Here is a 144,179-nt window from a genome sequence, read left to right on the forward strand (position 1 = left end):
TTGTACACTGTCCGGCTCCTGACCCATCTTGTTGCTTCCATTGCTCAACCCGCCCCTTTCCACCATCACCAAGTTGAGATATAGTAACACACAAATCCCAGGCCTCACACCCTTTCATAAACAAATACTAACCTGGTAATTCAGAAAGACAATATCCTTGTATCAAAGAAAAATGAGAATGATCTATTGATATCATCAAATATCCAGTCAGTTTGAAAATATTTAATAGAAATTTTATCTCTTTATTTACTTACTTGTGTACAGTTCACTTACTCAAATTCAATTTCTGAATTCCTTCCACCCCATTTTTCTCCCTATAGTTATACTTTCTAAGAAACTATGCCATTTGTTCTGGAGATTTTCTTACATTTGGATTTTGTGCATTGCATTTTCACTGTGTCTTTTAGCCAGTTTCTCTAGTCCCTGTATTTCCTGTAAACTGGGACTTGGATCTAGAAACTGGTTAGGATTCAGGGTTAGAAGCACAGGATGCCCAGTTAGCTTTTTGCTTGTATGGTTAGTTACCATTAATGCTGCATCCATGTTTTCCTTGGGTTAAGAATTCTACCAGTCTTTCTTTATTAGCTGTGATACTTCTTTCTATTAAGAGAAATATTCTCTTATCAGTTTTTTTTTACCTTAAGGTACTATTCTCACAGAAAAAAATAAAGGTTAAATGTTTTCTTTTTCCTTATCAGTTTTTATTTACCAGTTTCCAGAATAAAAAGTGGATTCTATGGGCTTCAATGGTGACCAAAAAAGTATGCAGTTGATTTTTTAAGTGTTACTATAAACTAATGGATTTTAATGTGTTTGGTGCCCATCAATCCACTACAATTAATGTTCATATTCATTCCACTGGAATTTCCTACATTTCTGGCCAGAAGAATCCTTAAACTGGCTCTTACCTTCTTTTGACAGGACGCCAATCATCTTTGAGAGCCTTTTCACTTTCTTAAATGACAAGATATTTGTAAAAATTCTTGCCTTGTACCTGGATCAGTCATTTCTTCAAGGAGCCCTGGTTTCTTTTGGTGGCAAATGGTAATTAGATACCATAATTTGGTGTTCAGGATTCTGAGCAGTATTGAGCTGGTCATTGTTTGTAGGACTTTTCAGTGAGGAGATAAGAAATAACTCTTCTTCCCCAAGAGAACATGTCAAGTTCAACTTTAAGTTTTAATTTTGTATTTGGGTCTACTTTTTTATCCTAATACCCTTCTCATGACATTCGCATAACTGTTTCAATGTTTCTTCCTAATGCACACGTGAGAGTTTCAGAGTAACAATACCAATATTATTACTAATAACACAATACTGAAAAACATGCTCACAGTTCTTTTTCTCATTAGAATACAACAGACGGAGGAATCTATTTTAAATTCACCGAAGGTAAATTCTCTTTGTAGGGTTTCATAGCCAACTCAACACATATTTAGTTTCTTCTGCTTCATTTTAACCTTGGTTTTGAACAAGCTATTTTTTTAAAAAAAAAATTAGTTGTTTGATAACTACATAAAAGATTTATCTGGTTCCAAAACCAAATTTTCAAACAAGATATACTCACTCCACTCTACCTTCCAGAGAGTTTCCACACTTTTTCTTTCCCCTCCTTATAGTTACAACTATGACTCATAACTTCACTAAATAAACAATATGTATGGGCATCCCCATTTTCCTAAATAAACAATGGTGCGTATGCACATTCTTTTCCTATCTTGCTTTGTTTCATAAAACAGTACATCATGGAGCTCATTTCTCTATGGAATAGAGAGAATCACTGAGTTCTCTTATGCAGCTACATAATACCTCTGCATTGCAGCCCATTGCTTTAGTTTGAGTATGAAATGTTCTCCAAAGGCCCGTGTGTTCAAGGCTTTATCCCAAGTTTGGCATTTTTGGAAGATGGTGGAAACTTTGAGGTGGGTCTAATGGGAGGAATTCAGTTTATTAACGGTATGCCCTTGGCGGGATTGTGAGACCCCAGTCCCTTAGTCCTCTCTTTTTTTCTTCCTCACCACAAAGTGAACAGGTTTGTTCCACACATGCTGCTGCCACAGGCCCAGAAGCAATGAGGCCGACCACTCAGGGACTGGAACCTCCAAGACTGTGAGTCAAAAATCAACTTTTCTCTTTGTAAGCTGATTTATCTCAGGTATTTGTTACAGTGAGAGAGAGCTTCCATATTCCTTCATTCTGAAACACCAAGACAGCCATCTAGCGTGAAATATGACAAATCAGTTAAATGAAGTATAGAATGTGAGGCACAGCCTTATGGGTTGCATAGAACCCCAGAGAATTTAGGTAATAGTTGAAGCCAACCTGGACTTAAGTTGAAGGAATAATAGTTACAGGAGAAGTTAGTTCTAGCAGGAGTGGTGAAAGTAGTGATAGAAATAATAAAGCAATTATTATTGCTAATACATATCAATCGCTCTGTGCCAGGAACTGCAGTAAGCACTTTGCATCTGTTACCTCATTATATTTGATTTCCTGCAACATTTTGCAGTGCATAAATGAGGCAGAAGAAACCTGTCTTCTTCCACGTGGGCACGGCAGCCTATGAACTACTCCTACTTGGGGAGTTCCGAGTCCAAATGTTCTTTTCTTCACTGATCTCTAACACATCCAGACTTTCCCAGGCATTTCTGTGTATTTTATCTGCTGAATTCTAAGCCAGGATTTCACTGGAATTTAGAACCCTTCTAGAAATTCTCTGTGAAGCCTTAGAAAAATCCAGGGACCATAAAAATTCCCAACTGAAGGCATTTAACTGAAAATGGCCTTTGATGAGTGATGAGTGCAAGAGAGTATCATTGACAAACAGGTGCTGATAAGCTCAGGCAAGGTCAAGTTTCCCAAAGACCCTTCCCTCAGCATGCTCAGCCAGGAGTTGATGGGTTGCAGCCGCTGAGTCTCAGCTGCAGTAGTGTGTGGTATCGACCTCCCATGCACCCTGTCTTAAAAGTTCCTGCCTGTTAGCGTGGTACAGTGGTACATTGTATGTGTGAGACAAACTGAGGTCAAATTGTTTGATAGACGCTTACTATGGTGTCTGCTCTTTTCTATTTTGAAATAGTTACGTTTCCAGCCAACAAGTCAAGATACCATGGCAAACAGGGGTTCTTTAGCAGATTTTCAGCAAGGAATATCACCTATACTGGAAGTAGTTGGATACCATACCTTAGCAATAAGGAAAGTCAAAATCTTCTCCTATGGGCCTCTCAAAACCAGGCTCTTCAGGCTGAATGGTAGTGGTTCCTTACATTGCACATTTCCTAGCCAGACAATCGCTGCTATCATGAAAAATGCACCAAGAAGGTTTTGCAGAAAACTCAAGAGACGATATGCTCAGAGATACCCCTCCTTTTGATTGCTAGACTAAACTCCAACTCCAACTCTCCAACTCTGACTGGCATGGTGGCTGGTACAGTCAACCTCTGAGATAATGGCTCTTAACCCTGAATGGGAAAACCTCTCAGCATGAGAATCCTGGAAGAAAGGTCATGGAGATTGATTTCTACAGCATGGCCTTGGGCAAATACTTTAAACTCAGGGTTTGCTCAGGCTTCAGAAGTGGGCAGAGCACTCTATTGTCAAGATGTAGGCAAAAGTGTGGCTTTGCAGAGCCAATAGTCATTTTGCTATCTTTTGGGATTCCTTTGTTTGCCATCAAAGTGTATATTTGGTGGCAAATATTCAAGCAGGGGTTTAAAGGCTTCCAACCACAATCTGTGAACTGGCTCCACCATGCATTGCGAGCTAGGTAAGCATGGACATTCAACCACAGTTGAGTTGCTTGGAACCATATGGGTTGCTGGCTCACATGGCAACATTATGCCAAGTCGGGACAACAGTGCATCCTTTTAAAGATGCAGCAAGGACATTGTCACAGCAGAACCATCTGACCTGAACTTTGAGCATCTTTGAGTAGGGGTAGGAGGGTAATGTGATCAGGGATGAACTGAGGTTCAAATCCTGCACTAATACTTCTTGTCTGGGGAGGTCACCTGACTTCCCTAAATCCTAATTGCTTTCTGTTATAACAGGGCTTCTACTACTTCCCTCACACAGTCATGAATGAGGAAATACATAAAACAGAGTAGAGTGCCTATCAGAATGAGTGTTCCCTAAATGCTGAAGACTGGGTATGCCTGGATCTAAAGGTTTTGCTCTTGTGGGGGCACGTGATTGTACATTCTCTAGGAGTTTAGAATGAGCATGACCTAGAGCATTTTTTATTCTCATGAAGAGTTGATATGAAAGAATCTCTCACCTTTGCCTATCTTATTTCCAAACCAATGCTACATTACTTTATGCCCCACCCAAATCCTTAAATCTTTTGTTCCCATGCAAGTTTTGAGTAAAAAAAGTATATTATCATCTTCTGTCAAAATACATCCTATTTTCTTTTGGGGCCACAAGGTTAACCTTCCCTTTTTAATCAGTGTCTGAGACTTAGGCCAATAAAGCCAAATACACTTCCTTTCCCATGATTTCCAAAATACAGGTGAAATCTCCACTGAGGGGCTGCTGGTCCCCATGCATCCTTCCTCAGTGGATAAAGCAAACAGAGGCCAAACTTAATTTATGGGGCACTACATACAAGAGTCACATCCTGTGGGATTCTCCTTTACTCCCTGCCAAGGGACAAATGCATATTCTTCAAATGTCTTTCTAGCAAAACAAGGCCAAACCCGGAGGAGAATTAGATTCCTAATAACAGCAAAGATAAACCCTCAGGTTTAATTTACCTTTCAGATTTGGGGACAAATTCAAGGGTTTTATATTCATACGGAGTCTCGACTCCAGTAATGGAGCTACAAAGCATTTTTGGATCTTATGTTCAGTTTGAACATCTTCCCAAAACCTCACCATTATCGATCGCTTGATTTAAGCTAGTGACCCATGAGACAAACATATCATTTCCAGGTTTTTGTTTGTTTGTTTGTTTGTTTGTTTTTGTACCAGGGATTGAACTCAAGGGTGCTTAACCACTGAGGCACATTCACGGCCCTTTTTAATCTTTTAAATTGAGACAAGATCTCACTAGGTTGCTTACAGCCTTGTTCAATTGCTGAGGCTGACTCCAAAACGGCCATCCTCCTGCCTCAGCCTCCCAAGCCGCTGGGATCACAGGTGCGCACCAGCATACCTGGCTCTTTTCCAGTTTTCTGATGGGGATGGAAGGTGTGCTGCTCTTGGGTTTATTTGTATCCAGTAGATGACAATCCTTCACAGTCTCTCTCTACCCGGGTGCCTGTTAATTTTGCACAACATCTTCTCAAGGCGCCGATCCCTCCCGCCACCTTGGATTTTGTTCATTCTTGCTGTGTCTCCATCTTGGGTGGCACAGCTCAGATGGCAGGTTCTAAAGAGTTAAACTGCCGCCCCACCCCCAGGCCTCACCTCCACCTCCACCCAGCCTGGCTCCTCTCCTCTCCCTGGGCCGGCTTCCTATGATTTATGGAGGGGCTCCATCCCTGAAGGGAACTGACAGTCATTCTCATTTTCTTGTGCTTCCCCCCCCACCACTCGTGGCCAAGGTCATGAGCGAGGGGGCCCCTCCAAGTTTCCTCCACTGTCCTCCTTCACCCTTACTCCAGTGCGGCCTCATGAATCATTCCGTCTTCACATTGAACTCCTGACGCTTCCCTAGCACCAAACTGCCCGACTTCCGCAATTTTTCTTCATTCTCACTAACAATTTGGTAATGAAATATTGATTTTTAGTTAGATTCAAATAGATGTTATTAAGTTTGCATTGATAAATCGTTCCCTTTCTCAGGCTGGAAGTACCTCAGTCAAATTCTAACTGCGCTTTCATACCTGGTGATGTATTAATCTGACGTGTCTGTCAGCCAGGCTGCCGGGGCCAGGGCTGGGGGTGCAGGCCTAATTGCTCTTACCTCACACGGAGGTCTAATTCCAGCTGGTGATGTTATAAGGATTTTAGCCCTAAGATCCAAGTGGATAAACATTTCCTCTAGGGCTCCTACTTTTTTTAAATGGTGCCAATTTCTCCAGGGATAATGTCCTCCGATGGGATGAAGAGGCCCATTATAGTTGTTCCTCCCCCCTCAAAAATGGCCTTTGCCAGCGGAATGCATAACATCCCGGCCATGTTGTAAAATATTGAACAGAGTGACGAGATGGTACCATCCCCCTCCTGGATCTGTGGGGGGGGGGCTTTCTGAATGCTCATGGGCAAAAGGTGGAAGCCGTAGAATCTTCCTGCTTTGAACAGGCTCTGGAGGAGAGTCTGCAGGAAAAGCTCAGATGCTTTCCTTCAATCGTGGCTTCTGAGTGGCCTGTGCAGAGTGTCCAGTGGCTCATCATTCACCCACATTTCCACTTTCCCCACCTCTCTCTCACCCTCATCCCCCAATTGCATTCGGGACCCAGTTGTTCCATCCTAGGCCATGCCCAGGACCATGAAATAGACACCACTCTTCAGGAATGCATGACTCCTGAGTATCTCCCTGGTCACCAGATCTGAGATATCTGACACTTTGCTCTAGTAAGGACTTCCTCTCATCTCTGGTACCTGTATCCTGGCTAAAAAGGCACTGACTATATACCCCAGTGAGGCTAATGATCGGTTCTCCATTCTGATGTTTCCTTCTTCATCAAGTGGACACAAATCTTAATTCAGAACAGACCACCTTCTGTAGAAGGATTTCCAACGGGAGCAGGAAAGAGGAATTCTTTTCTCTCATGTTAAAACAGGGATGTTGGACCAGAAAGACTGAAATCCATGTTCCCCAGCCTCTGCACAGGGAAAGCAGACTGCCCTTGGTCAAGGGTAAGGCTGAAAGGGTACCAGCCTCTTAGTCCAGGGATGTCTGGAAACATCACTCTCTTCTGCCTGGTCTTTCCTTCTCTCCTAGTCAAGTCAATTTCCCCAAAATAGAATCTTCTGGTCACAATCTCTCTGGCTTCCCATCACCCCTCACATGACATCACGTGGAAGCTTCTCCAAGACTTCCTCAACCCACTGCCCTCCTTCCTGCCTACTCACCTCAAGGCTCAAGGCTCCTTCCTCCAACTGCGAATATTTCCGCAGCCTGTTCTCCATTCTTAGAATGGCTCCCTTCATCTCCTGCCTGGTCCCTTCTCATTCTTCCTGTAGATCCCTTCCCTCACCTCCAGCTGGAAGCCATTTTTCAGCATGCTCCATTTCCATGACAGGTCAGCGGGGGGAATTTTCTTCTGCACTAGACTGGAAGCCTGGAGCAGAGGTGACCTATATACAACTCAACCTTTTATTACCAGTGCCTTGCGCTGAAAGAATGCACATCATAGATCGCATAAGCATGTGTAGCATCAAGTTAATTCACTTATTAATTCATTCTCTTCTTATCAAAGTCCTGCCCATTCTTCAAAGCTGAGATTAAATACTGCCTCCTCCTCTGAGCTTTCTTAGGTTCCTTCAGCCGGGATTAATCTGTTGCCTCTCTGTGTTCCCACACCATATTGCTTTCAACTTCTAATTAGCATGTATTAATTAATGTGTACATTTGTAATGCACTCCTTTAGCAACACATTTTGAGTAGGAACTTCCCTGGATCGGAGGTAATTCTTAGTGTATCTGTTTCCCACTCTTCACTAGGAGTTCCTTAAGGATCAAAGTCTGATTTGTTTCCTTAGCATCTAGAACAGAGTTTGAAAGGAGCTGGATAAATGTTTGTTGGATTAAATGGAAAGGAATGAATTTCATTGAAATGTATGGAAGGGACTAGGTTGGGCTGCCTTTGAGCCCTGGGTATTTGTCCACATACCAGTTACAAATGACCAGAATGCTTAAAATCAAACTGACTTAAACAAGAAAGAAAATTTGTAAGCTCACATAACATGGTTGCAGGACTAGATCTGGCCTTAGGTCCTGCTGGACCCCTGATTCCAAACAATGTCATTCAACTGTCTCTCTCCATCTCTCCCCATTTCCTTCGGCATTGGCTACATTTTCAGGTAGCTTTTCCCCTCATGGTGCCAGGAAGGCTGCCGAAAGCATAAGGTTCACATCCAAGTCCTCCAAGCAATTGAAGGAGAGATGATGTCTCCCTTTCTCCCCCAAAAGATTCTGATGTTCAGATTGGCTTAAGTCAGGCCATGTGAACACTGCTTGGGCTGATCCAACCGAATCATATTCTCTGCACACACTGCCCTGGTTCTCTCTAGGTCACTAACCCAGGTCCCACACCGTGTAATTTATAGAACACAGTTGGATGAGAACAGGAGACACTTGCCAAAAATACAGGCCTTTCAACTCAGCCCTGCCCAGAGCTTCAGAACTACAGGATAAAAGGGACCTGCTACAGATGGGTGAATTCCAGGGCTGGATAAGACTGAGAGCTGAGGCAGGGAGATGCAAGTGTCAGTGCAGGTCCTGATTGATGCCATCTGCGGCTGCAGGACTGAGCTCAAGCATCCTAGCAAGGGATGAACGCCCAGCTCTCTCCTCATTGAGGACAGTTGGGAGTCACAGATAAACACCGCTATTCAAAGTCCAAAGGCCTTAGACAGCCCAAGAAAACTGGTTCTAGGCACGGTCCTTACACCATCCAACTTCTGTTACAGATTTCTACCACTCAGTGTCATCAAGGAAAACAAAAGGAACCGGTGCATTTGCAATGGTTATTACTGTGCCCTCCAAGTGCCCTGGTGCTGGCCATTGCCGTCCAGAAAACAAAGGAAATGAATTTTGGCATGACTGATGTCCTGGCCTCTTCCCCCTTCCCTAGCTGCAGCCCCGTCTTCCTCATCTGAGCTCCCTGAATAATCATCTGAGGAAGGGACCGGCCTCTTTGCAGCAGCACGGGCACAAAGGTGACAGTGCTTTCCACAGCCCAAAGGTCTGAGGCTCTTGCTGCTCCCAGGCCAAGGTAGAGCCAGACGAAAAGGGAGAGATCCGTCTCCCCTTTGGCCCCTGCTGTTTGGATTTCCCTCTCGTGGCCGCAGTGCGTGTGGTTTAGATCTGATTGATTTTATCTGTGAAATGAGCTGAAAATCCCTCCCAGTGAGAAGTGCGCCACTCCCTTCCCCGGCACAGACACTCCAGATAAATCAGATTGCCCACCACCCAGAGAACATGTGGGCTGCAGGGGCGGTGAGCTGGAGAAGGTGGGATGGTGGGAAGGCTGCTGGCTGGGCATCCTGATAGTTCCCACGGCTGAAAATCCAGGAAGCCGGGGTCCTCAATAATCCATTCAGCATTGCCACAGCCTTGAATACCTCTCACTTGACTTTCAAGCCTGCCTTTCATTGGGCTTCCTCCAGAAATAAATTGTGAGAGAATATGAGGCAAGTAGTTGATTCGGGAGGAAATCTATCTCCGAAGAGCACGTTTGAGGAAGTCAGGTGCCAAGGAAAGAGGGAATTGAGGGAGCAGGTTACCTTGGTGGGCTGCTGGGGCTCAGTCCCACCGGCATCCTCTGAGCAGCAGGAGGATTTACCCACTAACTCCTGTCCTTAACTATTCAGCACTTCTGGTCTGCGTCAGGCATGGATCACCCCACTTCTATGGCCAGAGAATAACTTGCAACAGAGAGACACAGCCATCCATCAGCATTGAAAACTATCTGCTAGTGACCTCCAAGATAGGAACAGTCTGGCTACAACCCTGGCTTTCACCCTCTTCCTTCCACAGCCTCTCCTGCAACCAGTGAGACCTTCTCTAGAGCCACATGCCATATTCTTCATCCCGGAAGGTCCAGGCTTTTTGTGGTAACTTCTGGAAGCCTCCCCAATTTCTCTACCCAGAGTCAGCACTGCCCCTATTTCATTAGCAATGAAGGATGTGCCCAGGGTCAGAGAGGGATGCAGGTTTGAGGTCAGGATGTGAGCGAGGACGAGGCCAGGCTGTTGCCCCTGTGCTGGGGGCCAGGCCTGCTGTCTCCTTCCTCCCTCTCCTGGGCCAGCCAGGTCCTTGACTTTCCGTGTCTCATCGAACACTAATGCAAATTCTTATAATGCTTCTCTTCATCTGCAAGAGACTCTGGCGCGGTTGCCTAAGAGTCACTGAGGAAGCAGACGTGAAAAATTCCATAATCGGTTGCCAATATCCAATTAGTCCAGGGTAATATGGAAGTGATGGGGGAGCAAGGCAAAAGGGCACAGCTCGGGATCACCAGGTGCACAGGGAAGCTGGGAACTTGGCTCAGGCCTGAGCCATGGCTATGCACACGGGGGGGATGTAGGGTTGGAGGGGCGGTGGAAAGCCCCATCCTTGGAGCCACCGCCTTCATCGCCAGAGCCCCTCCTTGGAGTCAGAAGGCTGCTCAGTGCCTGCCAGAGGCCACAGGAAAATGGATTCTCTCATGGAAAAGGAGAGAGTGGAATGCACCCAGCCAAGGCCTTCGCACTCACCCCCAGCAAGTTGTGATACCTCTCTGGGCGTCCAGTTTTCTCCTGTTTACAATGGGCCAGTCGGGGCTGTTAAGTGGTTGTGAAGACGGGTTTGCACACTGACAGGTAGGAGTGGCGATGAGTGCCACTCCTGGTTAGCCAGTCCCTAGAGGGGAATTCACAGCAGCACAGGCCCAGGAGAATGGCCCCAGGAAAGGAAGGAGAAAGACGCACAAGCTACTCAATAAAGGCTTACGGAAGTGACTAATTACAAACGAACACCACTATCTACCCCCTGGCTCCCCAGTGCAGCCCTGCAAGGTGCTCACTCCAGCCCTAAGGAGGCATCTCAGAGCTGGGATGCCCACCTACGGGTCAGGGGTGAGGTCAGGGGCAGAGTGGAATGAGGATGCGCCCTTCTGTTGTTCTGCACTGTATCATGTCTGCAAATAAATGGAATAATTCAGTTTCCAGGACTCTTAACCTTTTCACTTGGCATAAATTGTGATCACCCAAATAAATACAGGCAAATCACATTAAAAACATATATATACGAAGCTCATTTATTCAAGACGTTTTCCAACTCTGAAAAATACCTGTATCTTACCAAGAGGAGAAAAATGGTCAATTCATAACTGCACACATCTATTTCTGTCTCTGTTGGTTACGGACTGGGGTGCTGTGATTCTTAATGGCCTTAATGACCAAATGGTCCCACCTCAGACAGGTCAAAGGTCAAAGAAACCATTTTTTTTCCTCCCTCCATTTGGAATTGGCCGAGAGAGAGGGTGAGATGTATGAGCAGGTCACCACGCGGTGCCAGGAATGTTGGAGCAATAATCAATTGCAAATTATGCCTTATCAAGTTAAGAGTCAAATGGAGGGGGCTGTGGCTGAATATTCTATCAAAGCGATTTAATAAGAATGTAAATGACCGTAAACCTTGAAAGGGAGGCTTTCAGGTATCCTAAAGAGCTGTACCTCTCAGACAGCCCAGGAAACCTATTCTGCCATATCAAAAGGGCCAAGATCTGGTTAAGGCTGAAGTCTGGGACTACAGCCTCCAGAAGGGTCTGCTCTGGGTGATGGCAGCCCCTCTGGTCTCTAACCCCCAACCAGATCTCCATGTCTCCTGGGATCCCATTCAGAGGGACGGGTGATGCTTGTGCTCCAGGGAATGGGGGCCATTGCTCTCCTTTGTGTTTAGCACCTCTGCCAAGCCACAGGGCTCCCATCCATCACCGGCTGCTCGGCAGGGTTATGGAGAGGTCAGGCCTTACAAGAATACCACACACGGGAAGACAGGCCAGGGCCCAGCTTGGGAAAGGGGACTGCTACTCTCCACCTTGAGGGGTGGATGCTTCCTCCTGGGTGTCTCTGCAGATGCTGTTCAAGGCAGGGCTCAGACATTCCTGAGAGCAAAGCAGAGCTATTACAGCAAAATACCGTTCACGGATACAGAGCCAAACTCAGTGGGCATAGGAGGTCTATTTAAAGTGGCCTGGAGAGACTGAAATGGCAGGTGAGTCTCATGCTCGGCCCCTCTGGCTGGTTTAAGCCTGCCTGAGTTCACAGGAGGCAAAAAAATAAAAGGAGAAAGGAAATACGTGACACCAGTCATTATGTTCGGGCTTTTTGCATGTAGCACATTCCAGTTTACACAGAGATTTCACCTCTGCTGACCCTTGATGCTCATGACAATGCCCCAGAGAGGAACAGCTTAAAGCTCGTCCTCCTCTCCCTGGTGAGACTTCAGGGGGCCCAGGAACATGAATGAACCTGCCTGAAGTCACCAAGTAATGGAGCTGGGTCTAGAACCCACCAGGGATCAGGTCAGCACCTGATGTCCCTGCTGGTCACTTTTTGACGGCTACTGCTTTGTACCATGTCTGCATTAGAGAGTCAGCTTGAGCTAAGCTCAGGGAGACTTAGGACAGATGGTCACCGTGTGACTAGGGAGGGATGTTGAAGTGGGTGAACCTGCAGCTGGGCCGAGTGGCCACTTGGTGAGTAGCCTATGTGTCACCGCGCCCCAGGAATGAAAAGAGCCCCTTTAGAATCTGAAGGGAAGTAACAACAAGCGTCTCAAGCCTGACTTCATCAAGGACACATGCTTTCCACTGCCATGATCAGCTGGTACAGGTGGTTGTGCCCACAGTAGGTAGATGGCACTCCACCTAGCTGGGTGGCTGAGGAGGTTCAACTAGATAATCCTTGCAGAGCTCCGCAATGTGTGTAGGCACCAGTGGTCACGGTTCGATGTTCTCTGGCCGTTTCGTACCTTCTGGAACATTCTGCTGCAGGGAACCAATAGCTTATTGGGCTGATGGGAGGGTGTGGGGGGGCAGGCCTGGGTCTTCCTCCATGACTGCATCTTCTCCCTGCAAAAAAAAAAAAAAAAAAAAAATGGAGACTGCTTCCCTGCTGAGGGAGATAAGCAGACTTGCAGGAAATCACACCTGAGACTATCCTTCCCAAAGTGCTCCCCTAGGGGACAGGCTACTCCGCTTATCCTTCAATCTCAGTGATGGACATCTGCAAGACCAAATAAACCAGCATCGGGGTGTCCTATTCTGCTGAGAGGACCTTTCATGGAGCGACCATCTTCACTCACCCCCCTGTCCCCGCTCTACCTGTCTGGACCTTGTCTTGAGCCCCTGGGCTCAGAGACACTCTCACCTTTGGGCTTTAATTACACTTGATTTCAGCTTCTGTTGAGTGATCCCTCGTCTTTCTCTAAGCCCCCATTTTTTTTTTCCCAGAGCATTTTCTTGATGTTATTAGAGCTGTCTATAAAATATGAATCCCAATTCCATGATAGTCATAAAAGCCATAAAATTCTATGCCTGCCATGAAAATATTACATGATTTATTTTTGTGTGAAGTACATATTAAATCGCAGTCCTGGAATAGGAGTTTGGCTCTTCAACACCACGAACTTTTAATAATACACACTTTGCCTTAAATTGCTATTATTTTAAGTTTCTTTCTTCATTTTACAATAGCTCTCTCGTTTCAAAATAGGACCAGAAAATAGTCCTGGTCTTATTTATAGGTTAAAGTTAGTATTCGCTGTAGCTTAAATTTTTCTCCCTTTTTTTTATGGTATTCATTTTGGTTTTATATATGCCATGATTTGTGCATTTGATTTGTTTTGTTTTATGTCAAGCACCTTTGGAGAAATACCAGGTGATTAACCAAACCCTCCGAGGAGGAGTCTGATAACTGCCATCACCAGGGTCAGAGGGTGGGCCTGCGTAAATCCACACAAGTAAGCCCGTGGCTGCAATAGAGAGGGAGGGGCAGGGATCTGGGTGGAATGGAGAAGCAGGGCAAACACTGAGAATCTCTCTTCCCTTTTCCCAATGCCCGCCCATCAGTCCACAAGGATTTACCAAGTTCCTAGTATCTGGCAGCAAGCTAGACACTGAGATGTGCACAAAGGAGAAAGAGACTTCTTAGAGGGGCAAGATTCACACACATGAGGCAGTTGGAGAAGAAAACATGAAAGGCATAAGCTATTTCCAGGGGTGATGCGGTTGGAATGCAAGATCCAGCTTGGGTCCACTGCAGAAAATAAGACTTAGCTTGGCCTTGAGAGGACAGGGGGAATTTAGTGAGGAAATGAGGACAATATTAGGCTCCTGTGCTTCAAGAGAAGAAGCTAGAAGGATCCTAGATGGGAAGTTCGGAGACCAGCAGCCAGGTGGGCACAGCCCAGGAAGAACCCAGCCCTAGCCTAAATCCCCAACTTGACATTGGCCAGCTTTTCTGCCCAAAGGCCCACACTGCGTTTTTTTCAAACAACTCGAGGGTGGAGAGAAGATTGATTTTCAGCCTGGAGGATACATGCGACATTTGGAATGAGTTGAAACTGATCTAAGAGATTTTCATTTCAAAAGATATCTGATATGATGTGTCGATGGGGTGTTTCACACACCTCATCCAAGTTCAAAGACGGCAGCCATGAGTATTGTGCTTCCAAGGTGGAGAGCAGATGTGTACAGCTGGAGCTGGAGGGGTCTTGGCCCTTTCAGACTTGGCCCGCGGCCATCTGACATGCCATGGAGACAAAGACACATGTCTCCATGTCTGCTCCAGGCTGCCTTTGGGTCTGCGGCATCTTGGCAGTGGTGGTACAAACAGGATCATTTTTTTTGTACCACATTCACCTGACCACATTCTCTCACATCCATAAGTCCTCCAAAAGGCACCCACAGGATGTGGGATCCATTCCTCCTATAGTCACAGGGTGCTCCGACAATGACTGATGAGAAATTGCTAAGCCTGGTTATTCTGATAATATCGGGGTCTCCACTAATCTGCTGCCCCCAAACACCCTTGCCTTGGTCACATTCCGCATAAAGCAAAGCCCTGGGGAGAAGGCTCAGATGATACCACTCAGTTAGGCAGTGCACACCCAGGAAGCAGGAGGTAAGGACAAAAGGGATCAAAGCCAGGAAGGAGGTGAATGTCAACATGCTGGTCTCCTCTGAGCACGCCTGAGTTCATCATTTTGTACAACTGTCATTTCAGAAACTATCTAAAACCACATCCCAAGATGGTTCATCAAGCAGAGGTGGGGGATACAGTCCAAGTGGAAGAAATAATCTGAAATCATCAGTCAGAAAATTGTCTTGTATGGTGTTAAATCTCCCACCCTTCTGAGCTAGGCAAAGGTGTTCCAAGATCCCAACCTGAAATCAACTGGGAATCACTGAGTCGAAGAGGTAGAGACCCCGGAGGCTGTAAACTGAAGTTCGTTGCACCCATGTAAAGTCAGGGGAACCCTGCAGAGCTGACTACTGAAGCAACAGAGGATCCAGCTCAGAGGATCATGAATGTGTCTCAAAAATCCAAGCCCCCTTCACATCCACTCACCATCCAGCCCAGATGCTAATGGCTGGGGTGCTCTCAACCTCCCCCTACAGACCCCTCCAACTTGGGGATTCAGGTGGAGACTTTTTCACCCCAGGGTCATCCTGCCTGGCAGGGTCGCTGTGGGTCAAGTGTCTGGGAGCAGCCTTCAGAGTCCCCAGACCCTGTACATCAGGGAACACAGCACCTTTCTTTGCAGGAAGCACAGAATCTTCTGGAAGCCACCTGACCCTGGATGGCAGCTTTTCTCTGGAATGCTAGGGAATTCCGTCTCCCAGTCACAACCTGTGAGTCTTCTTTCAATATGAAGCATCTACCCAATCAATCCCAGAAAAAATAAATGACCCTAATATTAATGTCAAGAAATCATATACCAAATTATATACATATATATATATATATATATATATATATATATATATATATATTTTTTTTTTTTTGTATTATGAAGACCAGAACCAAGTGGATTTGGGAAGGTTCTTTGGCCAAATCTAATAGTGCCACCACTTCGATTAAAACTGTAAAAACAAGGTTAAACACGGTAAAGTTGTAGAAGGGATCCAGAGGCTGACAGTCAGGCTTGCAATCTGATATTTTCCAAAGAACTCTTCTTGAGTGAGTGGCAGTTGAAACGACGAAAGGCAGGAGGCATCTGGAAAAATATGAAGAGGTTTGTGAGCGAAAATCAATCAAGAAAGATACACAAACCTGATTAGGAAAAGAAAAAAAAAATATGTATGGTGTAACATAGAGAGCGGCCTGAGAACGGGTGGCTGGTTCCTACGAGATTAGAGAAAATAACCCGAGGTGAAGGTTCCCTTCCCTTTCCACTCTTGTGCTTAGTCTCACCCACCTGGAAGCTTCTTCCCCTAGCTTCAAGCAATTTGCTGAGAAAGAATATTTTTCCTGCTAAATGATCTTGTTCCCCAGTGCGTCCTGCAGTCACCAGCTCGGAAACAAATGACCTCACTGGAGGATGGATAGATCACAGCCCTGGAGTGCAAGAGGCCCTTGCAAGAGGCCCATGCCCCACCCTGCTGTTGGCTCCTGGTTTCGCAAAGGTGCTCTTTCACAAATGGAAAGTTAGGGCGGGAATATGGGTTCCACATCTACTGTGAGACTCTCCCTTGCAGAGGAGGCCTTTTGGTACAAGAAGAGGGAGGGAACATCTAGGTTAAAATACACCCAGACTCTGCATGTGTCTAGGTTAAAATATAGTCAGACTCTTCATGTGTTTTGGTAAACAATGCAGGACAGATTAGGCAAATGTGGTCCCATAAGATTATAATGGAACTGACAAATCCTATCACCCCCGGACATCGTGGCCATTCTGACGGCATAGAGCAACACAGGATTCACATTTGTGATGATACCCAGGCTAGCAAAGCTACAGCACTGCCCCACGTATTCAAGTAGAGCACATCCTACTTGATAGGATAAGGAATGACTATTCGATGTATTTACTCTATGTCATTATTTTAAGGTATACTCCTTCTACTTATAAAAATAAAAGGTTTACTGTAAACAGCATGTCGTGTCACTGCCCGCAGCAGCAGCAGCAGCAGCGTCTGACATCTCATGTTCACCAGGTGTCTGGGATTGCATCTGGAGGCCACACCCAGTGATTGACCTGGACCACCTGGGATGGCATATGTGTGCTCTTGTGACATGTGCAGGACACTGAGAGCACCTAACAATGAATTCTTCTAATTCTCTAAGTCGTGTGTGTTTTGATCTCGTTGCTTAGCTTCAAAGTTGTCAATCAAAGAAAGTTGGCCACAGAACAACCTGCCAGGCCCAGAAGACAGCACAGGGTGGAGGTCTGCAGAACCCTGTGGCTCGCTGATGGTTCTCTGGCCTGAAATGCAGGAAGTAGGGGATAGATAGATCACAGCCCTGGAATGGGAGAGGCCTTTGAAAGATGCCTGTACCCCACTGACATGGCCCTTCACTCCAAAGTGAGTGGCACACACCCACTGCTGGTCCAATGGCGCCTGCCTTTACAAGAATCACCTGCTGCTCAGTTCCCAGTGGCTAAGTTACTTGGTATTGGCGGGTATGCACTTGGGCCCACGGACCCTGTTCTCTGACTGCTACTGAGGGACATGTCACTCTGCTTTAATTTTCAGGTCAACAGAATTCCCTGGTTCTTTTGCTCCATAGTCCTTTATTTACTTTGTTAGTGAAATACAAGGAACTATATGAACAGATGTGGGACATGAACCAAAGCTGTTGACAACTCCTTCTGCTTTTGTTCAACCCAAAGAATAGATAGAGCACCCTGCCCTCCCGCCCTCCTTCATTTTCTTTTTATATTTATTACTGTACACAAAGGAAGTCCTCTGCTTGGTTTGGATAACCGGTTTCTTTCTAAGCTCACATACCTTTGCCCTGCGTTAGTGTCCCCCCTCCCCACCCCTTGGGGACCTGGCTACTCATCCTGCTGGTGGAAAAGTGGCCGTCTTCCCCAGAGCCAGCTTGCGTTTCGACATCAAAACAGACACAGAAATCAAACCACGGTCTCATCCACACAGAAAATTAAATGCAAGTTGAAAGATCATCTCTTACATTTATCATAACAAGATTTTTGCATTTATGTCTTTCTCCCATTTTAAATAAGAATAAAGATCTCATATACATTTTCTAATTCATTATCTAGTATTTATTATAGGAAGAGTTTTGTCTAATCACAACTCATTAAAATCACATATTATTCACAATAAGCCACTGCTAAAGACTCAGCGAGAAAGAATTAAAAAGTGTTTTTCAAATGAAACTTCATTTTAAGTATTCCTCTTTGGAGACAGTCCAACATGTCGAAGGAAAAAAAAAAAAGAGGAACATGTGTAATAAAATACCTTGGCAAAGGAAATTTGCCAGGAAAAAGAAATTAAAGTAGAAATAATATCAAGGAGAGCAAAAACACTTTGCAAAAAAAAAAAAAAAAAAAAAAAAAGATGTAGGAATCCCGTAACCAAACTCAAATGTGACTGTTTTCAACCCGACCCTAATGAAGAAAGAGAAGAAAAAACAATCAGACCAAGAATCTACCTTCTTTCTTTCTCTTATTTTTAATCATGATTCCTTTTCATCCTCTAGCCCTGGATTATAACTCCTAGGTATCTTGTTAGCTGAATAAAGCAGTGTCTTGCTTCCCTCCTGTTCTAGCCAGAACTGATGTTCAGATCATTATTATATGCACAAAGAGGCAACAGTGTAGCATTTGTAATTCTCATGAATGTCACCCCATCCACAGCAGGCCATTGGAGTAGGGGGTTAGGAATATGCGGTTTGCTGAGTGAGATGATTCTGGCATTAGCTATGTGGCATTCCCCACATGTTTAGCCTGAAAGAAGACATTTGTTTGGACTCTATGCTTCTGTGTACTTTTTTAATGCAATAAAATTGACAGATGATTCCTTTTTGCAACAGGTTTTGGAGAAAGAAAATGTTGTGGTTTTTTAGCCTCTCCTTTCTTCCTTGATGGCTGTTTAGACAGCAGTCTTAAAAAATCACTAGTCACTAAAATCCCTCATGCCCATTTCATATTGTGTTGATTCATATTAAATTCATGACAACAAAAAAGCAACTTGAGGCACTTTTGGAAATGACCGCTCTTTAGAGCGCCTCTCCTTCCTCCGGGCTCGGTGGGCCCAGCGCCCATAAAGCTGCCTGCTGTCTCGTGTCATGAAAAGAAACAGCTTTGCCTGGGAATGCCATTACTGGGTAATGAGGCATGCAGCAAAATATACCTTCAGCAGCCACTTGATGAAGGCTTGCTGACACACCAGCCCAGACAGAAATGTTTTTTTGTATGTTCTTCCTTATTTTGTCCATCAATCACATCATTAGTCAAAGCAGACAAGCCTGTCAGCCAGGCCCAGATGCGGAGTGGCAGGCGATCAGCGGACAGGTGTTCCAACTCCCCCCCCCCAAAAAAAAAAAAAAAAACGAAATCCTGAAATGAGAAAGGAGCCAAGACCTTGTTTCAAGGGCTGGAATGTCAATGAGAGAGAAAAGACACAGAGGGGAGAAGTTCAGAAGCGGTCTTTGAATGACTTGACCAGCCCAGCCTTCCCAGGGTTTGCCCGACGGAGCCACAATAGGGACTCAATTTCCGAGAGGTTGAAGGGAGCGAGGAAAAAAAAAGAATCATTCCATTTCTTGTGGTCAGTGAGGTATTCAAATACGACATTCAAAAACCATCCATAAATGAAACTTCCTTTGTTTGTGACCCTTTTCAATGTCCCCAAATGCATAAAATTAGATTGGATGGTTCAGATGCCTGGGGCCACCCAAGCCCATCTGAGCTCTCTACCTGACCCTGGCTGCTGATGACTAGTGTCTGCAGGGCCATCGCTCATTTTCTAGGGAAATAAGCCACCCCTCGGGTGGAAGCCATCCTTCCTTTCTAGCACATTCTATCCCTTCTTCCTTTGGGGCATCCTTTGTGGATAACGCTTTCTCTTTGGGAAGTAACAGGTTAAAGAAACCAACCATATGGAGTCATCCTCTATGGTTAATTTCTAGCTTTTCAAGAAACCCCAAAACGAGTTTGTATAATGAGCTCATTGCTTGGTTACCTCCTGGTTACCAAGAAAGACGAGCGCATCTAGCTCCCCCACCCTCACCCGCCCGTGTCCATCTCAGGGCTTAAAGCAAGATCTGATGGTCCAGCCCCAGTTGAGGTGTCAGGACACCTCGTTGGATTTGGTTTGGATTTCCATTTTTTAACATAGCCTTTATTTTTCATACACTTTTGGATTTACGGCAAAACTGAGGAGACAGTACATACAGACTGTCAGGTCCGGTGTCCCCTACTATTAACATCTTACATGGGTATAGTCCGTTTGTCACAATGGAGCCCGTGTCGATACCTTATCGTGAGATAAAGTCCCTCCTTTGTTCAAATTCTCTTGTTCTTTTTAAGCTAACATCCTTTTTCTGTTTCAGGATACCCCTCCTTTGATTGCATTCAGTTGTCAGGCCTCTCTTGGTTGTTAGCTGCAACAGTTTCTTAGAACTTCTTTGTGGTTTTTTTTTTTTTTTTGAGGGACTTGGCAACTTTGAAGAACATATGCATGGGACATTTTTGATAATGTTTTTTTTTTCTTAAAATTCAAAATATATCTCAGTGTTATACGAACACAAGATCTTTTACCCTTCAGGAAAAATAGTGTTGCAAAAGTGGCAGAGGGCGGGGGGTGGGGGTGAGGGGAACACGAAGAAAGAAGGAAGAGAAGAAATGAGGACCGCTGAAAGGTCAGAAGTCTATATAGGACGGGAGAGAAGATTCCGGCAGTCTCATCCTTCCTAGAGTTGACCTTTCCAAAGATATGCTGAGCAGGTAGGCGGGGGAGTACCTGATCCAAGATTCAAACCCACGCTTCCACCTTTAACTGAGAATTAAATCTGCAGATATTTCCTCTGGGGTTTCCAAAAGGAGAGCAAGCACATCATTAATCTAACCAGCTATTAGATGCCACCATGGCCTGATCCATTTATCTGAGCCCATGTTTGAGTTGAGCAGGTGCTATGGAGACATCAGGGTGGGGTAATGTTAACGGCTGGGGCCATGGTCCCAAGAGGGCCACGTGGTGGCTCATCTGGAGGCCTGAATGCTCCCAAACTCCCAATATCGAGACAGGTGGTAGGATGACGCTTTGACAAAGCTTCTTCTTGAGTCTTCTCTTCCTCTTGTGCCTGCCTCTATTTCTTTTTTTTTCTATTTTCTTGCTTTTTTTTTTTTTTTTTTTACAAAGTTTTGAGGGGTCTAGGAATGAGCAGTCACTTTGGATGATTAGGAAAAACCAGTTGCTTCTTTTCTTGAAATCTTAACTGAGGTAGAAAGAGGGTCTCTTAAAGGACTTATTAATTATCAAGATGCACACACACACACACACACATCCTACCAAGAGCCTAAACCCTATATGCAATGTTAAATTACACTTTACCTTTCATCCTTGCAAGTTTCCTGAGTTTTAACAGTTCATACACATGTTTTATGAGCCTGCCTTTTACCCAGAAGGTCTACAGAAAGTAAAATAAATGAATCCAGGGCTCCATTCAGCTTGCACCACCTGACACTTATTCTTCGAGAAGACAAGAGTGACAATTTGAAAGCTACAATCACACTGTAGGGATTTTTGAAGTCTGGTGTGCAGAATGTAATCCATCAATCAATCAATTTTACAGAGCACCTACTGGGTGCTAGGCCAAGTGGAAAAACTGCTTCTTGTCCTTAGGGTGTTTTTATAATGGTAGGACAGCATCTCCCTCCCCTGTGACTGTTAATTGGATAGATTAGGTAAACCCCTGGACTATTTAGATTGCTTTTCTTGGAAATTTGAAGGTGGAACATAAAACACCTGGCTCTGGGATCTATGGTTTCTAGTTTCAAAATGAAATGTTCAGTTTCGATAGAATAGTTCATGAAGGATGCTAATATGAGAAAACACAGTTCTAGTGACTGAAGATTTGGGTTGATTTGTCTTTCTCTCGAGATGGTCTCACAAGGTGACAGCTATAGTCTGGATATGGGTTTATGTGGGTCTTCCACGAATTCATGTGTTGGAGGCATGAACCCCAGTGTGGCAATGTTAAAAGGTGGTGGGACCTATAAGAGGTGGGGCTAGTGGAGAATCATTAGGTCATTGGAGGCTCTGTGCTCAGAAGGTATTAACATAGTTCTCATGCAACTCCTAGTCTCCCTCTGGCTTCCTGTCTCGTCATGTGATCTCTCCCCTTTGCACATACTCCCACCATATGCTATTCCCCATGGTTTTGATAGAGCTGAAGCAGTTCTCTTCAGAGCCAGCATCATGGTGTTTGAACTTTAAGCCTTCAAAACTGTGAACTAAATAAAACTCTTTTCTTTATAAGTTACTCAGCCTCAGGTATTTTATGAGAGTAACAAAGTAGAATAATATAGTACCCAAAAGGGTGGAGACCTCCAGCTGAGGAAGTTCACTGAATTGAAACATTTCTCCACTCTTAGAAGTTCATTTCAGTGTCTTTCAGAGGAATATATATATATATATATATTCCACTCAAATTGTTCTGGTCTTTCTTTCTTGGGCATTGACCTAGTCTGTGGAAGGAGGCCCAATTGTGCAAGTAGAAGCACTCAGGATAATGGTATAAAAGCTATTATTTATTGGGTCTTCCAAGGGCCAGATATTGCCAGCATTTTCTGAACACTGTCTGTCATCTGAACACTGACTATGCAAAGTGGATATTAGTATTCCTATTTGCATAAGCAGTTCAGAAGGACTAAGTAATCTGTATGAGCCATACCATCTAAGACTGGCTGCACTTGGATGCCATTGTGACTTCATGGAGTGTTCCTGAATGTTCAGGGCCAGCAATAAAATTCATGCATGCAAGACCATCTGGAAATTCTAGAAATTCTTGCAAAGCGGCTCCTCAATTTCTAAATGCCTTATTAGTGAGCTTTTGCAGGCACTTTCCATGTGGTGAGGTATATTTCTATTCATACTGAGAGAGCAAATAGAAAAGCTTTATTTTGCTCAGTAAGTGGAGGGTAAGATTGGAGGAAGATTCAGAGAAGTGCTGCTATACTCTGGATCTGGAATTTTCCCCCAAAGGACCTGGTATTAAAAGCCTGGTCACTAGCCTATGGCACTATTGGTAAGTGGTGGAGCCATTAGGAGGTAGGGCCTATTGGAAAGAAGTTAAGTCATTGAGTATGTTCCACTGAACAGGATATTGGGAACCCAGCCCCTTTCTCTTCCTCTGTCACAAGTTCTTGCCATGATGCACTATGCTGCCACAGGCCCAAAAGCTACAGAACCAAGCAAGCATGAACTCAATCCTCGGAAGCTATGAGCAAAGACAAACCTTTTTTTGTAAGTTGTTTATCTCAAGTATTTTGTCACAGTGATGGAAAGCTGACTAGCACAGGTGCTAAGGTCAGAAATAAGATCTTATTCATTCTATTGGCCAAGGTTATTGTGAAATATGACTTTTAGGTTGACAAGATGCCAAAGAAAATGAGAGGGCAATATATCCAAACTTTCTGAGACTACCCAGCACTCAATCACCCATACAAGGACAGAGAAGTTTGGTGTGCCAGCAAAAAAAAAAAAAAAGACAGATGATGTTTAAAGTTTTCAGAAACATAATATGTTCCTTAATGCTCTGTAGAGAAACTGTATCCCACTCATTTAGTGACTAGAGAGTGCAAAGAATAAGCAGTGGCATTCAGCTGCCATCAGCCTGAACTGTTGGTGGACCTGTGGATGGTACAAGGTTCAAGGCTCTGGGTCAATGAGAAGCAGGAGACTCCATTAGGTGTAGTCCAAGTATTGCCATCGATCCTCCATTCCTACAAAACAGCTCCCAACCAGCCTCTAGGGATATGCTGTCAATGGCTCCAAAGGTCACATGGGCATTGCATTTATAAAAAGGCTGGGCACAGCCACCCACAGGGGCTTGGTGGTGGGTAAGGACACCTCCTCCACACCCTCTGCACCCAAGCCTGGACACCGACACTTGTTCTGAGTTTGAGTTAACAGAGATGCTTCCACTACAGTGCCTCAGTGCCTCTCCCTGGCTTGGAGGCTGAGTGTGTGTGAAACAATGTCTCAGTGGGTCCCGTGAGCATGTCCCATTTGACTGTCCATGGCTGCAGAAGCCCAGCTGTCCCCAAGGAGCTCTGGCCTTCTCTCATACATTTTCCCCACCCTCCCGTGGTATGAGTAGGGCATGGAGCCCCCACATGCCCTCCACAAGTCAATAATTAGGAGCCATTTCAAACTGATATACTTAAATAGTCAGCATTTCTTTGGTGAAGATTTCCTTCTTAGGAAGGAATGATATTTAGAAATAAAATCGCATGATGCCTTTATTTTTAAAAATTTCCTTCCATAATATATCAACGTAAAATAGTAAACAATTCCAATATCATTAAAATGCACAGAACAAACGTAGAAGCCCCCAAATATACACCTAACCCTCCCTCCATGCCTCTCCCCAGATATAACTATAAATTAATGTACATCTTTCCAGTTAATTTTCTCTACCAATTTCTGTATCTATTTATATAAAATTAGGCTTTCACATAAATGAGATACTGCACACTGATTTTTAAAAATTTAGTTCATTCCCCAAATCTTCAAAACCAACAGACATGTTTTTTTTTAACAACTGTTTAGTATTCCACAGTATGGACATACCATGATTTTTTTATACATTATTTAAAGTGTCGCTAATTGTTTTCATTAGTACAAATAAGACTTTGGTATATAATTTTGCATATGTCTTAGACAGAAGTGTTTCTGTAGCCTAGATCTTTAGAATTGATTTGTTTGAAGAATATGTAAATTGTAAATTCTAGCTGTCATGGCTAACTCATGGCCTTCTGCCAAATCCCCCTTTCCAAAAGGCAAATCTAGGTTTGCCAAATGGTAGAGCAAATACTCACCTATTCAGGATTTATCCGTTTTTTAAAATTTTACCCATTTGATGTATGAAAAGTAACAATCTTATTTTAATTTTAATTTCTCTGATTATTACAAGGTTTGAATATTTTAAAATATATGTATTGGTTACAGATGTATTTCCTATTCTTCAAATGGTCTAGTCATTTCCTTTAATTTTCTATTAAGTGATTTTAATTTTTTCAACTATTGATTTTCAGGAGTGCTTTACAAAATTTGAATAGTAATTCTTCCTTTGTTGTACATATTATTTCTCCCAATCTACCATTTGTCTTTTGTGCAGAAGATTTATCTTTGTTATAATGCAGTCAAATATATAGGTATGTTCTTCAGAGATTATGGACTTCCAATCTTATCAAGGAGAACTTTTTATACCCTATGGTTATTTTCCGTTATTAATTTTTACCAGCTCTTTAATCTGTGCCAAAATTTTGGATGTTTTCCAAATGAATAGCCAACCATCTTCATCCCGGGTTAATTGATTGGTTCTTTTCCCTCAATTTCAAATCGTTGCCTCTGTCATATAATAAGGTTTTAATGACACGGTTGCATTTCCTCCCCCTTTTGTCTAATCCACGGATCTCTTAGGACCACACTTTTAGTTGATAAACCTTTAGATTAAGTGTGGGAATTGGGTGGGGAAATTTTTTCTCCCACCTTAATTTTCCTGTTTTTCAAAACTATCTTCATGTGTTTTCTGCAGTGTCTCTCCTGCATGATTTTTTTTTTTTTAGAATCAGCTTGCCATATTTTATTATTAAAGGCTCTTACTAAGGTTTGGTTATAAGTGTCACAGACACTCATACCCCTTACCCCTCTTCATTCCAGATACTATTCAATCACTTCCTAAAAGTAAACTATCTATTTGCAAGTTCTACCTTGCTCCCTAGGCAAGCAGTCCCCAGAGACCACAGAGGGTTGAATATTTAATAGACAGTTAATTTAGGGAGATTTGACACGTCTGCAACTTTGGGTTGTCCTATCTCTGAGGAAGATTCCGTTATGAAGTCTTCAATACATACTCTTAGAGTTTTACTGGTAAAAGTCATGCATATTTTTATCTCTACTGCTGAATGTTTGTTATCTGTGTTCTTGTTGCTATTAAAAGGGATATTTTCCCAATGTATTTCCTAGTTGTTGTGAGTGTTTAGAAATGCTCTTTTTGTATGTTTATTGTGTATCCAAACTGCTTTCAAATGTACTTTAGTTTTTGGTTTTCTTAGGTGTACAAATCTATCTGCTGTATTTAGTGGTAGCATTGTTATTTTTTTTTTTTTTCGGTCACAACATTTATCTACTCACTTTCATTTCTGTGTTCCATATCTGAGAGGAAATGAGCATCTTGTCCATTTTCTTGACTGCAAATAAAATACAATATTCTCTCTCTTCCATGCTTTTCACATCTGTGGCTTCGGTTGCCTGTGCACAAGCAGAATATTAAATAGGATGTTCCCAAAATATTAAAAGGAAAATTCCGGAAATAAACAACTCATGTGTTAAATTGTATGCTGTTCTGAGTGGTGGGATAGAATCTCATGCTGTCCCTGGCCCCACCTGGGACACAAATCATCCCCTTGTCCACCCTACCCATGACTTGCTCTTTGTCACTTAATAGCTGCCTCAGTTATCAACAGTCTCAGAACCAAGTGCTTATGTTCACGTAACCTTTCTTGTACTTATTTCTGGCCCCAAAGCTCAGAGTTGTGATTTTAGCAATTTGGATATGCCAAAAAAAATGCCATTAAGTGTCTCCTCTAAGTGAAAAAGTACAAGTTCTGAACTGAACAAGGAGAGAAAATATATTGTACACTGAGATGGCTCAAATCTACAGTACATTATGGTCTTTGGAGAGAGAAAGGCCACATTGAAGTTTTATTACAGAATATTGTTATAATTCTTCTATTTTATTTTTAGTGATTATTATTAATCTCTTAGAGTATCTAACTTACAAACTAAACTTTACCACAGATATGTAAATACAGGAAAAGAATTAGTAAATATAAACTTCAGATACTTTAGTGGATACTAAGGGTCTTAGACCCCAGTGAATAAGGGAGGACCATTGAATAATCTGATTTTACATCATTAACTTAGATTTATTGACATTTTTCTTGGATCAAGAAGTTTTCTTCTTAGATTAGTATAAGTTTTAAAAATCATGAATGACAGATTAATTTTATTTAATTACTATTTAATTTCTACTTTAATTTGTGAACTTTTTTAATTATCATAATAGATTTCTTTAAGTTTAAATCTCTTTTTTTTCCTAAGATAAATTCAAGTTAGTAAAAAGACAACATGACTACATTTTATTTAGAATTTTCTATCTATGCTCATCTATGAAATTTCTAATTTTATGTTACTCTTATTTCTTTTTCTGGAAGGAAAATGTTGCCATTATAGAATGAGTTGGGAAAGTTTCCATGTTTTTCTAGGATCCAGACTATAAAATTTTTCCCCTTTCTTTTTTTCCTTCGTTCTTTGAACAACTTATCTGTAAATTATCTAGATCTGATGCCATTTTCAGAATTTTTTTTTAATAATTTTAAAAAATTTCTCTCCAAATTCTGGTCTTCTCAAGTTGTTTGCCTGAATACATTTTGTTGGTTTAGATTTACTGGATAATTTTCTATTTTGTAATATTTTGGATTGGAATAATCTCCATCTAATTTCACAATTTACTCTTTATCTGAAGTTATATTCTTTTCTACATTTCTAATATTATCTTCATATATACTATTTTGTCTTGACAATTCTGACTAAACATTTTGCCTTCTCGAAGAATCAAGCATTAAAACTTTTTGTTTTTTACTTTATTTTGAATTCATTATTATCATAATTTTGTTCTGTTTTTCTGGATTTATAGGACTGTCCTTTTCTAGCTTCTCAACTTGCATATTTACTTCATTTAATTTCAACCATTTTTTTTTAGTTTATATACTCAAGGTTAATTGCCTTTATAAAAAATATTGTGTGAAACTCTTATTTTTATCATGAACTTTTTATTTTGATATTCTTTTAAAAATCAAAGATTGTTTTAAAAGTCTGAATTTTTAATGTTATTTATCTTTACAACTATATGATTTCTGATTTGAGAGATTTATAGAAAATTTCCTTGTAGCATAATGCATGGCCAATTTTATAAATATCTCATGTGTATTTGAAAATAGCATGTTTCACATACACATATATAATCAGGCTGATTATTGTTATTCAAACTTCAATAATATTACTCTTTTTTCTCTTATTCAGTGTGTTCATAATTTATGAAGTTCTGAAAAAGTTCAAGCATACATCTGCCAATGTAACAGGATTTATTACAAAGTAATAGAATGTGTTTCTATTACTTTTTGCTCTATGTGTTTTGAAGCTGTGTTGTTGGGTACATAGGGTTTCTGCTTACAGAGGAATTTAAGACCTCTTGTCCTGCATGCCTGGGAGACAGCAAATGCAGCCTAAAAGCATTGTGCTTCCATTTGGTAAGGAATTTGGTAAGACCATCTTGTGTTCTGCACTGGTCACCCCAACTGCATTGTGTGAATGAAGGTGTGAAAGGATGAACAGACTACATCCAGGGAGAAGTCTCTATAGGTCAGTGTGAGCAGGAGAGAAAGCACTATTTAAAGACTCACCCTACCAACACTCAGCATCCACATGGGCATTTCACAGAAGAGTAGATCTTGGGGACCAACTGGCCCTGGAGGCTGTGGGCTATGGTCCTATGACACACCAAGTGTTCAGTATTTGGGAAAAAATAGAATACCACTCAGACTGAAAACACAGAGAAGCTCCGGAATGGCATAACAGGTTCATAAGTGAACCTGCACTTGGCTATTAGGAGAGACAAAGTATATCAGAGACACTCCCCAAAAATGCCATCAAGAAGGATAGCAATGTAGATATCTCATCTCAAGAGCTGGATGGGTCAAGTGGGGGGCCATCGGGAGCTCTCTGCTTCCTCCAGACCCACAGGGAAAGAAAGTAGCATCGTTGTCATAGACTCTGGGTGCTGCCAGGCTCGCCTCCCCTCACTCCTGCAGCGATAAAGGATAGGGTGACCTGAAATGCATTAAATGCATTCTGGTCCCAAATTTAGGGATGAGTTGGTTCTCAAGTCACTCCAAAAAAATTTTAAAAAAATCAACAAAGAAAAAGAATCAGACACCCCCCACCCATTATGCCAATAGCAGATACTATAATTGTATGGGCCTCCCAAGGGTCACAATTAGTTAATAACCCCTCCCAAAGAGGCAAAGCAAAATGAAGTTACGTTTCTCTGACAGAAGCTAACAAAATGTGGAATATTCTGGGGAGAGAGAGAGAAGGAAGAAAAACAACGGAATAAATTAAACTTAGAGTTTCAGTGTTGACCTTGAGTATTCCGTCTGTTTTCAGAACTTGAGGGTCAAGCAGCGTCTGTTTCCAATTAATTTTGTTCTTTATCATTTTCCTTAAAGGAAAACATGCCTTTGGAATCAAAGACTTCTCTGTGTTTAAATAAATAAATAAATAACAAGTCCGAGTTCCACCATTTAAACTTTTTTTTTTTTTGCTATAATGTATGTCTAATTTGTGTCAATTATGCGATGTATCACCCTGTATAAATTGTTACAAGGGGTTTGAGGAGAACTGCAAAAAAAAAAAAATTATTTTATAGAATAATTTCCTTTTTTCAAAAAAGTTATAAAACCAGTGATTTTTGGAAAGGCAATCACCAAATTATGCTTAGAAACGATGAAATAAATGTACAAATATCTTGTGTTTGAGCTGAAAGCTTTTTTTTTCAGTTGTCTAATTCTTAGTGACAATTTTTAAAAATATTTTTTAAATAGAAGCTATGTCATAAAGTCTGAGTATTTCAAAACAATTGGTGTGTTCTACACCTGGCTGGCATCACTTATTAAGGTCCCTTGCCTGGCCTCTCTGATGGGCACTTCCTGTCCAGCACAACATGCCTTTGGCCCTATCCTGGGGTGAGATCCGACAGAGAACTGCAGAAAACATTCTCTCGGGTTCTGCCGTTTTGTTCTCCCAGTGTCTGGCTCGTTTTTTTCCTTTGGGTTCCCTGTGCCCACAAGGTCACTAGGGGAGCAGATGGAGAGCGCAGATAACATGAAATCTCTGCTACTATGCATACTGATAGAAAGTGACAACTGAAAAATATTGAAACGGAAAAGTCAGACTGATAGAAGGGAAATCTTGATGGGTCAGAAGTAAAGAGGAAACTGAAAACAAGAGTAGGGAGCAAGATGCTGATGACGTAGCTGCCCAGAGGCTATGAAGCAAGGGACCAGGGAGAGGATCCTCCGTGTTGTATCCTTGGGTTGACATAAGATACATCAAGAGCAAGGTGGACTACAACAACAGGTATTTATTGGCCTGGTGGTTCCTGGAGGCCAGAAGTTGGAAACAAGGTGTCGGTAGGATGGTGCTTCCTTCTGAAGGTGCAAGGAAAGAACTGTCTCCTGGCTTTGGCTGGACTCTGGGGTTCCTTGGCGTAAAGGTGCATCACTCCACCCTCCAGGCTCACTTTAATGTTCTCAGTTAGACTTCCCCCTGTGAGCATCTAGCTCAGAGCCTCAAGTTCCCCAGAAAGACACAGCAGTCCTCCTGGATTAGGGTGTGCCTTCATGACTTCATTTTAAAAGGATTTCCTCTGTAAAGATCCTATTTCCCAAGCAAGGTCGTAGCTTAATCCTTTAGGACTTCAACGTATCCCTTTTGGATGGAAGAACACCATTCATCCCATAATAGTCTATCTTTGGGGAATCCTCAGGGAGGAGGTTTTCAAAGTTATGCCGAACCTGAAGATGAGAGCCGCAGCCACAGTGCACAGGACTTGGAACATGATCCCTGCATCAAGACAAGACTCTCGAACATCTGCACCTTCAACTAAAGTGAAAACTCTAAGAAAGTCATAGACCACGATGGGAAAAGAAGCAACAGAAGCTTACTCATTGGCGTGGTTCTAATGGCTTGCTTGAGAATTCAAAACCCCCACCCTAACATTGTTTGGGGTTCGGGTTCGGATTTGCAATCCCTACAGGATCTTCAAGATCTTTGAGAGGATTAAAAACATTGAAGCCCTAAAAATTTAATATAATGTTTTTTTTCTTGGACCGGTATTAATCTTGGGCCTCGGAAGAAGCAAATGGCATTAAACCTCTGTGGGAGAATGACTCTGACAGGCGACCTGGATTTCTCACAGGTAAGACACATGGACACTGACAACGTGCTCATAGTCAGAAATTAGCAAGAAAGTAAGGAAGCAGCAGATTAGGAATTAAAGTCACAGAAACAATACACAAATAGGTTAGAGCCCAAAATGGAGACAATGAAATATCAATTCAAAAGGCATATATAAAGTCCATATCTTTTTCTTTTTTGCTTTTACCTTTTTTTTAAATTGCTTTTATTTTTTAATTACGTGACAGTGGAATGCATCACGATTCTTATTACACATATAGAACACAATTTTTCAGATCTCTGTATATAAATTATGTTCACACCAATTCATGTCTTCATACATGTACTTTGGACAATGATGTTCATCACATTCCACCATCGTTGTTAACCCCCTGCCCCCTCCCTTCCCCTCCCAACCCTCTGCACTATCTAGAGTTCATCTATTCCTCCCATGCTCCATCTCCCTACCCCACTATGAGGCGGTCACCTTATATCAGAGAAAACATATGCCATTTGTTTTTTGGGGATTGGCTAACTTCCCTTAGCATTATCTTCTCCAACTGCATCCATTTACCCACAAATGCCATGATTTTATTCTCTTTAATTGCTGAGTAATATTCCATTGTGTATGTATGTCACATTTTTAAATCCATTCATCTACTGAAGGGCATCTAGGTTGCCTCCACAGGTTTAGCTGTTGTGAATTTGTGCTGTTATAAACATTGATGTGGCTGTGTCCCTGTAGTAAGCTGTTTTTAAGTCCTTTGGGTATAGACGGAGGAGACGGATAGCTAAAATGATTTTTAATACTTGATATTTTTTTAAAAATTAAATTCCTGGAACAGGGGGGAAATAATTCACTTTGAAACAGAACACATGGGCTTTTTTTTAAAAAAAGAAACAAACTCTCAGAGCATCTAAAAAAGAAAAAGAGCATAGTTATTATAATGAGTGGATAGGTCAAGGAGTAGATTAGACATAGCTAAAGATAAAACATCATCAGTACATACCTAGGAGCTATAAATAAACTTGAAATCATATTTTTCCTCATCATCTCTATCTTTAAAAGGAAAACAACCATTATTATTGATGACAGAAATGTCCACTAATTGCAACTCTGCTCCATAAGTAATTGCGACATACAGCACAGTACCATTATCACACCCCAAATACTTAACATCAATATGGTACAATATGCAGCCATGCTTATCATTAACCTTTTGTCCTAAAATTGACCCTTGAGGCCTTTTATTTTTTTTCAGGACCCAAAAAAAGAAACATAGAATAGTTCTTCCATTTTTTTTCTTTTCCCTTACTTCCAAACCATTGATACTTCATCAGAATCCAAATCAGTCATCCTATGAAACTTTCCTAAATATGTGTTTTTTCTAATATTTCCTCATGATTGGATTCAGGCCAAACACATTAATAAGGAGACCAATACAAAGACCAAAAGCTGCTGCAAGTTTGAAATTTAAAATTTGATTACCAAGATTGCGTTGGCTACGGTATTAGTAATTACTGATTGTGAAATTCCCATATTTTACTCTATTTCACAGCAAATAAGGAAACACAGTATAATTGGGAATCAGTATCCATGGGTGTTTGGTTCCAGGATGCCCCTGTGGATACCAAAACCTCAAGTCCTTCATGTAAAATGGCATAATATTACTGTAATTCTGAATATAATATAAAAGCTCTGAAAATAATTGTTACACTTCCATGCTCACATGAATGACAAGAAAAAAAAAGTCTATACATGTACAATACAGCTGCAATATTTTTCCTTTTTTTTTATTGTGGTTGGTTGGATCTACAGATGTGCAACTGATGGATAAAGAAGGCCGAATATATGTTAGTCTTGTTAGGAACTAGAATCTCCTGTAGAGATAAAGGAGACACAAATGTGAACTAAGGGAAAGGGAGGAAAATTCCTAAGGTATTGGAATTAATTTGGAGGGATAACTATGAACTCACAATCTTTTATAAAAAATAAATCACAAGGGAAATGCTACATTTTCTAGTTCTATCAAGAAGAACAGTCTAGAAGGAATGATTCTCAATTGCAGTGAGCATACATTTCCTATACCTAGATCTTGGTTTCTGCATGACATTTGTCACTAAAAGAAACCATTGTTCCTTAGAGAAATGGCTGTTTCCAAACCTAGGACAGGAAGAGATAAGCTGACCTTGGTATGTCTTAAGGTTATATGCTTAGGAGCCAAGAGGTGCTCAAAAATGAAGGGGATCCTACTGGCTAAATTGGAGACTTTTTGTATGCCAGTGACATAATGATGATAAGGGATGACAGGAGAACAAATGAAAAAGAATCTGCAAGTGTATAATGATGGATCCTCATTTGTACCAACATCAACTATTAATTGTGAAAGTAATGATCAAATTAGAAAAATCATCATTTTGCAAACATGAATGCAATCTTTAAATTAGTCATAGGTTTTTCCTAAACCCATCAGTGGAAAATTCCCTGGGGAATAGAATATTTACCACTTTCACCAGAAGAGCAACCTTAGCATTACCAACTTAAAGGACAAATTGACATCACCTTCCTCTCAATGCCGAGCCTAAGAAAATACTTGTCATCATCCAAATAATTGCTCTTAGATCCTAAATGCACCCAAAAGTTGAAAAGAAGCAAAACACAGGAAGAAGGAAACACCGTGCTCTGGATAGAAATGTAGGAGGGCGTCCTCCCTGAATCAGAGGTGGATATTTAATAGGAACACCTTGCTTCTGTGTCTGGAGATTCTCTCCTGAATGGTTCTCATGGTCAGGCTAATACTGCTTTCCCCTGGCATTCTCCAGTGCCGGCAGCTGGGGTCCTGCCTACAGTCATTATTTAACTTTGTGATGACAGGCATTAGCCCAACAAAAGAATATATCATTCAGATCCAAGTGCAGATCCTGAGTCACTCTCAGTGTGATGCAGGCAATTGGAACTGACCATAGACATTTGGGGTGCCTCACTTCTGTTCGCATCCCCACTGGCAGAAAAAGCAGTTCCAGATTCCTGGATACTTTCAGCCTCCTCCTGGGGGTCCAGGCCAATACCCAGGGGCCCCTGGGTCTGAAGCTTTGCTGCATCCTCTCTCCCTGAATCCCATGCTCTTTCGTAATGGGTACTGAACATGGAGGACACAAGCGGCTTCCAGAGCTGCCTCTGAGGTCAGGCATCTGAATGTCAGGCCACTAGGGCTGTCAAGGGACTCAGCTTCCTTTTAGTCACAGTGGGAAGAAGGGGTACTATGCCTTTGTGTGTGTCCTTATTTTACCTTTCACAGGATCTTTTTTGGCAGGTTGTAAAATACATCCTCTCTCCCCAGGAGATGCTCTGCTGTGCTGCAGTCCATCTAAACAAATATGTATTTACAACGGGTTCTTTTTTAAAACATGCATTATGTGCCTAATAGACTGAATGACTCTTTGGGGGAAGTGCGGCATAGATCCCAGCAGTTTTTTTGTTGTCTATAACATTCACCTCTTTTATATGGCTATTTATTTTTCTGCTGGTTTGGATGGTGAGAAGGGCCATGAGGAGGAAAAATCATATACCCACATATGAACTGCCGTATATAAAGCCAGGAGATGGGGCATATAGTACTAATGATCTTGGAGGCTGATATGAATTTGAGTTTTGTAATAAAAAAAAATTCAAAAGGGAAGAAAAGAAGACTCTTCATGCTGGTGGTGACTTACTTTGTAAGTTCAAAAATTAGCAAATTCCTGTATTAGAACATTCTTGGCTATTAAGTGAAGAAAAACCCTATTATTTCAAATAACAAAATGTCCAGGGACAAGAATGCTCAAGGCACAGTTAACTCTACAATTCAGTGATGTTCACGAGACCCAAATTATTTTTGTTTTTTTTTTCACATCATTATATTATTCACTATCATTGCATCAGTTTATGGTCATATAAGGAGACTGGCAGAATTCCAATCTAATAGTGGACAGTGGAGGAGAAGAAGAAATCATCCCCGCTTTTTATGTCACTGTAAAAGTAACTCTTCTTCCTAGCAGAATTTTTTCCACATCACAGTCCTATGATTAAGGCAATCAACAGTGAAGGAAATAGAACCACCATGATTATCCCTGATCAGACCTTATCAAGCTTTTGTTTATGTAGATTATCTGTATTAGTATTTATCCTATCAGAAATTAAAACCAAGAAAATTTAAAAATATTTACTAATTCATTTAAAAGTGAAACCATCTGTTAATATAAATGCACATATCTATAAAAAAAATCACATTTCAAAAGTTAAAAAAATAAAAGATGGTGTAAGGACCATTATTTTTAAAAATATTTTTGTAACTCTCTTTAATGCCCTGTTCAATAGAGAGATGATTTCTCATATCAGTTTTTGTATTTAGTCTATTATGATATATTGTTTGGTTGAAGTATACAAAGAAAACTGGCCTTGTGGCACATGTCTGTAATCCCATCTATTGGAAGGCTGTAAGTTCAAGACTGGCCTCAGCAACTTAGGGAGTTCCTGTCTCTAAATAAAAATAAAAAGGACTAGGGACATAGCTCAGTGATAAAGCACCCCTGAGTTCAACACCTAGTGCCACAAAAAAAAAGAAAGAAAGAAGGAAAGAAAGAAAGAAAGAAAGAAAAGAAAAGAAAAAAGAAAGAAAGAAAGGAAATCTAGTCCCACAGAGATATGTAGTTTCAAAAGGTAGAGACATTTCATAACATCTTTGGATAATTAGGGATATTATTCTTTGACCCTATACTAAAACACAAGTGGTATTTTTTAAAAATTAGGTGCAACATGGAATCAAAGAACTTTTGATACTGTGTTACATCATCATCCATCAGCCTATCTTGCTCTTTGAACAGATCTTTACCCAGGCATGTTTTTGTAACATCATGAATTGGATCATTTTGAAAACATTTGCTCCTCAAATCATGCAGATTTTCCAGTATTAACATATCTTGTAATATAGTCTTTAAAAAATCATATTAATATCTCCACTGATCTCATCAGAAAATTCTTAAAATATAGGGGAACTCCTAGTCTCAGAATGAAAAATACAATTTCTTTTGAAAATATAGTTTCACCTGAAACTATACTTAAATTTCATCATTGGCAACAAATATCATTAAGTGTTTCCCGTTTTTAATTTTTTTTAATAAAGTATCTGCCAAATACCCAAGTCTGAATAACCTTAGCTAGTTAGGCATTCCCATAAGTAAATATGGTGTTCCATGAAAAAAAAAAAAAAACAGCTAGTTCACCTCATAAGTCAAACCATTGCCCAACAGCTTTTTCTTGAGCTTTGTCTATTGTATATTGATATGACACAGAAATTATTTCTGTGTGTGTGTCTTGCTCCACTTAGAATAATAAAATCACACATGTACAAAAGTTGAGATTTAGTAAAAAAATTATATTATTTTCTATGTCATTAAGAATATTCTCAATTAAAACAAATTAGCTGTGTGTATGTGTATATATGCAGCAAAAATACAACGTCGGGTAGCACAATTTGGTACCACTGCCTTGATCAATACCAAGGGTCCAACAATATTACTTATCATTTCCTTTTTACCTTGCGGGCATATATCAACATGGATGAGAGCAAATACTGCCTTAGTATTTTCACAAAAATAGTTTAGAGCTCAAGGATTCTCTGGACAAGTCTCCAGGACTACAGGAATTCTGCAGACCACATTTTGGAGACCCTTAGTTTATATCACTCAGAGTTTTCCTCTGTAGATGGAACATTCATCCTGTTAAAAATCATGTCAGGACCTGGGTACCCAAACAAATGTGGCCTCTATCAGCAGGAAAGAAGTAGGGGATAGCTCTTGGTTAGGCAACAAACCTTGTTTTACACAATCCCACAGGGTAGGAATTATATACCAAATAAACAACAAGGAAAATGTTACTCTTCCCTAGTTCCTTAAGATAGCTCAGAACCAGTATAGACATCTTCTCTCTCTCTCTCTCTCTCTCTCTCTCTCTCTCTCTCTCTCTCTCTCTCTCTCTCTCTCTCTCTCGTGTGTGTGTGTGTGTGTGTGTGTGTGTGTGTGTGCGTGTGTGTGTTTCTCTCTCTTTCTTTGTTCTCCTAGGAGATCTAGGAAGACAATGAAACCAAGATCATGGAGTTGATCAGTCAAGATCAATTAGACAGCTATCCCTGGAAAGATGATATATACAGAAATGAGAATGTTGAGACGCAATCCCATTAAACCAAGCCCTACAGACACTGATGTCAATGAAACACGGTCCAGCCATCATGCAACTCGCATTCATATTAAGGAAGCATGTATTTTTGTATACATATTTGCTTAATGTCTAGCAAGACGTTGGACAACTTTGAGGAAAACACAGAGGTTCATCCCTGTGGGAGACTATGGGAGTCCAGAAGAACAGGGAAGTGGGTTGAATGCAGTCCTAGGGAGTGAGCCAGGTGAGGAGCTGGAGGCAACATTACCAGAGGGAACTGCAGTGGCCAAGACTCAGAAACTCAGAGATGGGAAGGAACTTAATCCATATTTGTGGGGAAGAAAGAAGGCAGTGTTCCTGGCCCAGAGGAGTGAGGAGATGGACTGGAGGTGAAGTTGGAGTGCTGAGCTGGTTCTGGATCATAAAGAACTTAATTGGCAGGTTAGGGGTTTTTCAGTTTTGTCCTAAGGGAAATGGAAAACCATTGATGGATTTAATTAGGGGAATGATATGGTGAGATTTTCATTTCTAAAATATTTTCTGGCTGCAGGATTGCAAATGGTTAGAAAGGAGCAAGAGTGACTATGAGGAGATGGGAAGAGGACTGTTGAACTGAGCTGCCACAAGGGAAAACAGATCCAAATAGCTCCTTGCTCTGCTTGCTTTGCTAACCTGGCAATGTGGAGGGGGATCCAGCTGTAGCCCTCACTATAAGGCTCAAAAGGCAAGGACAGGGGTATTGCAGAGCCATGAGCATTGAACTTGGGGCAGACGGATTTCAAGGAAGCAACTCTCACTGTGAGGCATCAGGCAGAAAGGGATCCCATCAAGTTCTTATTCAAAAAATAATGCAAATCAAAGAGGAATGAAGATGAGAGGCAGTTTGGGAGTCAGCCGCTAAAGAACGTGTATGTTGAACACGAAACATGAGATTATACGTTGAGACCTCCTAGCAGGTCTTGACTAGTTACTGAGCACAGTCTCCCCAACCCCCACCCCACTCCCTGCACCACCACCACCACCAAGGAATAGGTAATTCTATGCTGAACCAGGGTAAAGAAAACCAATCGTCAATCTTCCCTCCTGAAGGCATAGTTGATTTCCCCTAAGAATAGGAAGAATACAACTACCCCATTTTGGAATCATTGCCTCGCTAGAGTCACTTCTGTTAGAAGTCTGTCCCATTGCCAGCAAAATTTATCCCAGTGATTGGAACAGTCGGAGCTCTGCTAGTATTTAATTCACTCATCTGCTCAATGGAGATTATAAAGTGAATCTCCTGATGATGTAATACTGAAGCGAAGCAAAAGTTTAGTGGTTCTAGGAAAAAAAAAATTCTGTGATGACTCAGGTTGGGATTATGATTGTGGCAAACACTATAAATCAATCATAATGGACACCTGAGCAGGGCAGGCCTGCAGAAGTTGTCAGGCTGCTGGGATTATGCACAAGGGCTTAAGCCTGTTGCTATGATGAAACACCTGCTGTTAACCCCAAACAAATGAAACCCTCCTTTACAAGGACTCTTGGCCCAGGTAAGGGTCTCACTTGAACGCCAACTCTGCTGGGAATGGATTCTGGGGCAAACTACTAATACCGACCTCAGAAAACAGCAGTCGTAGTTTTCTCTATTTTAAAAAAATAGTGATTTAAATAAAACAATCACAGAGAGCTGGGGGTGTAGCTCAGTTATGGAGCACTTTCCTAGCACAGGAAAGGCCCTGGGTTCACCCTCAGTACTGCCAAAAAAAAAAAAAATCACAGAGCAAAGTAATCAGTAGAGCCACTTAGGTCCACCAGTGGGGGAAGTAAACCATACTATGTTAAGGAAAAAGAGACAAGAGTCATTTTAAACCAAGCTTTAGACCCACTGACAACCAGACTCATGGAAATTATTAGAGTATCTCAGTCCACAATAAGATGAAGAATAAAATTCGCTACTCCTAGCAGGGGGTCCCACAGAGACCATGTCTGTTCATTACAAATAAGCCATGCAATTTGCTTCTGTTATATCTCCAGTGCGTCTTAGCTCAAAAAATAAAACTCCTAATGGAATAAATGCACTGCCTATAAATCTCAACACATCCTGCATTATTAGTAAAACTTTTTAAAATTCATAACTGATTAAGTCATAAACTCTCTTGATGAATAAGACCCCACATACCAAATGGTGAAATACTATGAGACCTGGTAAAAGAATAAACCTGTTGAATAAATCTGCTATGCAAAAAAAAAAAAAAAAATTTATCTCGGTGTTATATATAATGGAACTCTTCTTAAACAAAACCCTGATAAAACAATAAACCTGCTCAAACATTAAATTTATCACACTCCAGGGCCATATTTCTCACCTGTTTTTTGGAGTTGCCAGACAACTCAACCTGTTTAACCTCTATAGTCCCTTTTTTTATACCAATTTTCACTGTTCTGATTCGGTCGTCGCTATACCTGCAAAATGCAAGGAGTTTCCTAAAGACAAGACACAGAATGCCATTAAATCACTACCACTGTCAATGCTAATGGGAACAGCGTTTATCTTCTCTCCCATTTAGACCACTTTTTCCCAGCTACTCCATCGTATGTGTATCTTCATTTTAAAAAATAAATAAATAAATAAACTCAACCGGTTTTGTTTTTTGTTTGTTTGTTTTGCTTTGCTTTTCAGTATCAGACATTGAATTCAGGAGCACTTAACCACTGAGCCACATCCCCAGACCTTGTTTTATTTATTTATTTTTTTAATTTTGAGACAAGTTCTCATGCTGTTTCTTAAGGCCTTGCTAAGTTGCTGAGGCTGGTTTTGAACTCACGACCCTCCTGACTCAGCCTTTAGAGCCATGAGAACAGGTATGTGCCACCCTGCCCAGCTCTACAGGTCTTGGGCTCTACAGGTCACACACACACACACACACACACACACACACACACACACACACACGGAGGGGGAGGGAGAAAGCAGGAATAAGAATAAGGGGAAATGAACAGAAGCTCTGGAGAGAGCCACAGAGAGAGAAGGGCTCCTCTTGGAAACAAGAAAGCAGACTTTGTGGCTTTCTGGTCACTATTTCCAAAACTATAGAAAACAGGAAAGACTAGGAAGGTAAATCAGACAACCAAAGGACAGCAGGGGCCTTTCTGATGGCCCATGGCAGACTCTAAGCCAAGGACGAGAAAAAGCTAACTATGGTCCTCAGCTGAGCTCCTTCCTCCAAAATACAAAGACAAATCTTATGGGGAGGAAGAGACACAAATAAATCTCAAGGAGAGGTATCATTTGGGAATGGTTTTTAAATTGCTTTTTGTGTTCATCGTCTTTGCCAACTCATACATATCTGCTGGAAAAGTATTAGCAAGCATTAAAAAGAAAAAAAAAAAAACCCACACAGATATCCATACCACAGCGGAACTTCACAGCAGAACCCTGGGGAAGCTTACCACTGATTTCAGCAATTTATCCATTGCAGAAATGATTTCTTGAATTCATCTTTGGAGAGTTCCTTCAAAGATAATTTTGCAAGCCTCTCCAAAAATAATTCTCATCATCATCATCATCATCATCATCACTACTTCAGAACTCCCTCTAGGGATTTGCATTTATTTGCTAGATAACCAATTGATATACATGTTACTTGTTGAGGTCTTCATATTTTCAAGGCCTTGTGACAGTCACAGGGAGTAGGGATGAGCAAGCAACCCCTGGATTTTATCAGCTGCCACACTCACTGTGAAGGTGGAATGTGTCTCACTCCATAACAAGGACAATAATAACAGCATAAAATGCTGGATTTCTTAACCCTCATAGATACATCAAATACATCATTTCTGAATTATGCTTTTTTTTTTTTAACTTTCACTGAAGTTGATGATGGTATAAAAAGCAAATCAACTGGAGGATTAGATTTTCCTTCTTCGTCATCATATTACAGAGCTGGGCCTTCCAGGAAACTGAGGCCGTTCAAAGACAACCCTCGCTTTAAACCCTGACTCTTGTGATCACATCAGATTTTAGTAACAGGAATGCATTTATTGAAGAGATAGGAAAAGGGAGAGCAGACTCTCTCAAGGGAAAAAGTGGGTTCTCTCAGAGAGGAGAGGGACACTGTGCCTCTCCTGCACTTCATTTTTTTTAAAAAAATTTTTTTGCACTTCATTTTTATTGGGGAACCACAGAATAATTTCCAGAGAGTCCTGCCCAGGTTCATCTCTTGACTTTTGATTGACAGAAAGATGACATCAGACCTTCAAGTCCCCACTGCCATGACAACTCTAGGTCACCTTGGCCCTGTTCTAATTGGATTCTTACAGATTTTATGGTTTAGGAGGAATTATCCTTATCTCCCTATTTTGGGATCTGGTCTGTGAAAAGGGTAACAAAACTCTCCCCCTTCAGGGTAACTTGGGTTTCTCTTATCAACATTATTCTGGGCTTACATTTCTCCTGCATGTAACAAGTACTTTGCTGAGGAATGTAACATGTTCTGTCCACTTAAGCCAGGCAGGGCTGTTAGTAAATTGCTTCTTGGAAAAGAGCATGTGAGGGTCAACACAGTAGGACCATTATATAGAATTATTTCCTTAATCTCGGGTACAACCGTTTCCACCTGTCTGGCCCCTATCAATCATACCTATTGTATAAAGGCCTTATTAATATATAATTTTATACCATAAAATTCACTTTTTAAAAAAATGTGCAATTAAGTGGTTTTTAATATATCTACAGAGTTATATAGCCCCTGACATTATCTCATTTTTAGAACATCAACCCCAAAAGAATCTCTGTACCCATTAGAAGTTAGCCACTCCTCTCTCCCCAACTGTATGCCATGGAAAATACTAATCTACTTTCTGGCTCTGTAGATGTGTTTATTCCATATGAATGGAATTATCCAATATCTGGTCTTTGGTGACTTATTATTTAGCTTAGCATCATATCTCTAAGGTTCACCCATTTTTAGAATACATCAGTATTTTATTCTTTTTTTTTTTTTTACTATTCCATTGTACTCATAGACTGTATTTTATTGACACATTTTAAATTTATAGATATCTTGACTATTTCTACATTTTTAACTATTTTGAAAATGCTGTTCTTAATATTGATATACACATTTTTATGTGAAAATCTGTTTTTATAATACCTACCAGAGACATACCACAGAGCAGAACTGCTAAGTCATATGATAATTCTCCATTTAAGTTTTTGAGAAACTGAAAAAAAACGGTTCCCAATCCCATCAGCGATGTTTGGTGATTTCAATTTCTCTACAGCCTTTCAAATATTTGTGATTACCTGTCTCTAATTTTAACCACCCTAGTGAGTGTGAAGTGGTACCTCATTGTGGTTTCGATTTGCATTTTTCTAATGACAAAGGATAAGAGGCAGCTTTTCATGTGCTTATTAGACATTTGTATATGTTACTTGAAGAAATACATATTTAAGTGCTTTGTTCATTTTGTGGTGGACTTTTAAGACTATTTATATAGTCTGGATACAAGATCCCTATATGATATATGGTTTGCAAATATTTTCCCATTCGGTGGGTTATCATCTCATTTTTTAACAGTGTCTTCTAAATTTTTTAATTTGGATGATGTAGACCGACTTTATCTGTGTTGCTTGTGCTTTTGGTGCTGTGCTAAGAAATCCTTGACTAACCCAAAGTTATGAACATACACTCCTATGTTTTCTTCTAACATTTTTATAATTTTAACTCTTACATTTATGCCTATCATCCTTTGGGAATTAAATTCTGTGGACAGTGTGAGGTAGGGTCCCAACTTTGTTCTTTAGCATGAGAATATGCAATTATATTCTCAGTACCTTTTTTTTGGAAAGACTACTCTTTTCCCCACTGAGTTCGATTGGCACTTTTGTTGATAATCAGTTGCTCGTGAATAATACATACGAGAATTTATTTCTTGATTGCTTTTATCTACATATCTGTCTGTACCTTCTGTCACTACTACACTGTATTGATTACTGTGGCTTTAGAGTAAATTATGAAATTGTGACATATGAAACCTCTAACTTGTTTCTTCTTTTTCAAGAATGTTCTGGCTATTCTGGATCACTTGCCTTTTCATATGAATTTGAGATCAATTTGTCAACTTCATCAAAAAGGCAGTTTGGATGTTAGTAGATGTTACATTAAATCTGTAGATCAATTTGAGAACTGTTGCCTAATCCACCTGCATCTCTCTCTCTCTCTCTCTCTCTCTCTCTCTCTCTCTCTCTCTCTCTCTCTGGTTCTAGGATTGAACTCAGGGACACTCAACCACTGAGCCACATCCCCAGTCCTATTTTGTATTTTATTTAGAGATAGGGTCTCATTGAGTTGCTTAGTCCCTCTCCTTTGCTGAGGCTGGTTTCTAAACTTGTGATCCTCCTGCCTCAGCCTCCTGAGCTGCTGGGATTATGGACTCCACCTACATTCTTATTCATGATCATAAGATGCCTCTCCATTTATGTAAATTTTCTTTCATTTATTTTCAACAGTATTTTATAGTCTTCATTGTACAATGCTCTCAATGATTTGTTAAATTTATACCAAGTATTTGCAATTCTTTTTTGTTTCTAGTGTTAATGAATTTCTTATTTATCTTTTGATTATTCAATGTAAATGTATGGAAATACAGTTGATTTTTGGATATTGCTCTTTTACCCTACAGCCTCACTGAATTTGTTTATGAGTTCTAACAATTTTTAGCAGATTAAAAATTTTAGGATTTTTTTCTATAGAGACAGTTCCACTTTTCTTCAGATTGGGTGACTTTGACTTCTTTTTCTTGCTTAGTTTCTCTGGCTAGAACCCTCAGCACCATGTTGAATAGAAGTGACTTTGAAAAGCTGCAGCAGGTCTTCTAGATCCCCAGGAATACGCTGGGACTTTTCAAAGCCTCCTGTGGGTATCTCATGGACAGATTTTTTTTTTTTAAAAAAAGCCTTTTGGCTAGTTTTGTGTTTATTCCAACTGGTATTAGTTCCTTGGCCCACTCTAATGTTAAGTTATTGCCAATGATTGTCTTCAACCAATGGCCCAGGATGTTGGGCTCCATCTCTGAGGGAGTTTTAAGTCAAATAAAGACAAGTCCTGTGAATGGAGTTTTCTTTAGGATTCTGACCAGCAAGCAAAATAGTGACCCGTGTTAGGAATGGGAGCTGTAGTGGGAGCATCAAATCCACATTGCCTGACAAGTGTCGGTGAGAAGGATCTCACACCTACTCGGATGGCAGGACTGATACTTTGCAAAACTAATAGAAAGCTGCGGAGAGGAGCATAGAAACAGGGCAAGTTCAAATGCCTTCATGCTTATTATTTCTTACCAAGATTCATCTGTTTTCCTTGAATAACTGCTCCTCGGATTGGTGGAGGTCGTTGGTTGATTTCCAGAGTTCTGAAAATGTTCTTTTTGACAACTTTTGCCAGGGTTTTCATCGCTTTTATGGAAGAACAGACTTTTAGAAGTTCTTACCCCACCATTCTAGAAATGCTTTCATCATTCCATTTGCCTTTATTTTCCCTTTCTTCCTCTTCTTCTGAACCATTCACCAAATTTGGAACCATGTAGATTTAAATCCAATTTTCCTCTGGGAGGGAAATGATCTACAGCAGGCAAATAAGAAGCTCCCGCTCAGACGAAGGAGTCTTGAAATCTTCCTGATCTTACACTGAGATCAAAGTCAAAACTCTTTGACCTCAAAATAAAATGACAGTTGCCAAATAAGGATAACTGACATTTGACTAAAATGTGGCTTAGACAAAATTACATGGGTTAGGAAAAAAAAACAATTTTTTTTTGTAAGATACAGCACAATGCTGTCCAATAATGTGATCTAGTAGGCATTTTGATATCCGACACCAAGAAGGAGATTTATAAGAAATAAATATCACTATGCCGTGTTAAAATTATCAAGAGCAATTAACCATCATTGTACCTCTAAGTCTCCAAAGCAATTAGGAAATGACTCGGACCCAAAGTGCAGCACGGGTCTCCTCCCCGCTGATTCTCGCCCCCTCTTTCACTACCAGCTCCTCCGAGGCCTGGCTTGGCTGTTCATCTCATGTTTGTTTTTATTTTCTTCCCAAACAGTAACTGGCCTCGGCTCAGATGCCACGATCTGCTATCTCACAGCCATTTTTCTGAACATAAGCAGCCTGCATTTAAAACTCTCTCCCTCATCTGTCTTCATTTGAGGACTGGGTTAAAAAATAAAATTAATGATTGCTATCAGGGAGAAGACGAGCAGCATCTTTGGTGAAAAGTAGGTCTGCCACGTTTGTCCAAGGCTGACATCTTTCACCGGCTGGAAATGGCTGGATAGACTTGTAAACATTATTAAAAATAATAACTTAATGTTTCCTTCCTGTGACTCGCTAGCATTAGCAAGGTAGTTCCAATTAGTATTTCCTCTGAGTGGAGGGAGGCCTTTTACTTCGTTTCATGTAAAAGGGGATTTGTTTTCTAATTTTTACTTCTGCTGTTGTCAATAATAGAACAGAGCCAAATGACGAGTGCCTTCCTCCCATCACTTACGCTTTGCAAAGCCACAGCGAAGGAATATGCATCTTTGATTTTATTTGTTTTAGCTGTGCTTGTTCAGTGAGAGAGAAGACACATTTACATCCCTGTGATCTGGATGGTGTGGCATGGAGTTTTAAAATACAAGTAAATCACATCAAGAGACTAAATCATTTTGTAGGATTTTGAGAGTGAAGGCAAATAATTCAATGATAAATTAGTAAGAATGGCTTCGAATAGGATGCTTTTCCCTTGCAAAAGTCAGCTTTGTGTCTCCTGGAAAGAAGGAAAGGAGGAAGGAGGGAGGGAGGAAGGGGAGGAAGGAGGGAGGAAGGGAGAGAGGGAGGAAGAAGAAGAAAATAGGGGAGAGAAGGGGAGGGACAGTAGGTCCCTCCACTACACAGGTGTCTTCGTCTGGGTACTTGCCTGAGCTAGCTGGCTCTTCCTTCCATTCTAATGAGTACCTCTTTAATAGACTCATCTTGCTTTATTAAAGTATAGAATATGTTTTTAAATGCTAAGTGAGACAGGCATTATTGCAAATGCAAAGCTGCAAAATGTGTTTGGCAGCCTCAAGGTAATAATTTCTTCCAATTTCAACACAAAGTTGGTGAATATTTCAATTGATTATGTTGGGCGATCCAGTAGAGTCATTTAATCATATTAACATATAACTTGCATATTCAACATAATCTTGCTTGCTTGCTTATCTTAGACCCCAGAAAGCCTCCCAAGGCCGTAGGCACACACAGGCGCATGCGCTCAGGCCCAATACATAGTCATTTCCTGTGGTAGGCTTTTCACCCAAGTTCTAGTTCATGTCTGAGCTGTGCAAATGACTGCATGAATTGATGTAATGGAACTTTGAAATAGAATAACAGAGCAAATCATTATGCAGAAGATAGGAAGCATTATTTACAGCGTTAATTAAGTCTGAGTGGGGGCATATGAATTCATGTTATTTTTGGTGCTTTCACTTGCAAACCTACATCTTGGTTATGCTGATGTTCAGGTGGAGTACGAGAGGCTGAACTTGTAATCTTTTTTTCTGCATTCTGGGATGCTCTAAGCTCTGTTTTTTGTTTTTGGAACATGATAACATGCCCCAGGTGCCAGAAAATGACAAAGATCCTAGACAAGAGAGGGCATAGAGATGGGATTCCACCTAACAAGGACCTTTCTGTGTTGGCAGGAGGAAGGAATTGAGTTCTTATCCCTTGGGACCTGAGAGAGCAAAGAGATCAATAGTGGAGGCCTATTTGTTGGAAGGACCATACTCTCCCTCCTGGTAGGGTCTCCAACACACAAACCAACCAAACTCCCCACCCTTTCTGTCCAAGTTCAACAGCAGCCTGGCAAGTGGCCACCGTGTCCGCTAGCAACTGCTGAAGTCCCCATCATGTTTTGAGTATGGCCCAGGATGCCGAAGGTTGAAAGGAGGAGAGCTGAAGTATTCAGATCTGATATCACGCATACATTTCAGCAGTGTTAGATACTGGATTAGGAGTTAATACTTTGAGTGACTCGTTGGCATAAAACCACAGAGTACAGGTGCCTTCGTAGATTCAATCAGGGCAATGCTCCTGGGAATCATCAGGAGCAAAAAGGAACTTCAGAGGCATGACCAGGACTCTTACAGAAGAAATGGAGTCCATTCAAATGAAGTGAGAGCAGAGGGTGGGAGATAAGAGTGGACCAGACAAAGATACAGAGACAACCGTACTGTGTTTGGAATAAAACTATAACCTCGCGTGAACCGAGGCCTTTCTGGTTTTGACCCAGTAGTCCTTTCCTGAGGGAGGGATAGCTACAAGTTTCACCAAGTTGCCTCAGAGAGATGGAGCTTGGTGGGAAGGATTACGGATTTCAAGGAATCTGACTCAAGAGGTTCACAACTGACTCTTGGGGCCCATCTCTGGCTCCCAGGAAACCATATTAATCTGAAATCTAAAAATTCACAAAAATGACAGAATTCACAAAGAGCAAGGGAGAAAACTTTCTTTATCAGAGTGTTAGCAAGGCATCTTGATCTAAAATCTGGGCTCAAACCATCTTTTTGAGCGGCTCCAAATATGTAGCACTTACCTACAACATACAATTGATTACTGAACCGATGTTTTATGAAGCTAAACCACAATACAGCGGGTACCCTGAGGAGTGCTATCACCAATAACTGAGTAGACTACCTTGGGATCCTTCCATTTCTCCAGAATGAATATGATACCATTGCTTAAACACACACACAATTTACTAATTCAGATGTGGTGCAAATTCTGGTTTTGAGTATTTGGGATCTCTGCTAGCCCCTCTTGCAGAATTAGCATGTGAACAAGAAGCCTGCCAGATCCGTGCAGGCTGTCTTGACAGGCCCAGAAATAATTCACGCGGTCCTCTTCCATGCACAGAAGGGAGGAAGTTGAGAGGTCGAAGGGGGCTCCAAGTTCCCGGCAGACGGAAGGTGACGGAGAGAAGAGATTGCAGGAGAGCACGTCCTGCTGTGCCTGTTGATTTGTTGGGTATCTCAGTGTTTGTTCTGTGACAAGTTGGACTTTGGTACAAGGTCAGCTCCTGAATCTTGATTATGTTTTTTTTCCCCTTGAGCCAAGAGACATTGATCTGTACATCTAGTTTACCTTGTTTTCTTAGCCATTTGTGACACAGTACAACAGTTCCCATCGAAAAAAGTGTCATGTAAATAAATTACAACTTAGGACGTATACATTAAATAATTTTATAAATGAACTTTAAAAATGAAGGAATAAAAAATGCCAGGCCTGGCTTGTAGAGCAATAGTGATTATTCTGATCATGTTGTCATGTGTAATGAAGCACAGGCCCATCATTAATCAAAAGAACCAATCAGATAACTAATTTAGGCAATATTCTTTACCACAGGACATGTCGGTCAGTAAAAATGCATTAAAATAGCAAAAGATCAATAGCCGCCACCAGGGACTGTGTTTACAAACCGGTCTTAAACTTTAGGGTATTAAATTCTCAGTCATATTGGATATCTGTTTGGTAAAGATAAAGGAAAACTTCAGAGAAATGAAAGTTTTTATAGTTAATAGTACGGTCATAATGTATACTGTAATAAATGTACAGAATGTTGCATTATTTTGTGATGAATGGCAAAAGTGTCCCCAGTTCCCTTCAGAAGCATTATCAAGGCTTAAAAAAAAGGACCATGGAATGAGCAGGAATTGACGAATTGGTCCAAAGATGGCAGCGGGAGCCAAGCAGGTCCTGGGTGTTTAAAGACGATTTATGTTTTCAGCAGCTAGAGTCGGAGAGCAGTGGTCAGACCTAGCAAGTGGCAGGTAGGGCTGGCTCCGCCGCACCTGTGTGGCCCTGCATTTGAAGTGACCGTTATCTCTCTGGATGGTGGGCTCAGCCTTCCTGCAGCGTGACCCTTTGCCAGAGCCCTCAGCATGGTCACTTCTTATAATGAAAATTTCCATGCGGATTTCTAGCTACACCGAGCGCCTCTCATGAAAGTCTAAAACATCTGCATCCTTTTTCTCTCCTACAGAAGGTGATTCTTTAGAACTTCTTCTTATTGTTGATTTTACAAAGTGAACACAGCCACTGAAGAAATACTTCTGTGAGGCAGAGGGGGCCCCGACAGCATTTCACAAGCCCAGCTGAGACCACCCAGAGAAAACCAGCCACCTCCTGGATCCTTCAGGTCCAATATCTTAGTGCCTTCGGTTGATGAATCAAAGGCAAGCAGGGCTTGGAGCAGGGAACATTACCGAGGTGCTGCTGAACTGTGACAGCTGTCCTGGATGTCTCCTGGGTGCCACGTGGTCTTCTAAGGGTTTTCACACATTTTCTTATTTTAAAATAACCCCGTGAGAAAGGTGCAATTTGCTCCTTAATTTATGCAAGCATTGTTTACGCAGCATCTACTATGTGCCGGCAGATATCATTATCTCAATTCGAAACCCAGAAGACACCGACAGGTCAGGATTAACCAATGAATGCAACACAGAAAGTGGTATCTCCCAACTGTAAGAAAGAATGAAGAAATGAAAGAGGAAGAGAGGAACATTCTGGCCACCCACCTCCTCCTGTAGCTATCTATTCCTTCCCCTTCTATTCATGTTTTTGTGTTCAAAGTTCCATTGGAACAATTTTGACAAGTCACCAAATCAGCTGCATGTTCAAAATCCAATGCACATTTTTAGGTCTACTTTTTCTTTTTATTTTTTTTTTAGTTAGCTTTGCACTTGCCATGATCAAAAGACCTGACAAGAATAGCTCAGAGGATGGAAAGTTTACTTGGGGCTCATAGTTCACTTTTCTCAGTCTATAAATGGCTGACTCCATTGCTCTGGACCTAAGGTGAGGCAGAAGATGAAGAGAGAAGAGTGTGGCAGAGGAAAGTTACTCAACTCATGGCAACCAGGAAGCAGGGGAAAGGTACCCCCCCAATGACTTTCCTCCTCCAGCCACACCCCACCTGCCTACAGTTACCACTCAGTCCATTCACAGGATGGAATGATTAGGTTATGATTCTCAAAATCTAATCACTTCACCTTGGAACATTTCACATGAACACAGGATCTTTTGGGGGTCACTTCATGTCCAAACCATAGTGGTCTCAAATTTTTTTAACCTTTCAGCAGTGTTCAGTATTCAGCCCCTCTCCTCCCTTGGTTTTCAATTCTGAAATTTCCCTCTTTTCTTCCTTCTGTCATTCCCTCTCTCAGAACTCATCTTCTACATGAGCTGTACACAGTCTCTAGCTGTTGAGGTGCAATAGCACAAAGTTGGAAACAACCTAAATATACATCCATGGGGGAAGTGTTCTATAAACCAAGGCACACGAATTATATGGAATACCAAGTAGCAGTTTTAAAAATTTAGATCTATGAATATTGACATATGAAGATTCCTGAGACACACTCTAAGTGAAAATAAAAGACAGTGTTTTAGAGAGGCATGCTGCTTAAGTACATCTAGGATGTACATATAAATGTAGGTAATGCATTTTAAAAGGTCTGAAAGCAGTTATACTCAATGCTGACTATGGTGTGGAGAGCTGATGGTAGATCAGGGAATTTCAGATGGTTGAAAGGGATATACACGTCATCTGTATTGATAAGTATTTTGAAAATAAGTCATGTCTCCTATAATTAAAGACTAAAGGAATATTTTAAATAAACAACCATTAGCACATCAAGGCTCACTCCCTATTCATATTTCCTCCTGCCTCCCATATCTCAGCCAGTTCCAGGACTCAAATTTCACCTCTTTGAAAGTGCCACTGGATCTCAAGAAACCGTTATCCTTATGAGCACAAGGTGTGCCCAGATAACTACTATTTGGGTTTTCTACTGAAAGTATCATAATCAGATTCACAGATCTCGTTTTACCAACTGGAACACTTATATTCCCTCTAAAAAAAATTGCTTACTGAATTTTCTTCCATCTCAGTAAATGACTTTACAATCTACCCTATCAGTCAAGTCAAAAACTCATAAGCTACCCCAGATTTCTACCGTCCCTTCACTCTCCCCAGGGAAGTCAATGTCTTTTAAATCTCTGAAGTTAACCTTGAATCAATCCCTGCTTCTCCATCTCTGAATTCTTTGCTTTTGCACTAAACCAAGCAACCACCACCTTCCATTGGGCCTACTGCCATAACCTCCTGGTTGGATTTTATGCCTCCCTTCTCACCACTGTCCACTCAGTTTCCCAGCCATCAGAGTGACCTTTTCACAGCCTAAGTTGAATCAGTCACCTCTCCAAATACCTGTTGCTCATTGCACCCTGCCACCTGCTTGCTCTTCAAGAGATGGTTAGGACAAAGCAGCACCAGTGACTGGCCACTGCGTGGGTTTGCCTACCATGGTAAGCGCTTTGCTCAGCTCAGCCTCCTTTCCTGGGAGGAGGTCAAGGACAACCAGAGGATAAAGGGAGAGAAGATGAGAAAACACAGATGCCCTTCCCTGGATAAAGAGTTTCCTTCTGCCCAGAGAAATGTGGGTGTCTGCAAATGCTCTCAGCATTGCTACTGAGATCAGTCAACATGCAGTTTAAGTCAGATCAATGTACTTCCAGTGCTTGGCTCCATTGGGACCGCAGAGTGTCCTGGGTGGTAGAATCAGGTCCAGTTATCCAACTCAAATGCACGGGACTCTCAGTATTCGTTCTGAGAGAAATCAGAGGAAAACCAGAATCACATTCTAGAGAATTCTGAAACTCTTTGTTTCTTGGAGCTTTTCATCTGAAATGAGATTTCAAAAACCAGGTACAAAAAGTCAAAAATCAAGTTTGATTTTCCAGAAAGCACTATCAGGATAATTGACTTGGTTTTAAGAATCATATTTTCAGTTTTTTTTTTTTGCAGAATATATTAAAGATAACTCCTAAAAAGAGACTATGATAAAGTTTTAGGAAAATAGTATGACAGTGATATCAAGTTGGTTGCAAATTAAAAAAAAGTGTATTCCATCACAGGGGTTTTAAAAATGCTCTCATGAGAAGAATTTATTAAACTTTATTTTGGTGAGAATTCAGGAATTTGAAGTTTAAAACCCTAACATTAAGATGTGCATGGGCATGGCAGAGTCACTATATTTTTTATTTAAAGATCAATGGGTATTAACATTAGGTAATATGTGTTTCATGAGCTCCATATTTAATGAAAAAAAATCCATACTATGAAAAAAAATGTATTATTAAATACTTTGGGTGGTTAACATCTTGGGGAATCCAAATACTGTGATTCCTGATGTGCTAGACAGATTCCATGCATCCTTCAGCCAACAATGGTTAAGCCATATGAAATCTGTGAAAATATGTGCCAGAGACTCACCAAAAGCCCACATTACAGAATCTCTTCTATAGCCAGAAGTCATTTATTAATAAAGCTATTGACATGTTTTAATATTTATAGTTATTTACCTTGCAAAGGAACTGAATCTGGGAGTAGAGAGATCAAGTCACTCCGGAGAGAGAGTGTTTACTTAGGCTAATAGCTTCCCTTTGGAGGACGGGCAAATAAGAGCAGAGGCTGAGAGGGGCCACCGAAGCCCTTTCAAGGACTCTGCAGGAACACCCAGGAGGTGTGTGTGACACTTCCAGCAAGGATGCCCTTCATCCCCAGTGCCATTCCCTGGGTCCTTCCTGCCTCATGGCATCTGCCACTAGGGGAGATGCCAGGACACACTCTCCCCCTCTCCCATCCCACCCCCACTGAACTGAGCATTGCTCTGATTTGAGAGTTGGAATCCAGGTCCTAATTTCACTTTCTCTTCTCTTTTCTGATCTACATTAGCTTTCTCCAAAGACCACTGTTATTACGAAAGTGATAACAACTTGAGATGACCAACATCTCAGGCCAGAAGAGGGGCACACAGAAGAGGGGACAAGAGAGGAGTCAGCAGCAAGGAGAACCGAGTGTCTTTGGAAGCAGAAAGAGGCATAGGATTGACAGGAGATGGTCCTGTGACGTTCCCCAGGAGTCTGCTTGTACAGGCTCTGGATCAGCCAATTGCATCCGTTATGCCATAGAAATAAATAAATAACAACCAAAAAATATATAAATATGCTTTTTTCTCATGCACATTGGCAGGGGCTGTGTCATCATCCTCACCAAGAACTCTGGGCTGATGGGGACTCTGTCTCAATATTTGTTGACATGAGTGTCATGGCGCAGGGGGAGCAGACCCAGAAAGACTTATATTAGTAATAGTGTTCCAAGTACAGCCCACTGATCTGCAATAGCTAAGTAGCCACCCATTAACTCAAGGAAAAAAAGAATACAATTCCTCATGAACCCAGCAGGAGAAGATGAGGGGTCACTCTCTTCCATCCTCTGGATTTTATATAGTTTGAGATCCTTTACTTGAATATGCAGGAAAACACACAGAGAAGCCTTCTTCAGCACTCTGTGGAGGTGCACGGGAGACCAGTGGGACCATTTGTTACAGAATGGGCAACCCTGCCTTCCACCAGAGATGACAAAGTGCTGGGCTGACGAGTTATTGTCATTTATTCAACAGGCTCTATTAGTCACTTCAGCAGAAGTAATTTCTGGGCTACAATAGCAGCTAAAGTTGACGATTGAAATATCATAGCGCACAGTAAGAGAGTGGGAGCGCTAACGAGGCTGTGTGTTCCGCAGTATTTGCTAGACCACCACTCAGTCCCGCTTCTGATTTCTTATAGCCAGACTTAGCCATGCTTAGAAGACTGAGAAACAATAACATTTGCATTCTTGTGGGATAAGTTTTTTTTTTCAAAATAGATGAGATATAGAGCCAAAGGAGTTGAAGTCAATCCAAGAGAGCGATCGATGAGCCTGGAATGGAAGTTGCAGGAAGGGGCAAGAGAGGACAAGACGGGGAAGACAAGAAGAAAGAAAGGAGTCAGGGGTGGGGGACATCCCTGAGGTCCTATCACAGTGAAGGCAGGAGTAAAGCCAGCAGGTTAGGAAATCAAGAAGCTGAGTTTGGAGTTGCAGGTGATGGGAGTATGGTTAGAAGATAGCGTGGCCATGAAATGATGGGAGAAATAGCCATTGGAGCTCAGGGTGTTGAGGGACTGAAATGCCCCCATATTGGATGGATCATGCACACAGAAGGCCACCGTCACACAGGATCCTGGGATGAATCAGGGTGACCAGAGTGACTATGAGCCAGGAGTTGAAATCTACAATGACAGAGAAGGTGCAACCGGGGGACAGAGAGAATGACGGTCAGGGAATGTGTGTGGTATTGTTCTACGGCAGGGTCATGAGTGGAGCAGAAATTTATTTTTCTATTATGAACAAAGGGGTTGTAATTTTCAAGAAGTGATAATAATGTACAAGGAGGTCCCAGAACCCATCTCCTAAAACCAAGATTTGCAGGAAATAAGAAAGTACAGAGAGAGAGCCCTGAAGTCTGCAAGGGCAGTGGTTTATTCCAAAAATATCATAGTTGCTGGTCTTTAGGAAGAAGCCCTGGAAAAGGCTCGTCTGTGCAGAAGGAGAGAGCAGTTTGCTAATTACTCATTCAATCAATTGATTATCTGGTAGATTGGCATGATGAAGATTGTAAAGAAACATAGAGGACATGAACCTGCAAGACGAAATCCAGAGAGGTGATTCAGAAGTTGATGTGTCAGGATTTGTGTATCTGGACATGAATTTGTATTTTGTGTTCTGAGTAGCCCCCACTTTGGGACCCATTGCATGACTAAAAGCAGAGACAACTTAGAGACATCTGCTCTTCCTGCCATTTATGGAAACATGAGACCTTTGTGCACTCTACGTTGTGTGCCTGGAGGGGACATGTGAAAAGATGTAGACTTCTTGGAATAAGGAGTCTTGAAACAATAAAACAGAGAGAAAGACACAGACATACAATCATGGCAATCCACCTCAAGTCTAGACAGAATTAATCCACAGCCAGCTGTTTTACAGCAGCATCTGAGAAGCTACCAAAGCCCCATGTGAGGTACAGAAGCCGCAGAGCTGTCAGACCACACATCCTCCTGCAAATGTAGACAAGGGGCGCATCAACACAAACCAGAAAGTGCCAAAGACGGGTCAGACCACCTCAAATGCCTGTCCTTGTCTGTGCCTAGAGAAGAGACCAGCGTTCTTATCATCCTGTGGTCTGCAGGGCACACAGCATAGAGATCGCTGGCATGATGTTGGTTCAGGTCTCCCTCTTCTGTACAAAGAAACCAGAAATGTCCATTCTGATTTCTGTTTTTTTAAATTAATTATTTTTAAAATTAATTAAACCCTATTTATTCTAATTAGGTATATAGACAGGAGAATGCATTTTGATTCATTGTGCACAATTGCAGCACAACTTTTCATTTCTCTGATTGTACACAATGTAGCTTCACACCATATGTGCAGTCATACATGTACCTACAGTCATGATGTACATCTCTTTCCTGCCCCTGGGTCTCCCCCTCCCCTTTGCCCAATTAAGGTTCCTCCATTTTTCCTATGGCCTCTCACTCCCATTATGGATCATCATCCACTTATCAGAGAAAACATTTAGCCTTTGTTTTTTGGGGGGAGGATTGGCTTACTTTGCTTAGCATGATATTCTCCAACTCCATCTATGTACCATAATTTTATTCTCTTTTAATGCTAAGTAATATTCCATTGTGTATATATACCACAGTTTCTTTACCCATTCATCTGTTGAAAGGCATCTAGGTTACTTCCTCAGGTTAGCTATTGTGAATTGAGCTGCTATAAACATTGATGTGGCTGTGTTACTGTAGTATGCTGATTTTAAGTTCTTTGGGTATAGAGAAAGGAATAGGATAGCTAGGTCAAATGGTGGTTCCATTCCAAGTTTTCTAAGGAATCTCCATGCTGCTTTCCAGCTTGGTTGCACCAATTTGCCAAAACAAACAGCTGGGTCTTTGAAAAAATAAATAAAATTGACAAACCCTTAGCCATCTGGTCTCTTTTTATCCATCAAAATCATCAAGGTTTGTAGCCTCACGTGCATATGTGAAGAATCACTTATGATTATAGGCAGTTGGCCACCTAATGAGACCCCAGGGACAAATACCCTTAGTACTTGATATCTTAGTACTTGATGTTGCTGAACAGTTGGAAACTGTATCAGTGCAGTATTATCCACCATTACCTTTGCAGTGTAGATTTGAAGCAACTAGCCTTGGGATACGGCTTGCCTCCTTCCTCCCCACCTTGCCACAGCCCACCAACCCTTCAAATCCCATCTCAAAAACCTTCCTAGTCACACCAACTCCACCCACCTCTCAATTCCTTCAGAGCATTCTCCCTCCCTTTCACTGGATGAACATCTCTTGGCAGTAATGCCAAAGGCATCTTTGAAATCCCTTTGTTCTTTATTCAGTTACAGAGTTTCCATGCAGGTGTTATTTTATTCCATCAAAGATCATATGAGCTTCATCATTATTTGTTACTACTTGTGATCTTCCAGCCCCTGCACAGGACCTTCTCCCAAGTTAAGATTCTCAGTAAATATTCATTTTTGGATTTAGGAGCCCATTTAAAAAAAAAAAAAAAACACGTGAGCCATAGTTAGGAAAAGAAGAGCCGATGACGGTGAAGGGATTCACTCGTTTGCTGGTGAACATCAAAACACCAGGCAGTACCCACAGCCGCAGAAACGAATGGGCATCTCTCTTTTACCCTTGGTGCATCGTGTTGATTAAAAGCAGGAGGAGTTAAAAATGTTGACAAGGTAAGTCAGAGTCCTGGTTTCTGAGAAATATACTGCACCTGCCATGCACATTCTCAAAGAAACAGCTTTGAAAAAACTATTACCCAAGCCAAATCAGAGGTCATGAATTTTGCTATGTATGTTGGAAACTAAAGCAATGAATATCTCTATTTCTAACCAAACACAACTTGTCTATATTTTCTTCTCAGAGAATGTGGGTGCTTATTTTTATTGGATGTAATTCAATTACTTTTTTTCCTACCCCATTTAAAAAAAAATAGCTCATTCAGATCAAACCAGGACTCCTTTCCAATTTTGGCCTGTTGACAGCATCTTTTGTACCCAGCTAAGCAGTCTTCACAGCATTTGGCTCTGTTCCTGCTCTGAGGGCAGGGCTGAAAACAGATGCCGGCTTCCCCAAGTCAGGATGCTACCGAGCTCTCTGCTGATTAGTAGGCTGCATAATTAGATATGACAGACTGGAGATTCCTGGCCACAAACCATTCCTAATGGGGAAAGCCGCTCTGCTTTTCTTGGAAGACACCCCTTTGCAGAAGTTGCACACGCCGGAAGCTCCTCCATTAACCCCATAATTCCTCTCCAGTGCACCTGCCCGCAGATCCAGGGGTTCAGAGAAGTCCAAGAGTGAGTAGCCTGAAGATGTAAAGTACATGGACTCAGCACCCACAGCTTGAGGAAATGCCTTTGTGAGGACCCCTATTTGATGCACTGAACTCAGTGAAATAGCTGCCCACAATTGATTGACAGCACAGAGAAGGACAAGAAAGATGTTGTCTCTATTCTTATAAGTGAGACCACACTCAGGCCACACACAGAGACAGAGCAAAGGCTCTGCATTCCCTCCTTTTAGTAATGATCTGTTTCATGGGCCCAGGCATCCTTGACCATAGCCACGGATTCCTCCATCCTCTCGTTGGTTACAAAGGCAGTTGGACTATGAGAAGAGGGCACTATCTCCTTACACTCACCCACTACTCTAATGAGTCTCCTTACATAGATCTACAACCTGAGTCTATAGTTTTGGGTTCAGTAATCAAAGATATCTACTGAAACTTCCAGCCCCACCCAAGGTACCCTAAGTTTCCAACCAGGTGCCCTGGGGAGAGGTAGGCCTGCTGGGTCTGAGACTTGAAGCAGAGCCACAGCTTCCCCCCTGCAGGCCAGCTGGGGGAGGGCAGACTCACTTGATCCAAACAGAAACCACTGGATAAAGGACTGCCCAGAGGCAGTGCTCACATGTCACAGGAATCTCTGCTTAAAACAAAACCAAAAAAAAAAGGTAGTCTCTTTCTGAAAGGTACTGCAGAGCTAGCCACTGATTTATTTATCTAGAAATTTCAAGGAGAAAAGAGCCTCCGTTTGGATAGCATTACCCGGATAATTGCTTAGCGGAGGGGTGAAATGCTCGGAAATGGCAGGCAGCATTTGCTGCTGCTTGATACAGGATTTCAAAGAGAGATCATCTTCACAGCGCTCGGCCGGGTCTCTTCATTTGTCTCTTGTTGGGCACACATTTTCCTCCGGGCCCCAACTCTTCCCACAGGAGAGGACCCCAGTGTCCCTCCATCATGACCCAGTGGGTCCTGCAGACCCTGTTTTCTCCCAGGGAGCCCAGTGGAAGCCACCAAGCCGTGGGATTGCACTGCCTAGTTAGAAGCCAACATACTTCTTTTTTAAATCAAAGAGTAATAAAATACCTAATTAGTAAAGTGCAGCAGCATTATTTTTATTCATCTATACATTTCTAATTAAAATCATGCCATTCTTAAAAATTGCAACATAATACACTCAAGCCTTTCATTTCATATGCAAAGCATTTGAAAAGTCGGCAGCCCCCGTGAGGTAGTAATTTCAAAAGGAATGGGAAGCCAACAAAAGGGGGGAAAAAAAAGTGAAACCATAAGTAATTCTTTTTAAGAAAATGTATAGGATACACTAATTTGAAAGAAAAGCGATTTTGAAATATAAAAGGAAATCTAGAAAAACGAAGCATTCAGCCCTTTTATTGCACCGTGTTGCCAATAATATTGTATATGTGATTAAAGATTCTTTCTGCAGCCGCGTAAGCCAATAGAAATTGAACTTGCCCGAGTACAGCCTCCCGTACCCCTGCCTTGTCTCCAGGAGGGGGGTGGGGAAGTCTCATTGTTATTGGGATTCAAATCCCATCATCATTAAAGAGGTGACTACAAACTGGAAATATTTAAGAGCTGCAGGGTCAGCTTGCATACTGAAGGCAGTCTCCAAATGGGTTGCATCACAAAGGAGAAGTTTAAGGAGTCCTCGATCTGTGTTCCAGCTGCAAGGGCAGCAGAGGGTCCGGTTGGAACAGATGTTTCCTGCAAGTTGCTGCCTCCATCCCACGCATGGTTTAGACAATATTCAAATTCAGTTTGGCACTTATCCCTGAAGCTTTTATCCACACCCCCTCCTACCACCGCCCTTCTCTTTTAACAGTTGTAAGAAAATCGCTCTCTTATCTCAAGGCAGTGCAGGCAGTGGAGGTTTCTAAGTGTGCCCTCACCCCAATCTGAGGGTGGCAGACCATGGCTGTCTGGCTTCCTGCAAATGCTCCCCAGCTCAGGTGCTTTGGGGACAACAGGCTTGCCTGCAGGAGCCCTGGGTGCCACTGAGGCAGGGGAAGGCAAACCTCTTGGCTTTGATCAGCACTGCTGGGGGTCCTCTCTGGAGCCCTTCCTCCCGGAAATGACTTTGCAAGGAACTTCTTCTTCTTCTTCGGCTCAAAACTTTCACTGAACTCTTCTGGATGACGTTAGCCATCATATGGTTTTGATAATGTAAAGCAATATGCTAATTTTCGGGCCAGTAATTGCTGTGTGTCGGAAACCAAGTTGGGAGGAGCAGACGTCCTTGGCAGAGCTCTAGCAGCATCTGCCCACCTTCGATAGGATACCCGCCACGCTCCTGGGCTCAAGCCAGGCAACCCAGGGCACCAGGCAACCCCCTTTGCACGAAAAACTGAAAGGAGTTACAGAGGAAGAAACCGCAGTAGGGCAGCTCCTTCGTGTGTGAGGCACTAAGCTGCTTGGAAGACAGAAGGAGAGAGGAAGGGTAGACACTCTCGGCTCAGACCAGAAGCAGCACACAACTCCTCGCATCCTTACCCCGGGCACGTGTGTACACGCTGGTCCACATGTATGACTGCACATGTGCCTGTGCACAGAATGTACACGAAATTTAATAACCCCGCTCTAGCTACAAATTAATTCAAATCTTGTACTCACATTAAAAAATGAACTCTATTTTATGTTGATCATTAACTAAGAATATTTCACACTGGAGATTTGTCATATTAAGGAGAATTGAAACCACTTATATCAATTAAATGTACAGCATTATACTTAATCTCAGCAGAGATTACCAAAATACTCTAAGCATGATTTTACAGAAATGTAAAATATAAATTAGACAGGGGAATATTGGCTTCCACACACGCTCACGCCCCCTGTCCCCCTCTGACTTCCTTCTAAATATGGCTGCCTGCAAGTTGATGGAGCTGAGGACGGTGAGCGATATTTCAGCAAGAAATCCTGCCATCTCCAGCACCATAAAAGCAAGGCCAGAGTAATTGCTGGTGCAGATGGGAGAAAGACAGTCGCTTTTAGCACTGGAGGATTAAAGGACTGACTGCGAAAGGACATAGCAAAGAGGAAAAGGAGTTCTCGAAAAGGCTTTGCAGAAGTCCAGAGATGCACTCGGAGAGGATCACAAATGGGAAAAGCTCAGGCAGAAGGCTTTGCCTCACCGGTTCTTGATGACATTGTTGCTCCAGGAGTCAGAAACATGGTTGTCTGAGAACTAAAACCTCCTGTACAAGGACCAAGCCTTGCTCACTGCTGTGCAGGCTTCCAAAGACTGTACCAGACCCCAGAGGTGCATTTGGATACCTTCCAATCCATTTTCATTCTGATTTCAGCTCCTGTGCTGCCTCCTCCAAGAAGTCCTCCACGATGCTAGGAGCTTTGTGTGTGAGCTCCTTGTTATTGCTTCCGCTGTCTTTCTCACACCTACCTCTCACATGTTTATGTACCTGTCACCTTTGCCAAACTGTGAGCTTCTGGAAGGCAAGGAGAGAGCCTTGTTGATACTGGTGACCATGCCAGCTGTTTTAGTTAGATTCTTGGTCAGTGTGATCCAAAAGACCTGATGAGGACAATTTTAGAGGAGGAAAAGTTTATTGGGGGGCTTACAGTAGCAGAGGTCTCATCTCAGGTCATAGATGGCCCAGTCATTTGTGCTGGACCCCAGGTGAGGTAGATCATCATGGCAGAAAGGCTTGGAGGAGAAGAGCTGCTCAGGGCATGGCAATGAGGAAGCAGAGAGATCTTTAATCACTAGGGACAAAATATATACCCCAAAGGCACACCCCAGTGCCTACCTTCTTCCTCTACCCTAACCGCCTATAGTTACCAGCCAGTTAATCCACTTAAGTGCATTAATGTACTAATCAGGTTAAGGCTCCCCTAACCTGCTCATTTCACCTCCAAACTTTCCTGCATTGACTCACACATGAGCTTTGGGGGGAGGGCACCACTGGTGCAGAGTGGGCAATGGGCAATGACCGTTATGTGACAGAAAAAAAGTAGTTACTCGACCCTCCCTATTCTTGCCCAAGGGCATCTGAAGGGAGATGCAGCAGTGTGGGTACCCACTGATATGGGAGTGAGTGTGGGGGTCCACCACATTGGGAGGGTTGCCAGAGAAGGGGCTGGGGTCCTGGAGATAAGCTCAGCCTCTTTCTCATCCCTTCCAAAGGCTCCACCTTCCTGGCATTGCTACCAGGCTGAGGGCAGCACTGAGCAACACAACAAGGCCCCTTCCCCCCGCCCCCTGTACTTCCATGATCTGTCTCTGTGAAGAAGGGGACAAACTTGGGGATAAGACCATCTCAGTGAGTGGCAATTATTGTTAAGACAATTTTAACAAGAAAGTCGATGAAGTGGGACAGGGAGCAGGGTGAGATGCACCGTGTTGGTCCAGGATGCCAGGATGGCCGCAGAGGGCTCACCAGGGGAAGAAAGGGAGGTGTCTTCTAAGACCTGAGAAGGAATTAGGAAGAGAGAGGAGCCACCACAGTGAGAGCAAAGGTGTTGGTGGACCCATATTAGCATGGTCTGAAACAGGTGGAAAGACCTGCCAACCTGCAGGTGTGCAGCAGTAGAGCCAAAGGAGAGGGGTGGGGGACCTCCGGGGCTGAGTAGATGCCCATGGACCTGGACACCAGGGGAACCCAGTTGGTTTATTCTGAGTGAAGAAAATTAGTCACTCCCCGCAGCACCCCTGACTGGGGACTGTCCCCTGCCGCAGTCCAGCTGCAGCAAAATAACCCGGGGGGGGGGGGGGCGCGGGGGTGACGAACGACTTGTGTAGATCGATACAGCAGGAGTGGGAGCCGTTTATTGTAGGACAGGAGCGGTATTTATACATTCCACACAGCGTATCTTAATTAGCATAAACTAGATACATCAGTCAACCAATAAGAAATCTCCACACTTAATGGCTCGCTGGCGCCACCTCACAAACCACTCCCCCTGGCATTTTGCCAGGCGCCATCCAGACTTGTTTACAGACTCTAACAGCCCCCTTTCCCTGGTAGAATAAGAGCAGCCAGATCACAAGGGTTCCTGGGATAGACTTGTATGAGCTCAGGAAGGTCTGGAGGTGACCCTCCAGATGCCTTCTGTTTACCAAGCAATGCTGTCTACACACATACACCACACAGAGGTGTTCCTTGTTTTTGTTTTTGTTTTTTTTTTTGTGTGTGTTTTTTGTTGTTATTGTCTTGTTTTTTTTTTTCAGTTTGGGGTTTGAACCCAGGGGTGCTTTACCACTGAATTATATTCTCTACCCTTTTAACTTTTTATTTTGAGGCAAGGTCTTGCTCAGTTCCTTAGGGCCCCACTAAATTGCTGAGGCTGGCCTCAAACTTGCAATCCTCCTGCCTCAGCCTCCCAAGTGGCTGGCGGGATTATAGGTATGTACTCAGCACACACAGGTTTAAGTCCATATGTAACAAACTCCTCAGTTCAGAGAGGAAAAAAGAAAAAAAGAAAAAGAAACAGCTTCGTGTCACTGGGCAAGGGCCGTTTTAGGTGACAGCCATGCTTTGATGTGAGGGTGAAAGCTAGATGTTGACCTGGGGTGTACAAAGAGGGCACGTGAAGACAGGGCCTGACTTCAGTCTCTGACCTCCTGGAGGCCTTGGCTTATGGACCCAGTGTTTCAAATCCTCTTCCTCTTCTCACACCGGTTGGCCCATATTAGTCTCTGCTGAGATTTGGGTAAAAACAGACAACTAGCCCCTGCTCTCCAGCAAGACCTTCCAGATCACCAACACCTATTCTTTGCCAAGAAAAGACCAAAACGGAAACATGGAGACTTGTGCACCTTTGTTTATTGTGTATATCAGATATTACAATACTTAGTTTATTTCCTTGTGTTTTCATCTGAAAAAGACGCAGTCTAGATACGTCTGTGTTACTGTATGGTCATGTTCTGGTTCAGATTGTTTAAAATACATTTTTATTGGAAAATTTTCCATCAAGCTACTGCTATTAAACATATCTTCATGTACTTGTAGGTCAAAAATATAAGATAATGTCCCACAAAATAGAAAAAAATCTACATTTTTCAGTGCCTAACATGAGACCACTATTTCATTTCGGGGTTTGTGTTTTTGAGCCCATAGATCCAGAAGTAAGTGACGTTTAGTAACGAACAGGTGATTCGGGTAAGAGGCTTCGACAGCGTTTGTGTGAAGGCAGCGGTTTCTGTAGAAACCTTTCCTCCCTTTGTCCTCTCCTATCTGCAGGGTATTGACAGCCCTGACAAGACTTTGATTATCTAGTCAGCATGAGCCTGAGACTTGTCACTTGTCAGGTTTGAGCTGACAGTCCCAACGCTGATGAAACAATTGAAGGGAGATTGGCTGTGCGTGAGGAGAGTTGGGGTCAGCCACCCAAAGTTTTTTTTCTGCCTGGCCAGAAGGGGAGTCCCCACCCTTGTTAATGGTGCCAAGAAGTCAGCTGAAGGGGCTGGGAGGGGCTGCGGCCCCCTCTCCAGGGCGGGGACACTGAGCCTAGCAACTCTTCTTTCCCCCCACAGCTTCTCCAGCAGCAGTGGCAGGAGCCAGGCCCCCTCCGGCAGGACTCCTCCAACCCCTCCTCACAGCAGAGGAGCTGGATTATTTCCACATCCAGCCTAAAGCTCATATTAGATTTCCCCTCATTAGGAGGAGAAAATGAGGCAGAGAGTTAGCAGCTGGCTTCAGCCGACCTAAGGCAGAGGAACGAGATCATTGAAGAACACAGTGTTGATTGCTTCTGAGAAAAGTGGAGTGTTATCAATTATTATTAGCCTCATACATTAAGGCTGTTGTTGGTACTCAGGCACCTGACACAGATCACCTGTTCGCCATAGTTCACGGCCCTGTGAACTGTTCTCTAACGATTGCATTTGACAGATGAAGAAACTGAGTCTTCTGGCTATGGAGGAGGATTAAGAAGAGCTCATCTGTGTCCTTTAGAAGGAGGCCAGGAATCAGCTCCAAGGTTCCCCGAACCTCAGTTCTGTGCCCTTCGCTAGTTCTCAGGGCATCTTCACCCAGGAATTACCACCTGCAGAACTGGGCCCAGTGACGTGTATTTCTGGCCCACAGTGGTCAGCAAATTTCAGCATGGCGTGTGCACTCTCCTTTCTGATAAAGGCTCTTTGCCACCCTCCAAGACGTGCTTGCTTTTCCATCAGTTTTCCATTCCCAATCCTTTGAGTCAATAACACTGATAAAAGTCAGGACGTGGAGAGGCCATGATCCAACCCAGCTCCATAGCAGCAGGGCCAGTCCCAAGGCCTTTGCTCCAAGAAAGGGTTCCACTGAATGCCTGAGTGCTAAGGCCTCCCATAGGATAGCCTCTTGCATTTGTTAAAAACAGCCACTGGCTGATTGACGTGGTGTCTATCTTAGGCTAAAGGAGAACTGCCTCTACGTTCCTGACTGTGCTGGGCCTCTGCCCAGGGTGCCAAAGGCCCCATGCAACCTCTCCATTTAGAACCTCTCCACAATTCCTGCCCTTACTAATAATCGACAAATCCCATCCGCTGATCCCAAAAACATTAAATAAAATTCTTGCTTTAAAGGGAAAGATGCTATGAGGGGGACACTGGAGCCCAAAGGCAAGTCCCATTCTGAGGATCTGGTGAACCCATGTGAGAGGGCCCAGAACTAGGCTGGCTGAGGAGTTGCCTGAGTGGTCTGCGGCTATTCCCTGGTGTACATCCTGCTTCCTTCACTGAACTGTTTGCCTCTGGAGGGGAAAGGCTACACTTATCCTTCTGTCTTCTTCAAAGCACATTCATTCATCGCCAATGCTGCCTATGTAGTCCCTGATGGCCATGATCTTCTGTGGGATAGGATAAAGGTTTGTATAAAAAGTTAGCCTGAAGGTGGCTTATACTCTTTTCATTCTGCAGAATGAGGAAACACTATGGTTCAAGCACCCTTTGTCCACCTCTGCAATTCTCTCCCTCTTCCTCCTAAAAAGTGTCTATTGAGATTCACTTTGGTGCCTATTCACCAAGTCTTTTTTGTAATCGTTCATAAATCTATGAAAAATCGGTTCTTATAAAATATAGTCATTTATTTGCTTTTAATTTCTTTTAGCATGAGCCCTATCAAACAAACAGAGCTACCCATAGCATGCTAATATGGATAAGACTGATTCCTTATCCATATTAATATATATAGATTTATCTCATTCTAATTGCTGCCTTCTATTCTTTAGTCTAGCTGCATCCAGATTCATTTGGCGATTCCTGTATTAATGGACATGTAAATTGTTTTCAATTTTTCACTATCCCAAAAATGTTGCCATAAATATCCTTGCACCTACCTTTGCAGGCCCAAGAATGCAATAGAGAGATACCAAAAAGTCAATTTGCAGGATCACACAGTTATGCGTTTTCTTAAATTCTGATCTCTACTTCCACTTCCCCCTGCAACGGACCTGGATCTGTCTCTACTCTCACTAGCAGATGTCAGAGTAGCCCATCACCGAAGATTGAAGGGCTGAGTTAAAGAATCGAAGTTAGAGAACACCACACCCACCCCTCTCAAATGTAGGTAGCCTTAGCAATGCTGTGTGGGAGCAAAGACCTTTTGTGATGGGAGGGGACATCACAGGGAAAGGAAACACTGAAATCAAGAAACATGCAGCTCCATTAAGACGTCAGATCACGGCAGCTGAGCAGAGCGCAGCCATCCTACCCTACAAAGGTGGATGAAGTGCCTGGGGCAGACCTGAGGAGAGGTGCTGCTTGGCCAAGCTCTGCTCAGACCATCCAGGGGCTGGCACCCTGTGCAGGGCACTTAGGAGAACTGGGAGGACTTGGCAGAAGGCATGCATCCTGACTGTCGCCTGAAGGTATCCTCGTAAACAGGAGACATGGATTTGCAAATATTCTTAAGACATACCTTCTTGGAGTTCACCTTCCAGTGGGGAAGCCTGACAACATAAAGTTCATGATAAGGAGTCATCAGTAGACCTTCTTTTCTGTCCTAGGCTACTCCAGGAGTGGGTCTCCCAGCAGACGAAGGACTATCAAATGAAGAAGCACCCCTCATGGCTCCAGGGTCATGGCATCTGACTACAGTTGAAAGGTGAGAACCCCAGGTAGGCGGAGTTCAGATTTTTCCCCAGCGTAAAGACAGATTGAAAAATGGGAATGGTCATTTGGGGCCCTGCCTTCCCAAGCATTCTCACAAACCGCCACATCAACACTGTCGCAGATCAACAATCCTTCCAGAAATACCCACTTCTGTCCCAGGCAGCTCACCATGGACAATCCCACCACGAGAACACCCTTCCAAATTCTGAATTCCCAAATTGCTTGGCACTTTAGGAAGATTGGTAATCAGAATTCCCTTAATCCACGCTTATACCAGGCATCTGACCAGTGAGTGTCCCAAAGATTAACGAAGTCTGACTATGCATATCAATGAAGGACAGAATTAATGCCTCGTTAAGATCTGTAGCAAGGAAAATCCACCGCACCCAGACATTGAAAACTGGGCCAAAAGACGGCGTCCTCTCTATAGCACAGGTGTACATGTGACTTTGAGAATGTTGAGACAACTGTGCCTGCTCGATAAAAGTGGGCTCAGGCAAAGAGATAACCAGTTGTTTGGTGTATGTGTGCACGTGCTCACATGGAGCCCCCCCAACACACACGTCATGCACCACATCATGATGTTTCCGTTAACAAGGGATCACATGCATGATGGTGGTCCCATGAGAATATATCATCTGTTGATGTTGTGGTTGCATTAATTTGTGTTAACACATAACATTCTGTGATGCTCTCACAATGACAAAATTGCAGAATAACACATTTCTTGGATATATCCCTGTCATTAAGTATGACATGACTATGACTGTTATCCAAGCACATGTACACACATAGGATAATATGTATTATAATCATATTATTTATGTGTTTGTGTCATGGGAGCACTGGTTAAAAAAAAAAAACATATAGAAGCAGACTTGTCCTAGTTGTAGAGGGTGCTGAGGGCCAGAAGGGTGCTCTTTACTTCCAAAGCCAACACGGTGCCTGCTAAAGTCCCCAGAGTGCAGATAAAATTCACTCTGCCAATGCAGTCTTCATTCTAATCTGCCAAGGTGGCCAGTTCATGGCCTTTGTGTCCTGGAAAGGCCCTGACCTACATAAGAGGTGACCTTTAAAAAGTCAAGATGCTTCCCAAAGTGATCCTCATTTCTTCAACCAACTCAATGGTTAAAAACCTCCCATTTCTCCATTCCCATCTCCTTCCAGCTGTGCAGGGCTTACTGCCATTGGCCCAGCCTTCCTCTAGTGTTAAGAGAGAAGGTGTCCTCATGGTTCTACTACAGAAGGACATAGAAAAAGCCAATGTGTTCATACTCTAGCACCATACCCAAAATTGGACCCAGAGACTTGGAAGGGGATGAGAAAATCAAGGGCAAATGTAACTTCAGATACAATATGATGTCTCTTAGCCTCAACTCCTGACTCCATATTCCCCACACCCAAAGTGCTATCGTGGTAAAGCACCCCTGGGTTCAATCCTCAGGACAGTAAATAAATAAATAGAGGTCCCAAACTAGGAATCAGGAGTAAATCGGTGAAAAAATTGTGGTCCCCATCCCCAGTGATGGCAGGAAAGTCAGGCCATTAGTCAATTCCTGTGCAATAGAATCAGGTAGAAAAAGAGCCAATGTTTTGAGATGCAACTGGGAAGACTGAAGCATTCCAAAAGAAGGCTTCCTGGAGGAAGTGTCTAAGCTGATACCTGAAAGATGAGTAGGAGTCAGAGAGGTGAGAGGATGGGTGAGAGGAGAGAAGAATCAAAGAGATGTTTCTGCAAGTTAGGAGCCCAGTCTCATAGTCCTCAACCCAATCTAGCGTCCACGTGGACACTGAGTACATCAGGTATACCTGGCACTTGGTGCAGAAACAGAAGGAGCAGTTCTGATCTGCAGTATCTCCTGTCCAGCCAGGGAAAATGCTTCCTGTAAAGAATAGAAGATATAGGACTTTCTTTCTTTTTTGAAAATTCTAAAAAGCCTAAAGGAAAGACTTTATCCCATTGTTTCTAATTAAAACTAAAGATGCCAGGCCCCTACCCCCAGGTTTCACTGCTCCTGGTCAGCAAAGTTGCTATTTTTCAGACATTTCTGCTGCCCTGGAAAAAGCCAAACAAGATGCCATCTTCCCAGCAAGAGATCCTCCAGCTCCTTCCCCACTGTACTGACCGGGTCTCCTCCAACCCAACTTGAGGATGGTGGTAAGCAGATGGAGGACCCCAAAGTGACACCAGAAAAGGGCTGGCACCGCTCCACCCCATTCTCTAAAAGTTAAGATCCTCCAGATAATGCACAATGATTGTGGAAAGAGCTGGCAAATTAAAGATGGTTGGTATTGATTCCAAAAATACTTTTGCTTTCAGCAAAATACATCTTTAATTACTTTCCTACTAGCTGTCATTTTTCATAAAGCAGTCTAGACGACTCGTGCCAAATCATGCAAAGACTGTTTTCAATGAAATGTCTTTCCTTAATATCAAAGATCAGAGAGGGTTTAAAAATCCCTTCATATGTGAAGTTTAGCAAGTGTCTAACAAACTTGTCACACATGCAGAATGGATGAACTCCTGGGCTGCAATTGTAACAAGTGGGCAGTGAAAATGGTACCCATGATTCCCTTTTACCACCTCCCCATCTCTTGGGAGCTCTTGCAATGTGATGGTCTGGGCAAAATATATACATATCTATGCAAATAACATGCACATTATTTTTGCTTTTTCGCCTTTGTTGGTAATTTATTATCCATAGATTCAAACTCCCTTTTTCCCCAAGCAGTTTAATAATACAGAGACCAAGATAACACCTGTACACCTACAGCTGTGGAAAATATATAATACCGAAGGAGTTCTTTTTTATCCTTATTTATCTGAAGCAAGCTGAAACAGAACAAGGGAGAGGAAATAATTTGACCATGTTCCCCCTTACAAGTTTGATTAGAAATGACTAAGACAAGTTGAGGCTCCGGGAAAGGAAGGAGAGAAAAATGCAGATTTAGCTTTCAGCATCAGAATCAATGTCCAAGTCTAAAATTGATATAATTGACTGTTAATTAATTCCCTTGATATTTGCATTAACCAGTTGAGAGCAACAAGTACTCTAGGTAGCATTTCTGAATTATTCAGGAAGCCCTAACACATGATTGATGTCACACCGAAGGATGGAGTTAAACCCAAGGTTCTTTTCTATCTGGCTCCAGCTTAGGGGTGAGGAATTGGCCAAAGAAAAGAGCCTTTCAGAGGGGACAAATGTTCCTCTAGTGAGACTGCAGTCCCCTACCAAGGGCTTACTCTGTTTCACCGATACACAGCTTTCTGGGTGGTGGGTCCAGGTACCCACCCTTAACTTCAGACATCAGAACCTCCAGTGATTACAAAGATTGGCAAGAAATCCTCACCAAATTATGCGTACAAGATATATCTAAAACACTAGAACTTTAAAATGCTAAAAGCATAGAAACTCAAGGTTTGGAAGAGAAGAAGGAAGACAGGTTGAGCATTGCAGAGGTTGGAAAATACTCGAGAGTCCAGGTGCCCAGGGTCCAGAGCAAACATCACTACAGTCCAGTCTGGAGCTCTCCCTGCAACTGTCATTGCCAGAGTCCACTCTCTGCCTCGACACCCGCCACCTGTCTTCTGTAGGACCCAGCAGTACGGTTCACGGGACTGCCCTAAGGAACTGCATGGGTGTGGCATATGTGGGTTCAGCCCTTTCTTACCCACACTCCCCCACGGTCTGGTCTGTGTCTGTGTTTGGCCCTTTCTTACCCACACCCCCCTAGTGTCCTCTGACTTGGATGGACATCAAGGTTCAAAGCCATGGTCAGTACATAATTCTAACTGTTCACTCCACTTTTACGAACATGTTATACCTCTTGCCCAGGTGGCCTGTTCATTGCTTATGTCCAGGAGCAAGAAAAAGATGGGTGACAAGGAGATAGAGTTGAACTTGTCACCCTGGATGAGGTATCCACAGGACAGATGATGGACCAGTGAGTGCTCATTGGAGAGCTACTTTCTCTTACTTCAGCCTGATGACTCCCCTCTCTGTGGAACACTGAAAAGCACACCAAGTGTGAGCAGGCAATGTCTACTGACCCTGCAGCAAGTCACCCCAGGCACCTAGACCTGCTTCATGATGTGGTAAAGCCAAGACTAAAGTTCTTACTCAAACTGGCCCCTGCGGCTGAGGATGCCCAGACCACACAGGGCAAGATCTTCCATCATCTGCTCTTTTCCTCCTATAAAGAAAAAGATTCTTATTTGTGATAAGGAATCCAAGCACAGTGTCTTATGTTTGGCCATTTCAACCATAAAGGCACATTAGTCTCTGCACTATAAAAAAGTAGCACGAAAATTTTAAAAGATAAAAAAAAAAGGTCGTAAGAATGTGAAGGAGAGTGATCAAAGTGATTGATAAGGTATTGACCCTCGGTATGGTGCTTTCCTTCTAAGGAGTCTTAGCTTGCAATTTAGGAACAGAGCGCTGGTGTGAATTTCTCAAAGCTTGCTGACACAAATTCATAAGCAAAATAAGGGTTGCTCCCTTCACCTGGCAGACGAACTGGCTGCCATGTCTCTCCTGACAGGCACCTTCTCCCATCTCCCAAAAGGATGAAGAGCTCGCACGGGGGTCCCTGCCTCCCTCCCCAGGTGATATTTGCCAGGCAGTGGATCCCAGAGAAGAAAGGCAGAGAGGCAGGAGTATTTTTCTAGGAAAAAGAAATCACATTCTCTGATCCCAATTGTTCATTGGAACTTAAAAAATAAGTTTTCGAAAAAGGACTCAACAAAATAAATTGAATAAAGTAAAATAAAATTCAGTTCGAGCTGAGGAAGTGCTTGTGAGTTAACGTCATAAACCCTCCTTTGACAAGTGGCTTTCCATCACTGAGCAGCTCCATCGATGGCCTCAGGATGGTGGCCTGATCGTCAGCTGGCGGATGAGGGACGGATCTGCTTGTCAGGAAGCCAGCGGATTGCCCTGGAGTTGTTTGTAATGACAGGCGACAAAGAATGGTTGTTCAGAGTGATCTCTTGCTTTACAAGCTCGGTGGCGTCCAGACGGACCTGGCATCCTAGAGGACTCAGCAAAAGACCCCAACCTGCAATGTGCCTTCTCCTTAAGGCCACACTCCACCTTCAGCAATTTACACACCAAGGCAGCTCCTTTGCTGTCATCGGAGTTACAATAAATATCGTAGTAAAAATGATGAATCCTTTTTTTTCCTTATGACTCACAACACTCCCTGCACTGAGATTTCTGTCTTTTATTGTTGCGTGGAAAACGTTTCCAATCATAATTTTTTTTTGCATTTGATCTTGATTGTCTTAAAAAATTAATCAGACACATGTTCACTATGTTTTTTATCCAACTGTCTCCAGAATGTTTTTTGACAATTTAGAAAAATGTTTTGAAAAATAGTAAAGGGAAATATTTAAGTAATTATGATCCTCACATTGCGAGGCCAAGTGAAATAAACTAATGCAATGGAAACATGTTTTACAGATTTCTTTAATTATTTTTAAGTACAATGAAATTGCATGGCTCTGCAGGAAAAGATTTGTAATCTGGACCCTCTCTGCCACTTACCTCTGTAGGGACTGTATGCCTCACTAAAGGGATATGACTGGACCAAACAGTGGCTTGTGTTGGACTTGAGCATGCCCCCACCACACCCCAGCTCACCACGATCTCCGGCAGGCTGAGCCTCTTTAATAAACATACGATCAAAGTCAAAAACATATGCTTGCTATGCAGAAGCATCTTGAAGACATCTCAGAACCAGACTGTGGTCCCAGGGACCTCCCAAACAGAAGTCCTGGGGGCTGCCCCTGGGATGGTGGGGCTGTGTTTATGATTTGCATATATTCATCTGGAGAACCAGTCAACCTTAGAGCAAGCAGTCATGCACCAAGTTTGGACATGGCGGGCACAGCAACGATTTGTCTACTGCAAAGACTATATTTCATCAGGTCCCAGGGTCAAAGAGGGGAGCAAAGAGGATTAGATTTCTTTTCAGCTCTACAATTTGAACATTGACCAAGAGGGCATGAGAAGAGAGAAGGGCCCATATGATGAAAGAGATCCACTTCTACAACCAAGCTGGTGTGCTATAATACAGTTCTGACACCAACCAATGGCAGTTAGTGTAGATGCTGCAGGTTAAAGTCACAGTCCCCAGTAAGATTATCCTCACACTTCAGACACTGGCCATAGCTCGGGGGGAGTCTCCAGCTCACTCAGACTTCCAACTAACCTGGAGGAATCCTATGACACCAGTCTCTAGTTCAATACTTCACTAGAATGTCATCCAGAACTCAGGAAATCACTATACTTTTGATCATCATTCTATCACAAAAGAAAAGTAACTAATTAGAACCAAAAGATATCCAGGATAAGATCTGGGACAGTCCCATATGCAGGTGAGTCACCCTCCTGGTATGTCAATATGTTCACCAACCAGGGAGCCCCACTGAACTGCAGCCTCCAGAGTTTATATTAGGGTTTCATGATGTGGGCCTGATTGATTAAATCATGACCAAGTGGTTGAACCCAATCTTCAGTCCCTTCCCCTTTCCTCCCTGGAGGTCACACTGTGTCAAAAGACCATGGTTGATCTCTCTAGAGACCTTCACCTATCGAGTCATTTCATTAGTTTGAACTCAAGTGGAATCCAAGAGGCTCATGAAGAACAAAAACATCCACACTTATTATTTGGGAAATTTCAAGGATGTAGAGTATATCTCCCAGGAACGAAGGACACAGGACAGTCGAGTTCTTCGGCCTACAGTAATATAAAACCCTGAGATTCTCTTGGCTTTCACTGCCCTTAGACATCTGGGCACCATTGACTCAAGTCTCCACTCCATTTCCACAGTCTCTGAGAGTCCCAGACATGCTCTGTGATTTGTGAGAGCCTCCAGAGGCTGCCTGCTGCCTCTGACTCCTATCCTGTGTTAGCTACCCGTTTCCCTCGGAGTCAACCCTGGCTTTACCTGTGGTTTCTCCCAGGCATGTTGTGAGCTTAGTTCAGCGATTGAGCACTCAGGGTCAGCACACGGGTTCCCCTCATGCATTCCCTAGCCTGTTCCTTTCCCTGCATTTTCTCTCAGACACATACACCATCTTCCTGTCTTCCCCTAGAACAGTTGAGCTGCCATCTTTGCATCTGAGCAGCCCTTGGGGTCTTGCCTTCAAAGCCACGTGGCCAATCAATATTTTTCTTCTAATGAATATAGAGTTCTTCCCCACAGAAAGGATCTTTATGAACCCTCTCGTCACATCTTTACATGTCTCTCGTGAGTCTCTACATCACTCCTGGATCCATGAATAATTCACATTTGGGGACTGTCACCAGAAATGGGGCCTGTTACTAGCAATAAGGACAGATGTGTAACAAAAGCAGGTGTATAACTCATTAATTTGTTCTGCCATCACACCTTTGGAGAACTTGGACATGAGAGAGGGTAAGGAATTTGCTTCAGCCTGGGGCAAACTCTGGACCAAAGAAAAAAATTCTTTTGATTTACCTCTTGAAAAAGTTGTTTTGTGGCTGCACTAACGTAACCCTGCTAGGCACAGCAGGTGATGAGGGAAATTGGCCCAGGAGGCATATTCCACTCAGTGTGCTGGTCTAGGGAGAATCACCAGGGCTGGGTGAGATTCTCCCACAGGTCTTTCTTGGCACCTTGAAAGCCACAACTCTCTGTGGGGCCTGAGAACACTGACACTTCCTTCCTCTCCTCCTGTTTCTCTCCCCCAAGGGGACCCTCAGCCAGGCACATGGCTCCCCAGGCTCTGCAGGGGGCAGGGCAGGGCAGGATCTCACCATCCTGGGGCCTAGGCTGCTATCCCATAGGGCCTTAAACTTACTTTCCTGTTCCCAGGAGAGGGCCCATCATAGTGTGACCTCTAGAAAAATCAGTGAACTTATATGGGGGGAAAAATACAACCTGATACTTTAACAAATGTTACTCCAGAGCCCTTTAGACTTTTAAAGTATTGCAACTAGTTCTGTCACTTCAACAGGTTTTCAGTTGCACATATAAACCAAGGTGCTGTGGCAGAATTCACTTGCTTATAATAACTTAATAATAATAATAATAATAATAATAATAATAATAATAATAGTGTCTACTTTTGAGCTTCTGCCCAGTTGCTGAGAATGAAACACTGTGCTGGGGCCTTACCTCTGCTCCATCATGTCATCTTTACAATAGGCCTCTCAGGTCAGGGGCTGTGAGGAGCAAGGTAACTCCATTCATGTGGAGAAACTGAGGCACAGAGAGTGTTAGCATTTTTCTGGAGTCCTTGACTCTCTCAAATGAGGAGACCTGGCTCTGAATCGCCATGTCTTTCATCTGAACACCTGGGAGACCCTACAGGGGGCTTCCAATAGACCTTCTCTCAGCCTGACAAGTGGAGCATCCTGCACCAGGATTGCATGACAACCATATTCTCCACGCAGTAAAGTAACAGCTGAGCCTGGTCACTCCATGTTCTTATTTTGCAGTTCTCCTCTCTCATAGGAACAAGGGCTATCCCAAGATAGCATTTCATCCCCTGAGTTATCCAGACTGAGCTCTGCCCACCAGGAGCTCACACAGGCTCCTCTGTGGCAGGATGTTGACCCATTCACTCTGAGGATATTTATTGAATTGGCTCTGGGGCAAAGAGATATTTTGACATTTTCCTTTTGGAGGCTCCTACAGGAGAGAAGCAGGTCCCCTGCAGCCTCAGCATGATCCCTCTAGATTCCAAGGACGGGGGATCAAAAGCTTAAGATCCTCAAAAGGAAGTCCCGCAGACTGTCCACGTGGGCTCTAGTGAATTCCAGCAGATGAGCCACATGGTAACAAAGGGTTAAATCCCGCCCCCCCATGTCCTTTTCCACTCTTCTCCAGGCCCCCATGGGTCTACTTTGCATGTGGGTACTTTTCAGGGAATTCCTGACCTTCACAAAGGATATCAAGGGCCTGAAGAAGAGCATCATTCCACCTTGGCTAAAAAACGACAAATGTTGCAAGGGAGTTTCCTATAGAAATATAATGGTTAACACAGAGAGAAATTGGTAACCTCCAGCCACCATCTAGGAGGTTAATAGAGAAGACCAGCTTATTCACACTCACACTCACACTCACCCAACTTATATAATCTAGGTTCAGACAATGATGTGTGCAATGAAGGAAGTTACTGGTGTCTCTAGGTCAAGGAGCATAACACGAGATTGTAGAGACAGACTTGAGCCAGGTCATGGAGAATTTTTAGATCATGCTGAGAAATTTGGATATTGTTTGTTGAGTAGCACGACATTGTTGATGGATTTTCAATGGAGGAAAGCATGATTCAATTGATGTTTTGAGAATAGTGCTCTGGCTGCTGTATAGAAAATGGATTGGCCAGAGCAGGCATGGAGTGAACAAACACCTGTGGTTGTCATGGGGGGAAAAATGCCATGGGGGAGGATGGGAGCAACAAAAATGGGGAGAAGCAGAGAGAGATGCAAGACATGTGCTTAAGGAAGAAAAGGAAAGACTTGCTGAGAGTTTGGAGGTAAGGGTAAGAGAAAGTAAGGATTCGAAAAATTCTGGTTTAACCAATAGGGTGGATAATGGTGATCGCCACTGAGATGGAAAGACTATAGAACATATTCATGTTCATAACTTCGAAACACCCTGTCACAAATTTCATGACTTGAAACCACACAATTATTATCTCACAGTCTCTTGTTTCTCTAGATCTATAGTCTGGGCCCAGAGCTGGATCCCTGCACAGAATTTCAAGGAGCTTCTATCAAGGTCTTCAGCTGAGATGTGGTTCTCATCGGGAACTTGAGTTTCTCTTCCAGCTCACTAGATGCTGAAACAGTTCAGCTTCTTGTGGTTGGAGGATCAAAGTCCCAGAGTGATGGCTGCCCCTAGCCACAGGTCACATCGACATCCTTATTCAGTAGGCTTCTCCATCTCATCTACAGCCACAAAGAACCTCATCTAAGTTAAATCCCTTTGGTGCCTCCTCTCCCACCAACTGGAGAAATCACTCTGCTTTTAAAGGTCTCATGATATGAAGTCCCGCATGAATAATCTCCCTTTCTTAAGGTCAACTGCGCCATATTGAGCTAATCATTGAAATGAAATCCATTACACATGTAGTCCTAGGGATAATGCAGAGCACGTACGCTAGAGGCGTAGAAACTCTTGGGGATAGCTTAGAATTCTGCCTGTAACGCAGGATTAGTTGGAGCTGAGTTAAGAACTTAGTTCTGATGATTGTGGGACAGCCAGCAGGAGGTGTGAGAAGTCGAGGGTGGCTACATAAAGTCTGGATTGGTAACAATTATTATGTTAAAACTATGAGGATGAGACTGGATAGGTAGAAAAGAGAGGTGCAAAACTAGCTCTTGGGAACTCAATGTCAAGAGTCTGGATAGAAGATGTTGATTAAGCCCAATATGCTTCAGAAGGAGAAGTCAGTGAGCTAGGAGGAAGATGGGAAGAGTGTGGTCACAGAAACCAAGAGAGAGAAAGTGAATATGTATGGGTTTTAAGGCAGGACTCGTCATTTCCTTCTAAAATAACAAGTGGAAAACGTGTTTTGGATTTGGCTATGTTGGGGAGGTCACTGGGGACCTTGATAAAATAAATTTTTGATGATGTGGAGAGATGAATTTGAATCTGAGAGGGTTGGGAGGGAATGCATGGATAGGTGGATTGGAATGTTCCAAAGAGAAGGAAAACCGATGCATCCATGACCTTGAAACAGCAAGAGGGATGGACCAGGGCACATGGAGAGGCACTGGCCTTTGATAGGAAGAAAGATACTTTCTTCTCTGGTAAAAAGGAGTCACATCAGACAGTCACATAAGAAAAAAAAAATCCCTACAATGTCTTCACTTTTCTCAGTTGAAAGCGAGGCTGACTCCAATCAGGGCGGGTTGGAGCAGTCTGCATGTTAGCCAACAGTGCACAATGAGAACTCTTGGGAGGAGGAATGGAAGAAACAGAGAAGAAACAGGACTTCAGACATGTGATGCCAAGACGAGGGCCCATTCGAGGAACCTTCCTGACCAGATGTCTGGCCAGAGGCAGGCCTAGATTGCTCCTGGCGATCTCCTTCAGCACCAAGTGCTACACTGGATGTCAGAATTCACCATGCACTTGTCTAAATACAGACTTCTTTGTCATCTCACCACATAACTGGAATCTCCCAAAGCATGGAATCATGTATTTTTTTTTTAAAGAGAGAGAGAGAGAGAGAGAGAGAGAGAGAGAGAGAGAGAGAATTTTTAATATTCATTTTTTAGTTCTCGGCAGACACAACATCCTCCTTGGTTTGTGGTGCTGAGGATCGAACCCGGGCCGCACACATGCCAGGCGAGCGCGCTACCACTTGAGCCACATCCCCAGCCCGGAATCGTGTATTTTTAATCCAAGGAGAAACACTGCATCTGGCCACAGAAATTGTTCCCTGGCTGAATGGAGGAGGCCCCAAGGGGACTGCAGACATTGACAATAGCGGATGAATCCAGACGTTGCTTATAAAAAAGATCACCCCCATCATGGCTTACTTTTGGCCAGACAGGGTAGCTCACAGAGCACGGCTCCCTCTAAAGACAGTCTGATTCTGGGTGGTAATCTTCACATTCAGATTCACAAATTTCACATATTCATATCCATGGTTTTGTATTTAAGCCCAAATGAGCAGAATCACCTAAGGGGAATATCTAAAATATGATTTTATTATTAAGAGTAAATAAACCCACACAAACCCTCCACCAACCTGCTGTCTCTCCAAGTGTCAGTGGGAAGCAGGATAGATTGGAAAGGAGCTCCAGCTGGGCCTGTTTCATGGAGCTGGCCTACAGAATTCTCCCAGTTCCTAATGCTCACTGGGCCATCTTGGAACCTGCTATCTGAAAGTCACTCATTGGTCTCCCACTCCCATGTCCTGCTGCTCTGTGACTATTCAGACAGAGTGCAACCAACACCCACTTGTTTCCTTAGCACCATCTCTTCTGGACCCCTTGCATTCCCCAGCAGAGCTGCCTGCCGTTGCTGCATATTAATTGAAGGGATCCATTTGTTGGGGGAGAAGAGAGGTAGGGAGTTACATGGAAGAAACCCAGAGAAACTGAGCAAAGCAAAAAGGAACTGAGCGATAGGAGGGAGCTCTGAGCTGGGCACAGAGGACTGGAGTTCTTGCTCTGGCTCCAAACTTTCTGTGCACTATAAGTCACTAAGTCACTTACTCCCTCTGAACTTTATTTACCCCAAATAGACGAAGATGAAGGAAGATTAAGGCTCCTACCTGTTTCAATGGCCCATTGTTCTGCAGAGAGGCAGGAAGAGAATTAAGGTAGGAAGGAAGAAGAAGAGAGAAGGGATAAATGAAGAGGACAAAACTTGCTGTAATGCTAGACAAAAATAGATGGTCACTTTCTTTGACCCCACAGACCAACTTAAGTATAAGGTAAGAGGACACACCAATTTTGACAGGTTTCACTCTATGAATGTTTAAGTCACATAAAACAAGAAGTCCAGAAACAAACCAAGACTCTGGACCTGAATTATTTGCTAACTTGGAGTCAATCACTGCCCAAGTCCTTCCATCTCTCCCCTACTATGCTTGCTCAGTGCACAAACAGCCTTTGCCTTCAAGATTCCTCCTCTTGTATCTCAAGATGGTTAGCCCCCAAATACCAAAATGCACTAGAAATTAGAAGGTCTAGAGGCCTGAGTATTTGCTTCTCTCTCACATCTTCTTTTAAGAACAAGGAATCATTCTGTGGACACTCCTATCCTCCACTCTGTTTTTGACAGATGCTTGCTTATGTCTCATGGGCCAGAAGGGAGTATGTTTCTGTTTCTAAGCCTATTGATGACCACTGAACCAAGGACAGTGACCATGGTTAGTGTAGACAAATCAAACCAGAGGGCCGAATGAAATGGAGTTCATCATCAAGGACATTACAGAGGAGGGCTACATTTGCAACAAAGCATTTTTGAAGAAGAAGAAGAAGAAGAAGGAGGAGGAGGAGGAGGAGGAGGAGGAGGAGGAGGAGGAGGAGGAGGAGGAAGAAAGGATGTTTTGGTGAGCTCTATGGAAACATCTGAGTAGGGCAGTGGCCTTCATGGATTAGACAATGCCCTACAACCAGGGGAAGCCCTGGAAGTCTTCTGCTATGGGTTTCAGTGACACTAAGAGATTACTACCTTCTTTCTGGATCTCACTTTCCTTTCTAAACAAGACAGGTTTGGGTCAGAGTATCTCTAAGTTCAATAATATCAGACGTACATTTAGTATGTGAAATCCACATGCTTCTCATCATGATCATCAGAACTGTCAGGGGAATATTTGTTAGGGTTCTTCCCTTTAATAATTAAGAAGGAAAAAAAAGAAGGCAATACAAGAAGGGAAATTACCCGTATGTCCCCTCATTCTTTTTTAACTAGAACTCCTTACTCAAAGTAATATTGGGGGAAATGTTGTCAAGTGAGGAAACTGGGTTTGACTCAATCTAGACCCTTGGCTATAAGAGATAGAAGAGGCAATTTAGATAAACTTAAGTAAAAAGTATGTGTTGGGAAGATGGTGGGGGGGCATCTTGGCCAATAACCATGGGAAATATAGTTTCCCCAAGGGAAATTCAGCATTCTGTGATCTACAGGAAGGCAATGTGTATGGGATGTGAAGAAAATAATCTAGGAGCACCCATATATGGGACTGTAAATACTCCAAACGTGTAATGTCCTCCAGATGGAAGTATGGTCAAACACAATTTTGCCCCCACTTCCCATCTTTCAGGCAAACAAACAACTGGTTTCATTTGATTTGATGGAGACATTGAGGCTTGGGGCAGTAAAGAAACTTGTCCAAATCAATGGCAGAGCTAGAATTAATAAGCTAGATGAAAAAAAGTCTCTCTAGACTCTTTAGATGTCCTCTGGGTGAGCATGTGCTTTGGACATTTGTGGCATAATAGAGAGAAATAGTTGTGATCTCTGACCCTCACATTGACCTCTGTCATGAAGGGTAAGCCTAAGGAGGCCTCCTGGACAACATTGGAGACTGTGTCCATTGAAGACTCACACCCCATGATCTCCATGTTTTCTGAAGTTCTCCCATGCAATTTCTTTCTATAATATGAAAATCATCCTCGTGGTACAAAGAGTTGAAGTAAAACGTGTGCAAAAGGGAGCTCATTATGGGGGGGTGGGGTGGATTCTGCTTCACTGCAACCTGTGACATAAGTCCAGATTGCCTCCACCCCACCCAGGGGACCTTCCCACCTCAAGGGGGTAGGAGGCATATGTACCTGGAGTAAGCAGGTAGCTGGCAAGGAGGCTCCCCAGAGGGGCCAGCCTCACTCTGACTCCTGACTAGGCCTGGCCTTTGCTACAGCTGGACTCTTGGGGCCAGGACAAAGTCTGGCAAAGTGGCAATGTGTGTGGGGGCTGGGTGTGGATGGGAAGGACACAGAACGCTTTGTAAGCACATCTGGGCTGCTCTGCGAGGAGAAGCTGCTGACAGACTGTTTGCCAATAAAGAAAGTCGCGCAGCCTAATAACAATCAGATGGCTCCCCAGCCCATCTCTGTCTTGGCTGGGCTTTGCAGGATGTACCTAGGCGGGTCCAAACAGCTCTTCCCTTGGGGAACCCAATACAGTGGAGTCTTGTGGACCCTTCCACCAGCCAACAGCCAAGAAACCTCTGTCCCTTTCACAAAGGTCAGGAGTTTGTACTTTGGCCCTAATTCTTCTGAAACACTACTCCCAAAGTTCTGGCCCATTCAGTTGGTTTCTCTTGGACCATTTCTTGATTTAGCATATTACTGTATGAAGCCAAAAATCTCTGACACCCAGAATTCATTGCCGGCTCGTTATCTCAAATGGTCTTCTTCCCAAGGTGACTCCTGGAAATGAAATTTGTCTAACTTAACAAAATATGTTTCAAGCTTCCTGGAGGCAGAGTTCCCATTTTGTTTTTCCTTCCCCTGCTTGGTCTCATAAGACTGAGACAAGAAGAGTTACCCAAATGGTTGGGAATGCTCATCAATGGCTTCAGCAACCCAATCGTGGACATGCAACCTGCAACACAGAGGAGACAAGAAGCCAAAAGCAGCCCATGGAATAATTTGGCCAGCTGCAAGACTTGGATGGGAGATCACTGAATACTCATTAAATCTCCTACATTCAAAATTTTCAAAACCTTCTAAAATCAAAAATTTACCTAAAGGCTCAGTAAATAAAACAGAGAAGAGTGGGGTGCCCTGAACAGGAGTATAGGGTTTTAAATAGTTCACCCTCTGCTTCTCTACTCCTTCTTCCAAGTGTCTTTTTGAGGAACCCAATGGAAATTCCAAGAATGTCTCTGGGCCCAGTGTGAAAATCCTTGCATTAACCCTGCTCCCACCTCCTGCTACCTGCCTTGTAGCAGATCCAGATAAGCAGGTGCCTCCCCCAGGCTCGTCTGAAACTAGGAAATTGATGAGCATTGTTTATGCCTGGACTTCAGTCCAGAAGCCCTGACTTCCAGTTCTAGCCTTGACATGGACTGGTTAAGCACCCTTGGACTTAACATCCTAAACTTCAACTCTCTTATTGTAAAACAGGTTGGTGCTACCCACCTTGCAAAGAAGCAGCACCTGCTAAAATCCTAGCCCAGACTTGGCACTTGACAGCTGCAGATTTTGTAAACCCACTTGTGCCCCTGTGATGTCTGATCTTTGCAGAAGCAGAAGCAAGACAAAGAAGGTATACGTGGGACGAAACCTTAAGAGCAATAAATCCACGAGGCCACTGCACTTTCATAGGACCATGGAGCAAAAGTGGAAAAAGCAGTGTTTGGGTACTTTTCCCTGGACACATTTGGTGAGGCCGCTGCAAGACATCCTGTACATTCTATTATTAGGAAAGGAACCCAGCCCGGGACACAATCATCACAAACCTCAAACTGCTGTTTACAAATGCGGGGAGTTTGGTGAGACCTAAAATGCTCTTCCCCAAATGCATTCTCCCCCGCCCCCTTGGTTTTTAAACCCATGTGGATTCCAAGGGAAATTGAATCCATATGTTTCTGGTTCATTTACACTGAACTCATCAAAATGTAATTTTGCAACATCTAGTTGACGTCCAGGATGTCTTTAGAAGCCTCATTTTTATGCCTTTTTATAAGCCCCTCTCCCTTGGAGACAGGAAGTTAAGCCTTGCCAAGAGTGGATGGAATTCAAGCCAAGCAGGAGTTCTGCCTGGAAGACCCAGGAGGCTGGAAGGGCCTCTTATCTCTGAGTCGAGGACCTTTGCCCAGGTCCCCATCTTCATTCTCAGAGCAGGAAGCTGTCAGAGGTACCCAGCGGGGAGGTGCTGGACTTCCAACTCAGGCTTCAGTGAAGCGCAGGCTCCTTCCATTGAAGCTTGACATTCTCTCACCTCCCTGATAATTTCAACCACATCAAAACAAACAAACAAACAAAAAAAAAACTAGTTGCATTTGGTTGATGGAGATGCTGAGGCTCAGGGTAGTAAAGAAACTTGTCCAAATAGATGGCATAGCTGGGATTAATAAGCTAGATGAAAAAAAAGTCTTTCTAGACTGAGATGTCCTATGGGTGAGCGTGTGCCTTGGACATCTGTGGGATAATGGAGAGAAATAGATGTGGTCTCTGACCTGCTTCACTCTGAGGCCCGACAGGATCCTGAGGTATTACATTATCAGTGTGCTCTGGGCTCCGAGTAGGTTAATGGTCCATTTAAAAGTAAAATTTTGACCAGCTAATAAGGCTTCGGTCACAGGCTGCAGTTTACACATAAATACGAATGCAGGGAAGGAGAGGGGCACCTCAGGGTCGCCGTGGTGGAGGCAGATAAGTGGGAAATTTGGATTCTGGTCCTGAGTCCGGCACGCAGTGGCATCCTCAAATACCTGCTCTAATTAATTAGAACACTTTCCCTGGCTCCCTTCTCAACAATTATGCAGGCAGAGAAAAATAGCATGTCTTCCAAGGGTTTGCAAAGGTCCTGGTATGTTTTGCATTGGTCATCTGCGGGGTAGTGACTGCCAGCTAGCCGCCTGCAGAGGAGGGTCTGAATGCAAGATGTGGGCTAGAACAGCAGCCCACAGAGAGAGTGGCCTTTTGGTCCCTTTTGGCATATATTTGGAGGAAGTGAGGGGCACCCAGACTTCGGCAGCTATGACAAAGTCAGGTCCAGTTTCGGTCATCTCATCACCAGGGACATGAAATTAACAGGAAATGCCTGATGCCAGGTAATCCATATTCACTATTATGGATTGGTAGCCTTTGGCAGAAGGCAGACTGTGGATCTGCAGCATTATGACCCATAGTGTCTCCCAGACTACCATGAAAATGACTTTGTCTTCCATTAACCTCAGTCCCCTTCCTCCCCCAAAAGCCTAAGACTGGGTCTGCCCTTCAGTGGGTTGTTCCATGGAAAACCCAGAACTTGCCAGAACTGCACCGGCTCTCTGAAAATCCGGCCACCATGTGGGTGGTCTGCAGCAACCATTTCCAGTAGAGAAATGAATGTCTGCCAAATGTTTTCCCAAATGAATGGAAAAGTCTCAACCATCACTGCCCTTCTTTCTTTTTCCTGCCTTAAATGTAGATGTGATACCCGAAGGCTTAGCAGCTGTCTTGCCACCATGAGGCAGCAAGCATGAGGAGAAAATCCAATATGCCAAGGAAGGTGGAGTAGACACACAGCGCAGGGCATTGCTGATAAACTGAGGCATCTATAACTAGGATAATTGCAACATGAGTTAAAGAAGCCTTCTGTGCCTCCAAACCCTTTGCTAGGTTTTCTATTTATTGAAGCTAAAGGTGTTCTTAAGCTAGTTCTAGTTATAAAGAAACAGAGTTGAAATACTGCAAGATGTTGAGGCAGAAGTTATTGTGAACAGGTTCTCAAAGTTCTCAAGGCAAACTTGTAAGTCCAGAGAGACCATATGTCAGTCCAAGAACCTGAGGTTCAGAGAGAGCTAGGAGCCCAGGACAACCATACAAGAAGGAGTAGTTAGCCAGTCCATGTGTCCCAAGCACTTGGAGCATGGGTAAGGACAAAGAGTCTGCTCCTAGCACAACCCCAGGGACTTGACCTTTGAGAGGGGCTTCTGTCATGTCCATGCACACACCACAATGTGATGCTAAAGCTTTAGGAGTGACATTCTCTGATGATGTTCCCATTGGACACGGTACAGCCAGCAGCCTCAGAGAGCAGGTTCCTAGAATAGAAGCCGTATCCTGGTAACTAGCCATACTCCAGGGCTGAAGCCAGCTCCTCCCTGGGTGCTGGCCACATCAGTTGTGAGAATGGATAAAAACTTTGCTCTCTCCAGATAAGTGAGTAGGGAGAGGGACAGAACCAAGCCTAAGCACAAGGTAGATCCTGGGGATGCTGGAAACACTGGGGGGCGGGGAGGTAGGGAAATCTTCAGGCCACCAAAATCTAGACAACAGGTAGACATAAGACATTAGCCCCCTTCATTTTGACCCAAAACATGAATGCACTGGGGACTGTCTGGGTTATGTGGATCAAACGGTCATCCCTCAGCACATGCGTGATTTGAAAATGTATGACTTGAGAGCTTCCTAGTATCTTTGTTGGCGCTCATATTTTCTCTTCTTCCCCCTAACGTGTTCTCTGCCTACAGAATCCATGAGTCCTGGAGCTAACCCAAGGGTCTGAATAGACTGAGGGGTACACCAAATCTTGTTTCCTCTGAACCCTTTTGTTTCTTTGCACCATAAATCTCAAATCTACTCTGTTAATCTAACAATGAGAATAACCATTAGTACTGACTCCACCTGTAAAGGAGAGCATGGGTGACAGCATGAGCAAGAGTGGCCTCTTGGTCCCTTTGGGCACATATTTGGAGAAAGATGGGGCACCCAGACTTAGGCAGATATGACAAATCAGGTCCAATTTCGGTCATCACCAGGGACAAGAAATTAACAGTCTTCCATGAGTTCACGGAGTCCCTCAAGGATAGGTTCTCCAGCACCTCTCTATATCTAGCTGCATTTGGGACATTTCAGACCCTTCCTGATCCAGAGTAGTTCCCTTGCTGAGCCACTCATAGCAGGGCTGAGGCAGAAAATGCATACCAAACAGCCTGGCATGATTCTTCTGCTGGGTGATGGATGCACTCTGGTGGCCCTCTGGTCTCTGGAAAGCACCTGAGTTCTGCAGAACTCAGTTCATTGGTCACCTGGACAGCGAGAACCTGGATCCCAGAAGAAGAAAGCAAACCCTGCCGTAGTGCCCCTCCTGCCCTGATTCCCATCAGCGGGTAACTTTACGCTTATTTCCACTGTCTAGATATTTGGTCCACAGAAAATTGAATTAGCTCCATTATTGATTCTCACAGCACCGTGGGTCCAGCAAAGTGACTGTCTTTTCTGCCCATGAAGGAGGTAATAGTCAGCAATAGAGCAGAGGCCAACATTATTTTGAATTAACTACTAATGGATAGGATTTCTATAGCTATTTTTTAATACCTGTACAATTTGATGAAAATCAGACACAAGAGGAACTCAATTTTGTTTTTCATTAATATTCACTTTGTTAACACGAACAGATGATTTCTGGGAGCTCTCCTCACCCTTTTAATTTGTTTCCGCATAATGCGGCAAAGATATTCTCCATTATTAAACTGATTAGCAAGTGCCACAAATCTTTTCTTGTAGATTTCTTCATTATTACTTATGCAGGACAATGTGTTTGCATTTTGTGAACCGGAAGGCTGGGGATGGGAGTGCTGGGGATCAGGGGAAGAATGGCTTTTGAAATTCCAAAGAAGTGTGCTAAATGACAACAGCACATCTGTCATCAGACGGCACACTTTGAATTCCTTTAATTAGGGGGATGATATTGCACAGGTCACAAGTGGGAAATCACATTCTTGAAGACTCCAAGACTACACAGGGCCTGGCCATAGCATCCAAAGTAAGGAAAATACTGAGCTTTGTTCCACGAGGAGAGAGAACTTTTCATGGACCCTCTGATAGTGCTTGATCCTCCCTGTGATGGGAAGCTCATCACCTCACAGGATAGCCATGACCAATTTAAGATCTCATATTGTCCAATCCTTGATGAAAGCATTTGAAGCCACTTTCTCCAAGGTGACAACCTAGAACAGTGACAGAACACTTTGGAAGCAGGAAGCTTGGCTGTTCCGTGAGGTGTTTGGAGAAAAAGGGAGAATCAGACTCATCTTAAGCATCTCTCAAGTAACTTTTCCTTGGACTGATTGAAATCTTCTTACTCCCAAAGCCCCTTTAGAGTTCATTGCATTTCAAGTTCAAAGCATGACCTCAACTGAATAGGACAAGAATTAGTACTAAACAAACAAACAGCAACAACAACAAAAGGAAATCGAGATCTCTGAGGAAAGTAACGCCAAGTTAAATGACCTGTTTCAAAGTTACCAGAGCTAGTACAGGTGCGGCTTGAGTGGTGTATTAGTCAGCTTTCCACTACTGAGATAAAATACTTGAAATAAAAAAAAACTAATAAAGAAAAAAGGTTTATCTTGGCTCATAGTTTCAGAAGTTTCAATCCATGATCCCTTGGTCCTGTCACTTTGGACCTGTAGTAGCACCCATTGTCATGGCAGGAGTGCATGGTGGCTGGAGAGCAAAGAGAAAGGAAGAAGCATGGATCTCCATATCCCCTTCAACAGCACACCCCCAACAACCTGACTAGGCCCCACCTCTTAAAGATCCCACCACCTCCCCAAAAAGCCACAGGCCAGTGACAAACCCTTCAAACCTGGGCCTTCTGGAGTCACGTATCCACTATAGCATATGGTTCTACAGCTTGGATCCGTGGGCTCACCAAGCTCTAAATGGAAATGCTGATTTTTCCAGGTTGCCTGGAAAGAAGTCATCTGCCCAGCACCTGGCACAAGACTTAGTGCTGTGGGTCACTACTCCAGCATTGCTAGAGCGACCGATGGCTAGCCCACCTTTTATTTCAAGGGGATCTCCGCTCAGTTCTTTATCCAACATTTGCTGCTCGATGGACTTGCATGTTCTGAGAAACCTAAAGCTGCATCCGCTCAGCTCAGGGAGTTCTCATTGTCCTCTGTCCTCAAGAAAAGAAAAATCAAACGTCTTGGCCTGGTGGAACACACACCAAGACCTGGTAAATAGATCCATGTTATCTCATATTTCATTGTTCCTCACTTTTATGGTAGTGGTCTCTATTCCGTTCCCCAGGCGTCCAGGCCCATTCTTGGCTTTTTTCCCCTCTGGTAGACAGTTGATCTTGTTAGTCCACCTTGCTACCAGACTGCGCTGGTGAAGAAATTCAGCTCGCGCTAGTCTGAGCACAAAGAGAGTGTATTGATGTAAGTGAATGAAAACAAAACAAAAAAATATATATATAAGAGTTACTGGCTCTTGGCATGACTGAATCCAGAGTCTCAAACAACATCTCTACACTCTGGATGTCCCCATGTCCTTGTCCCCGGACCCTTTGACATTGACTTCACTCTCCAGAAGCTCTTCCCTCATTATGACAAAAATGGCCACCAAGAGCATTGGGCTGTCATTTTGCCTTCTTTTCTGTAATTTTTCTAAATTGAAAGACTCTGTGAAGGATTGTCACGTGGCCAACCCTGAACTGATCCCTGTGGCAAAGATGAAATATGCTGATTTTCTTTTTTTTATTAGTTACACATGACAGTACAATGATCTTGACAATTCATACATTTGAATCCAATGGGGGTATTTTCTACTGAGTCTTATGTCTACTTCCAATGCTGGTCAATGGTTAGTTAAATCTCATGAAAATACAAGGATAGAATGTATGAGAGTTATGGTTGAGGTTGGTGTTACCAGAAGAGAAAAGATCTGTTAGAACCCTTAAAATAAGAGTTATCTGCCACAGCCAGTGTTATTAAATCTCACATAACCGTCACGGATAACAGAACTTGAATCTCACTCATTTTGCACAGGATGATATCTGTGTAACCTAGTCTTCTTAGTTCTCTTCTTTTATTGACCCTTGGGAAGTCATCTTTCCCCAGTCCTAGAATGAACGAATTTCAACATTAGAGGTTGTTCTACAAATAAGCAGACTAAGATCCTAAAATAGGTACAGTATTGTCAAAGGGCTTCAGACAAATAAATAATACAGTGCAGGCTTCTTCTCAACCTCCAATCAAGGGATCTTACTATCGTAACTCACTCGAGGCACAAACTAAAGCAGATCACCGCATCTGTACTTCAGTCTCTGTTCTATAGCTCCAAGTTGGGTCTAGATTTTTTTTTTTTTTTTGAGCTGGCAGTTGGTAGGTAGATGAATGACATTGGAATGAGATAAAGGATAATAACCTTATCTGTCATTTAGTGCTATTAGATTTTAGAAAAAAATACAACAAAAGGAAACAAATAATCTTTTGGAACATCTCTATTCTCAACTACAAAATTGAGATAAGAATAGCTACTCAGGTTCTAGTTCGATTTTACATGCAGAAAGTACACTTCGACCTGTCTCCCTCATTAACTAAAACTGAAATCCTGGACTGGGTGGATGGTTCATTCCCTTAAGGATTCTAAAAAGAAAATGGTAGAAGTCAAATTGGGGAAGGAAAACAGATATTAAAGGGCTACTAAAATGGCAATGAATCTCCCTTATTTATTCCTCCCTCTGTTTTTTTTTTTTCCAGGCAAACTCACATGCAGCTCACATTCTTCAACTGTAAACCAAGTACAGGCAGGAAAGAGACATTTCCAAGGTAAGATCTCTCTTTCTGATCAGAAAAGCAGAGAGGGGGACCCTAGGATTCCCAGACAGTGGAGGAAATTCTCTGCTTTGTTTGTTTGTTTGTTTGTATTTCATTCTTTCCTGCTCCAATCACTAAGCAATCCTTCAGTGACAGAGAAACAATGAGAGAGGGAATTGCTTCTCTCTGACCAGAGAAACTGTGGTCCCCAAAACATATGGATAACCACATTTTTTCCCCTTGAAAAAATTTTGCCACTTGACCTTGAGAAAGGGAAGAATGGAACAGAACAAGTCAGAAAACCAGGAAGGAAAGTCTTCAGGAGCAAGAAAGTATTGAGGAGAAGCCGAGAGAAGGGATACCATGAAAATGATCCAGTGAAGTTGCGTATGAACTGCGTGGTTGACACCCCAGCAGCATATGCCTGGGTCTGATGTTAAGCAGCACACTAAGGCGTTGAGATCCACATTACAGAATAGATTACTTTCCAGGTCTCAGACAACGCAGTTAGCGACAAACACAGTGACTGGATTTGAATACCCTTGTAAAGGCCTTGAAAATTGAACTTAAATTGGAACCAGAACTCACAGAATATGGGCTTTTGTGTTAAACATAACTGCCTTATAATCTAGTGAAAAAAATGAACCAATAAAAAAAATAATAATGATTCAATGTTCTTCAAAAGATTCAGTATTCTTCAAAACAAGATCCAGAGTCCCATAGTATAATAATCAAAATGCCTTATGTATATTCAAAAATTACTTTAAAATGGAAAAGCAAAAAAAAAAAAAACAAAAACCCAACTTTACATTGCTGAAGAAAAAGATGATGAACAGACACCACCAAACTATGATGACATGGAGTTGCAACTATCAAATAAAGACAAAGCAGTTATTACAACTATATTCCAGGAAATAAGGGACAACACTCTTGAAATGAATGAAATCTACAAAGTCTTAGCACAGAAATAGAAAATATATAAAAGAATGGAATAAAAAAATCATAAAATTGAAGAATATAATAAAAATGTCTTAAAAATTCATTGGACTGTCTCAATATTAGAATGGATTTATCAGAAAGGACCATTGAATTTGGAAGTAGATCAATAAAACTTTTCTAATCCAAACAACAGATAGAAAAATAATTATGAACAGATATTTATTTCCATGCATATATAAGTTTATTGAGATGAACCCAACTACTATGTATAACCCTAAAATTTTAATAAAAAAAGAAGTTGAAAAATAAAAATAAATAAACAGAGCCTGAAAGACCAAAATATCTAATATTTCTGTCATTAAAATTCCACAGAAAGAACAAAAGCAAGGTGGTGCATCAGATATTAGATATATATTTAATAAACTGAGAAATAATGGCTGAAAATTTTCTAAGTTTGATAAAAGATATAAACTGATTTGAGAAACTCATAAAGCTCAAAAAGATAAACTCAATAAATATATATTTAGATACTTCATTATCAAACCACTGAAAATTAAAAATAAAGAAAAAACATTCAAAGCAGCCAAAGATGAAAGATACATTACCTATAGAGAAACAACTACTTGAATGATTTTTAGATTTATTATCAAAAAGCATGGATATGAGAGGTATGTGGAAGAATATTTTTATAAGGTTAAAAACTATGATTCTTATTCTGAAATTCTATATCAAGTGGAAATAATTCTTCATGAATAAAAGAAAATAATCTCAGATTAAGGGAAAAAACAATAAAACAACAACAACAAAAGAAAAATCACAAAGATGTTTAGAATGACAAGAATAAAGAAAAAGTAAAGAATTGTAAGTACTTGGGTAAATATAATAGACTGTTTTCTTGTATTTCTTGTTTCTTGTTATGTAATAAAAGTTGAAAGCAGAGTTTTCAATGCATATAAATTTTAAACAACATAAATGAGAGAGGGTAAAAGTTTCCACATCCAACTTCAAGTAATACAATAAAAGGAGGCTGCGAGAATTTCTGTACACTGTAATCCTTAGAACAATCATTAAATATAACTGTTCAGACACATAGAGTCAAACACAGAAAATTGTGTTGTTTTCCTTTTTGTTGTTAACTCATAGGAGTTCAGTATATATTCTGGATTCTAGGCTCTAAATATATTGAGATACATAATTTGCAAACATTCTCTCCCCTATGTAGTTTTTCCCCCCACTTTCTTGGTAGTGTCTTTTTAAATATCTAATTGTTTTCATTTGGAACAATATCAATGTACCTATTTTTTTCTTCTGTTGCTCATGCTTTTGAAGTCAGATCTAAGACTTCATTGACAAATACAAGATTATGAAGATTTACCCATTTTATTCTATGAATTTTATGATTTTTCACTCTTAGATTTAGGTCATAGATCCATTTTGAGCTCTATTTATTTATTTATTCATTTATTTATTTAGTATAGATCTTGAGGTAGTGTTCCAGCTTCATTCTTTTGAATGTGCATAGCCAGTTGTTGTTTCCTTGTTGAATATTCTTGGTAATTGTGTAAAAAATAAATCAACTAAAGATGTAGAGACTTATTGATGCACTCTCATATTATCCTTTGGTCTCTATCTTTATAGACATCAAATTGTTTTGATTATTGTAACAAAGTGTTAATTTTATTTTTTGTAATTTTTACTCCAAAATTGAAAATATAAAAATAAAAAAATAACACAAAACTATTTAAATAATACAAAAGAAGAGAAGGGGAAAGAGAAGAATAGAAAAAAAATTAGGAATCACTGTTTCCTCTCAAACTCTTCCAAGACATTGAAGAGTTCACCCCCTAATTCTTTCTGCTTAGCCAACATTACCCTACTACATAACTAACCAAAGTTATGACTCAGTAAGGTATATTTCTGGAATTTATTTTCTTATTATGCCTCTTATTCAATATACAATGTGTAAATATTTTCCCCCAATCTGTGGGTTGTTTTTTTAATCAATTGTTCCTTTTTCTGTACAGAAATTTTTTAATTGGACACAGTGTCCTTTGTCTATTTCTGCTTTTGTAAGCAGTATTTTGGGGATTATACCCAAGAAATACTGCCCTGATCAATGTTGTGGAACTTCCCCTTTATTTTCTTCTAATAGTTTTACATTTTTAGATCTTGCATTCCAGTTTTTCATCCATTTTGAGTTGATTCTTGTGTGACAGTTGAGATAGGGTTCCTTTTTATTCTTTTCCATGTGGATATACAATTTTTCCAACAGTGTTTATTGTAGAAACTATCTTTTCCCTATTTTGTGTTTCTGCAACAATGAAATATCACTTCATACCATTAATGCCATTACATTGGCTCTTATCAAAATAATGAAGAATAACAAATGTTGGAAAGGATGTGGAGAAAAGATATATATATATATATATATATATATATATATATATATATATATATATGTGTGTGTGTGTGTATTAGTATATAATATATTTATGTGCATAATATATAACATGTGTATAATATACAGTATGTGTATATATACACTAATATTGTCAACTAAAAATAAGTATTTAAAAACAAATAGAACTTTAAAAAAATAGAACAAGTTTAGCAACTTAGTGAGGCCCTATCTCAAAATAAAAAATAAAAAAGGCTGGGGACATAACCTCAGTGGTAAAGTGCCCCGGGTTCAATCCCAGTACAAAAAAAAAAAATGAACAATATCTGAGTACTGTGGGAGTGATTATAAAACATGTACCAAACATGTAATGTGAATACTAAAGGAGAATAAAGATATGAAACAATAAAGTATTTAAATTTCAAATGGTTGAGAAATTTCCAAAATTATTGAGAGGCACCCAATTGCAGATCCGGAAAGTACCAAGCAAGATAAATACCAAAAAGTACTCCAAGACAAATCATATTCAAATAGTAGAAAATCAATAACAAAGAGAAAAATATTAAAAGAAGTCACAGGGGAAAATTAGCTTCTCTTGACCTCTCTTCAGTAATCATGTAAGCAAGGGGAGAGTGAAGTAGAAATATATTGAAAGAAGATTCTGTATCTGTAAAATAATCCTTCAAGAATGAAGATGTTATAAAAGACTTTCTCAGACAAATAAAGATCAAGGAATTTATTACCAGTATATTTGCCCTGCAAGAAATGTGGGGAAAAAAATAGTCAGGGAGAAGGAAAGTGATAAAGGTCAGAAACTCAAATCTAAATAAAGAAAAGAGAATTGGAGAAGGGATAAATAAAATAAAATAAAATATATTTTTATTCTTAATTTTCATAACAATAATAGCAAGAGTGTTTAGCTAATGGATGATGAACAGGAATGACAGTTGTTAATTAGAGATGGGAAGGAAGAATGGAGAGTATTCTTAGATATACTACCCATGAAATGATATACAGTTATTTGTTAGTAAGTGGACTTGAATGAGTTACGAAAGTATATTGCAAACTCTAAGGCACTCACTTAAAAATTTTTTAAAAGTCTGATTGATATGCTAAAGAAGAGAAAAAATGAGATATAGAAAATAATGAAGAGCAGAAATGGGAGGGGAAAATGGAAGACAAAAAGAAATGAAAAATAATGGCAACAAATTAAGAAAAAATTATAAATTTGATAAATACTGATCCAACTCTGAATTAGTAATCACTTTAAATGTGAATGGTCTAATTATGACAATCAAAAGACAGACACCTCAAAAGTAAATTTAAAAAAAGGAAGACTCCACTATATGTTGTTTATAAGAAGCCTACTTTAAGCTATAGCTAGACTACGAGTAAAGGAATATAGAAATATATACCATACTAACATTAAAAAAAAGAAAGTTGGAGTAACTTTATGTGTTTCAGACAAATCTGACGTTGGAGCAAGGAAAATTATAGGAGATAAAGAGGGATACTACATGATGAAGGAGTCAATTTTTCAAGAAGACATAACCATCCTTAATGTGTGTATTCTCCCCCCAAAAAAAGCATAAAAAAACTGCAAGGAGAAATAGACAAATCCACTATTATAATTGAAGATTTCAACACTCTATCAGTAATTGACAGATTCAGCAGGCAGAAAATCAGTAAGGATATGGTTGAACTGACAACACCATCAATCAACTCTATCTAACTGACTTTTATAGACTACTTCATTCAAAAATGCCAGAATGCACATTCTTTTCAAACCCACATGGAACATTTACCAAGATGGAACACATTCTGGACCATAAACACACCTTCACAATTTCAAAAGAATAGAAATCATACCAAGTATGTTCTCAGACCACAATAGGACCCAAGTAGATACCAATATCAGAAAGATAGCTAAAAAGTCCCCAAATCTCTTGAAAATAAACATACTTCTTATAAAATATGGATCAAAGAAGACTCAAGGGAAATTTCAAAATATTTTTGACTAAAGGAAAATGAAAATGCAAACTTTTAAAATGTTCATAATGAAGTGAAAGGCATTGATTAGAGGGTATTTGTGTCATTGACTATGTAGTATTTATGTATTTTTAAAAAGAAATATTTAGAATCAATAATCTAAGCATCTGCCAAAAGGAACAAGAAAAAAAGAAGAGCAAGTTAAATTCAGTCTAAAAAGAAAAAATAACCAATAATAGTATTAATAGAAAAAGCAATGAAATGTATATAATAAAAAGCACAGAGAAAACCAATGGAATCGAAACAAGTTTCTTTGAAAATACCAAATAAGAGAATTAAACAACAGCAGATGAGGTAGAGAGGGATGAGGGGAGAGGAAGGAAGTGGGGGACAGTAGGGGATAGGAAAGGTGGCAGAATACAACAGTTACTAATATGCCATTATGTAAAAATGTGAGTGTGTAACCGATGTGATTCTGCAATTTGTATTTGGGGTAAAAATGGGAGTTCATAACCCAATTGAGCCAAATGTATGAAAGATGATATATCATGAGCTTTGTAATGTCTTGAACAGCCAATAAAAAATATAAAAAAAATTAAAAATTGGAAATAAGATAGTACCTCAAAACAGTGTCTGTATGAAGTGTATTGTAGTTTCGTATTAAAATATGATTCACTGAGTTTTCTCATTCTACCTCAATGACGGTCAAATTCTGGTACCCAAGATAAAAAAGTTCAGTGTTTTGGTTTTGATTTATAAATTGTAATGTGTCCATTAAAATATGAATTTCATGGAAAAAAAAGAAAATACCAAATAAGCAGATTAACCAAGAAAAAGAGAAAGAATACACAAACTACATTGACTAGAAATGAAAGGGGCCATCACTATTGATCCCTGGACTTTAAAGGGGGAAAAAAATGGATTACTACAAACAATTCTATGCTCACAAATTTGATAACTTAAATCTGAGACTGACCAATTCCTTGAAAGATACAATCTACTAAAATTTCTACAAGTGGAAAAAGATGATCTCAACAGTTCTATATTTATTTGGAGAAATTAGATGTATAATAATAACTTTCCAGCACCATATCAAGATGGTTCCATGGGTGAATTCTACAATAACAATAAAGAAAAAAATGATAAAATTTCTCAAACCTCGGTTGCAGAAAGTAGAAGATGCGTGAACACTTTCTTATTCTAAGAGGCCAGCATTACCTTCTTATCAGAATCCAACAAAAATACAAGAAAGGTAATATCAACATCAGATCAATATTTCTCTTGGGCACGGATGCCAAAAATCCTCAATAACACATTTAACAAATTGAATCAAACAATGTGTAAGAAAAATTAGACACTGTGATCAAGTGGGACTTAACCACAGTAATCAGGGATGGTTCAACATTCAATAATAAATTAACCCATCAATACCAACAGACTAAGGGATAAAAATCACACCAAAAAGTGCAGACCAAGTACTAGATTGAACTCCAATTCCTATGAATTTATGAGTGAAGAAAGAAACTCTCAGGAAACTAGGAATACAGGAGGTCATCCTCAAATATACAAAAACCCTATAGCCAATCACTAACCAGGTAAGGGTGTTCCTTCTCACCTTTGTTATTCAACATTACACTAGAAATAATAACTAAACCAATAAGACAAGACAATGCTTTCCTATATACAGCACTGAATAGTTGGAATTCAAAAATAAAAACAATATTACTTATATTAACACCAAAAAAAGAAAGACACAAGTAGAAATCTTACAAAGTATGTTTGAGAAATCGATGAGAAAAATTAAAAATTTCTAATTTTTTTAAAAAGAGTTAAATAAATGGAAATATACTTATTTAATATATATTTATAAATAAAATATATTTATTTATACTGCTCATAGATAAGAAAAAAATTAATATTTTAAGGATATCAGTTCTTCCCAATTTAATCTATAGGTAAAATGAATTCCCAATCAACACTTCAAAAAGTTACTTTGTAAATACGGAACGTATGATTTGAAACTTTATGTGGAGAGCAAAGACTCAAAACAGTCAATATTTCCAATTTTGAAGAAGAGCAGGGTTAAAATGACTGCCATTACCCAATTTTCAATCTTAGTAATCAGGACAATGTGGTATTAGGAAAAGAATAAACAAAGAGATAAATGTAATCGAACAGTATGCCCAGAAATAGAACATGCAAATATAGTCAACTGATCTCTGACAGAAGAGGGAAGACAATCAGATGAAGAAAAGATAGTCATTTCAACTTACTGCTGGAATAACTGGATATCCATATTTAAAAAAAAAAACACTAACTTTAGTCCTTTCACAAAATTAATTCAAAATGTATCCTAGACCTGCATATAAAATGCACAACTATAAATAAAGGTGCTAGAAGATATCATAAAGGGGGGGAAGACCTTGAGTTTGAAAATGAACAATGCATGAAAGAAAAATAAATAAAGAGATAAACTGAACTTTACGAACACTGAAAATTTATCTTTGAAAGACACTATTAAGAGAACTAAAAGACAAATCACAGATTAGGGGTGGAATGCAAAACAGGTATCTAAGAAAGGACTTGTATCAAAAATTTACAAAATATTTTCACAATCATGAAAATAAATAAGAAAATAAAATAACCCAATCAGAAAGTGAACCAATGATCTGAATGGACCTCTGACCAAAGGACAGACACAGATGATGAATAAGCATATAAAAATGCACAGCATTACACATCACTAGGGAATTAAAAATTAAAACAATAAGGCAATACCACCGCATGCCTATTAGAATGGCTAAAATTCAGAGCACTGACATCACCAGATGTGAGTGAGGACGTGAAGCAACTAGAACTCTCATTTGCCGCTGGTGGGAATTCCAAGTGGAGCAGTCACTTTGGAAGATAGTTTGGTCATTTCTTACACAACTAATATAAATTTCCTATGAAATCCAGCAAGCAGTTCCTAGGTATTTAGCCATTTGGGTTGAAGATACATCTACAAAACAACCCTGCACACCATGCTTACAGCAATTTTATTTATAATGAGGGAGAACCAAAATCTCTTTCACTGAGTTAAGTAATAAAAAGCAGTACATGCACACAAGGGAATATGATTCAGTGACATAAAGAAATGAATCATCAAAAGGTGAAAGAAGGTAGCTTAATAATATATTTCTCAGTGAAAGAACCCAGGCTGGGAAGTGTACATACTGTATGATGCCAAACTTCATGACATTTTGAGAAAGTAAAACTGTGGAAACAGTTTTAAAAAAAAATCCATGATTTTCAGAGCTCAGGCATGACCTAGTGACAAGATGAATAGGGAATACAGGAGATTATTTAGAGCAGTGGATCCATTTTGCAGGGTAATGCAATGGTGTAGTCTAACACATGACATTATGCACTTGGCAAAATCCACAGAACTGTACAACACAAAGACAGAACCTTAAATATAAATTCTAGGCTTTAATTAATAATAAGATATCGACATCAGTTCATCAATTATAACAAATGAACTGTACCCAATAGAAGATGTTAATAATAACAGAAACCATGGGGGGTGGATGTGGGAACTCTGTACTTTCTGTTCAACATCTCTGTAAACCTACGACTGCAGTGAATATTTCTATTAAGAATCGTAGGGGGGGCTGGGAATGTGGCTCAGGCGGTAGCGCGCTCGTCTGGCATGCATGCGGCCCGGGTTCGATCCTCAGCACCACATACCAACAAAAATGTTGTGTCTGCCGAGAATTAAGAAATAAATATTAAAAATTCTCTCTCTCTCTCTCTTTCCTCTCTCACTCTCTCTTTAAAAAAAAAAGAATCGTAAGGGTCACAGAAGAAATCTCAAAAAAAAAAAAAAAGAAATTAGGAAATAACTTTTAATGGAACACAAATGAAAAGACACCACATCAAAATATGTGGGATGCACTTAAATCAAGGCTTGATGGAAATTTTATAGGATTTGAAGTTTATATTAGGAAAGAAGAAAGAGCTCACACCAGCAGGGTATGTTTCCACATTAAGAAACCAACTAATGACGGAAGGAGGCAGGGAGAACCTTCCCCTGCAGGGTGGTCTCTGCTGTCCTCCACTCTAGTTGCTAAATACTGGGCGTCCCTGGAGCATGTCCATTCTTCATGGAGGCTGCTCCAGGCTGCTCCCGAGCAGTGGCCAGGCTGAGCCACAGAGGCCATGTGCTGCCAGTTCTAGGGCTCCTTCTTGGAAGCCAGGAGACCAGGCACATCCCATCCAAAGGTTTTTCTTCCCAGCTCATTTGTACTTTCTCCTAAGTTAATTTCCTCCTCTGGGTCTTCATATTTGCTCTCAAATATGAGGAAGGGAGTGGAATATCTGAAAACCACATATCACAGGGGGCAGCCTTGGAAGGCTTGCAAGGCATCAAGTCAACAAACTGATGTTAGTTACCCTTGCTACTTTGGCTGTGTTACCTTCAGCAACCTGTCCATCTCTCTGATGCCTGACTTGAGATTTTCATAAAAGAAAGCCAAATAAATAAATAAAAACCTCCCTTGTTGGGGCAAAAGTAAAGGTTTATAAAGATGCTGTTGTTAAGAGCATTGCTTTAAGGAGACGAACAAGGGATAGGCCAGGTTTCCTTTCCAGATGGGTCTAGATAACATGCAAGGAACTGAATAAAACAGCAACCCACAGGGACTTTTAGTTAAAAATGAAAAGCAAAAGCAAAATGTGAATGTGAAAGGAGAATAAAGAGAGCATTAAAGGGGTATGACCATCAGGATTGAGTGACAAATCCAGGACCCATCTGTGCAGGAAAGTGAGTTAGAAAGAGGTCCAGCCCAACCTCAGACCCAAATACTGGAGTCCAGAATCCTCGGGCCATCAGGAATCCAAGAGGAAGTTTCTGCAGGGTCCTCTCTGAACCTCAGAACTTGCTCAGGACCTATTTCCCCACTCTTTCTCATTTACAAGATAAATAATTTTAAAATGTAACTAAAATTATTTTACAATCTTTTAATCACTAAAGAAATGGTGCATAATTATTTTACCTCCACTCCAGTGCCAAGAACTGCTGTGAATTACTTGGCTTCTCAAAGTGTAGAAAGAAAATGCTTCACTTCTGCATTAATTAAGTTTTTTTTTTTTTTTCCCATCCCTGTCCATTAGCCGCCACCACACTATGGCTATGAATGGTCATTACAACAGACAGAAATAGGAACATAAATTTCCTGCTAATGAAAATGTCAGTAGGAGATGCCTCGATCACAGAAGGTTCTGATAGGGAGAGGGCTTTTTGTCCCCTGCCTTGTGCCTTTTCCCAGTTTCTGGGAGCCCCACGTGGAAGGGTAAGCATCTTTTATTTATAGATACCTGCACAGCATCCTTGACAATAGATGGAGGACTGTACTCAGGTCTCTAGTAAATATTCCATTGATTTTTAAAATTGCTCCCTTTCTTATCAGACCTCGCAGGGTCTCGGCCTGGGAAACCTTGCTGACCTTCTCCCCTCCTGATGAGGCCAGTTTTCTTGAGATTGGAGGCAGCATGTGCATCTGTCGCCTGATAGTTCCCCTTGCCGTTTTATGAGGTGCGCCGTGCCCATCAGTCAGTGTGTGCATGGTCTCCACTCTGCTCTTTCCCCGTGGAGTGGGGAGCTCCGTGGTCACTCGTGGTTTTGAGAGCTTGCTCAGGAACACGCTCCGTTCTTCCATAAGCAGATGAATGGATTGATATTGGGTGGTGGGCCACACTAGCTGTCACCGACCTATTGTCTGGTTTCACTGGGTGACCTGGGCAGATGAATGATCTAGTGATCATTGTACCCACGTAGGCCTAAAAGGTCCCTGGCCGGGGTTTTTGCCTCTTTCTGGAGAAAGCCATTTCTCTTCTGTGCTTGTCAATCCCATGGAAGCTGTTAAAAGCCATGAAGCTTTTTTTCACAACTGAACCAAAAGTGGTGATCAGCTGTGTGTGGAGGTGCACACCTGTAATCCTAGCGGCTCAGGAAGCTGAGGCCGGTGGAACAAGAGTGAGAGGCTAGCCTCCTCGGCTACTTAGCAAGGCCCGAAGTGACTTAGGGAGACCCTGTCTTAAAATAAAGAATAAAAATAGAAAGCACTGGAGATGTAGCTCAGTGGTAAAGTGTCTCTGGATTCAACTCCCAGTAAACACTTGTCCCCACCAAAAAATAAAATAAAATAAAGTCATGGTATTGCCCATTTTAGAAAACAACAATTTATTCGTAGGATTATATAGAGTCAAGGAAGTGCTTTTGCTTTTGGAAAACGTGTGTGCACCAGCCTATGCATGGGTAATATGGTGGATTCTGAATTGCCTTTGCCCAGTATGACTATGGAGAGGCCTCTGCTGTGGACATTGCTGTAGAGCAGTGAGGGGGAGGACTCTTCACTTGGGACAGATGTCAACACCCAGGGCCTCCTTACAGGTCTAGAGTTCACAGGGCTTGTTCACTGCAAAATCATGCCTAGCATTCTGTATGCACTCAACAAAGCTCACACAAGAAGCGGGGCTAAGAGGCAAACTGACTACTCATTAGTCATTCTCTACCACAATTGCCTGGCCTGACTGTCAAAAAGATTCCCAAAATATCTATTCTCTCCAGAAAATTTCCAGACAGGTTGTGTTAGATGACTATTTCAGAAATAATATTTCAACGTGTTAAAGTGACTACTACAGGCCACCCGTTTGGATCCAGTTCAACTCAAAGATGAATAGATGAAATCAATTTGCTGGATCAGAAGGTCTTAGGTTCCAATGACTACTAGAGGAACTGGTTCTACCTAATTTTTTATATTGCGCCTGAAGTAGAGATGACCTAAAGGTTGAACCACAAAGTATTATAGAAATCCTTCCCCTCGCTCAACTCGTGTTAATGAGTACTTAATACATACTGTCACCAAGACTCTCCATATTTAAGGACTGGGGTACCTCGAGAGCTTCCCTCCATCGGCGGTGGTCATCCATCATTAATACCTGAAGGAGGAGGGAGCCTGAGGCCACTAAGAAGTAGGATGAGTCGAGCAGGAATGAGTAGATTAAGAAAAGCAAGGGCCATGCACAGACCTGGACTCAGATCAGCCAGGATACAGACGCTGGAACCGGGGATGGGCGGCTGAGGCAGGCCAGGCTGAGCAGCTCTCGGTCAGCTGCCTTTGGCCAGAAGACTCTTTGGATCTTGATGATGTTGTACCTTTTCCACATCGAAAAGGAAATTTTGGATATACACATTACCAGGTGCTTAAAAGAACTGTCATTCTTCAACAGTTACAACAGTAACGGCTATACAGCACTTTGTCTCAGAAGTCTAGGGTGACTTTTGCTCCTGAAAGAATCCCCCCAAACCAATAGAAACCCTCAAACTCAAGAGGACCTTAGAGAACACAGCTCTTCTGGATAATTGATCAAAACTCAGGAGTGATGGTAGTAGAAGTGTTAAGGTTCGATTAAGGCTGGGATCGTCTCGGCAAAGTGTCACATGCCTACTAGAGACCCTGTCAAGTCCATCTCTTTATAAAATACCTCCTTCACCTCGGGATCCAGAAAACACCAATATTTATTAGTCACCAACCCATCAGAGCCACCTGGCAGCCTTGAGGCCCCCAACCAACTTCATAGAAAAAGGAAGCAATGAGACAAGAAGGAGCCCTAATTTCCTCTCGTGACCTCATGCGGTAGCCCAGTGGGTGCTATGTATCAAACTGGGGTTTTCTTCCCAGACATAGAAAATTTTCAGTACACTTTTCCCTGAATCCTCGCCCCCATCCTAGGCACCATGTTAATCACTAAAAGATGAATAAGACACAAAGTGCACCCTCTAGGAATTCACAGAACCATCAGAAAACAAAGTAGCCAAATAATGACGGCATAAAAATAGAATTCTATGCCTCAAGGGCTTTATGGGATAACAGGATAGAAGGTTCTCCTACTGCTAAGCCAGGCTTTCCTATAGGATCAGGGCTGAGCACCATCTTTGGAGCACCAAGATGGAAAATGACGCACCACGTTGTTGCTATGCTGTGTAAGATCCAAGACTTAGAGCTGGATTGGATCAGAGGGTTCCTGCATTCCAGAAAATCCCAGCAATGGTAGGGTTGTATTTGGGAGGCAGAGAGCAGCCTCATGGGCTTAAGGAAAGTTCAATAGGAAGGTGAGGTTGCCCCCAAACTTCAGAAATCTTTACAGGGTTTTCTGAGATTGTAACCACCATCCTGCCTCAAGGGGTGCACCCTGATGCGTGGAGTTTCCTGGGCACCTTCAACACGCCACAGGGCCCAGGAGAACTGGGTCTCCAAGCAACAAGACAGAGACACAGATGCAACTTGCCCACCATGACTGTGCTCAGCCCCTCCTTCCCTGTCCTGCACTTCAAGTGGGAGAAGAATAATCGTAATAAATAATAACAGGTAGTATTATCGGTTGTTCTGTGCCAAGTACTTTGCAAAGCATTTTGAACACACTGTGTCATGGTAGCTCTGTGGTATTTATTACTCATCTTAGAGAAACAAAGGCTGGGAAAGTACAGTCCCTGATAAAGGGCACGGCTGGCAGGTGGAGGAGCCAGGATGTGAGCCTGCCTGTGAGTCGAGATTCCTGCCTCTTGAAATCCAAGCTCCAGCTCTCAAGAGTCTCATCTTGCTTCACTAAGGCCCTTCCTTGTCTTTTGTGCCAAACTTTTGTCGATATTGTTATTTAAAGGGACACAGCCCAATTTATTCCCATATCAATTCTCTATATCATTTACCTCAGCACCGATCGTATCATTCGAAAATTAGCATTAGGCAGCAATTTCGGGTTCCATATAAAACTATTTAGCAATCTAGCCAAGAAAATGAAAGATGCAAAGCAAAAAGCCAGGGTGCCGAACCTAATTCTCTTCCTTATCTTCTTGTTACATATTGACATATCTGAGGCCATTCAAAAGCATCCAACTTGTCTTGCCTGAGTGCAAATCAGATTATTGACAAGGAAGAGCCATTTAACAGGTTATTTAAATGTGGGAGTCCTATCTGGATGGGATCTGCTTCTTGACTGCCTTCTACTGTGGAATGGTCAACTTTTGTTTCCAGGGAACAGAATGTTGGTTTATTCTGCCAGCCAAACGCAGTATCCCAACAGACCATCTTCTGACACACGCTGCTCATCCTAGATGTAGCTTGCATCTCCATAAATCCCGTGATGGCTAGCTATCCTGCTGAGAGGGGACAAGCCAGGCAACAGACCCAGAACCACTTGACCTGGAGGGTCTTGAGTTCATCAGCCAGACCCACAGTTCTGTGGCTCCAACTGATACCCAGCACAAAGCCATTTTCTATAAAGGATGTTCTAGAAACATTTTTGCCCACTTCTATTCATGATGTTGTGCACTGTTCTAATGGATGGGAGAGAGGGACAATAATGCCAGTAAGAGCTATCACGGTATATACTGTGAGGGACACTGTGGGGGACACTTGTGCTGTGTGGTCCAGATTTCTCTTCAGTGAAGCCCGACAGACAGCTTTCCTCCGTCAGTCCTTCTGGAATTACCTCAGCTATAGATAGTCACTTTACCCAAGGTCATGTCCTTTTCTGGGTACCTCACGTTCAGTGACATGACCTGGGGTAAAAACGTTTGGCCATCTCTGTCTGCTTCAGAGCTCCCTGGGTATTGCTCTTTGATCAGCCTACTGCTTGAAGGACCTTCCGCTCCTTCCTTCCCACAGCTATTGAGCCCAAGTGCACACCTGCATAAACATGAGGCCTGCTATTTTAGACTAAATGCTTGTGTACCCTAAAAATTTATGATGAACCACTACTGAAATGTGTGCATTCCCACCCCCCACCACACACACACACACACACACACACACACACACACACTTCATGTGATATATTAAGAGGTGGAATCTTTGGGAAGTCATTAGGACATGATGTGGTTCTACTAGAGAAGTCTTCATAAATGGAATTAATGTCCTCATAAGAGTCCTATTAGAGCTGGTTTCCTTTTTCCACCATGTTAGAAAACAACGAAAAGACCACCATCTATGAAACAGGTAGCCCGCCCTCAATGGATGAGGAATCTGCCAGAACCTTAATCTTGGACTTTGTGGGTTGCTGCTGTGACAAACATAGTCATGTGTCACGATGACGGGTATGTTCTAAGAAATGCATCATAGGTGACTTCATAGCTGAGCAAACATCATAAAGTGCACTTACATGGACTGAGATGGCTATGCTGTTGCTGGGCAACACAGTCCAGTGGGATCACTGTCAATTACACCGTCCATCACTTATTGAAACCTTTCTATGAGGCATATGACTATAAATAAGAATGTGAACGCAGACTTGAGACTAGAAAGCAGAGGCTCTAAGGAGTTTGAGGTGTGTGGTAGAAAAGATCAACATCATGATGTGTGGATTATCATGGGTGATTCTGGTGAAGTCTCAGAAAGAAAACAAGGAAATATCTAGAGAAATTCTCAATCTACTTAGAGAATACCTATGTAATAATGAACAGAGTATTGGAAGAAATTTAGCCAATCAAGAATATTTTAACAAGGTCTCAAATGGAAATGAGGAACATGTAATTGCAAACTAGAGGAAAGGCCATCCTTATTAACATGTGGCAAAGAACTCCGCTGAATTGTGTTCATCTTCTACCGTTTTGTGGAAAGTGGAACTTGTGAATGATAAATTGATATTTAGCGGAAGCTATTTCTAAGCAAAGTGTAGAAGGCACAGCTTGGCTCCTCCTGGCTGTTTCCAGTAAATTATGAAAAGAGAGAAATGACTTTAAAAATGGAATTGCTACTCAAAAAGAAAGCAGAACTTAAAGATTTAAAAAAAAAATCCCAGTCTATCTAAATTGAAAGGAATGAGGAAAAACTGTTCCTGAGAGAAAGCCAAGGTTGTGGACAAGCAAGCGTTTGATAAGGAGATGGGCCAGGAGCTAGTGTTTCACACAATGGAAGCATTCTTCCTGAGCGCAATTCAAAAAACCTCAGGGTTGTTCTAAGGATGTGGCTCAGAAGAAGAGCCATAGAGCAGCACTTGCCTCCCATGCAAGAGGCCCTGGGTTCATCCCTAGCACTGCCAAAAGAAAAAAAAGAAAGAAAGAAAGAAAGAAAGAAATCTTCAGGGCTACTCCTGGAATTACAAAACCAGCAGGAAGCAACCTCAGAAGCAAAACGGTTTCAAAGGAGGGGCTAGATGGAACCAGTGAGACCCTGGCACATGCTGCCATAGGCACCTCACCTCTTGGGCTCTGTTCTTTGCACTCTAGTGCCCCATTCTCTAGCTGCCCCAGGTGCAGCTCCAGGGGACCCCAATGTGGCACTGATCACAGTGGCTACTGCTCCGGAAAGCATGGACAGGAAACTTTGGTAACTTCCAGGACAGGAGTATCATGAAGAACCCTCGATAGAGCACTGCCCAGTAGAGCCATAGCAGTAGGGATAGCCCTCAACTTCAGACCAGTAGAGCCACTGAGGCATGATTTTCACCTGGGGAAACTACAGGTGCAGGATTCCAAACCAGAAGAGTTACAGAAACGGAACCACTGGTGGTCCAATAGGCAGAGCATCAAGTTAAATAATATTATTCGCAAGGCTTAAGTTGCCATATTGGGTTTTAGACTCATTTGGTACTGGTTACCCCTTCTTTCCTTCATGAGTTTTTTTTTTTTTTTTTTGGCTTTCAGAATGAAAATGTCTATCCTATCCTGTCCCACAACTATATTTTGAAAACACATATCATGTTGGTTTCACAGGTTCTGGAGAGCAATGTGCCTCAGGATGAATCATATTCTCAGTCTTATCCATATCTGATTTAGATGATATTTAGATGAGACTTTGGACTTGGATTCTAAAGTTAATGCTACAACAAGTTAAGATTCTTAGGACCGTTGGAATGTTATGAATGTATTTTGCAACCAAGAAGCTCACAAATTTGGGGAACCCAGGGGTCAAATGTTATAGACTGAATGTATGGGTCCCTAAAATGTTGAAACTTAATCCCCAATATGATTATATAAGGAAGTAGGGCTTTTGGAGGCAATTAATGTACTTATTAAAGAAGTCCCCAAGAGTTTTCTCATCTCTTCCACACTGTAAAGTAACAGTAAGAATATAGCCCTCTAATGAGCCAGGGACATGACCCTCACCAGACACCCAATTTGTCAGCCTCTTGGTTGTTATAGCAGCACACATGGACACATGCACTCTATCTCAGTATCTGCTTCCCTGACTTCCCAACCTATGACCCCTGGAAACAGGAACAATCCAAGAAAAAAACAAGTGCTAAGGTGGAGTGTTGAAGCTGGACCATTTAATCACCACTCCACTAGCAAAAAGGACTTCATTGCCTGGTGTTAGTCTGCCTCTCATAGATGCTAAACAAGAATGGTGTACCTATACAACACGAACATTCATTCATGATATTTATCAAGTAGTTAGCAAATATGGAAGAAATGAAACTAAAAGGAAAGGGATCCATCCATACTAGACTGTCATCTGGAAAAAAGATAAGAGCAGTTAATCATTAATGGAAAGCTACTGTGGCGCTAGTGGCCTCTGTGATATCAAGACCTCATTTCCTACAGCAAGAGGGTAAACAAATGAGGACGAGGCCCAGAATGGAATCATCAGAGAAGCTGAGCTTTTAAAGGATCGTCTCCCAGTCCTCAACCTAGGCAGGTCTGCTATACCAAGGCCAAAGCTCATGCTGGGAAAAGTGGGTCCCTGAGCCTGGGAAAGGCATGGGTGAGTTAATGTCTTCAAAAATCTTAAATCGAAGGAAATCAGTGGCCACCATCTTGGAGAGCTGAAGTAACCACCGCCACTCTCCGACAGATAGCAACAATAAAACAGGTGTGTGCCCGCCCAGCGGCTACAGACAGCGGGGCGCCGCGGAGAAGTAGCCAGCAAGCAGAGAGAAACATTGCTGCGGGTTCTGTGGAATCCTGCTGGCTGAGCTCTCACTGAATCCCGGGCTGAGTTTGGGATCTCAGACGGAGAAGGAAGCGGTACAGTTCTATCCCCCACAACAGAAACTCCACCAAGGAAACCAGCGGCCACCATCTTAGAGAGCTGAAGTAACCACCGCCACTCTCTGACAGATTGCAACAATAAAACAGGTGCATGTTACTCAGCTCATCTTCCATACAGCGGGGAATTCGCATAAAATCTCACCTAGACTTTCTAGGGGAGGGATTATGAGAGCGAGCCTGCATAAAGACGCAGGGAAAGCTAGACACACCTGACCTTCAACTCCCCCTCCCATCAGTGGCGAAAACGAAACTTGTCTTGCCAGCGCTGGGGGAGGGGCAAGCGGAAAAAATCAGAACAATAGAGTGCCGGGGTTCCCAATAGCCACCCTCTGGAGTCCACCCACCTGCCGGCGACCGGGAGCTGAAACCAACCAGAGACAGTCCAGTCCCACCCCCCCATTCGGACACCCCAGCAAGGAGCCTGGGGCCCGCCATAGCAGAGAGGTGACATCACTGGAGCTCGGCCGTCAGAATTCCTTCCCAGCGGAATCCACTTTAGCAGGCATAGTCTACCAACACAAAGGAGAGACATCAGAGTAATACAGAACCAAAACAAACCTATAGAAGAGAGCAGAAACACACCAATTAAACAGAGCTGGAAAGTAACGTGAACATCATGAAAAAACAAGGGAAAAAAGGAGTACAAACAATGCAGGACAACTTAATTCTACAGGAGGACCTAGAAGCATCAGAAACAGGGATAGGGAAAGAACTCAAGGCATACCTAACTCAGATGGAAAGGAATATTAGAGAAGACATGAGACAGCAAGTCCAAGCAATAAAAGTATATTTTGAAAATGAATTAAACAAACAAATTCAAATGGCAAAGAACGAGCTTTACCAGGAGATAGAGACCTTAAAAAAAATCAAACAGTAATCCTAGAAATGCAGGAAACTATAAACCAAATTAAAAACCCAAACGATAATATTACAAATAGACTATATCAAGTAGAAGCCAGAACATCAGATAATGAAGACAAAGTTTATCAACTTGAAAAGAATATAGTCAACACAGAAAAGATGCTTAAATCCCATGAGCAATCAATTCAAGAGATATGGGATGTCATAAAAAAACCAAATTTGAGAATCATCGGGATAGAAGAAGGCATAGAGAATCAAACCAAAGGAATGGACAGCATATTAAATGAAATAATTCTAGAAAACTTCCCAGAGATGAAAGATGGAATGGATTGCCGAATCCTGGAAGCCTATAGGACCCCAAACATTCAAAACCGTAATAGACCAACTCCAAGACATATAATTATGAAGATAGCCAACGTACAGAACAAGGAGAGAATATTAAAAGCTATGAGAGAAAGGAGGCAGATTACATTCAGGGGTAAACCAATTAGGTTTACGACTGATTTCTCATCACAGACTTTGAAAGCGAGAAGATCCTGGAACAATGTATTTCAAACACTGAAAAATAATGGATTCCAACCAAGAATACTGTATCCAGCAAAATTAAGCTTCAGATTTGACAATGAAATTAAAATCTTCCACGATAAACAAAAGCTAAAAGAATTTGCAGCCAGAAAACCAGCACTGCAAAGCATTTTGAGCAAAATACTACAAGAAGAGGAATTGAAAAATAGTGCCCAAAACTAACAGCGGGAGGTATCTCAGTAAAGGGGGAGGAAAATAACCAAAAAGTAAAAACTAGCCAAACCAAAATAAATAAATAAATAAACATGACTGGAAGTACAAATCATATTTCAATTGTAACCTTAAATGTTAATGGCCTAAACTCACCAATCAAGAGACATGGGCTAGTAGACTGGATCAAAAAAAAAACAAATCCAACAATATTCTGCCTTCAGGAGACTCATATGATAGGAAAAGACTTACACAGGCTAAAGGTAAAAGGTTGGGAAAAATCATACCACTCACATGGCCCTCAGAAGCAAGCAGGAGTGGCCATACCCATATCGAATAAAATCAATTTCAAACCTAAGTTAATCAAAAGGGATAAAAAAGGACACTGTATACTATTAAAAGGAACCATCCACCAACAAGACATAACAATTATCAATTTGTATGTACCAAACAATGGCGCTGCAATGTTCATAAAACAAAAAAAATCTTAAATCTCCAGAGCCCTCTGAATCTGCAGATGTGGACCACCCTTCCCTATAAAAAGGCAACCCCTTGTAAACAATATAGAAGCCTCACCCAGATCAAGAGGTAAATGACCCTCAATGTTTGCCTGTATTTCTCCTGTTTTTCAACTAGGATTGAGTCATAAGAAAACCCAACTGGGTCATTCTGGTTCTAATAAGAGAACAAAAAGATCTCACAGGACTTGATTGAGAATACCAAAACAAGAGGTTGAATCAGGTTGTATATCATGCGGGTGTACTCTTCCAGAATACAGGACTTCATGCCCTGACCAGAACCGCAGAAGATGGAGAAATGTGCTACTAAGGTAGCTTGTAGGATCATAGAAGAAACAAATCCCACACTGAATGAAATCTAAATATCAGAAACTTCATAAGTTGAAAACACAAGTGAAGCTCCTTAGGAACTCTTAGAGAGTGAGCCATTCACAGAGGTGTATGAAACCCACAAGTGAGGAGGGCACGAAGGTCACTACGAAGTTCAATGCTAACTCCCCTCGGCAGACCAAAGACGGAGGTAGAGGAGGCTGTTAAAGTAGCAGGGCTCTTTTTGTTATGGTTTGGATCTGGAGTGTCCTCCGAAAAGTCCACGTTTTGAAAGCATGGACGGAAAGAAAAGTGGTGCAGGACTAATCACACTCACACCTGGGATAAGTAGTGGATTTATTTGTCAGAAGTCTGACAGGCTGCTCTAGGCAGGGAGAGGAGAGAGCCACAGCAACTCCTTCTTGAATGTTAGTCCTGACTGACATAGTAAGCATCCTGTGATCTTGTGGAAGGCAAGTTTGTTTCTTGGAAACAAAGACAGGCCGTTTTCCTATGTCTCAGAACCGGGGAACAGGGAAACTGCTGTGTCCTTTCATCTTCTCAAGGAGAGAACATGAAAATCAGGGGCCAGTAAGTTGTTCCCTATCTCTCAGTGAGAGAAGAAGGAGAGACCAGCAGGTCTCCAGACCAGTAAGTTTTATCTCAGGCTAGTTTCTATTTCTTGGGAATAAGAACAGTATTCATAAAGTGGGGGCAGAGGGAAGGAAGATGGCTACAATTATGCCAACTTGGTCCCCAAAGCGGCAAGAATCAGAGGTGGAACTTAAGAAATGATTGGACCGTGAGGGCTCTAACCACATTCATGGATTAATCCACTTAATGGATTCATAATTTGAATGGTCTACGGGGTAATTGTAGTCAAGAGAGGCATAGCTGAAGAAAGTAGATCACTGGGGGAGTGGCCTTGGGGACTATATCGGTCCCTTTGCTCTCTCTTTTTCTCTCTCTGTCCTTCCCAGCTACCATGAGCTGAGCAGCTTTCTCCTACCATGCCCTTCCATCAGGATTTTCTCTAGTTCCTCTAGTGGAGTCAGTTGACCATGGACACCTAGAGCCAAATTGAATGTTTTTCTCCTCTAACCTTTTTTTTTTTTAAGTTGTTGATAGACCTTCATTTCATTTATTTATATGCAGTGCGTCACACAGGCCAGGCAAGAGCGCTACAGCTGAGCCACTGCCCTAGCCCCGTCTCTAAGTTGTTCTTATTAGATATTTGGTCATCTCAATGAATAGTTAACACACACTTGCAGCAATGGGGATGACAGAACGATGTAACAATAGAGGAAGAATCACAATGTGGCACTTTATTGTCAGAAACCAAGAGAGTGTACTGTTGTGGGAAGTGTCAAGGTTCTGAAGTAGCTTGGGACCCTGATGGGCAAAGTTACAGAGATCAGTAACTGAACAGAGTGCCCATGGGGGGAAAAATAGAAGAAGAGCAACTTGCAAGGTATGATTCCATCTGTAATATTAAGAGAAAAAGAACCAAAGATGAATGAACAAAAGACTGAGGGCCGTTGCCCTAACAAAGCCATGATTCTTTGTCTCCTTTGGAGACTTGGAACCTGTTGAATGAGGATGATGAAGACATCGGTCATGACAAGTGTACCTTCTAATATTCTCCAGGTTCTTTCCCAAAGAAGATTGCTGTGAAGTTCCAAACATGTCGAAGGCTATTGGTCACAGAGTTTGAATTGACACTGATGCTCAGAGACTCAGAGTTATCACAGCCCCTATTAGAGGACAAAGGGAGCCAGGTAATCAATCAGTGGAGTCCTGGACACAGTCTGCCTCACAGAGACTCCATTAGATTCACACTCTGATGTAACTTTTCCAGTTCTCTAATAGATGTCAGTAGAGATGTACTAGGAAATTGAATCCCTTGATTGGAAACCCTCCTCAAAAAGTCAAGTTTAAACATAAATCAAAGAATAGTTTTCTGGGGAGACGACTAAAATTAGTGCTCCTTTCAAATATCTAAAATATGCAAGACTGACAGTTTCTATCACATCTCCATTTAATTCACTGCTCTAATCCCTGCAAACACCAGATGGACCCTGAAGTGTGACGGTGGACTTCTCACATGCAACCAAGAAGTTGCCTCAGTTGCCGTTCCCTTCCCGGCTATAGTATCCTCACTAGAGCAGATCAACACGTCCATCCTCAAGAACATAATAGGTAGCCTTTCATTTAGTGAATGTATTTTTTTCCTTATCAGATTTTCTGTTTCTGATCAGAAACAGTTCTAGGATGAACAACAGTATTGATTGACAGCTTTCCCCAAGAGCTATATTTAACATTTCCTCCCTCTGTCACAATATCATCAAAGTGATTGGAAACATCAGGACATCTCACAGAACGTTCCACTGATCTCCTTGTATTCATGACATCAGCTAATCAGACCTAATAAGCAAGGAGCGGCTAGCAACTTGGAGGCTATTACAGATGGTGTAGTTGTGGCCTTCTAAAATTCACAGGTTGAAACCCTCACCCCTAATTGGATAGTGGTAGGAGGTAACCATTGGGATAGTATTAGGTTCAGATGAGGTCATGCGGGTAGAGATTCCATGACGGCATACTTAGGAAAAGAGACTAGAGCTTTCTCCCATGGTCCGTGTGTCCGTGTTCTCCTCCTCCTTCCCTCCCTCATTTCTTCCCCCTCTCTCCGTGAGGACACTGTAAGAACGCATCTGCAAACCAGGAAGAAGGACTTTACCAAAAACCAAATCAGTCACCTCCATAATCTTTGACTTCCAGCCTCCATAACTGAAAGGAATACTTTCCTGTTGTTTGAGCTACCCAGTCTGTGGTACATGGGTTATAACAGCCCAGACTGACCAAGACAGGGGCCTTTGGTAAGACCCAGGCATTCCAGAGGGTAGGAAAATACTGCTTCAAAGACTGAGGAGACAGTCATATCAGTAACATTTTTAGTTCAGCGTTCAAGAGCATAGCAGGACATCCCTTCCACAGCAAAAGATAAATTGTCACCTCTCCTCATGAAGATTGCAGCACCACACCTGGTTCTAGATCTGGACTCCAGAGGCACCATTTGCCACATACGTAAATACGGCTCTTACCAACGTTACCCAGAAACATGAAAGCTCTGTAGCAAGTCCAATCCGTGATGCAAGTGGCCCTGTTGCATGGGTCCTCTGATCTGAACCACCCCCCTGTGGTATATGAGGTTCTCAGTGATAGCAAATGATGCTACAGGGAGTTTATGGCAAAGCTCAAAGAAAGAATCACAATGTAGATCCCTAGAATATGGGATCAAGGTCATACCATCTGTAGTAAAGAATGAGCCCTTTGAAAAACACAAGGTGTAAATATGGAGCTCTAATAATAAAAATGGGATGCCTGACTGTGGGGCCCCAGTGACTGGCCCCATCATCTGCTGTGTTCTATCAGGTCCACTCATCACAATGACGGGAGGCCCAACAATAATTCCAGGAGGACAGGCATGGTTCATCTGAGACCACACAGCAGGACCAGAGGACACAGGGAAGTGGCATGAGTAGGTAGATTCGACCTTGGGGTGCTCACCACCGGTACCAACACTCCCTGAGCTCACCCTATGACTTTGTGGATCCCTTGTGGCCTCCTGGTAGCTGAGGAGGAAGACCAGGCTTGGTTCACAGATGGGTAAACTCAGCATGTGGGCGAACGATGACACATTGGTCAGCAGCTACTCCATAGTCCACACCTGGGAATACCTCTGAAAGACAGAAGTGAGGGAAGATCCTCCCAAGGGACAGAGTTTAGGCAGTATGTCTGTTTATCTACTTTGTCTGAACAAAAAAGGAATTCAAGGTTACAGTGTATGTGAACTTTGGGGCAGTAAGAAGGGAAATTAGTGGGGTTTTGTTTGTTTGCTTGTTTGCTTTGTTTTGCTTTTCTGTATTCTAGGATGCTTTGACATCTTGAGCTTTGCTGACCCAGGAGGGAATTTTCCTTCCAGAGCTACCCAATTCTTAGAAAACTATTTCCCTGTGGGAATATTTCAATGAAAACTAACCAATCCGAAGCTCCCACTCTTGCCCCCAGCCACCTCCTTTATTGGACTCTCAACAGTTCTCACACTCTGGGCCCTAATCACTCAGGAACCAGGTACCAGACAATTCAGAACAGTCCCTGAACCTTGGTGTATACCAAGAATTCCTAAACCAAAATCATTCAAATTAGCCAATCCTAAACCTACTCAGTCTGCTTACACTGCTTCATAATTTCTCCCCATGAAAACCACGATAGAGACTCACCCAGGGCTTCCCCTCACTCCTTCACCCTCCTGGTCACCTGTGGTACTTACTGTCCAGGTGGCCCTGCATAATGTGACATCCCCCACCCCCATAGGAACTGTGAGTAGCAGACTATATTTTCAATGTCAGTCATCTTCTGATCAGTTGGCCTTGCCATACCTGAATAAAAGGTTTATTTAAAGCAATTAAAAGATCACAGATAAAGGGGTTGGAGCAGAGGCACACGGATACACATGTGGAAGGAGGTCTAAGATCTTCATATCATTTTAATGCTCACACCATGGAAGGGACACTCCACAGACAAACAGAAGAAGCATTGTGGTCCACGGACATCACCAGCTCTTGTGAGTCACCCGAGCGTTATGCAACGGGCAAGGGAACAACAGAGGCAAGGTGAGCAAGGGATGGAAAATTACACCTAGACTTCCATTTATCAAAGATACTGCATCTGTCAAATGTGCAACCTGATCCACAGCGAGAGAGAGAACACAAGACCCAGAGATGGCACCGTGCCCTGATGGCACCAACCAGCTCTGTGGTGATAAGTGGGTCCCACTTCACCCTTGGAAGTTCTACATTTGCTTCTGCCGGAAATAAATACCTTTGCTCTTTTTACTGACAAGGCCTCATCCACCCCATTATTAAAGGGCTTATGAAGGGTTTCAACTCCTACCCAACAGCTCGTCAGACCAGGAACTAATTTTATCCTGGAGAATATATGGTACTGGGTCTGTGACCACGGCATCCACCAGTTTTATCATATACCGCATCATCTAGAGGCTACCAACCTGATAGAAAGGAACAGCCTGCCGAAGCCCCCTGCCCCCTCCCACCCTGGAAGTGTAAACTTAAAAGCAATAGTTTATGAGGATGCAAAGCCATCCTGGACATGCAGTGAATTAAGGATTGTGGCACAAACTCATGCACCCAACATGAAAGATTGATGGCCCCAGAGACCCAGGAGGTAGGGTACTTACTACCATCTCCAGTGACTCTTGAGGAGATCTGTGCTTCCTGCACCACACAACTCTCACTTTTCAGTTTTAAAGATTGTGGTTACCAATGAGGGATACACTCCCATTAGAAGGGTTTCATTTGATTATAAGCAACAGCTGTCTCCTGGGCACCTCAGATGTCTGTGTTAAGTGACCAGCAGGTAAGAAGAGCACTCACCCTGATCCTCAAGAGGAGACCAGGCGGCTCTTATATAATTCAGACACAGAGGAATGTGCAGTTAGGGGATCTATTTGAGTGCATATTGGCACTTCTTTACCCATGGTAGAAAATGGTCAAATACAGCAACCTTAACCTAAAAAAAAAAAAGGTGTTCGGACAAGAAATTCAAACCCTCGATCCTTTCATAGGTAAGGTTTTGGATAATGGCCCCCAGTAAACCACTGAGACCAGTGTAGAGGCAAGCTGAAGCTGAGGAAAACTGAGAATGGAGGGCTGGTGGAATCAATTGAGACTGAAGACCAGGGGCTGTAGTTCATCTCCCTAATCTTCCTCTTCTAGGTTTCCTTTAGGAAGAAAACCCAATGAGAATGCTGGAGAAGGTGATTCTTGAATACGTAGACAGAAGTGGATCTAAGCCAAAGGGGTAGACAGTGGTGGGCAGTATGACTCGCTGCCTAGATTCCCTGACCAAGCAAAGGATCATTGCCCTCACTTCTACCAGATGACCTCCAGCAAGACAGTCTCTTCCAGAATGGCCTCAGCTGCACAGAGCTTCCTCAACCATTGTCATGTCATGTCACATCCAGTGAATGGTTGACAAAGTATAAAGACCTGTCATCTAAGGCCAGCTCTGAGCCATTCAGATGACCAGAGTTTGCTGCAGGGTCAGTCATGCATAATGTCACTGGCCTCCTCCCTCTGCCCCATCGTCTTCTCTTCCCTTCCCTGGCTTTCCCCGAGTGTTGATCCCCAGGGCTCTCTCTAATGCACCTGATTCCCCACTTCAGAGCCTGCTTCCCAAGCAATGCTACAGGCGACACATACATGTGTGTTCTCATAGAGGGCTCATCTGTGAACATACCTCCATTTCTTCTTCAAGAGGACACTGAGGCATGCAGAAAAGAAGCAGCTTAGCTATGGTCACAGAGGCTGTAGAGCATGGCCCTATTGGCAACCAAGGGCAGGCAGGCTCCAGATGGCATGCTCCTGAGTTGTTGGACCCCAGCCTTAAGGAGCTCAGAGGCTACTGGCAGAGAAACAGATATAGGGGCAGGAGACCATCCCACTGACTAGGGCAGAAGAGATCTGTCAACCCTCTGGTGATGGAGGTCTTGACAGAGGAGTGGTGGGTCTCAGAAACCCAACTCCCTAGAAGGTCAGGAAGGGACAGTCTCAGTGCAGGGCATAATGATCCCCTGTGGCATAGAAGAGGATGACCCTATGCTGGCCTGGACAAGAGTCCCATCTGGACATGCTCTTATGACACCTTTATGAAGTTTCTACAGCTAAATAGGTGATTTTCACTCAGTCCAGAACAAAGATCCATGTTCACCCCTAATTATGAAGGGCAATGGCATCACTTCTTTGGCTAACAAGAAATGCCTGCCCCAGACCAGCCTCTGTGCACAGAGCTTGTGTGGACCTCAGTCCCACTGTGGAGTCAGAGCCTGGCATCAGCTGCGTATGACGCCTTCCCCAGGACCAACTCTGACTTGCCTCAGGGCAAGGTGACTCTCAGATCCACCTGTGTGAAGATAATCCTATCCCCTGTCTCTCTGACATCCCCTGCTACTTCCTTCAACATGCAGCTATTGGAATGGAGCCTCCTGTTTCTTACCACCTATTCATAGGCTCCCCTTAGGCAACCCAATGTTATGTCTTTTAAAACTTTTAAGTGCATTCAAGTTTCATTTGTATATGTTACAATATAATGATTCTTGGCAGATGTCCATTTTGATCGATTATCTATTCATTCATTTTTTGCTCCCTTCTTGCATTCAGAAAATATTCAATAAGAGTCAGTTTCCCTCCTTGGTGAGCAAATAATACTGTCTTGCAGACATACATGTGACCAGAGAAGGTCTAAAACAAAAGTGTGTTCAATAAAACACTCAAAATCCAGGCGCACCTGTAATCCCAGCAGTTTGGGAGGCTGAGGCAGGAGGATCACGAGTTCAAAGCCAGCCTCAACAAAAGCAAGGCATTAAGCAACTCAACAAGTTGCTGTCTCTAAATAAAATACAAAATTGAGCTGGGGGTGTGACTCAGTGGTCCAATGCCCCTGAGTTTAATCCCTAGTACCCTAAAATAAAGCAATCAAGAAATAATGGTGGGGATTACTGTTCTCCTTCAAAATGCATGAGCACTCTATTGCGCTGCTGCTGTTGTTTTGCAGCACTGGGGGATCAATCCCAGAGCTTCACATGGGCCAAGCAAGTGCACTACCACTGGACTACACCCCCAGCCCAATCGCCCTATCCGAGTCATCTGGATCCTTCAGATTTCTAATTGTTCCCGTTCCTGTCCAGTACAACTGTCCAGCTGTCACCATTTTGAAGAAGCCATGCTGCCTCTTAGCTCCTTGCTGTTCTCCTTCATCCCTGTGGTCTTATTCCTAAATGGATCTTCCACATGTCACCTCACCTCCCTCCAGCTCAACTCCTGCCCTCTCCTTCAGTTCCCTCAAGATACTGTGTACTGGCCTGGGATTGGGGACAGAGTAGGAACTAGTAGCATGTAAGAGTCTTCCCCCATAAGTTGAGCCTGTTTGGGGCAGACAGTTGGCCCTCTTGCCCCTGCCCAGCCTGCCCCTCCTGCCCTGGGCACCCACCCAGCCCATAGCTGCCTCCCAATCCCAAAACCATGCCTACAGCTTGCTGAGGTCTGGCTTCCACCGGACTGCACTACCAAACAGGAAAAGAAAATTGAGAATGGCCTTTCTCACCCTTTCATTCTAACATGGAAACTCCTCTCCAAATAGGTCTGCTCTTTCCAGCTATGTCAGGAGGCAGATACTCGGGGTTTCCTGTTTATTTTTTATCCCTATGGGTCTTAGTGTCACATAAGGAAAGGAGGGAGAGATGAGGGGAGAGGAGAAAGAAGAGGAGGAGGAATAGGAAGAGAGACCGTATCCTGCTGGTAGTATCTGGAATCATTGAAATATTTAAAATCTAAAGCCAAAGTAAGAAGAGGTCGATGTGCTGGACTCAGTTCCCAAGATCCCCCACACTCCTCGTCCTCCTCGCAGTCCCCCTATGCTATCGGAGCCTGCAGCACCTTTCTCCCAGAATGATCCTTTGGGAACTCCCCGGCTTCCCGGCTGGACCAGTCACATATCCTCTGCCCTGTGAGTCCGGCCGCCTCCTTTCAGCCTTGCACATCACGTGCCCTCCGTGTGACCCTCAGATGGCTTCATCCCCAGGGGACTGAAACCACAACTGAGCTTCCGACACCTCCCGCTCCCGCCCCTGGTTCTGACACAGAGCCGTCGCCTCTCCATCACCCCGGCCTCTGCTGAATTCCTGGCAGCGACCATCTGTCTCGTCAATCTCATTATTGCAGAATCCATCAAACTCTCTTCCACGCCAAAAAATGATAGCTAAGGACGTTGTACTAAATTGTCAGCCCCACCCAGCTTTTCCCAAAAGGCCTTCGCTACCCATTAATTTATTCTTTTATCCTCTCATCTAAGAAAGAGGTAGAGCTCTTCCCAGAGCTGATAATGTGTCAGGCACTGTACTTGGTGCTGGGGTAGCAGTGACAAGTGACCAAGGTCCTGGTGCTAGAGGAGTCAGTTACTGGAATAACTAAATAACCCATTGTGAGTGATCTGAAAGGTCATCCAGAGAAGGACAGGGTACTGAAAACTCAGTATCAAGAATCCCCAGCATCTCTCAGTTCCACATCCACCTGCCGGCCAGTCTTGGCTGGCTGAGGTACCCAACCCCGGGGCAGGGTGGATTTCCAAGCTCACGGGGAAAAATCTGGAAAGGATAACCACTGATCACACAAAAAGGTGGACAAGAAGCTTCTGTGACTCTATCTAAAGAGGAGGCTAGCCGCCAGCCCAGAGATGGCTCAGGGTACCACTCATCATCTCAAAGCAATTTCGTTGGTCGGTGAAAAGGTTGCTATTTTATTTGGGGGACAGGAATCCAACGTGCTCAGGAGAGGATTTGTGTATTCCTCACTCCCACATTCCCCTGGAGACACACTCCAATCACAGTTTTTCTCTGGAAGAAAAAAAAAAAAAAAGAAAAACTTTTGAGTCCTCTCCTGAGTCCCACAAGTGCCTGAGAGCACACGGCTGCCAGGCAGGGGTGGTTTCCGCCTTCACCCACATCCACGTGGGCCCCCCTCCGGAGCCCAGAATGCACCTTCTCCCAACATGCAATAAAGAACCAGAGCACAGGCAATTTCCTTTCAAATTAAGAAATACAAATATTTCTGGCATGAAGAAAACCCGAGTAGCAACTCCGAAAGTGTGCAGTTAAGTCCCTCTTATCCATTCACAATATAAAAACATCTCATGCATATAAAAGTGAATTTGGGTAGCAGCGGACTCACAACCATCTCTGGGTGTTTTTCTGCACCCAGGTTAGTACATATTTACACGTCGAATGCACACAGGATTATGCCAGGACCAAATCCTGAAAGAAAACATGCGGTAAATGGTTGCTTTAATAAGTCCTGTTCCATTGAAAGGAAATAAAACCTGAGTATTAATGAGATATAATTATATATTTAAAATCTTTTCCCTTGTGCAGTATATAGGATTAATGCCAGTAAACTCACAAACTGCAACATTCTACTCCATTACATCTGCAATGATTAGAGATAGTTTGAACATCTGGCATATAATCTGTGATACAAAGCAGCATTCTGCACTTTAATGGACGTCTGGAGGCTACACATATCTGATTTTATTTCTTTCTGTTAACTCTTTCGTGAGAGAGGAGGAGTGTTACCAGGATGACTCTCCTTTCTTCCCTTCTTGGAACAGGGTCCCGCGCGACTCCCAGGTTCGTTTGCGAATTTGTCACATGCTCCTTGCATTTGCAACAGGGGGCTCGAGATGGAAGCCACCGGATTTGTCCAAAGTTATTTATAAACAGCAAAAAGGGAGCGGCATTAGTATCCAGATTTTTACAAACCTTGAAGAATCCCTACCAATGAAAACAAGGACGTTTTTCTTATTCTATGTGAAATCAAAAGCACACACAAAAAAATGAAGGGCGTTCACAATCTCTGATATTTCAAAGGCATTCTGCACACACTCTCTGAATTCAGCTCCCTTCATAATTGTGTACGCGGTAACGTGCCTGTCAATGCTGAAGATTCCAATAGTTGTACATTTTTGATGCATCTTAAGTGTGAGTAGGTAAGAATGTCTTTGACTGGCACAGGCTTTCATTGAAAAAATTAGATGATTTTTCTGCTTCCTGTAGGGTGTGTTTAGCCCCAAGCTAAACAAGGAAGGTTCTAGCCCTACTGGGTTTCTATAGGGAAAAGACAGACAGCTTTGTTGAAACAGGGGGAGAGTGACAGCACTAGCTTTTGCTTTATTTACTGAAATATTGGCTAAAGCCACCACCTAAGGAAACCTTGAACTTGGACTCCATGAACAGTAATGAAGAATGATTGACATGCAACCTCAACAAATCAGGTGTTGTCACTGAGTAGCCTCAGCATTTGAGGGCCTGAGATAGAGTGCTCCCGAGGCTTGGTTTGCTATGAGAACATGCTGGAAATGTGCCAGTGGTAAGTGGATTTGGGGTGAAATAATCATTTTCATGCCTCAAATTTAATGGCTGGTGCTGAATGCTGTAATAAAGGCCGTAGTTACTGCTCATAACTACAGGTGTAATAAGGCGATGCTGGGCCTTCATACCCTTCCAGCAATAATTCATGTGGGAATTAAGAAGCCTTAATGAGTTGAATGTGTCACTTGGGACCTCAGAAATATAGTTCTTAGAAAAGAAGAAAGCAGAAAGCACTCGTCAGAATAGAGATTATGAGGACACTGGCTAGAGACCGCGAATAGAGGCTTTTCTCTCCCTGGGTTTTTTGATTCAATCGCCTGTGTGCTTCTCATTCCCATGTGTTGCCATTAATAGTAAAAGTTGAAGCTCTTTGAGGGCAGGTTCTTCTGAGTATCCTGCACAAGATCAATGATTCCCAGCTAGGGGAAAATCTGTGCTCCCCCTGCCCCCCGCCCCGAGATATCAGACAATGTCGAAACCTTTTAGGTTGTCACAGCTTGTGGGGATGGATGTCCTAAAGGACCTATGGATTCAACCTGAGGATGCCGCTAAACTTCCTACGACACACAGAGCCGTCTCTGTGGCAAGAAGCTATCAGGAGCATAACGTCAACCGTGCCCCAGCTGTTGGGCTTCTACTAAGCCAAAGTGCTTAGACTAAATAATTCTTCCCCTTCTCCAGAGCATGCCCTTTCAAAGGCAGAGTCTTTCTCTGAACTCCACAGAAGGCAACAGTTCCTTTTGCTATAAGGTAGTAAATGGAGGTCCATCCCCACCCCTTGATGGATCCACCACGTTGATTTGAAGGCCGTGGCATTCCTGATCCAATCGCTTTTATAAATTTGCTCCTTAATTATTATTTTGGAAGAAGTTGAGATTCAGATATGGACCAGACAGACTGTGTCTTATTCTGTCTGTGCACAAAAGATTTGCTGAGCAAGGGCTCTGTGAGCAGACACCATGGGGCACCATAAGAACCTTTTAAGACAAGGAGTTTTCAAGTGTCTCTGGCATGCCCCGGGGGGTGCCAGCCATTCTCGAACTAGTCACAGTGGTCCTCGGTCCTTCAGGAGCAGATTCAGCAGGACACCCACTTGTCCATACTTAGGAGCCATTAGCACAGGTTACTAAGCATACTCAGATTTAATGAACGGTTTGGTTCAAAATAGTCCTAGAATTCTCATTTTTAACCCTCTTAAAATCAGACGAGTGTTAGTACCAGATCCCTAAATAGTTTCTTTCTGCATCTCCAGTTCCCTGCCTTAATGTGATCCAGATGTCAGGTGGATATCAACCCCAGCCCCAGCCTGATGACCTGAGAGTTCCAGGACCTAGAACTCCAAAAATCCCAGCTCTGGACAAACGAACTAACTTCTGGGGTCTTTATTTCCACCAGCTTCTACTGTCATCCAAACCCCTCTGCTTCCCACTTAAAGTAGCGCTCCCTGGAGGAAGCTGGCTGTGATGAACCCAGGGTAAAAGTGTTGAGGAGGTGGGGTGGGGGGCTCACTTCCACACAGCAGATAATTTAAAACAGAATGATAATTTAAAACAAAAGAGCTTCATTTCTTCTTTTTTTTTTCCAGGACATCTCTTTCCGGGGACTCATGTTAATAAGTGCATACCGGCACATTCTAGTACTTTAGTGTGCAAAGCAAATTAGCCCCCGTCACCTGCATCCCCCAGGCTCAGGGCCAGGCTCCACTGCCCTTATGCCATTTCCATGCCCATGAACCTATTCCTAAGTCCAGTAGTCACAGCCCTCGCCAGACCAATTCTCCAAATTTCAGCTTCCGAAACAAAGGCCGTTATTCCCTCCCTGATATGAATTCTGTCACTGTAAATACACATCCTCAGCAGTCACTTTTTGCTCTGTAGTATTTGTTCCTGTTACAGCCCAATGTGATAGGGAAGGCTGACTCTGACCTTCCCGAAACTGGGTCAGGTGACAGTACATCATCTGTCCTCCTCAGCCAGGTGCCTTTTCTTCCCTTCCTTGAAAACAACCTGGAGTGTGATTGGAGTGGGTCTGATTGTCTGATAGCGCGTGTGTGTCTCTCCCACTAGGCTTTGAGTTCTTCACGGGGCAGGGGGGGCACCATACTGCTTCTCTGTTGACCCCCTGACACATTGCCTGACCTCAGTGGTCAGTAGTCCATGTGTGTGGAGGGAAGGAGGCCGTACACATCACAGTCTTTGGTCTTACCACATCGGTGGGGGACATGAGTGTCTATTGGGGGACATAAGTGTGAGGGGGTGAATGTGTGCAGCGCTTAACACTACACTACATGACGGACACACTCCTGTCTTTTAGGATTCCTGAGACACAGTGACCTTGTGAATGCCCCTAAGCTGACCATAGAATAAATGGCCCCTCATTTGGCTTGGTACCTGCCAGGGTGACGGGAAACAGGCTTTTTTTTTATTGAAGTTGGTTGGACATATGCAATAGAGCTTTCTAGAAACTTCCTCCCCTGGGGATTTATTTCCTTTTTTATTTCCCAATCTCCTCACCTGCCTTCCCAAGGTCTTTGGAACCACCATTCCCAATCTCAAGTGGCTGGTCTCCAAGGTAGAAAAGCATTTCTTAAGCCCAAAGACTCAAAAGGTAAAGATAAAAATATCCGCGTGTAATGTGATTTGTGGGGCATCACCCGGAGCTGGAAGCTCCTGGCATCCCCTTAGTCTCACCGGCCTCCATAGTTGGAACCATCTGTTCAATGGGAAGTCCAGGCTGCTGTCACCCTCAGAGAAGGGGACTTTATACCTTGTCCTTTCTGCCTCTCTTCCAACTACTGTTTTCCCCTCCTGCTTTTTCTGAGTCCAGGAGCACATACTTGGATGTTGTCTCCGTGTACTGGATCAGCCTCACTGCGCCCTATAGGAAGCAGTCCCTGGCATCCCAAAACCCAAGGGGTTCTTCTCTCTCCAGCTCACAAAAACTGTCGCTGCTGCTTGTTTCATTCCTCCTCTCCATTCTAGAACAGTGACTGATCCCCTTCCACTGTGGGGCAAACACAGAAGCCCCAGGTCTGCTAATGCCCGCAGAGGAATGGACAGTCCCCTGGGAGGAAGGAGTCTCCCAGGACATGCTGACTCGCCCGGGACAGGTGTTAAGTGCCTGAAGGGCATGACAGGAAACCTTTGGGGTCATTCTGCTGGGGATTTGGAAAGGCTTTCTATAGGAGATGTCCCTGGCATTGGCCCTAAAAGTCCTGTAGGATTGAAAGCAGAAGACACGGAAGAAAGCCAGCCGAGGCAAAGTAAATCAGTTTAATCAGTTCATCAGACCTGTCACACCTTGACTTTGAAATTTACCCAGATGATGAAGATCTTCCTATAGTCTGGTCTTTGTTTCCCATTAAACTATGGGATTTTTCTCTTTTATTCAGTTGTTAAACATTGATCTGGAACCACAGAAGAGCTGATTCTTCCAGGGGTCTGGAAATAGTGGAAAATAATAGAACTTCCCAGAAGGAGGAGCAGGCAGCCCCACAGGCAGAGAAGTCTCTGTGGGGCCTGCAACCGTGGGTGGACAAGTCTGTGGAGTGGACAGAGATGGGAAAATACCTGAGGCCTCTGACTGCAGTCTGACACCTCCTTGCTTATAGAAGAGTGATTATTTCTAAGTGACTCCAAGAGGGATAAGGGGTCTCCTCAGTGTTGATCATTGCAGCTAGATTTCTATTGAAAATTTATTTTACTGGTTCCTATTTTATGTTCATCCTATTTCCAAATGGATCTGAGACCACTTCTCATAAAAACAGATATATTTATTTATATCAGCTGTTGAAAATACAGGTACGTGTTAAAACTCAGAAGACAGATACGATGTGATAAAGCGAATGGCTCATGGACCAACATCACCCTCCTCCTCCATGTCTCTGATCTGTCTAGGGTCTGATACTCAAGACTTTTGAAGACCTTGTCTCCAGGGTTCCCCTCTATGGACAAACTAGGTGGGGCCCATTATCTCCATTTTAGCTGAGCGACCTGAAAAGTTAAGGGATGAGCTCGAGATCCAATTAGCAGTAGAGCTGGGGCAAGTACCTGTCCTCAGATTCTCTTTAATTCCTCCTCCTTTACTCTGAGAGCATCTGTGGGCAGACAGAAGGGGCCTTGGTCCTCGGGCTTCATTGTGCCTTCTGCACTGACATTCCCAAACGGCTGCACTTTGAAGCAAACCTGTCTGAGCAAACAGGCATTTGCATCTTTCAAAGAAGGGCCTTTGAAGTCCTGGGTCCGATTCCTGAGGACACCTTCCTGTAGCTGGAGCAGGGCCATGGACACACACACATGCACTTCCTCCCAAGGCCCCTTGTTGGGCAGGGCTGGCCCTTTAAGGGCTCACTTCCTCCTCCTGATCTGTATGGCATGTCTGTGGCTGCAGCTTTCTCTTCCATATTACCCATTCATCCTCCCTGGGTTTCTCTGGAATGGTCACTGGAAGTTCCACATATGGCCTATCACAATCTGTTATGAGAATAACAGCGGATTCAAAGTGAGAATCAGTAAGAAATATGTTTTATTCTCCCCACGGTCTAGTCCAGGGTGTGAGCGGCTGAGCTGTTTTCTTTCCTCCCTGTAGTTCCATGCTCCCCCCCCACCCAAGCCCGCCACCCCCGCCCCAGCACAACAGAAAGGCAAGCTGATGTCTACGGAGAGCCAGGCAGATTGAGAACAAACACATGGCTTTAAATACTTGTCTTTCTGCATTATGAATTGTCCCGTGAGACTTTGGTCCACAAGGCTGGGGTCCAGCAGAACCCAGGATTCAGGCACCATCGGGGGAGCAGGCACACTTTGGGGGTTGAATGAACTCAGTGCCCGCTTATCCTCAGAAAGATTCCAGTCAATGCAGAAATGAACATTTGTGCATTTTTTTTCCCTCTTACTGAAATTATCATTTTTTTTTTCTTGCTAAGAGAAACAGCTCCCACACCTTAAGGGAGGGAGCCAGAGACAGAGTGTTATCTAATGCAAATCCATTCTAAGAAGGTTGTGGGGGCCATCTGGTGTCCGATGCAGACAGGACCTGCTGCGAGATGAATTGGGAGGACAGGGGACAGGGTGAGAGTGAGGGATGAGGGGTGAGAGGCTAATTTCTTTTCATCCGTGTCAAAAAACAGCCCATTTGGGAGGATAAGAAGAGGGGAAAAAATCACCTTATGTCGTGGGAAGCAGATCAAAGCAGAAAAGATAATATGTCTAAAAGGAGAGGCCGTTGATGAACAAAGCCAGGGAGAGGTAGAGGCGGGGGCCACCTGGGGCCAAGCTGGCCCTAGCAACCGTCTGAATGGGCTCCTCTGGACAGCAGGAATCCCGACACCACTTGTTCAGGGTTCAGACCCACAGACACTAGCACTTCCTGCGACTTTTCCCTCTGGGCTTTATGTTTCCTGAAAAAAAAAAAATGTAGTCCCCATCGCCGCTTTCTCTGCGAAGCTGAAATAATTCATCAAATATTTGGAATGTGTAATTAAATATCTAATGCCAATTAGCAAATTACTAATGAAATAATCAGGGACTTTTATGGTTTATAGTTCGGCTCGAATTTTAATTCTAAGTGGTTATTGATTCTAAATAGAGCATAATCTGAGCTGCACAACATTAGGTAGGTATAGGGATAGGAAATGAGAAAGAGGAAGAAGGTTCAGGGTCACGGTGATGAACACGGCAGGTGCTAATCATCATAATGCATCCTGCGCAAGGGAGGGCCAAGGCCGTGGGCTGTCCACTATCCAGCATCAGTGCTGAAAGCAGGGAGGGAGACACAGAGGTCTGCTTGCTCCTCAGGGCCCGGGAACACTGTATACACCTCCCATCCCGGGGAGCTAAGGGTCATGGCTATGTGACCTCAGACTGATGAACTGTTACCCCACCATGCTTCAGTTACACCATACCCAGGCTCCAGGGTAAGCAGGGGTGGGCCAGAGTACGGGAGCTTCTAAAGCTTGTTCCTTTAAGGTAGAAGGTGATGGCAACACTCCTGAAAATGTGTGTGTGTGTGTGTGTGTGTGTGTGTGTGTGAGAGAGAGAGAGAGAGAGAGAAAGAGAGAGAGAGAGAGAGAAACAGCTCAGACTACAAGGAAAACATCACTTAATTCTAAGATGGTTGGGGCACATGATGTTCAGGGATACATGGTTACCCACAGGGTGTGGGAGTACATGCTCCTCTGTGGGGTTCTGGGAGTTCACAGTTATTTACGGGGTACAGGCTTACTTAGAGCATACTGGGGACCCATGGATCCCTATGAAATGAGAGTGAACGTGGTTTCTTATGGGAGCACATGATTCCATTGGGGATGTGGAGGTACGGAGTTTCTTGTAGAGTTCAGGAGCTGATTGGTGACTTTGGGGAGTCAGGACCATAAATATGCACAAGCCGCTTGTGACAGTTTGTTTTCCAATGTCCTTCTCTTCTTGTATGAGAAATAAAGTGGTAATCACACACACACGCCAATTTTAAACACTGAAGCAGGGCCCCTTCAGGATATCATTTTGCCAGAGTGTTTAAAAAAGCTAATGTCACGAGAAGGTATGAAAAATAATGCAATTTCATTTTTTTGTGAGAGATATTTTTTTTCACCCATCTTATTTCACCTGTTCCATACACAAGATTTACCGTGGTTGCAAACAGTAATCATCCCTGTTGCCCTTAATTGTCTTTCTATCCAGTCCCTATTCCTGCAATTCTTCATAGAGGCTAGTTCATGTAATTTTCATGAATGACACTTTGGCCTCTATATTATCATCACCCCATTTCACAGATAAAGAAATCGAGACCCAGAGAATTTCAACAACTTGACCACGTTTGGGACGCTGTTAAGTGCTGAAGCCAAGCCTAAAGCCCATGCACATGTAACACCAGCACTGGGACTTTTACCAGGCTGCCACTTGGCTGTCACTGAAAACCAACCAACCAACAATGTGAAGAGTAAACCTGAGGCACAAGAAGCCCAGGGGAGGGGGGAATGGGGCAGAAGCTGAGCTCCAAGGTGAACCTGGACCCAAGTCTGGCCAAGCTAGTCCTCCAGGGCCAACGGTGAAGGAGGAGCTGGCCCAGGCCTCTGGCAACTGTGAGGTGGTCCAGGGATGGGATGCAGATGGCCCTCGGGTTGTCTGGCTCAAGTTTCATGGCTGCCCTCTCCTGCTTCCGCCTGGGCCAGACCAGCGACCGGAAGACCTGGTTGCCCTCCCCCCCCAAACCTCGATGGCATCTCTTAACAAGAGGGGACGAGACGGCTCTCTATACAGCTCAGGAGTGATTTAAATACTCCTCCGGCTCAAAGGGGAATCTTGGATTTCATTAATTAATACATCAATAGGAGCCAATGGAGAAAAACATGTCTTGTTATCTGGCTTCTCAGATGCTAGACATGGGCTCATTAGCCTTAAGCATATCAGCCCGATAACACTATTTATTCCATACAGAATAATGATCTACTTTCAGGAATACTGCAGTGAACCGAAAGGCCGAGTCCATCCATTACCGCTGATCCCCCCGCACCCACGTGCGTGGTTGCCACCCTCCATCAGAAGGGCTAAGGGGGGCACAGCCCCAACCCTCGACCCCGTGGGCCACCTCAACACGCTGCTCCGCACAACAGACCTGCAGACACATACAGTCACCCCCCACTTCAGAGATGAGCTTAAGTAGCCTAGGCAAGGTCCGTCACAGCTTGAATCAAGACAGATTCCAACCCGGGCCAGATGCACAAAAGGGATCTGAGTTGTTTCTGCAGATCCATCCAAACTCCTTCCACAGACACCATCCAAACTCCTTCCCCCAGAGAGGAGGGAGAGCGGCGTAGGAAAAAAAGAAGAAGAAAGTGGTCAACCCACGAGTACTTCTCGCTGACCATTGTCTAATAAGGAGAAGCAATTTAAGATTGTGCCATTGTTATTTCTGTTTTAAATTACATAATCTGTTTAATGACAGTGTCTTCAGAAGGGGCCATTAGAATTATAATGCAGTCCTGAACCAGTCAGCCTTGAAAGCCAAGGCAGAAAAATAAGCATAATGTGGTGTTGGCGGGGGCCATTCTGAGAGGCTAAGGACCCTGGTAGAGAAGGCGGCTATCTGCTAAATGATGACCCCTTGAGTGGGCAGAGGAGTTTATTCAGCCAGACTGGTGACAACTGAGCAGAATTTAGTGGCCCCGGTAGTTCTAAGGTACTTAATGTGGGACTATAGAACTGCAGGACAAAAGACTTCTAGAAAGATCTGCCTCCATGTGGCTCTCAGCTCACCGTGTGCTTTCTGACCTGGGAAACCCCAAGGGGGTTCCTAATTCACCAAACTGTGCAAACCACAGGGTCCTGGGATCCATATCTCCGTCCGTGGATCACCCCCACACAAGGATGAGCGTGTTTTGGTCCCTCCTCTGCGTGTACTCTGAAGACACAGAACAAGAATGATCTGAGAGCTTGGTCCCAGAGCCCTTGGAGGTCAGGGAGGCCAGATGGGAGCTGAGACTGTCATCAAGTGCTGAGCCAGCCGTCCTGCCTGGACCACAAATAACAAGAACTTCTTGCTTATAGGAGACACCTATGGGAGCCAATGGGGGTCTTCCAGGGGAAGGGAGGTGTCCCAACCCATGTTTGAAGGGCTTCTAGGAGGGAACAGCAATGGGCAAGAAAGAGCTTCTTGGAGAAGAATCTTCGAAGCTACCAAATTGACTGTAAATGATGAAATGAGGCAGATGAGCCAAGGACTGGGAAACAAGGTCTGGAGGTGGAACACCTGGCTAAGGGCTTCGGTGGCCCTGTCTCGGTCATTGAGGAGCCATTAGCTAGGGCAGGCATAGGACATTCACCCTGACCAGAAACAACCCCCACTGCAGGCAGTGGCCTTGTTTACCAAAAGGAGGGGTAAACATTCTAAGGAGCAGACGCATTTCCATCTTGGTGGTGGGTCTTTTAGTAGTACAGGTAAGGGGACTGATCAGTCTTGTGCAGAAAACAAGACGTTGTGGGGTGTCATTGAAAGTGCCATATATTGTCCAGGAAATTACTTCCCAGAGGCACAAATACTGCAGCCCCTGCTCGTGGCGACAACCCAAGGAAAGCACCGTGATGTTTAACAGCACCAGCTCTACAGTCACGCACTGCCCACAGCAGGCTGTTCATGATCCCGACAATAAAAAGTCCAAACAAAAGGCTCCTCTATGCGGCCAACAGCCATGCGGGAGGAGGGAGATCTGGCTCCGGGAGTCATTAAAAATATTTTTTTTTTCGAATTAATAAAATGCAACCGTCCACACTCAAGACCAACAGCTTGTAAAATTGGATTTCCAAAAGATGAAGGGGAAAGGAGACCAGCATTGGGCAGAGGCTGCAAAACAGAGAATGTGGGAAGGAGCGGGACCAATAGCTACCAGCCAGGAAGCCCTAATGGGTGTCAGTCACAGTGACACTAATGTGGTCACTCTGCTCGGGGATGACGATTTCTAAATCCCACCAACTAGAAGGAACTGTGTGGCAAGAGAAAAGTGGGGGTTCCTGCTGCCCTCACCTCCTTAGGTCCTTCTATTGAAAGGTGGCAGGCAGAGCTGGAGGCCCCACGTGAGGGAAATCACCGTAAAATCACTGGCGATCTTTATTGGTCTTTGAGATGAAGTTCCTTAAAAATCCTCATGTATTTCTTTCTCTCCTCCAAAAGACTGAGCTTTCACACAGGAAGCAGTCTGGAAAAACATCTATCACAGAGAAGGCTTTTAAAATACATTTGAAGACTGAACTAAGGAAAGAAGGGATAAAGTTAGTGTCCTGTGTCTATGCTTACCCCAGTGTCCCCTGGGAGCAGAAGGGCTGAGCCCATGCATGGGCTGCTCCTCACTGTATCCTAAGCCCAGCATTATGTCTTACATATGGTAAATGTTTAGGAAACACCAACCAAAGAAGCAAGTGTGGTCAGCCACAGAAGCCATCCAGGGCCACCCTCAGGCTGCACTCAGCGTTCCCAGTGTCAAAGTTATGGTCATCCCGGGCAGCCCAGGGAGCCCAGCACATCCATGTTGGTTACCATCTTTAGAAAAGTCAATCCTTCCTTCCGTTCCAGTCCTGTTCAAACCATCCCAGTTTATGAGTGGAGCAACTCTTTAACAAAAGCTAGAATTGTCAGTGAAATGAGTGGGTGACAAGTCTCCTGTGAGAGGAAAGAGCATAGCATGTGCTAAATGAATGGGTGCATTGGGGTTGGGGGGCAGTGTGCTTCTTAATTGACAGCCTGAGCAGCACAGGTCGACTCAGCCCAAGAAAGCAGTGGTGTAGCACTCTGCAATCTGACCTCGTGTTCCACGGGCCCTGGACATCACTTGTCCTGGTCTGCTTTGTGTCTCTGTTTAAAAAAAAAAAAAAACTGAGACTGGGTACTATATAAGAATAAGAGATTTATTTAGCTCCTAGTTCTGGAGGTCTAGGAACACAGCTTTGGGTGAGAGCCCCATGGTGGGTAGTGCCATATGGTAGGACTGTGAGCAAGGCAGAGAGATGGAGAGAGGAGTGCTGTGTGGCAAGGGAGTGAACGAGAGAATGGAGAGGGCCCGGGCTCACTCTTTTGTAAGAGCTCACTCTTGCCTCCTGAAGATCCGCATTAAGCTGGGAGTGGTGGCACATGCCTGTCATCCCACGGGCTGGGGAGAGTGAGGCAGGAGAATCACAAGTTTAAGGCCAGCCTCAGCAGCTTAGTGAGCCCCTAAGCCACTTAGGGAGACCCTGCTTAAAAACTGAGAAATGAAAAGGACTGGGGATGTATCTCCGTGGCAAAGTGACTCTGGGCTCAATCCTCAGTAACCACCCCCCCCCAAAAAAAAGACCAGCATTAATTCTACCAGGAGGGCTGTCACCATCCGACCACCTCCAATGAAGCCCTACTTCTAGAGGTCCCACCTCCTTTCAGCACTGTTACATTGGAGACTGTGTTTCTAGCACATGAATCTTTGGGGGACAAACCATATTCAAACCAGACCACCTTCTCCTCCATTTGTCACCCAATATCCCAGAGAAGTCCTCTGGCTTACTCCTCTCACCTCCTTCAGCAGCCTCTGTTTCCACCCAGCCCATCCCTGCCAATATTTTCTAAGTGCGTGGTCTCTGCTTCCACCCACCCCTCAAGCCTATGCCCAGAGCATTCGCTGATGGTCTTATGTGCTCCACCCAGTGGTCTCCTGGGCAGTTCTGCTATTTAGGGCTCCAGAAAGACCCCTAAGTCTCCACCTGAATCTAAGACTCAGCTTCTCCCGACCTCTTTCCTACTATTCCAGCCACCCCAGTGAGCGCTGCCGTGGCTTCTCTTCCCACTTGGAATAAGGTGGACTTCTTGGCGGTCTCTGGTCGGCCTCTTACCCTCACTACTCCACCTATTCATCTTGTCCCTCCAAGTAGAATCCATGTTCTCCAGAGGCAGGGATGTCTTCCCTACCCTGTGGGTCCCTCAGTGCCAAGAAGGGACAATGCACCCAATAGCCTCTGGTGACAGACATGGCCGTTTATGTCACTCAGTGGAGGCAGAATGAAGGAGCCTGTGGTAGGGCGGTGAGGCCATTTTTCCCGCTATGAATGCTGCACCGTTTGCTTTCAAAAGCGATTGCTTCGCCTGCAGTCGAGCAGGCAGAGGACTGTGCTGTAGGCTGAAGGTTTATATCCTTTCAAAATTCCTGGGTGGAAATCTAATCCCGAATGCAATGGTTTCTGGAGGTGGGGAGTTGGGGAGGGGGTTAGTCAGGAGGAAAGACCTCTTGAATGGGATTAGTGCCTCTATGAAAGGAAACTCAGAGAAGTCCCTTTTGCATGTGAAGACACAGAGAAATCAGAAAGTGAACCCTCACCCAGCGTTGGATCACCCAGCACCTTGACTTGGATTTTCCTGCCTCCAGAACCATGAGAAATAAACTGTTTACCAACCACCCAGCCTCTGGTGCTTTGTTATAGCAACCCAAAGGGACGAAGACACACTCTGAGCCCCCTTCACAACCAGGCTGAGGCAGAGTGGGGCTGTGCTCCGGGGTTCAGACCGTTCCCAGGAAGTCTTAGGGAGCAAGAGTTCCTTCGCCATTCCGGGCTGGGTCTATTCTTAGCCAAGCTCACAGCCGACTCTGAGGAGAAGGCTGGTTGTCGTTAAGCGCTCACCAGCGTCTGGCTTTCTCTGTCCAATCTTCGGTGGCGCCTTCTGTTTCCGCCTTCAGGTATATGGTTCGTTCCTGTCCTCGTATCAAAATGGGTGTGGGGGGGTGGGAAGGAGCCATCTGGAAGAGGTGCCGAATCCTCTCCTCATTCGGCACCAGCTCCTCCATACTTCCCCCTCCCACCTCGGCTATCTGGGCCTTTCTGTTATTTTTTACAAGACTTGGCTCAAAACCCATGGTCTTACTAGAGCCTGGATGATAATTCCCCCCTCTGGGGTGACCACCATCATCTTTGTTAATGAAGTTCCATGGGGACTTCAGGCTCAGACCAGTCACAGAGAGGCATGTCCCAGGGGCAGGTCACTAACTGGCAGCCCCATCTCCACATGAGGCCTTCTGGGCTGCCTCCTGACCCCTGTGATCCTGCCGAGAGCAAGCCTGCTGAGACCTGGGCCTCCTTACCTGAAGGTGTGCTTTGGAAAAGAGGCGCCATGCCTCCCTCTCTGTCAATCCTTGGAAGCCCGTTCTGAACAAGGAGGATGGAATGTGCAGAGGCAGAGCCTTCTAGAATCCTCTCATCACTCCACAATCTCATTCATTCATTCATTCAATATTTATTCATTTATTCATTTTGTTCCTGCCCTCATGCAGTTGTCCCCAACAAGCAAGCACCTGGGGGTCAAGGGCACTTGACACAGGTACTTTACTTAAGAGATGATCCCAGGAAATTCAAAGGAAGGAGTGGGAATGTGAGACAGGGAAGGTGACCCTGGGTGCATTCATGGGTAGGTGACCACTGTGGGCAACTAGGATTCTCAATCCTGCAGAGGACCCTCCGAGAAACTGGGGAGAATTTCAGAGACTATAAGTTCCCAGGTGCTTATTCACAGACTCCTAAATCCCATTGATTGAGTCTTGACCCGGGGACATTAAATCCCCAGCACCTTTATGTGTTTCTATTTTTTTTCTTTTTATTTATTTAATTTTTTTTAGTTGTAGATGGACACAATGCCTTTACTTAATTTATTTTTATGTAGTGCTAAGGATTGAACCCAGTACCTCACATATGCTAGGCAAGCACACTGCCACTGAGCCACATCCCCAGCCCTATTTTCATTTTTCTTTCCTTTATTTTATTTTATTTTATTTATTTATTTTTTGGTAAGCAGCTAAGCAAGCTTCCATGGTTTTTCATGGAGGGAAGAAGTTGTCAGTGGCTGGGAAGTGTCCACAGCAGTTCCTAAGAGATTCAAAGACCAAGAGGACACAGGACAGGGCATTGAGAGCACGGGCTGACGTTGATGGGTTCACCTTGATGCCAGGCACTGTGTGAGACTGTGAGAATGCACTTTTCTGGTTCTGAACAAACTTACTATCTAAGAGTCAACTATACCTTTTGATGGGTTGAGGATTTTCTTTCGCAGAACTCCATGAGGGTGGGGGGGAGTGTGGTCCTGTTAAACGGAAGTTCAAGAAGTCTAGACTCTACTTCTTGCATGAACTTATTAATAAATGTGGAACCATGAGACATACTGAGGCTCCCATCATGGACCACCATGGGGGCCAAGCATGAAGCAACCAAGGTCACTGCTTCCCAAATGACCCATCCTAGTCTAGGTGGAGACAAACACGACCCTCCATGACGTCACCATAGTGAGTTCCACACTCTGGTCCAGAGAGATATACTTTGGAACCACGGAGGAAATAATGAACCCAAAGTTGACCAGGAAAGACTTAGTGGAAGGGATGATACCTAATTTTATACCCTTGAGGGACAGTAATCATCAACCCTCTCAGGGGATTCCTGCTGTGGGATACAATTTTAATTTTCACTTGAAAATTCTCCTGGGGTTTAGCATGAGTGATTTCCTTACAGGACAACCTAACTTCAGTAACAGGATCTGCCAGTCGCCCCTTGATCTGCATGACAATGAAAAATATTCAGAAAACAATGAAGTGATCCTCTACAAGCTGACCTGCCTGCAGAAGCTTTATTCCCTAACCCTCACTGGATAACTCAGCAACCAAAACCAGACATTTATTTTTTGCAGTTCTGGAGTCTCAAAGTCAGATATCAGGGTGCCAACATGGTTGGTGTCTGGTGAGGGCCTGCTTCCTAGTTCATAAATGGCCGTCTAATCAATTTGTCCTCACCTGGAGAAAAAAATGATGAGAGAGCTCCCTAGGGTCCCTTATTAATCTGATTTGTGAGGCTCCACCCTCCGTGACTTAATTGTCCTCCAAAGACCTCACCTGTTAATACTACTAAATTGGAAGCTAAGAAAGATCTCAAAACAGAAACTGGAGGCGAGAGTTTGCAGGGGAGACCGGCATGCACTATTCAGTCCATAATAACCCAGCATCCTGGTCTTTGGGCCCCAGTCTTCCTGGTCTGCTTGCTGATGGCAAGCAGGAGTCTTTAGATCTGCTTTGGAGCACACTGACACTCCCTGCTGGCACTTCCTCACCTACCCTCTCTCGTCCCCTCATATCCAAATTCTATTCTTCATTCAAGGTCCATCGCTTCATGTCACGGTGCTTTCCTGGGAAGTGTTTTCTCTCTTTAATTTTCTGTTCCCACTGCTCTTATGCTCAGTCACATCAACTTTGATGTGCATGACTGAACTCACTGAGGGAGGAATTGCAGACACAGATGGACAGGCCATCAAGGAGCTATCTGTGCAGGGAGACTGGTCCCAGGACGCAGTAGAGCACATTACAGGAGTCACTGCAGCTTTTCTGATTTGGGTCCTTCCTAAGATCATCAAGCAGTTGTGAGTTTCCCAAGAACAGGGCCCATGTGTTGCTGGCCCAGCTAGGAACTGTGCAACCAAGGTCCAGCACCTACCGGAAACTAGTGAATGATCCATGAAATGTTGAGTCACATATGGTCCTCACCAGGCATGAGACAACCAACAGGCCCTGTTCCCATGTTTCGCCTGACCATAAGGGATCAGAGTATCACATTCTGGAATCCGTGCCTTCTTCTCTCTGGGACCACAAGTTTACTTCGGCACCACAACAATCTTTAGATGTTGCCCTATAAATGTGGCATAGATAATCCTTAGAGAGTGCAAGTGGGTTTATTTCCATTCTAGTGACACTAAACTTTTCTGAGCACTCAGCTTTCTTGTCTCTGGAATGGGTGTGTTGAACACGATAACCTCTAAGATTTCTTCCTGCACTAACACACGCAATGACTCTAAATGGAAAGTGTTGCCTGTTGATGACCTGCGCTGGAACATTAGTCTTGCTGCCCAACATTTTCAAGGGACACAAAATACTTTAAACGCTTGGTGCCACGTTCCTCACACCCCCCTAGAGAGAGGCAGACAATGAATGGAAGGCAGGGTGCGGTCAGGCCATCATCATTGCTAACAAATGCTCTCACACTGCCTCATCTGTCTCATGGCTCCTGGCTCCGCCTGGCCAGACACGTGGACACGTTCCCATCCTCTCCTCAGGTTAGCAGGACCTAAGTGCTGGAGGATAGGTCTTTGGAGAGAGAAATGATTCACGCCCCAGCAGAGCAGGCTCCCAGCCACCTGCTCCCACCACCCTCCGGGCCCCAGGGGTGAAGAGGCATGACCTGCAGGGGCTCAAGTCTCCCTGGGCGGATCTATTACATGCATTAAAATAATTTACGCCCGGCCCTATAAAGCGTTTAATTCGTTGTGCCATCATCTATTCCAGAAGCGTTCCTCTTCATCGTGAATTATTTTTGAAGTATTTATGGGGACCTCACCGAAAATCACCCCAGTCAGCAAACTGAGAAATGGAAAGGCATTAAGAGGAGGCGTTGACCCCAGGGTCACCAGCATGAGTGTGGTCGGGGTCAACGGGGTGGGAGAGGGAGCTGGGGTGGCCCGAGCTGACGCTGACCGGGCTGCGGGGCTCTGTCCTCTGCGCCCACACCTTGGCACATGTAGTTTTTACCACTGATGGCTGTAGTGACAGCTGATGGTGGAATACTTCTGTTTGGAAAGCCCCCAGGTTTGTGGGTAGCAGCAAGCAGGTGCGGCAGATTGGACGGCACAGATGAGGAAACTGACCCGCCGAGAGATGGTGGGAGGTACCCAGTGTAGCGGATTTGGAGTTGATTCCAGGTCTCCTACCTGTGGCTACCTGTCGGCAGCTGTCAGTCCTTCTGTAGGGAGGGAGCTGGTGGTCTCAGACAACCCCCTTGCACAGGGCTATCAGGTCAGCTTTGTTAGGACAGTGACCACCACCGGCCTCTCTCCACCGAGCCCAGATAACATCCACACTAAAGGCAACAAAGACCACACCCAAGTGGTCCCAGCCGCTTTGGGTCTGTGAGTGAGTTGAGTCAATGGACCTCTTTGTCTTCTGGGGGCCGGGGGCTCTTTCCTGGAGACTGCCAAAATAATTTCTTTCTTTTATTTTTTTAATCGAGCACATTCTAGTGATTACCACCAAAGATAACTGGGCCGGGAATCTTTATCTATTTAATAAGTATTTAATTGAGGTCCTATATGGTACCAGGCAATATGTGTACCAGGATTCCAAAATACAGGGCCCTAAGGTCATGGAATTTACATTCCAGTAAGGAAACTAGAACACAAGCATGGAGAGAGAGAGAGAGAGAGAGAGAGAGAGAGAGAGAGAGAGAGAGAGAGAAGAGAAATGATAAGGAGTCTGATTCATAGTGGGGTTGGGAGGGGGAGCATGGGAGGATTAGACGGACTCTTTGGATAGGGCAAAAGGAAAGGGAGGGGGCATGGGGGTAAAAAGATGGTGGAATGAGATGTTCATCATTACCCTAAGTACATGTATGAAGACACGAATGGTGTGAATATACTTTATATACAACCAGAGATATGAAAAATTGAGCTGTATATGTGTAATATGAATTGTAATGCATTTTACTGTCATATATAACAAATTAGAATTTTTTAAAAAAATTTAAAAAGAGAAATGAGAAATTTGCAGAGTGATTGCTAACACAGGAAGATATAAATAGGGTGTTGGTCTGTCCCGTGATATAGGGATCAGGGACATATAGATCCAATGGTGACAGGAAGCTTCTTTGATGGACATCTGGGTGCCAAACATAGAGAGGGCAAGAAGAAACAGAACATACAAAGGCCTTGGGGCAGAGATGGGTTTGGTCAGAGCTGGAGTATGGAGGGAGGGTGAAGGATAAAGTTGGAGAATGGCAGGGCTGGATCAAGCCTTCTTTATAGGAAGGAAAGACATGTGGAATGCATGAATGGATGTGAATGAACCTCACAAACATCATGCCAAGTGAAATAAGCCAGACACAGAAGGTCACTCACCGTATCACTTCACATAAAGCAGGCTTATGGTCCGCAGAAGCTGGGGCAGGAGAAAACGGAGCTGACTCCTCCATGGGTATGGAGTTTTCTTTGGAGGTAATGAGGATATGTAGGATTAAGATAGTCTGTGGTTGCACACATGGTGAATGTTCTAGATGTCACTCTGTTGTGCACTTTAAAAGGATTAATTCCATGTTATGTGAATTCCACCCCCATACATTTTTTTTGAACTGATTTTCCTTATCTTCCTTATCATTTCCACGTCCCTAGTTTTCCTCCCAAACCCCTGCAGGCCCTGCTTGGGCACCATCTCTACCCCTGGACCTTGGCACACCACACTCGGTTTCCTCCTCAATGCAGGCCTCTCTAACAAGGCTTCCATGGGTCTGCTTCGAAGACCAGGGCTAAGAGCCTTCCCAGACCACTAACGTGAAGGGGCTCTCCACACCCACTTTACCATGTTCTGTGGCCCCACGAATCACTTGTCTTTGGGGTTCTGCGGTGAATAACGAGGACACTCTTTGGTCCTCCGCTTTGTCCCCAGCACAGACAGTGCCTTGTGCCTTGAGCAAGAAAGTGTGCCCCCCACCCGGCTCCTCCCAGCAGCGCCCCACGCGACCCCTGCCCGTCCCTCCTCGCGCCCCACCGCCCCCAGTGCTGCTCGTACACAATTTCTTATAACAGCAGTGATTCTGGGGAGGGAATGGGCAGCGATTTGATGGAAAACAGAGTTAAGTATCAATAACGTAAAAGCTATGAGGCTCTGACACGGCTTCCGCGGTAAAGGCGTTAACCCGGGCTGTGCGGAATCCGCGCACACCCCGCGATGGCCCAGCCTCGGTGGCCCTGTTGCAGCGCGCTTGCCCCCGCCTCGCCCAAAGCCAGTCCTCTAGGGACTGGCGGTTCCCGGGGGTGGGGGGGGCACACTTTTTTCTTGGGGCCAGAGGAGCTCCTCCCTTTCGGACGAAGCTCTTTGGGGCTCCGATCTCTCATTGCTGCAGGACTGAGAGGCCCCCGCTGCAGCCGGCCCCTCCCGAGGACACCCCCCCCAACCCCGCGGCGACACGAAGGCCCCGGGCGCCCCCGCCTGGCGCCGCGCCCCGCTCAGTGCCCGGCCCGGGCCACCTCTCCAGGCGCTCTGCCAAGCGCGGGGTCACCGAACTGACAGTGACCCGCCCCATTAGTCCTCAGGGGCTGCAGGAGGAAAAAAATGAAAACGAAGCGCTACCCAAGCCAGAGCTTCCGTGTTTGGCTAATTTGCTTGTGTGTGGGGCGGGGGGGGGGAGTCTCGATGGCTCCCCTCAACTGGGCTTGAATGTGGGTGCCTGTCGCCTTGCACTCCAGGAGAATAGTCCATCAAACAGGGTGGAGCCCACCAGGACCCACAGTGACTTTTATCAATTTTCTGGTATCTAATAGCCAAAAAGGGAATCTTAGTGTGCAGTGGAAAAAGAAGCAAGCCAGTTCAGAAGAGGCAAGGAAGACCAACCTTCAGACAAAAGAGTCTACCCAACTCGGACCTTCTTCGCAGATGACTTGGGAATTCTTCCTGCCTCCATTTCTTTGAACTTGAACCTTTTAACCTTAGTTTCTGGTTTCTTCCAAGCCATTTGACTGAACCTGCCACCAAAAATCACTCTGTAAACAAAGGAAAAAGGCACGAACCACCTCCAGGTACTATGAACAATTTCTAGAGGTTTCTTTGGGGTACCTTGAACCTCAAACCTGCATCCTAGGTTTCAAACAAATGTGACCCCTGACCTTCAGCTTGACGATCTCTCTTTGCTCCACGGTCTGGCTTGTCTGGGAACAGGAGCCAGGCTGACACGTTTCAGACAAATCCCAGCAGCCCACTTCCTGTCCCAGCCCAATTTCTACAGGGAAGCCCTCCCTCCACCTCTCCTTGGGTACCAGGTAACTGGATTGATGGAGCCTCCTTCACCGCCTCTCCCAGCGAACTTCTCATAACCCGATGCATAAATAATCACATGTTTTATAAATAGCTGTGGACAAGAGGCTGTAAAACAACGAAGATATATTTGTGCCTTTATGTCCTAGGAATATTTTCTAAAACGACTGTTTTATTTGGTGTGGGTTGAATGGGGGCCTGTGTATACATAACAATCCCCAAAGTTTTCCTCTGCCCCCTCCCCCTTGGCAGGTCAGGCCAGCACTATAGTTAGCAAATTGATAAGGTTCCATGGGCAAGCTTTATTCGTTCTGACACAAGCCTATGACACTTTATAAAAAGAAGTAATCCAGAACAATCTCTAGGTAATTAACACCTAGATAAACAAACATAAATTTCTATATTGCATTTATTTGGACTACCACTCAAATATGCGTGAACCATGCTTTTTTAATTAAAAGATAAATCCATGTGACACTTAGCCTCAAACTTAATTATTCAGCATAGTATAATAAAAAATAGAGCCCATTAAATGTGTCTTGCACTGTATTTCTGTATTAACAGCAAAACAGTTCGGTCTGGGATCATTTAAATTTTCCCCCTCCTCTTTGCTTGTGATTTCCCTGTTCACATAAGCCTTTCCCCTCTCTCTCTCTCTCTCTCTCTCTCTCTCTCTCTTTCTCTCTCTCCTTTGCTTCCCCCTCCCACTCCACCAATATCTCTCCTTTCTCTTAACACCAACAGGTGAAGAGATTAAAACTCTGCACAAGCCCCTACATGGAATGCTCAGCTGGGCGACATTTTTAATATTGCATTACAATATGAATTTTTTCCTTCCCCATGGAAACATACCTCTAGTTTGGTGGAACGTGCCCAGCCCTTCTATCTTGAAATGAAGATCACAATATTTAACACTAATTTCCTTGGGATTGTGCTTACAACCCACCAGGTGAGGTTTTCATAATATACTGTTACAATACAGATGTTAAACAGAGATGGGGAAGTATGCAAATCCCAAACTACAAAAGACAGCAGGGTTATCATCTTTATAAAAGTTTCTCAGCACAAAACAGTATCTTAATGCTCAGCAGCTTCTGGTTACTGGGAAGAGAAATTCCTGCTTGAACCATTCCTCACCTGGGTGTCTGTTCAGTCACTCAAGAAGAATGTATCAAGTGATGCTCATGTGCCAGGCCCCAAGAAAAGCACTCTGTGTACGCCGTGACCTTTCATCCTTTGCAGCAAATGTACTAGGGCAAGAAAGATTCTAAGCCAAGTTACACATTGACCAATGACTCTGATACCCCTTGTTCCCATGGCTCCCCTGCATGGGCCTTACAGTGGTGTCCTCTGTCACAGACAACTGTGGCTTTGGTTTAGCCAAGACATATGCCCTGAGAAGAAGTGGGCTTCGATCTAGGATGATCAAACATTCTGGTTTTTCCAGGATGTCCCTGGTGTTAGCCCTGAAATTCTCATGACCTGGGAAACCCCTGGGTCCCTGGCAAACCCTATGTGGGCTCCACCAGTAGATGATGTTGTAATTGGCGTTGGCCAGTCACTCACAGAGGGATCAGCTGGAATGCATGAAGATCCTGCACTGGAGCCTGGAGACTTCCTCCTATCTGCTCCTTTTTCCCAGGGGACTGGGGTACCCAGATGCAAGAGATATCAGACGTCCTCTCAGATCCTGTTCCTCTATTGGAGACGTCATATGCATTGTGTTGCGTTGACTCTTATCTTGCCTGAGCAGGGTCAGGAAGCTGTGCCTCTGTAGAATGACACCACTATTTCCATCTTGTCAGGGGTTGCTAGCCATTGTCATTTTGGAGAATAGTCTTTCTGATTTGGTGGCATCCAGCTTATTGTCCACACAGCTCTCTGTGTACACTCTCATTTAACCTGAGAAAGACTCTTGTGCTGTTAACGGTTATTTTCCAACTTATAGATGAATCAGTAGATTTGAAGAAATGCATGGGCTTTGTGAGCACATCTTCCACCACCTAGCCAGCTCTCCTTCATCTCTGAGTTTGCCTTTGCCTCTGCAGGAAGTCTTCCATCACCTGGGAAATCCCTGTTCTCCTTGAATCTCCTCTTCCAGATAGTTCATATTATTTAAAATAATTTTTAGACATTGATGGACCTTTATTTTATTCATTTATTTATATGTGGTGCTAAGAATCAAACCCAGTGCCTCACACATAAGCACTCTGACACTGAGCTACAGCCCCAGCCCCTCATATTTATTTATTTGATGATCTTATTAAAGTCTGTTTTCTCCTTAGACAGTGGTTTGAGGGGCTGAATTGACAATGTATCTCTATCTCATAGTGCAATGCCTGGCACATAGTAATTCCTTGGTAAATATTTGTTGAACTAGTGGGACAACATCTAACCCCAAGATCCATCTTTTCTTCTTGGATTCCCTCTTTCCCCAGCCATCTCTCTCCTACCCTCAAGAATAGTAAAAGACTTACTAATACTCCAACTTTCCAAATGAAGAAATTAGAAAACAAAAATGTAAGACATTTTTCCAGGTTTATCTTACCTGAAGGAAACAGGTGTGGAGGAATTCCACTCAACTGACTACAAGGACCCTTTCCAAAGCATGAGGATTTTATTTAGTGTATAGCTTTTGTGGGCATGAAATTAATATCCAATGTATCCATAACTTACTATGCCACAGGAGTCAGGAACCCTAAGCATTTGCAGAGTACTTTACAAAATGTGCACATAATTTCCCCACCTTCTTTCATTTAATTCTCATAATTTTTCTAATATGATCAATGAACTCAGAACAGTTAAATTGTTCATGATCGTGCATCCAATAAGTAGGTAGAGTTAGTGCTCAAATTTAGGTCATTACACCCCAAGTTTTGTATTCTTCACACTGTGCTGAATTTATCAGTCAATTCTCCAATTGTCTATGACTATTAGCTCAAAAATATGTTGATGGGAAGTATGTATATGGATGCTTATACGTATCTTAAAAATACCTCCTGCTTCCAATTTTATTTTTATTTTCTATAACAGTTTTATTGAGATATAATTCACATACCATAAAACTCACTCTCTTAAAATGTACAATTCAGTGGGTTTTAGTATATTCACAGAGTAGGCCAACCATCATTCCTATCTAATTTTAGAACATTTTTATCACCCCGAAAAGAAACTTCATCTTCATTAGAGGTCACCCTCCACTCTTCCCCACCCCAAGCCCCTGATGACCACTAATCTTCTTTCTGTCCTTATGGATTTGCCTATTCTGGACATTGCATAGAAAGGAAATCATATTACATGTGGCTTTTTGTAACTGGCTTTTTCCCATGTTTTCAAGGTTCATGTTGTAATATTTCTCAGTGTTCTTTATTCCTTTTTGTGGAAGAATAATATCACTTTCTTTTGATTCAGCACACTTTGTTCATCCACCACCCATTGCAGTTTTTTAAAACAAAATTTGAGCCAAAATGGAAAAATGAGAAGACTTGACCAAAAGAAAAAAAAAAAATCTAAGTGACGAGGACCTCATAATGCCACATATCAAAAGGTGCTCTCTCAGCCCACAGGAGATCCTGTCTTTCTTGGGCTTCTCTCCTTGCCACCATGATGTCTCTCTGGGCCCTGTGGGTTTATTCCCCACCATGGATGTAGTTTGGGCAAAAGTGAGGACCTCTCCTGCAAACTTCTGCATGAGCCTTTCTTCCCTAATGTGTTCATCCTAACAGTAAGGACTGTGACCTTCCACTCACCTGTGAGGCTCATAATAACACACAGTCCAGACTGATGACAATGTCATTGAACTCATCTGCTTCCACCCAAGGACCCCAATAGTCTCACTCTCTGAAACACAGTGAGCTTACAGATTCCTGTGGAATATGAGCAGCTGCGTGTGCTTTC

The sequence above is a fragment of the Ictidomys tridecemlineatus genome, chromosome 15, assembly GCF_052094955.1.
Source record: "Ictidomys tridecemlineatus isolate mIctTri1 chromosome 15, mIctTri1.hap1, whole genome shotgun sequence".
NCBI classification, from domain to species: Eukaryota; Metazoa; Chordata; class Mammalia; order Rodentia; family Sciuridae; genus Ictidomys; species Ictidomys tridecemlineatus.